The sequence below is a fragment of the Ranitomeya variabilis genome, chromosome 4, assembly GCF_051348905.1.
Source record: "Ranitomeya variabilis isolate aRanVar5 chromosome 4, aRanVar5.hap1, whole genome shotgun sequence".
Taxonomy (NCBI): Eukaryota; Metazoa; Chordata; class Amphibia; order Anura; family Dendrobatidae; genus Ranitomeya; species Ranitomeya variabilis.
This window is the reverse complement of record NC_135235.1, coordinates 168218000-168362178: the sequence shown is the minus strand read 5'-3', so window position 1 is coordinate 168362178 and position 144179 is coordinate 168218000. Positions and strand designations below refer to the sequence as shown.

The 144179-nt window shown below is 46.2% G+C and overlaps 1 protein-coding gene across 2 annotated transcripts; it reads right to left on the bottom strand.

The window, feature by feature from the left end:
* Nucleotides 1–63822: 63822 nt before the first annotated feature.
* Nucleotides 63823–135906, bottom strand: LOC143770101 (uncharacterized). Of its 2 annotated transcripts, XM_077259364.1 has the most exons (7): nucleotides 135664–135844; nucleotides 109292–109330; nucleotides 92109–92185; nucleotides 82271–82382; nucleotides 82066–82181; nucleotides 73775–73889; nucleotides 63823–65103 (listed from the first exon to the last, which is right to left on the bottom strand). In XM_077259364.1, the coding sequence occupies exons 1-7, from the start codon at nucleotides 135725–135727 to the stop codon at nucleotides 64928–64930; spliced, it is 699 nt and encodes a 232-aa protein (XP_077115479.1). In that variant the 5' UTR covers nucleotides 135728–135844; the 3' UTR covers nucleotides 63823–64927. The 2 variants fall into 2 exon arrangements, with proteins under 2 accessions (XP_077115479.1, XP_077115480.1); XM_077259365.1 differs by lacking the exon at nucleotides 109292–109330 and having other exon boundaries at nucleotides 135664–135906.
* Between the last annotated feature and the right edge of the window lie 8273 nt (nucleotides 135907–144179).

Sequence of the window (144179 nt, the reverse complement as noted above, 5' to 3'; positions counted from 1 at the left end):
CTCCCCCTGCTCCTCCTCCTCCTGCTCCTCCTCCTGCTGACCCTGGGCTCTAACACACCGCCAGTTGGGGCCCAGATGTGCTAGCTGCACAGAGAAAAACACCAGCCAATGTGTCAGTGGGGTCCAGCACCGCCAGCTGTTCCCCTGCTGTGCAGCCGGCAACGTGTCCTGCAAAAGCCACGCAGACACAAGAACTGAAATTGAAGGGAACCTGTCCCCCCTCCCCCAGGCGTTTTTACGTTATCCAGCCACCTTGTACAGCGGTAATGCTGCATGTGTGCAAGGTGGCTCAGAAACGTATTCTCCTCGCACATGTGGAACTGAAAACACGTCTGAAATGTGTCCTCTGTGTGACCATTTAACCGTCCCGGTGGTGTGACTTTCCTTTGTAATGACACGCTGCAACCCCCTTGGTAGCGCTGCCCGTCTTCTGGCATCATTGTTTGGCTGCCTGCGCCTCTGCGGCCGCCCTGACCCACACAACGCCCCTCGGTGTCTTATTTATTGGGACTGCGAGGGTGTGATTCATGGGCAGGATCAGTGCATCAGTTCGCCTGTCCCTCCTCTCCTTCCGCCTTCTTCGGACTGTGCGGCTTCATGGCCGTGGCATGCGATAAGGGATCAGATGACGCCGCACAGTCTGAAGCGGGTGTAAGGACCCGAGTGTGAGAGGCCAACATATGTGCTGCGCCAGGCCCTGAATCCCAGCCCCGCAGTGTTTTAACAATGTTAAGACACTGCGGGGCTGGGATTCATGGGCATCGCGAACCGCACCGGCCGACATTACATGATGCCAGAAGATGGGCAGCGCTAACGGCGCTAGGCCAGGGGATAACACGACAGCGCAGACTCCTGTACAGCAAATAACAACGCTCGGGAGGCTGCACCCAGCACCAAGGTGGGATTCTTGACACCTGTGCTGCGTCTCATTACAAAGGGAACTCTCGCCTCCATTACACAGTTTGACTGTATAAAGGGCTGAATGTTATACGTGTTCCATTCAGCGTGTGCAAGGAGAAAAATTACAAGAGCAACCTTTGACTTGCGCAGCACTGCTGCTGCATAAGCTGTGGCTCTTCTACTTTGTAACCCCTGAGGGGGGGTTAAAGGTGACTTTTGAAATCGGTTCAATTAGGCTTCGGCCTACACTCTGCTCCACCTGCAGAGCCCGGGCTCCAACAACGCTAGTTGCTGTCCGGAAGTGCTGGCTGCACAGAGCCAAACACCTCGCCAATGTGTCAGTGGGGTCCAGCACCGCCAGCTGTTCCCCTGCTGTGTAGCCGGCAACGTGTCCTGCAAAAGCCACGCAGACACAACAGACCCAAAGCTGCCGCCAGTGCAGGCTTCGGCCTACACTCCCCTCCCCCTGCTCCTCCTCCTCCTGCTCCTCCTCCTGCTGACCCTGGGCTCTAACACACCGCCAGTTGGGGCCCAGATGTGCTAGCTGCACAGAGAAAAACACCAGCCAATGTGTCAGTGGGGTCCAGCACCGCCAGCTGTTCCCCTGCTGTGCAGCCGGCAACGTGTCCTGCAAAAGCCACGCAGACACAAGAACTGAAATTGAAGGGAACCTGTCCCCCCTCCCCCAGGCGTTTTTACGTTATCCAGCCACCTTGTACAGCGGTAATGCTGCATGTGTGCAAGGTGGCTCAGAAACGTATTCTCCTCGCACATGTGGAACTGAAAACACGTCTGAAATGTGTCCTCTGTGTGACCATTTAACCGTCCCGGTGGTGTGACTTTCCTTTGTAATGACACGCTGCAACCCCCTTGGTAGCGCTGCCCGTCTTCTGGCATCATTGTTTGGCTGCCTGCGCCTCTGCGGCCGCCCTGACCCACACAACGCCCCTCGGTGTCTTATTTATTGGGACTGCGAGGGTGTGATTCATGGGCAGGATCAGTGCATCAGTTCGCCTGTCCCTCCTCTCCTTCCGCCTTCTTCGGACTGTGCGGCTTCATGGCCGTGGCATGCGATAAGGGATCAGATGACGCCGCACAGTCTGAAGCGGGTGTAAGGACCCGAGTGTGAGAGGCCAACATATGTGCTGCGCCAGGCCCTGAATCCCAGCCCCGCAGTGTTTTAACAATGTTAAGACACTGCGGGGCTGGGATTCATGGGCATCGCGAACCGCACCGGCCGACATTACATGATGCCAGAAGATGGGCAGCGCTAACGGCGCTAGGCCAGGGGATAACACGACAGCGCAGACTCCTGTACAGCAAATAACAACGCTCGGGAGGCTGCACCCAGCACCAAGGTGGGATTCTTGACACCTGTGCTGCGTCTCATTACAAAGGGAACTCTCGCCTCCATTACACAGTTTGACTGTATAAAGGGCTGAATGTTATACGTGTTCCATTCAGCGTGTGCAAGGAGAAAAATTACAAGAGCAACCTTTGACTTGCGCAGCACTGCTGCTGCATAAGCTGTGGCTCTTCTACTTTGTAACCCCTGAGGGGGGGTTAAAGGTGACTTTTGAAATCGGTTCAATTAGGCTTCGGCCTACACTCTGCTCCACCTGCAGAGCCCGGGCTCCAACAACGCTAGTTGCTGTCCGGAAGTGCTGGCTGCACAGAGCCAAACACCTCGCCAATGTGTCAGTGGGGTCCAGCACCGCCAGCTGTTCCCCTGCTGTGTAGCCGGCAACGTGTCCTGCAAAAGCCACGCAGACACAACAGACCCAAAGCTGCCGCCAGTGCAGGCTTCGGCCTACACTCCCCTCCCCCTGCTCCTCCTCCTCCTGCTCCTCCTCCTGCTGACCCTGGGCTCTAACACACCGCCAGTTGGGGCCCAGATGTGCTAGCTGCACAGAGAAAAACACCAGCCAATGTGTCAGTGGGGTCCAGCACCGCCAGCTGTTCCCCTGCTGTGCAGCCGGCAACGTGTCCTGCAAAAGCCACGCAGACACAAGAACTGAAATTGAAGGGAACCTGTCCCCCCTCCCCCAGGCGTTTTTACGTTATCCAGCCACCTTGTACAGCGGTAATGCTGCATGTGTGCAAGGTGGCTCAGAAACGTATTCTCCTCGCACATGTGGAACTGAAAACACGTCTGAAATGTGTCCTCTGTGTGACCATTTAACCGTCCCGGTGGTGTGACTTTCCTTTGCAATGACACGCTGCAACCCCCTTGGTAGCGCTGCCCGTCTTCTGGCATCATTGTTTGGCTGCCTGCGCCTCTGCGGCCGCCCTGACCCACACAACGCCCCTCGGTGTCTTATTTATTGGGACTGCGAGGGTGTGATTCATGGGCAGGATCAGTGCATCAGTTCGCCTGTCCCTCCTCTCCTTCCACCTTCTTCGGACTGTGCGGCTTCATGGCCGTGGCATGCGATAAGGGATCAGATGACGCCGCACAGTCTGAAGCGGGTGTAAGGACCCGAGTGTGAGAGGCCAACATATGTGCTGCGCCAGGCCCTGAATCCCAGCCCCGCAGTGTTTTAACAATGTTAAGACACTGCGGGGCTGGGATTCATGGGCATCGCGAACCGCACCGGCCGACATTACATGATGCCAGAAGATGGGCAGCGCTAACGGCGCTAGGCCAGGGGATAACACGACAGCGCAGACTCCTGTACAGCAAATAACAACGCTCGGGAGGCTGCACCCAGCACCAAGGTGGGATTCTTGACACCTGTGCTGCGTCTCATTACAAAGGGAACTCTCGCCTCCATTACACAGTTTGACTGTATAAAGGGCTGAATGTTATACGTGTTCCATTCAACGTGTGCAAGGAGAAAAATTACAAGAGCAACCTTTGACTTGCGCAGCACTGCTGCTGCATAAGCTGTGGCTCTTCTACTTTGTAACCCCTGAGGGGGGGTTAAAGGTGACTTTTGAAATCGGTTCAATTAGGCTTCGGCCTACACTCTGCTCCACCTGCAGAGCCCGGGCTCCAACAACGCTAGTTGCTGTCCGGAAGTGCTGGCTGCACAGAGCCAAACACCTCGCCAATGTGTCAGTGGGGTCCAGCACCGCCAGCTGTTCCCCTGCTGTGTAGCCGGCAACGTGTCCTGCAAAAGCCACGCAGACACAACAGACCCAAAGCTGCCGCCAGTGCAGGCTTCGGCCTACACTCCCCTCCCCCTGCTCCTCCTCCTCCTGCTCCTCCTCCTGCTGACCCTGGGCTCTAACACACCGCCAGTTGGGGCCCAGATGTGCTAGCTGCACAGAGAAAAACACCAGCCAATGTGTCAGTGGGGTCCAGCACCGCCAGCTGTTCCCCTGCTGTGCAGCCGGCAACGTGTCCTGCAAAAGCCACGCAGACACAAGAACTGAAATTGAAGGGAACCTGTCCCCCCTCCCCCAGGCGTTTTTACGTTATCCAGCCACCTTGTACAGCGGTAATGCTGCATGTGTGCAAGGTGGCTCAGAAACGTATTCTCCTCGCACATGTGGAACTGAAAACACGTCTGAAATGTGTCCTCTGTGTGACCATTTAACCGTCCCGGTGGTGTGACTTTCCTTTGTAATGACACGCTGCAACCCCCTTGGTAGCGCTGCCCGTCTTCTGGCATCATTGTTTGGCTGCCTGCGCCTCTGCGGCCGCCCTGACCCACACAACGCCCCTCGGTGTCTTATTTATTGGGACTGCGAGGGTGTGATTCATGGGCAGGATCAGTGCATCAGTTCGCCTGTCCCTCCTCTCCTTCCGCCTTCTTCGGACTGTGCGGCTTCATGGCCGTGGCATGCGATAAGGGATCAGATGACGCCGCACAGTCTGAAGCGGGTGTAAGGACCCGAGTGTGAGAGGCCAACATATGTGCTGCGCCAGGCCCTGAATCCCAGCCCCGCAGTGTTTTAACAATGTTAAGACACTGCGGGGCTGGGATTCATGGGCATCGCGAACCGCACCGGCCGACATTACATGATGCCAGAAGATGGGCAGCGCTAACGGCGCTAGGCCAGGGGATAACACGACAGCGCAGACTCCTGTACAGCAAATAACAACGCTCGGGAGGCTGCACCCAGCACCAAGGTGGGATTCTTGACACCTGTGCTGCGTCTCATTACAAAGGGAACTCTCGCCTCCATTACACAGTTTGACTGTATAAAGGGCTGAATGTTATACGTGTTCCATTCAGCGTGTGCAAGGAGAAAAATTACAAGAGCAACCTTTGACTTGCGCAGCACTGCTGCTGCATAAGCTGTGGCTCTTCTACTTTGTAACCCCTGAGGGGGGGTTAAAGGTGACTTTTGAAATCGGTTCAATTAGGCTTCGGCCTACACTCTGCTCCACCTGCAGAGCCCGGGCTCCAACAACGCTAGTTGCTGTCCGGAAGTGCTGGCTGCACAGAGCCAAACACCTCGCCAATGTGTCAGTGGGGTCCAGCACCGCCAGCTGTTCCCCTGCTGTGTAGCCGGCAACGTGTCCTGCAAAAGCCACGCAGACACAACAGACCCAAAGCTGCCGCCAGTGCAGGCTTCGGCCTACACTCCCCTCCCCCTGCTCCTCCTCCTCCTGCTCCTCCTCCTGCTGACCCTGGGCTCTAACAAACCGCCAGTTGGGGCCCAGATGTGCTAGCTGCACAGAGAAAAACACCTCGCCAATGTGTCAGTGGGGTCCAGCACCGCCAGCTGTTCCCCTGCTGTGCAGCCGGCATCGTGTCCTGCAAAAGCCACGCAGACACTTGCTCTTGTACCTTCTGCTCCCCATCCTGGTTCCAGTACCGTCAGCTGGTTCCGGGCAGAGCCTTTGGCTTAGGTGCCTCCCTTTGGTATCCGAGTTCCACCAACGTCAGGTGGTCCTTGGTAGTGCTTTCAGGCACGGGTACCTCCTGCTTAGTAACCGGGTTCCAGTAACGTCAGCTGGTCCTCGGTAGTTCCATTGGCTCTTGGACCTTCGGCTACCCATCCGGGTTCCAGCACCGTCAGCTGGTTCTCGGCAGTGTCTTTTGCTCTTGTACCTTCTGCTCCCCATCCTGGTTCCAGTACCGTCAGCTGGTTCCGGGCAGAGCCTTTGGCTTAGGTGCCTCCCTCTGGGTATCCGAGTTCCACCAACGTCAGGTGGTCCTTGGTAGTGCTTTCAGCACAGGTACCTCCTGCTTAGTAACCGGGTTCCAGTAACGTCAGCTGGTCCTCGGTAGTTCCATTGGCTCTTGGACCTTCGGGTAGCCATCCGAGTTCCAGTTCCATCAGCTGGTTCTCGGCATTTTCTCAGCCTTCTTGTACCTTCTGCTACATTTCCAAGTTCAAGAGACTAAACACAATGACCCAGAAGACCACCCCTAAGATGACGACGACACCAGAGACGACAACCACCGTGATGACGACGACCCTGGAGACGATGACCCCGAAGACCACCCCGATGACGACGACCCCGGAGACGACGACCCTGAAGACCACCCCGATGACGACGACCCCGGAGACGACGACCCTGGAGACGACGACGACCTGGAAGACCGAGAAGCAGAAGAACAAGAGGCTGCAGAACAAAGAGCAGAAGGACATTAAGCATAACACAAAATATCAGAGCAAAAAATATTATGTAAATTATAAGCAGAAGAAGACTAAGCAGTGTATGGGGGTGAGTCCGTTCCTCCTCGTGGTGCCCCTGGATAAAGCCTGATGCTGCAGGCCAAACTGAACGCGGACAAATGTAACTGTTTTGTGACAGGCAGAACGGAAGGTGTAATCTTCAAACTTTTATAGATAACAACTACGGGAATGCCTGTCACAAATAAGAATATGATGAAGAAGTTGAATATGATGAAGATAATAGTAAAATAAAAAGAATATGAACAATGTAACCCAAAAAATAATAGGTAGAAGATGAAGAAGAAGATGAATAAGGTGAAGAAGTTGATGTCAAAGAAGCTGATGATGAGGATAATTAAGAAGAAAGCGTGGGAGAAGTAAAAAAGAAGGTGAAGGGCGTGGAAGTAGTGAAACATCAATATCTGACATAAAAAAAAAAAAAAAAACATAGTCAAATTCTTTCTAACGCCGAACTTCATAAAAAAAAATAAAAAATCCTGCTATTCTATTACATTGGGCTAAACCTCTGTCCCTTTAATATCTCCGCCACGTCCCCCAATACATCCTACAATATTCTTAGTTGTTTTCCTTCATGTAGAATGAACCTACAAGTGTATAAAGGGTTTATTTTAATTCCGATATTTTCGTCCCATTGACTTGCATTGGGATCGGGTATCGGTATCGGATTGGATTCCGATACTGTGACGGTATCGGCCGATACTTTCCGATACCGATACTTTCCGATATCGGAAAGTATCGCTCAACACTACTAACGGCTTTGTGTGCTTATTCCTGAACAACTCCTAACAGGTATAAGAAACACTAATTTTCTAAAGTGTGGACTAGACTTTAATATGAGCTAATGTGACCTACACAAATGTAAAGTGGTGTCACTGGTGTGTTTGGTGAACTTTATTATTTATTTATTTTTTGGGGGCTGAACTGACAACAGAGAGAGCTGCAGTCACACGGAGACCGTGCAGACAGCCGTAAACGGTGCTGCAAGGCCCAAAAACCCTCCTCTACGTTATCCTATGTAGTGTTTTTCCACAAGTTAGCTGGAGACGGGTGGAAAGACACTAATAGGAATTTTTTGAAAAAATGTGCAGCAGCCTGCACTACTTAAAACAAAAGGAAAATTGATTTTACGGTATGACGCAGTGAAGAACCCTGAGCTGGAGACAACCAGGCTATGGCTGCTCACAGACTACAGGGCGAGCTGCAGTCACACGGAGACCGTGCAGACAGCCGTAAACGGCGCTGCAAGGCCCAAAAACCCTCCTCTATGTTATCCTATGTAGTGTTTTTCCACAAGTTAGCTGGAGACGGGTGGAAAGACACTAATAGGAATTTTTTGAAAAAATGTGCAGCAGCCTGCACTACTTAAAACAAAAGGAAAATTGATTTTACGGTATGACGCAGTGAAGAACCCTGAGCTGGAGACAACCAGGCTATGGCTGCTCACAGACTACAGGGCGAGCTGCAGTCACACGGAGACCGTGCAGACAGCCGTAAACGGTGCTGCAAGGCCCAAAAACCCTCCTCTACGTTATCCTATGTAGTGTTTTTCCACAAGTTATCTGGAGACGGGTGGAAAGACACTAATAGGAATTTTTTGAAAAAATGTGCAGCAGCCTGCACTACTTAAAACAAAAGGAAAATTGATTTTACGGTATGACGCAGTGAAGAACCCTGAGCTGGAGACAACCAGGCTATGGCTGCTCACAGACTACAGGGCGAGCTGCAGTCACACGGAGACCGTGCAGACAGCCGTAAACGGTGCTGCAAGGCCCAAAAACCCTCCTCTACGTTATCCTATGTAGTGTTTTTCCACAAGTTAGCTGGAGACGGGTGGAAAGACACTAATAGGAATTTTTTGAAAAAATGAGCAGCAGACTACACTACTTGAAAAAAAAAAAAAAAAAGAACAGTATGAGGCAATGAACCACCTTCCCTGAACTGAATACAACCAGCTATGGATGGCCTATGGCTGCACTCAGACTAGAGAGTGGGCTGCACTCACACACACACACACACACAGACCTTGCAGATCGCTTTGAAAACAGCGCTACAAGGCAAAAGCAAGGTGATTAGTAGGTGAACACAGCGGTTGCTAAATTAGACTTTGAAAAGCACAAAGAAGCAAATCGCTATCTCTAAACTGGCCCTCAGTCAGCAAACAGCGTCCTGTCACTAACTGAATTCACAGCAGAGTGAGCGCAAAATGGCGCCAGCGACTTTTAAACTGCATCATGACATCATTTCAGCAGCCAATCACAGCCTTGCCAGTAGTTTCAGGCCCTCCATGCTGAACAGGATGTGCCCACACTTGGAATCATTCTCACTGGCTGATTTCGTACAAATTTGTGCAGTTTGAATCCTGGGAACTTCCGATTCCGGTATCCGATACGCGGCAAGTATCGGATCTCGGTATCGGAATTCCGATACCGCTAAGTATCGGCCGATACCCGATACTTGCGGTATCGGAATGCTCAACACTAACTAGAACCCCTGCCTTAACATAATCTTTAATATCCCTGCTCAGGGCCATTGATTTGACTAGACTTAAGGGGTATTGCTTTAACCGGAGAGTAGTGGTTCCTTCTTTTAATTTAATTATGACAGGGGGAATGGGCAGTTGACCCACATCAGATTTTCCCCTTGCCCAAATGGTGTCTGGTACCTGACTCTTTTCCCTGTCCTCAGACATTCTGGTGTCAGGTGTTAATTTCACTAATCTTGCCATATACACCATTTCTGAAATATTACACAAGTGTTTATATAAATCAGCCACTAATGTCCAAATATTATTTATACCCATATTTGATTGGGTAGAGTACCTCTTAAGAACTAAATTCGATTCACAAAATATGTTACTGCAGCGCCCCAGAGTCCTGGTCGTTGCAGTACTGTGGCTCCGCCGCTAAGGGGGGCTATGGTACGTCCGATGGCACTGAAGGAGTTCATCTGACCAGGTATCACAGACACCAATACATTTCACAGTCTGGCCTCCAGGGGGAGCTAAGGGTACTATTCATTAGGCCACTCCTCACAGTCTGGTAAAACTGGGGGTTAGGCAGGAAGTTAGAGAGAACGCTGACTGGGTTGGAACTAGGCAACACCTTGTGGCAGAGGGTATTGTAGGGGAAGATTCGGTAGAGTCCCTGTCAGGGGTGGGATCCTGACAGAGGCCTGGCAATCAGAGAGAAAGCTACGGGACCGCGCCTGCACTTCATAGCGGCGGTGCCCTAAGAAAGTACAAGAAGCGAGATTTATTGTGCTGAGTGAGAAACGAGATCAACGGAACAGCTAGTAATACCAGTAGGAGTCGTGCTGTTAGACCGAGGCAACATCCTACTGAGGCGCAAATAACCGGTGGCCGGAACGCTGAGGAAGTACAGAGCTCTAAGCATTACTTCAAACCAACGGCAGGACAGAGAGCTATAGGCTGGCTGTCTCACCTACATCACCTACGCAGACATAGGGGGCAACCTTTGGAGAGGGGCGACGCTAGGGTCCCGGAAGAGCTCCGAGCCTTCCCGTCATACGGGTGTGTCCTACCATAAGATCTGGGGGACGAGATTAAGAAGAACATCAGAACTGAGTTGTTGTGAGGGAACACGAGAAACAGACACAACAGTTGTGGGGTACTATCCCGTAAGCACAGCAGGGGAGGACCACAACACACAAAGCGCTAGAAGGAAGGCACAGATTTCCACCTGCGAAAGGAACTCTGGAGGTGCCATTGGACCGGCCGGACTTGCGCAGCCCGGTTAACCATATTCCGGACTGAGGACCCAGAAGCCTTCAGTAAAGAGGTAAAGAGACTGCAACCTGGTGTCCTCGTTATTTACTGCACCGCACCACTACCACCACGACCACCATCCACATCTATTATTTGGGCGCCCCTCAGCAGGGTCATGGACTGGGTCTAGCCACCATGACAACCCCAGAGCAGAGACTCAGAGGCCCGGTACAGGGTACCCCTCGGCCCTGCGGCAGTGGGGGCGCTGCAAAACTTGGCGTCACGAACAGGATCTACTTAAGCCTGAGGAATCGGGTCATGTGTGCCTTGGAACTGTGATTTACTGTGCTTGGACTGTACTTTATTGCAAAGACTGTGCTGTGCCACTTGCCGCCAAAATCCGCCGCCATTACAGCGCTGAGAAGAGCGCAGGAGAGGAAGAGGGGCGTGGAGTGGGCGTAGACAAGCTGGAGAGTGCGAAGGACAATGGCCGCCCAGTCTAAATATTTCTGTGTCCTGAGGACGTGTCCGTCAGCAGCCGAGGTCCGCCTCCTCATTCTCTTTGGAGGATGGAGACCATGGAGACGGGGCCGCCCACGAAAGAGACCGCGGGAAGAGGACAACAGAGAAGAAGCGAAAATGGCGACGCCGGAAGCACCGCGTGCGAATGAACCAACTCGGCACGAGGTTGCACAACCCGACACAGCCCCGGATGCGCCATCGTTGCGGGAACTGACCCTTGCGGAGCTGCCGATAGGCCAACCCCCATGGCCGATGTCCGAGGAGTGTGTGGCTGCAGCCGAGGCCCGGCAGGTAGCCTACCGCCGGGAAGCCGATGCCCGTGTAATCGCTCGGCTGGGCCAACCCACGGAGGTCCGCCTGTCTCCGGTGTCCCCCGCTTCTTTTATCCCGGCCACGGTGGAGTGTGAGCTGCAGGCACAGGGCCTGAGGATCCTGCCGGAGGCGGAGCACCTGCAGCGCCTGATGACAGCGTGGCAGAACAAGCCCCAACTGGCAGCCCAGGTCGATCTGAGGAGCGTTGAGAAGGTTCCGCCGTCACGCTGGGGTGTAGTAATATCCTTTAACTCCCGGAAAGGAAGGGGAGTTATACAGGAGATCGGGGAGACACTGCAGGTCCGTGTGGATCGGGAAGAAGTGGAGCCCTGCGGGGGAAGGTACAATTCAAATCTGGAGCCTGGCGATGCAGTGACCTACACCCGGTGGAGGAGGGAAGCTGGCGAAGCTGGCTGGATAGCTCGAGGCATCCAGCAGTGCGTCGCCCTCCAGGCTGCTGCCGGAACGCCGGAGGACGAGCCTGCTACAGGGAAGGTGCAAGAGCCCGTCCCCATGGAACCACAGGAGGTCCAGGTTCACTGTGTGCCTCTGGGTCGCGCTCGCCCACAAGCAATGAGGGCATCCCGGCGAGGGATCCTGTCGCTGCTGGAGCCAGGACCGGCCCTTGCTGCACCAACGCGACCCGTTGGCCGGGTGAGGCCTGGAAGAAGACCACCCCCTGCACAGCCACCATCAGAGTAAGCAAAAATGCTTTAATGATTGTAAATAGTTCATTGTTTTTCTCTGCTATTTTGCTGCTAAAACCCGTAGGGGTTAGTAGTGAGTCCTCCTAGGAGCCATACAGAGATGGCTCAGTGATCTTAAACTGAAAGAAAAATGATATGTTCTATACTGTGTATAGTAGTGGAAGGACAGTAGGCCCGGGCAGAAAGGGGCGGTCCTGTAACAGAAAGGAGAGGCAGTAGGTCTGGAGCAGTTAGGACAGGCGGTCCTGCAGACTTAAAGTAGGAGAATGTAAAAATGTTCAGTAACCTTATAATGTGATTATAAGAAGGTCTTTAGTGGATTCAGCAGGTACGTCCTTAAAGGCAAAGTTGGATTATTGTTCAAAAATTTTGCACTTAGTAGAATACCCGGTTGGGTAAGAAAGGTTATTTATAGTAAAGTTATTTAAAAGTATTTAACCATGTTTGTAACGTTCAAGTGTCCTCACCTCCCATAAAGGGAAGCTCTGTTAAAAAGTTGACTTGTACTTGCATTTTCAAAATTGTATGTCTTTTTGCTGACATGTATTGTTGTTTTCTTCCCAGTCCAGGAGTACTGGATTTAACCGGGGGGGAGTGCAGCGCCCCAGAGTCCTGGTCGTTGCAGTACTGTGGCTCCGCCGCTAAGGGGGCTATGGTACGTCCGATGGCACTGAAGGAGTTCATCTGACCAGGTATCACAGACACCAATACATTTCACAGTCTGGCCTCCAGGGGGAGCTAAGGGTACTATTCATTAGGCCACTCCTCACAGTCTGGTAAAACTGGGGGTTAGGCAGGAAGTTAGAGAGAACGCTGACTGGGTTGGAACTAGGCAACACCTTGTGGCAGAGGGTATTGTAGGGGAAGATTCGGTAGAGTCCCTGTCAGGGGTGGGATCCTGACAGAGGCCTGGCAATCAGAGAGAAAGCTACGGGACCGCGCCTGCACTTCATAGCGGCGGTGCCCTAAGAAAGTACAAGAAGCGAGATTTATTGTGCTGAGTGAGAAACGAGATCAACGGAACAGCTAGTAATACCAGTAGGAGTCGTGCTGTTAGACCGAGGCAACATCCTACTGAGGCGCAAATAACCGGTGGCCGGAACGCTGAGGAAGTACAGAGCTCTAAGCATTACTTCAAACCAACGGCAGGACAGAGAGCTATAGGCTGGCTGTCTCACCTACATCACCTACGCAGACATAGGGGGCAACCTTTGGAGAGGGGCGACGCTAGGGTCCCGGAAGAGCTCCGAGCCTTCCCGTCATACGGGTGTGTCCTACCATAAGATCTGGGGGACGAGATTAAGAAGAACATCAGAACTGAGTTGTTGTGAGGGAACACGAGAAACAGACACAACAGTTGTGGGGTACTATCCCGTAAGCACAGCAGGGGAGGACCACAACACACAAAGCGCTAGAAGGAAGGCACAGATTTCCACCTGCGAAAGGAACTCTGGAGGTGCCATTGGACCGGCCGGACTTGCGCAGCCCGGTTAACCATATTCCGGACTGAGGACCCAGAAGCCTTCAGTAAAGAGGTAAAGAGACTGCAACCTGGTGTCCTCGTTATTTACTGCACCGCACCACTACCACCACGACCACCATCCACATCTATTATTTGGGCGCCCCTCAGCAGGGTCATGGACTGGGTCTAGCCACCATGACAACCCCAGAGCAGAGACTCAGAGGCCCGGTACAGGGTACCCCTCGGCCCTGCGGCAGTGGGGGCGCTGCAAAACTTGGCGTCACGAACAGGATCTACTTAAGCCTGAGGAATCGGGTCATGTGTGCCTTGGAACTGTGATTTACTGTGCTTGGACTGTACTTTATTGCAAAGACTGTGCTGTGCCACTTGCCGCCAAAATCCGCCGCCATTACAGCGCTGAGAAGAGCGCAGGAGAGGAAGAGGGGCGTGGAGTGGGCGTAGACAAGCTGGAGAGTGCGAAGGACAATGGCCGCCCAGTCTAAATATTTCTGTGTCCTGAGGACGTGTCCGTCAGCAGCCGAGGTCCGCCTCCTCATTCTTTTTGGAGGATGGAGACCATGGAGACGGGGCCGCCCACGAAAGAGACCGCGGGAAGAGGACAACAGAGAAGAAGTGAAAATGGCGACGCCGGAAGCACCGCGTGCGAATGAACCAACTCGGCACGAGGTTGCACAACCCGACACAGCCCCGGATGCGCCATCGTTGCGGGAACTGACCCTTGCGGAGCTGCCGATAGGCCAACCCCCATGGCCGATGTCCGAGGAGTGTGTGGCTGCAGCCGAGGCCCGGCAGGTAGCCTACCGCCGGGAAGCCGATGCCCGTGTAATCGCTCGGCTGGGCCAACCCACGGAGGTCCGCCTGTCTCCGGTGTCCCCCGCTTCTTTTATCCCGGCCACGGTGGAGTGTGAGCTGCAGGCACAGGGCCTGAGGATCCTGCCGGAGGCGGAGCACCTGCAGCGCCTGATGACAGCGTGGCGGAACAAGCCCCAACCGGCAGCCCAGGTCGATCTGAGGAGCGTTGAGAAGGTTCCGCCGTCACGCTGGGGTGTAGTAATATCCTTTAACTCCCGGAAAGGAAGGGGAGTTATACAGGAGATCGGGGAGACACTGCAGGTCCGTGTGGATCGGGAAGAAGTGGAGCCCTGCGGGGGAAGGTACGATTCAAATCTGGAGCCTGGCGATGCAGTGACCTACACCCGGTGGAGGAGGGAAGCTGGCGAAGCTGGCTGGATAGCTCGAGGCATCCAGCGGTGCGTCGCCCTCCAGGCTGCTGCCGGAACGCCGGAGGACGAGCCTGCTACAGGGAAGGTGCAAGAGCCCGTCCCCATGGAACCACAGGAGGTCCAGGTTCACTGTGTGCCTCTGGGTCGCGCTCGCCCACAAGCAATGAGGGCATCCCGGCGAGGGATCCTGTCGCTGCTGGAGCCAGGACCGGCCCTTGCTGCACCAACGCGACCCGTTGGCCGGGTGAGGCCTGGAAGAAGACCACCCCCTGCACAGCCACCATCAGAGTAAGCAAAAATGCTTTAATGATTGTAAATAGTTCATTGTTTTTCTCTGCTATTTTGCTGCTAAAACCCGTAGGGGTTAGTAGTGAGTCCTCCTAGGAGCCATACAGAGATGGCTCAGTGATCTTAAACTGAAAGAAAAATGATATGTTCTATACTGTGTATAGTAGTGGAAGGACAGTAGGCCCGGGCAGAAAGGGGCGGTCCTGTAACAGAAAGGAGAGGCAGTAGGTCTGGAGCAGTTAGGACAGGCGGTCCTGCAGACTTAAAGTAGGAGAATGTAAAAATGTTCAGTAACCTTATAATGTGATTATAAGAAGGTCTTTAGTGGATTCAGCAGGTACGTCCTTAAAGGCAAAGTTGGATTATTGTTCAAAAATTTTGCACTTAGTAGAATACCCGGTTGGGTAAGAAAGGTTATTTATAGTAAAGTTATTTAAAAGTATTTAACCATGTTTGTAACGTTCAAGTGTCCTCACCTCCCATAAAGGGAAGCTCTGTTAAAAAGTTGACTTGTACTTGCATTTTCAAAATTGTATGTCTTTTTGCTGACATGTATTGTTGTTTTCTTCCCAGTCCAGGAGTACTGGATTTAACCGGGGGGGAGTGCAGCGCCCCAGAGTCCTGGTCGTTGCAGTACTGTGGCTCCGCCGCTAAGGGGGCTATGGTACGTCCGATGGCACTGAAGGAGTTCATCTGACCAGGTATCACAGACACCAATACATTTCACAGTCTGGCCTCCAGGGGGAGCTAAGGGTACTATTCATTAGGCCACTCCTCACAGTCTGGTAAAACTGGGGGTTAGGCAGGAAGTTAGAGAGAACGCTGACTGGGTTGGAACCAGGCAACACCTTGTGGCAGAGGGTGTTGTAGGGGAAGATTCGGTAGGGTCCCTGTCAGGGGTGGGATCCTGACAGAGGCCTGGCAATCAGAGAGAAAGCTACGGGACCGCACCTGCACTTCATAGCGGCGGTGCCCTAAGAAAGGACAAGAAGCGAGATTTATTGTGCTGAGTGAGAAACGAGATCAACGCAACAGGGAGTAATACCAGTAGGAGTCGTGCTGTTAGACCGAGGCAACATCCAACTGAGGCACAAATAACCGGTGGCCGGAACGCCGAGGAAGTACAGAGCTCTAAGCATTACTTCAAACCAACGGCAGGACAGAGAGCTATAGGCTGGCTGTCTCACCTACATCACCTACACAGACATAGGGGGCAACCTTTGGAGAGGGGCGACGCTAGGGTCCCGGAAGAGCTCCGAGCCTTCCCGTCATACGGGTGCGTCCTACCATAAGATCTGGGGGATGAGATTAAGAAGAACATCAGAATTGAGTTGTTGTGAGGGAACACGAGAAACAGACACAACAGTTGTGGGGTACTATCCCGTAAGCACAGCAGGGGAGGACCACAACACACAAAGCGCTAGAAGGAAGGCACAGATTTCCACCTGCGAAAGGAACTCTGGAGGTGCCATTGGACCGGCCGGACTTGCGCAGCCCGGTTAACCGTATTCCGGACTGAGGACCCAGAAGCCTTCAGTAAAGAGGTAAAGAGACTGCAACCTGGTGTCCTCGTTATTTACTGCACCGCACCACTACCACCACGACCACCATCCACATCTATTACTTGGGCGCCCCTCAGCAGGGTCACGGACCGGGTCTAGCCACCGTGACAACCCCAGAGCAGAGACTCAGAGGCCCGGTACCGGGTACCCCTCGGCCCTGCGGCAGTGTGGGCGCTGCATTACCAAAAGAAAATTATATATATATGAAAATATATTTTTATGAAAGGTGCTGAGTCATAAAATGGGAGAGCACAATGCCATAGGCCACAGCAAAGCACAAGCTTATTCTAAGAAAGTAGCAGCCCTATATAAATCCATAACTAACAGTTCCAAATACAAAAGAAGGGATTTGAAAAATACCAAATATCAATACCAGTTGCTTGCGATAAGGTATAAGAAGTGGAAAGGACAAATAAACAGTGACTATGGTTTGAGCCAATATAATGAATGGCTAAAAAACTATATATCATATGAAGACAACCTAGAAATACACAGTAACTATACCATCTTGTGTAAGGAAACTACTAAACTGGCAAATGAATGGAATTAAGTGTAACTATAATAGGGCATGATTTACCTGTGGTATAATGTGCATGTGGAAGACCCTGGCTTCCCTCTGCACCAAGTGTTTATATGAAAGGGGACTTGTGACTGTAATACCCTCAGAAGAGTACTGTATGGTGGTCTAGACAGCACTCAACTCTGTTCCCAGCAAATTCATAGGGGTATTGTCACTAACAATAAGTTTGTAAGCACCTCTTGGCTGTCTCGTGATTCTAGTCTTATTTGTTTTAGTCCATAGGGGCTTCAGTCGCTTGTCCCTCTACACTCACGCATTCCACAGTCTCATCAGTAATCAAGTCTTTGTGTACCACAGTCCCGGCTGCCCCAGTGTCAATCAAGAATTCTGTCTCTTTCCCTCCCGGCATTGGTATGGTGGTCATCAAGGCAGGACCAGGTCCGGAGGGGACAAGAACAGGGCACACATTTGTCACTGGGTTGTCAGTTTCCTAGTCTAAAGGTGAAGGAAGTGGTAAATTGGTCTGCGTGTCCATTTTCTCCACAATTCCAGCACTTTACTGTTTCTAAGTCCTTAGGTCCCTCACTACGTCTCTACTGTTTTCCTTGTACTCCAGCATACATGACACGTCTTATTGTCCTAGTTTGTTCAACTCTTTAGCGACTTTCAGGAGATCTTTTGGATCTACATTTCTCCATTCAGGTCTGGCTCTCTGTATTGCGTCTCGTAAGTCTTTGGTCATACCGTCAATAAATGTATTTACCAATACTTAAACATCAAGTGGGTTTACTGGACTGTACCCCATGTCTGCCCATTTCAGCTGTAACCGTCCAAAGTACATCTGTAAATGTCTTAATTTGCATCTTAGTACTTCACCTGCTTTTGTGCTCACTAACTCCCTAGGCCTGCCCAGGTGCACTTATACTTCCATCATATTGTCTTTATCTGAAAAATGGGAAAGGTTGGTTCTCAGGGTCAGCCAATTGTTTTTGCGTGGCTAGCTAGTCAGAGAGCCTCCAGGGATAATACTCCTGTATCTGTCTTACCCTACCTGATGTGGTTGGTTCTCTGGTGGTGCGGGTGACTAGATGACCGGTTGGGGGTGACATGACATGCTGGTCTACAGCTCCTTCCCAAAAGGATTACTGTCAGCCTACTCCCAAAAGTTAATGTCCCCACTATTCACCAACCACTATCCTGTGTTAGCTTCTTATGTCACTACATGTGATCTTGTCTGGACAGGATTCAGTGCAATTCTCTTAGGTCGGGTTGCAGCACAGATCATACAAGTATTTTTCCAGTCTGGGTTTGTCTGACCACAGTGTTTACAAGTCCATCTGTCTTGTCTGGGTCTCTGGTTATACAAAGGTATAACGGTAGCAGTAATGTGTCAGTCATAGTCGGACTTTTAAGCATCAAAACATTCATAATACACCTTACTTTCGTCCTGCTGCACTCTCTCAGACGCCATTTATTCACTTGCTATTTTCCTCCTTTGTCTGTGCCTTTTTGAACATTCAAACATCCACACACTGGCATTTTTGCCTTTTTCAATCTCGGTTCTCACATCTTTCACTGCTTCCTTTTTCCAATCTGTACAGTGGTTTTGGATCCCATTGGGGGCCCTGACTGCACACAGAATAAGTTGCCCATGGCTTCAACTTATCCGCTCAACAACACCGAGCAGGTTACACCACCTACCACTCGGTGGACTGAAAGGATTTTACCAAGCAGGTTACACCACCTACCACTCGATAAATCAGCTGGCTAGCACAGCTCCATGGACGGCAAGGTTACACCACCTAATGCCGTAGACTGACTGTAGCAGGTTACACCACCTATACTACATCAGCCGTGCAGTTGGCTACCTCCTCTGTTGATCCTCAATTTACTATATCAATCACTCAACTTGAAGCAGGTGAATCTTTAACTAATCTTTTCAATCACTTACAAGTTTCCTTCTAAAATAGGCACAGTTATTTTTCACTTTCAATTTCCAACTTCAACTTCAATACATACAGTTCTTATTGCTTTAAACACAAATCTCTCAGCATGTATTAAACCAAGGACAATATTTGAGCGCAGCTCTATGCCCCCTTCCTCTGGCATGCAGCACAGATAAGGAGAAGAGAGGAGAAATCACAAACAAGTCGCGCAGCGGTCCGCTTCCCTCCTCCCATCTGGTACACAGCACTGATAAGAGCTCAGTATCTTCTACACAGAAACGGATTGCAGCAGTTTTCAGACTTAAGCTCTACAAAACATTCAAACATTCATCCTCTCGGAATTAAAAACAGTTTCTCTATACAGGCAAATCACTGCATAACTTGAATAAGCTGATTCTGACCGCGTCCGGCCAAACCACATATAGACATATCCACAACTCATTCATCCTGGACCTTCAACAACAGTTAGATAAGTAATGATACTTATGTGATGACTCATTCATACATGCTCATTCAGGGATTGCTTTTTCTTTCTTTCTCCTTTCACTTTTCAGTTGATTTTTACAAGAAGAAAATCCCTTATCTCAATCACTCCACCTAATTCAGCTCAAACTGAGTTGAATAATGTCTTCTGTCACATACAGAGGACCACACCTAACGGAACCCCTCATCAATCAGGGATTCATCTATTTATCCCTGATACTCATTTACTCACCTCTCATCTCATTCAGAGCTTTCTCATAGACATACATACATACATACAGCCTGCCTATTTTGCACTTTGGAATTAACACAACTCTATATAAATAAAACTGCAGCAGTGTCCACTGACACTCTGAAAGCACTTTAAGGCCAAACAACAAAACCCACGGCCTTATACAAAATACAGCTTCATATAATGTACTGCCAATCTAAAATGACCAAAATAACAACACTGCACAGAGCCTATCCCAGCTCTGTATTACACACTAAACAAATACATAACCAATTAGGATATTGACAAATAATACAGATAACAATTATCACAATTATCATCTTATTACTCTATTATTCAACTCTCATATGAACATAAACAGACAAAACACAGAACTCACTGGTGATGTGGATTCTTTGAACCGTGTTGGCAGCCTTTTTACCCAGAGGTATGGACAGATCCAGAAGAGATATTGCAGGTGCAAAACAATTGTAAGAATAACATTTCTCACCTTGCTGCAGCTGGTGCTTTGCATGTCCAATCTCTCAGAAAGCTCCCACATACGGATTCCGAATAAGGCTGGTTACACGGCCCCACGTTGGGCGCCAAAACTGTCATAGCTGTTTTGCTCTGACCCAGAGTCAGTACATCAGATCACCAGTGAGGCCTAATTGTGGAATTACGCCCATCATTTACAAGCGCGCTTGGAGACAAAAAGACACCTCACACATATCCTGTGAGCAAGTCACTTTTATCTGATATATTAAAAGCCAAAGCAATGTTTTATACCATTTACAACAAATGCATTTCAATGTAACTCATGTTGCCCCCACCATCACCCAGGGTCATACTTTATTTACCATAACTCAGAAGATGTTGTGGCTGACTATTGAAAGCATACATGATAAGAAGTATAGTCTCCTTGAAGAGGAAACCATCAGACTACTGCGTCAACAGATTCTAGTAATTCTAACACTTAAAGGCAAGAGGCACTTAAAGGCAAACTATTAACCCTTCTATAACACTGGTATATATGGTTCCCTCATCCCTATTCTGGCATACATGTCCCCCATCCCCATCCTGGTATACATGGTCCCCATGCTGGTATACAGGGCCTCATCCCTATCCTAGTATACATGGCCCCTCACCTCCAGCCTGGTATACATGGCCAAAATCTCCATCCTGGTATACATGGTCCTGCCATCCCCATCCTGGTATAAATCGTGCCCTCATCCCCATCTGGCTAGGCATGGTCCCTTAATCACCATCCTGGCATACATGGTCCCCTCATCCCCATCTTGGTATACATGGCCCCCATCCCCATCCTGGTATGCATGGCCCTTCACCTTTATCCTGGTATACATGGACCCTCACATCCAGCCTGGTATACATAGCCCCAATCTCCATCCTGGTATATATGGTCCCCTCATCACCATCCTGGTATACATGGTCCCCTCATCCCCATCCTGGTATATGTGGTCCTGCCATTCCCATCCTGGTACACATGGCCCCATCCTGGTATACATGGTGCCATGATTCCCATCCTGGTATGCAAGGTCCCCTTAACCCCATCCTGGTATACATGGCCCCCATCTTGCTATACATGGTTCTCTCATCCCCATCCTGGTATACATGTTCCCTCATCTCCATCCTGATATACATGGCCCCCATTCAGGTATACATGGTCCCTTCATCCCTATCCTGGTATACATAGTCCCCATCCTGATATATTTGGCCTGCTCACCTCCATCCTGTTATACATGGCCTCCATCCTCATCCTGGTATACATGGTCACGCCATCCTCATACTGGTATACATGGCCCCCTCATGCCGCAATGTGCCTCTCCCGCTCCTGACCATGTTGGCATTGCATATATGCTGTTACATTGAGTTTTATGTACATTATTATATTTGCTTGATGTTATTATACTGTGATATACAGGGTGGGCCATTTATATGGATACACCTAAATAAAATGGGAATGGTTAGTGATATCAGCTTCCTGTTTGTGGAACATTAGTATATGGGAGGGGAAAAGCTTTTCAAGATGAGTGGTGACCATGGTGGCCATTTTGAAGTTGGCCATTGTGGATCCAACTTTATTTTTTCCAATGGGAAGAGGGTCATGTGACACATCAAAATGCTAGCGCAGGCTTCCAGTATCCAATGTTTCAGATGCTGGGGTCATCTGAAGGCAATTGTCTATGCTGTGAAGATACGAGATGTGCAGCGTCTGACAACAGATACTGGAAGCCTGTGCTAGCATTTCTTCTGCGATGTTGCTATCAGTGTGTCAAGAGTGGGAGAAGAGGGTTGCATTGACAATCCAACACAATGGGCTGCACTTTGAACACATTTTATAAGTGATCACAAACTTGTAGTAAATAACTCATGAAAGAATCAAATTATATTAAAAGCAAGCACACCATTGTTTTTCTTGTGAAATTCTCAATAAGTTTGATGTGTCACATGAACCTCTTCCCATTGGAGCAAATAAAGTTCCAAAATGGCTGACTTCAAAATGGCCGCCGTGGCACCACCAATCTTGAAAAGTTTTTCCCCTTCCAAATACTAATGTGCCCCAAACAGGAAGTTGATATCACATACCATTCCCACTTTATTTAGATGTATCGATATAAATGGCCCACCCTGTACTTTACATTTACTTGCATAGGGTTAGGGAAAGATATGGAAGATAGAATAGAAGGGTAGTAATAGAATAGGACAATGTTGGGAATAGATTAGTGGGGCACAATAGAGATAGGGGATTAGAGTGCCAGATCAAGAATAGTTAGAACCAGCGGTTTTCCAGTTGGGAGGTGATAGATTGGTGTAGTACAGAGCAGTGGGTTATAGTGGGGAGACTTCCTGTTTAGTGGGGAGTAGTGATGTGGCATTGAGAGCGAGCAGATGGACAGCAGTGGGGGTGAAGATTGCTGAGGCATTGAGGGACCCCAGGCTGAGCAGCATGCGAGTGGTCACCATCAAATGAAGTAACCATTACAAAGAGGATCCAGGGCCTATGACTGCGATTAGGCAGAGCTGAGTGTGCCTGATACCTTTTCCAATTGAAACCGGACAAGGGGAATGGGAGGAAGCTGGTGGACCTAGTGGCACGGACACCGCAGAAGAGAAAAGGACTGTCTGCGGGACAGAGGCTGTCAGAAAAGACAGGGATACAAGTGTCTTCAGGAAGGAAGTTGTCAGAGAAGGAGGGAAAAGTTCCAGGAATGTCATTGTATGTGAACTGTGCTACATCTGTATTAAGAACTTTGTTTCCAAGTAAAGTTGAACTGTTGAGTATGGACATGGAGTCTGGAGTTGTTTGTGTGCATTGTGAATCTGGAGCTGAGATTACATAACCAGAAGGAACTCTGGAATATAAAATGAGTGTTCTGCTTTGATATTTGTTGCACACAGCAGATGGGACTTCGTGTTTCCTTTGTGGGATGCCAGAGTGTGGCAGCGCAACAGCGTCTTGCCATGACTACCACCCTGGCCACCTCACACACACGTAAAAAAATAAATGATTCTACTTGCCTTCCCTGCGCTCCCCAACAGCGCTACATCCTGTGCCTATGCCAGCTGCTGATTTCAGTGTGTAACAACAGCGCATGGTGTCACTGCTATGTGCTCCCACACACTGAGGTCAGTTGCCAAAATATTCACTTCTCTCCACGCCCGGGACTATGGACATGGAGGGCACTGAATATTCATTCTCTTTAATAGCGAGCACACGTGATCGCCCAACCACAGCTGCTGGCTTCCTGCAGCTGCTAACAGTGTGCCCACTATTAAAGAAGATGAATATTCACTGCTTTCCACAGAGAGGTGGGGGAAATTATGGGCGTGGGGAGCAGTGAAAATGCATTCTCTTTAACATTGGCCTCTTTAACAGTGGTAGCTGCAGACTCTGTCTCCTGTCTCCTGTGACCCGCTACTGCCGCTCACCACAGCCACACTATAAGATTACATCCAGACTGTAAGACACACAACCCACTTTCCTACTAAATTTTGAAGGATAAAAGTGGGTTTTATAGTCCAAAGATACTGTAAATCTATTAAAAAATAATTGAATATAAAATAAAACAAAAGTGTCCCTCAGAAATAAAAAAAATGCATCTTATTCCAAAATACATTACATGCAACAAAAGCTTCACACATAATCAGTATTTACAAAGCCATAATAAATAGTGATGAGAGAGCCTGCTCGCCACTACTCAGTGCTCACGATGCTCAGAGCTCGCCGAGTTTTTCTGGCTTTGCTCGGCCGGAGTTTGGGTCACCACCCTGCATGTTTGGCGCTCTATAGAGCGCAAATCAACATATAGGGATTGCCTGCCACACACTGTAATGCCGCAGCTATGTTGGTTGTGGCATTACAGTGATTGGCTGGCCACACAGCATCATCAGGTCTATATTAGGCCGGACGCTGCCCTGCTCGTCACAGTCAGCTCCGGACTCAGGCAGTGTAGGGAGAGTTGCTGCTCGGATAGGAAGAGATTGTAAATTTTATTAGCTATTGTGGGTATACCATTTGTAATACACAAATCTATCTCAACCAACAGTCCTTCTGACAACTAATCAAGGTGTACAGAGATATCAGTGCTAGGCAGGCAGTGTATGTGGGTATATAGATATCAGTGCTAGGCACACAGGCTGTGTATGTGGCAGTCTTAATTGCATATAACAGGAGGGTCCATTTCAGTTCTGTCTGCTGCCACTGCTGCCTATTACAGATATTTATATACATAGTCTCAGGTATCAGGGGCCAGGAATACGTTTTTTTGGATCTTAGCCCTGATTATTTTCTTTAAAAGCAATCCAGAGCACACCGTTTTTCTGCTCCATTTGCTGGTTGACACTTCAGAATACAGCCAGATCCTTTCTAGATTACAGCATAAAAATTCTGCTATTTTAAACAAGGGTGTGGCCATCTCACGGATAATATCTTATTGTGTTGAAAATTCTGACATTTGTGGCCTACTGTTAAATTTTGTTGTAGTGTCTTAGATAAGACACTAGTTTGCTGAAGAAAAAAATATTTACCTACAGGCCACATATTTTACACTGGGGTTGTCCGACACACGGATCGCATATCAGTGCGGTCAAAATTGTGCCATTTAAGGCCTCAATTTAAATTTTGTTGCCATGTCTTAGGCAAGTAATTGACACGAGTTCGCTGAAAAAAGTAACCTACAGGCCAGATATTCTACACTGGAGTTTTCCGTCACACGGATCACATATAAATTTGCTCCAAATTCAGCCATTTGTAGTGAATATTACAAATATTGTACTCCATTTAAAAAATGTGCAAGGTGCGTCGCAAGGGACGGGGAAGTGGACGTGATGGTGATGGTGCATGCAGAGGCTGAAAGCTGAAATTGTGCCACAACAAACACCCACATCTTCTCGCCCACCTTCCTCTCCCAATTACTAGGGGACTGCAGGAGCACACCACTATTGAACCCAGAGCAGTGTCAAAAGGTTTTTGGTTGGATAGCAGAGAATGCTTCCAGTCACTTTGCTGCCACCACCACCACCACCCCCTGTCTTCCACATGGTCAAGTTTGAGTAGCCGTGTGTCTGGACTGCATATTCCTCACCCTGATCCTCCTTCCTCCCACCAGGCCGAGTGCCCAGAGACAACTGATCCCACACTTGGACACTCTGAAGAGCTTTTCACTTTTCCATTTATAGACTCGGGCCTCTCGCCCGGTCCACTTGAAGCAGGACAAGAGGAGATGGCATGTAGTGATGCCCAAATATTTGAGCAGCCATGGTCACACGAAGGCGACAGTGGGAAAGTATCACAAGAGGTGGACAATGATGAGACACAATTGCCAGAAAGTCAGGAGGAGGACCAGGGTGCGAAACTGGAGGACGAGGTGATGGATGATATAGTAACTGACCAAAGATGACAGGCAGACATGCAGAGCAAGGACAGCAGCACAAAGGGGGAGGGAGGAATAGCACCCCAACAGGCAGGAAGAAGCAGTGTGGTGGCCGCAGACAGAAGGCAGGCAATCGTTCCCCATAACACCAACAAGACAGAAGTTGTCAGTCCAACTGCTATGCCTTGCCAAATCTGTTTATTTTTTAAGGACTCTGCAGATAACCCAAAAAAGGCCATTTGGACCACCTGCCAGGCCAGCATCAGCAGGAGTAGCAAAACTAATAGGCTTGGAACACAAGCGCAAATACGCAGCCAATGGCCCACAGGCCACAATACTAAATTCACACATTTCTCCACTGCTTGTGCTCGAAATGTTGCCTTTTAGGCTCATGAAGATGGAAGCTTTCCGCAACCTGGCCTTGGGTATCCCACACAAAACATTCTGGAAGAATACATCACCACACAAAATCTTACATGTCAGCAAAAATAATGAATATAGTCTTTATAGAAGATTAGGATTTCTATAACAGGGACGGTACATATCGCTGACGGCACACTGGGTTAACATAGTGGAAGCCGGGACCCAATCGGGATGGAACACGTTCTCCTGATGCCAAGGATTGTGGGCCCTACTGTTATGATCCTAGTGGCTTAGGATCACTAATCTAATCAGCTAAGTAGAAAATAATAGGACGAGCTCTGGGGATGTGGTAATTGGACTAACCGCAAACCTGATCCTAACCGCACACACTATAGGCAGCCGTGGAACGTTTCCTGAAATCCTAGACGTCTCTACACGGCCTGAGAAACTGACTACCAATAAAAAGAGAAAGTAAAGACCTCACTTGCCTCAGAGAAATCCCCCAGAGATATAGATGCCCCCCACAAATAATAACGGTGAGTTAAGAGGAAAAGACAAACGCAGAGATGAAACAGGTTAAGCAAATAAGGCCCGCTAACGCTAGATAGCAGAAAATAGCAAGGGATCTGTGCGGTCAGAAAAAAACCCTATGCAAAAATATCCACGCAGAAAATGCGAGAACCCCCACACCAACTAACGATGTGGGGGGAGCAACTCAGCACCCCAGAGCACCAGCAAGCAGGGAAATCACATATTAGCAAGCTGGACAAAAACTCATCATATACTAGGAAACATCTTGAACACAGATGAGCAAAAATAAGCAAACAGAACTTAGCTTCTCTTGGAGAGACTGATAACGGATGTAGACAGGAGCAATCAGAATAGCACTGAATACAACGGCAACAGGCAAGGAATGAAGGACCAGGTGGATTAAATAGGAAACCTAACTAGCAGATGACGAGACAGCTGATCCTGCCAGAAACCTGCAAAATAACAAAAAGAGCCACCAGGAGGAGCCCAAAGAGAGAACTCACACAGTACCACTCATGACCACAGGAGGGAGCCCGGAAACAGAGTTCACAACACCCTACGTCAATCAGGGTTGCTCCCACAGTCTACAGCTCCTGCACCTCCTCCTCCTATTCAGCCTCCATCTCCGAAATGACCACATCAGTCACAAGCTGAAAGCACTGCAGCAATGCCTCAGCCAAGCGGCAACAAGCTGTGCTGAAGCTAATATGCTTAGGTGACAAACCACACAATGCTGAAGAGTTGTGGACAGCTCTGAAAGAGCAGGCAGATCTGTGGCTGACACTACTGAACCTACAGCCAAGCATGGTTTCGTGTGACAATGGCCGGAACCTGGTGGCAGCTCTGAGGTGAGGAGAGCTCACACACGTACCATGCCTGGCCCATGTTCTTAGCCTCGTGGTTCAGCGTTTTCTCAAAATCTACCTGGAGCTGCCAGATTTGCTTGTCAAAGTAAACTGCATTTGTGTGCCCATTTTAGAAAGTTAGCTACAGCATCCGCCGCCCTTGCTGTGCTTCAGTAGTGTTTTCAGCTTCCGGCTCCCCGACTGTTGTGTGATGTCTCCAAGTCTTGGAACTCTACACTGCAGATGTTGGAAAGGATTTGTAAACAAAAGAGGGCAGTTGTTGACTACCAGCATCAACAAGGCCGTTGGTATTCAGCTCAAACTCCACACATAAGACCTCAGAAGTGGACATGGATGTCAGACATATGTACCATCCTCCAAAACTTTGAGGACTCCACCAAGATGGTGAGCGGCAATGACGCCATAATTAGTGTCACCATCCCGCTTCTCTGTATTCTGAAATGCTCTGTGCTTTCAATCAAAGAGGATGCATTGCAGGCAGAGCACGATGAGATGGACCAAGGAACCATACAAGGTAACTTCACACAACCCAGCCTCATCTCATCCCAACATGGATGCGTAACAATCAGAAAGAGGAGGAGGAGGAAGAACAGGAGCTACTTTGATGCGCTATAGACGGTACTACAAGCAAAACTGTCATATGGTCTGTTCAGCGTAGATGGCCTGGGGACAGGGAGGAGGAGGAGGAAAAGAGCATGGTCAGTCGTTCTCTCGGTGAGGACACAGAAGTATTGCCTGTTAGCTGTCTGGCACACATGGCTGACTTTATGTTGAGCTGCTTTTCCTATGACCCTCGCATTCTCAAACTTTTGGGCGACAGTCATTACTGGTTGGTGACACTTTTAGATCCATGCTGCAAGGAGAAATTTATATCTCTTATTCCAGAGGCAGACAGATCTACTGAAATGGGGCGGTACCAGAGGGTCCTTGTTGCACAATTATTAAAAAAAATTACCATCTGAAAATGCTGGTGGCAGAGGTCACAGTTCGTTTGACAACCAAGGAGTACAGGCGAGAGAAACACACAACTCCAATCCAGCAGATGCAGGGGAACAATGGTAAAGGTCTGGGAGAGTTTTCTCAGACCCTCCCATTGCATTGGCCCTCAGGCGTGGGGTACTCTCACAAGGAGTGCAAAGTTTTGGAAGATGCTGAGAGAGTACCTTGCGTGCGCAGCTGGAGTGCTCTGCTTCCCGGGGCTTCAGGAAAATGGCCGCGGGATGCCGCACGTGCGCAGATGGAGATCGCGGCGGCCATTTTCCTGAAGCTGAGTTCACCAAACACACCACTTTACAGTTGTGTAGGCCACATTAGCTCATATTAAAGTCTAGTCCACACTTTTAAAAATTAGTGTTTCTTATACCTGTTAGGAGCTGTTCAGGAATAAGCACACTAAGCCCTTAGTACTTTTCTGCTTATCTTTATCAGTCAACCAAGATGAAGAAGGCAGGGAGTAAGGCACGTGGGCGTGGGCACGGAGCAGGGAGAGGACATGGGGATTCTGTGCCTGCTGCGGGCACTGGCGACTCATCATCACCCAGTTTCAGCAGGGAACAGTCCTTCATGCGCAGCTTTGTAGGAGATCGCCGTACACCGCTGCTGCGTGAAGAACAAATTGAAGCCGTTGTCGGATGGATGGCAGCTAACGCATCGACTTCAATTAGTGCCACATCCTCTCAGGCACAGAGCACTGGAGAGCACCCATCTGTCTCTTCACCACCTGCCAAATTGCCCAGGCAATCAGAGAGCCCAGGACAGGAGCCATCTCTACTTCTGTTCTCTGAATCTCTTGGCTTGGAAACAGGGGTTGCCAGCCAAGCAGCATTGGAGAAATGGAAGAAGAGGCAGTATGCAGTGATGCCCAACAGCTTTGTCTCTCTGACTCTAAAGAGATTGGTGGGCCAGTGCCTCCGGTCACCACACCGCAGTACGCATCTGATGATGAGACTCAGGTGCCACGTTCTGGTGTGTACTGTGCTGCTGAGACTGCCCAGGAGAAGCAGTTGGTGGCAGAGGGTAGTGTAGATGATGAGGTCCTTGACCCATCATGGCGTGAGGTACAGGAAGGTGGTGGGAGCAGCTCCGAGGAAGAGATTCCCCGAACAGGCCAAAGAGGGAGAGGGAGGGGGAAGACTGCGGTTCCTGTAGCCTCCACTTCGGCACCCGTTAGGAGCATGCCTCTTCCAAAAGCCAAAACGGGCGCTCCTAAGACTTGCAGTGCCTGGTCCTTTTTTGACACAGTTGCAGATGACATTTGCTTTGTCAAATGCAAGGTGTGTCATCAGAAAGTCAAAAGAGGGAAAAATGTCAGCAACCTCAATATCATAAATATGTGGAAACATGTGCGGACCAAGCACGCGGTGGAGTTACAAAAACACACTGAAGACCTAGGACAACCAACAGCAGCACCTACCACCTCTTCAGCTCATGTTGTTGCCTCTTCCTCCAGCTCACACACAGCTGGTTCGGCTTCCTCACAGGATCGCCATGGAAGAAACTGTGGCACTGTTGTCCAGAGACCCACTGTAATTCCACCCACAGCACCGCGTTCCCAGTCATCCTCACACTCCCTGCCCAGTCTACAGCCATCGGTAGCTCAGGCATGGGAGAAAAGGCGGCCATTCTCGGCAAACCACCCCCGAGCACAGGCTCTGAATGCTGGCATTGCAAAACTACTGTCCCTTGAAATGCTGTCATTCAGGCTGGTGGAGATTAACAGCTTCTGTAATTTGATGGCATTGGCAGTCCCACAATACAATATGCCCAGCCGCTTTTATTTCAGCAGGCAAGCCATCCCTGCCCTGCACAAGCATGTGGAGGGACACATAAAACACGCGCTACTGAACGCCATCAGTAGCAAGGTCCACCTCGCCACCGATGCGTGGACCAGTCACCATGGACAGGGGCGATACCTTTCCCTCACTGCCCATTGGGTTAATGTTGTTGAGCCGGGTACAGATCATGCGAGTGGCGCAGGATGTGTTCTGCCAACTCCAAGGATTGCAGGAATCCAGTCTGTACGCATTGACTCCTCCTCATACACAAGTTCCTCAGAATCATCGCTGCAGGAACCGTCACAGTCCACCTCCACATGGACCCGTGAACGTTTACCTGTTACGACCGACATGAGCACAGCTGTGGCCAAACGTCAACAGGCTGTCTTGAAATTAATTTCTTTGGGGAATCGAAGCCACACAGCGCAGGAGCTCTGGAATGCCACCAAGCAGCAGAGCGACGTGTAGTTTGTGCCAGCGAATCTCCAGCCTGGCATGGTAGTGTGTGACAATGGCCGAAATCTGGTGGCAGCTTTTGCCCTAGGCAACCTCACTCACATCCCATGTCTGGCACATGTGCTCAACTTGGTCATGCAGAGTTTTTTGAGGAACTATCCGGATCTTCATGCACTGCTGCACAAGGTCCACCTAGAGTGTGCTCACTTGTGGCGTTCCAGCATGGCAAGATCGCGCATTGCAGCTCTGCAGCGCCGATTCTGCCTTCCGGAACATCGCATCATATGTGACCTACCCACCAGGTGTAATTCCACGTTACATATGTTGGAGCGGTTGTGTGAGCAGCATCCAGCAGTAATGGAGTACCAGCTGCATAAGGCGCAAAGAAATCGCACTCTGCGCCGTTCAGACTTCACTACCACTGAGTGGGCCACTATGAAGGATGTCTGCCAGGTTTTGCGTTCCTTTGATGATTCCACACAGATGGCGAGTGCAGATGATGCACTAGTCAGCATGACTGTCCCACTTATCTGCCTGCTTCAACAAACACTGCAAGCGCTAAGGGATGATGTTGTGAAAGAGGTGGAGGATGATGAGTCACCAATTCCATTAGCTTCTGGACAGTCAGCGCTATGTGGTTCCTCACAAAGGTCTAGGCAGGAAACACTTTGTGAAGAGGATGAGGAGGAGTCAATGGAGGAGGAAGACATCGGTCCAGAGGAGGGAGTTACACAATTCTCCAGTAGTCAGTGTGTAGAGCGAGGGTGGGGTGATGCAGAGCAGGCAGAGATCACGCCTCAAGCAGGGGACAGCGTTTCTTGGCCAGTTGGCAGTCTGCAGCACATGGCTGATTACATGCTGCAGTGCCTGAGAAATGACCGCCGCATTGCCTACATTCTCAACACGGCTGATTATTGGGTGTACACCCTCCTAGATCCTCGCTACCGGGACAACTTACAAAGCCTCATAACACCGTTGAACCGGGAGCATAAAATGTGGGAGTACCAAGACACACTGGTGAATTCCATAATCTTCTCCAGTCCAAATGAGAGCAGTGCTGCTAGTGCTTTACAAAGCAGCTCAGTGCATCGAGGCATGGAGGAAGCTCTGCACAAAGAGGGAGCAGAAGCAGTGCCTCAGCTCAAGGCAAGACCAGCATGGCTCAACTGTGGCACAGTTTTGTGTGCCCGCCACACATGTCTACACCATCACAGACGGCTCCAGTCAGCAGGAGGCAACGTTTCCATCAGATGGTGACAGACTACATGTCTTGCCCTCTTACTGTACTCCCAGACGGCTCTTCCCCCTTCAAATTTTGGGTCTCTAAGCTGGATACATGGCCAGAGCTAAGCCAGTATGCATTGGAGGTGCTGGCTTGACCTGCTGCTAGTGTATTATCGGAACGTGTCTTTAGTGCCGCAGGTGGTGTACTAACAGACCGTCGCATGCGACTATCCTCCGATAACGTTGACCGGCTTACTTTTCTGAAAATGAACAAGGCCTGGATCTCGCAGGAATTTGCCACTCCTCTTCCAGATTAAATAATTGGTTGGCTACAGTATCCAAGTCTCCTGTTGTGTTCATGTTTCTACCACCTGAACTGTAATCCCTGGGCTCCAACACCGCCAGTTGATGCTCAGAAGTGCCGTCTGCAGTCAAAACACATGACCCAGTGTTATTGGGTTTCAGTAACGTCAGCTGATCCCCAGCTTTGTAGCCTGCAATGTGTCCTGCGACCTCCACGCTGACACAACTACTGAAATTTAAGGGAAACTGTCCACCCCCCAGGCGTTTGTTACTGAAAGAGCCACCTTGTGCAGCAGTAATGCTGCACAAGGAAAAGGTAGCTCTTTTAGTTTAGCTCCTTGCACACGCAGAACTTAACACTTATATAAAATGTGTCCCCTCATACCGTGAGACCGTCCCGGAGGTGGGACTTTCCTTCGTAATGGGACGCAGCACAGCCGTCATTCCTACCCCCTTGGTGCCGTGCGCCGCCTCCTCAGCGTTGTTTGAATCTGTCCTGTAGCCTGCGCTGTTATGTTATCCCTTGGCCATGCGCACTTAGCGCTGCCCATCTTCTGATATCATTTGTTGTCAGGCTCCCAGCGCCTGTGCGGCCGCGCTGCCCGAGATCCCGCCTCGCGGTCTCTTCTGATTTAATTACATTGCGGGCCTGGGATCCATGGGCATGCGCAGTGCATATCTTCACCTCAGGTTCTCACTCATCTCCCTCTGCCTTCTTCAGACTGTGCGCCGTCAGCTAATTCCTAATAGCATGCCACGGCCGTGACGCCGCACAGTCTGAAGAAGCCGGAAGGAGGGGAGTGAGAGGCAAAGATATGCACTGCACATGCCCATGGATCCAAGGCTCGCAGTATGATTACATTAGACGACACTGCGAGGTGGGATCTCGGGCAGCACGTCTGGACAGGCGCAGCCAGCCTGACAACAAATGATGTCAGAACACGGGCAGCGCTAACTGCGCATGGCCAAGGGATAACATAACAGCGCAGGCTAAGGGACAGATTCAAACAACGCTGAGGAGGCGGCGCACGGCACCAAGGGGGTAGGAATGACGGCTGTGCTGCGTTACGAAGGAAAGTCCCACCTCCGGGACAGTTTCATGGTATCAGGGGACACATTTTATAAGTGTTTAGTTCTGCATTTGCAAGGAGCATAATTAAAAGAGCCACCTTTTCCTTTTGCATCATTTGTGCTGCACAAGGTGGCTCTTTCAGCTACAAACGCCTGGGGGGGTTAAAGGTTCCCTTTCAACTTGCTCCAATTAAGCCTCGGCCTACACTCTGCTTCTCCTGCATTCCCTGGGCTCCAACACCGCCAGTTGCTGTCCGGAAGTGCTGTCTGCACAGTCAACAGTTGCTCCTCTGTTATTGGTGTTGAATAACGCCAGCTGCTCCCCTGCTGTGTTGCGGCAATAACTCTAGCCTGCTCCTCCTGCATTCCCTGTGCTCCAACACCGCCAGTTGCTGTCTGGAAGTGCTGTCTGCACAGTCAACAGTTGCTCCTCTGTTATTGGGGTTCAGTAACGCCAGCTGCTCCCCTGCTGTGTTGTGGCACTAACTCTAGCCTGCTCCTCCTGCATTCCCTGGGCTCCAACACCGCCAGTTGCTGTCCGGAAGTGCTGTCTGCACAGTCAACAGTTGCTCCTCTGTTATTGGGGTTCAGTAACGCCAGCTGCTCCCCTGCTGTGTTGCGGCAATGTGTATTGCGAACGCCACGCTGACACCACAACTGAAATTTAAGGGAACCTGTCCCCCCCAAGGCGTTTGTTACTGAAAGAGCCACCTTGTGCAGCAGTAATGCTGCACAAGGAAAAGGTGCCTCTTTTTGTTGTGCTCCTTGCATACGCTGAACCTAACACTTATGAATTGTGTCCCCTCACACCGTGAAACTGTCCCGGAGGTGGGACTTTCCTTCGTAATGGGACGCAGCACAGCTGTCATCCCTACCCCCTTGGCGCCGTGCGCCGCCTCCTCAGCGTTGTTTGATTCTGTCCCGTAGCCTGCGCTGTTATGTTCAACCTTGGCCATGCGCAGTTATCGCTGCCCATCTTCTGACATCATTTGTTGTCAGGCTGCCTGCGCCTGTGCGGCTGCGCAGCCCGAGATCCCACCTCGCAGTTTCTTCTGATTTAATCACACTGCGGGCCTGGGATCCATGGACATGCACAGTGAATATCTTCACCTCAGGCTCTCACTCATGTCCCTCCGCCTTCTTCAGACTGTGCACCGTCAGCTGATCCCTAATAGCATGCCACGGCCGTCTGAAGAAGAAGCCGGAAGGAGGGGAGTGAGAGGCGAAGATATGCACTGCACATGCCCATGGATCCCAGGCCCGCAGTGTGATTACATTAGATGACACTGCCAGGCGGGATCTCGGGCAGTGCGTCCGCACAGGTGCAGCCAGGCTGACGCCAAATGATGTTGGTGCCCGGAAGTGCTGGCTGCACAGTTAAAAACACTCGCCACTGTGTCAGTGGGGTTCAGTAACGTCAGCTGTTCCCCTGCTGTGTAGCCGGCAACGTGTCCTGCAAACGCCACGCAGACACAACAGACACTAAGCTGCCTCCAGTGCAGGCTTCGGCCTACACTCTGCTCCCCCTGCTGACCCTTGGCTCCAACACCGCTAGTTGGGGCTCTAGGAAGACAATCTTGAATAGGTCCCCCTGGTTCCAGTACCCTCAGCTGGTTCCGGGCAGAGCCTTTGGCTTAGGTGCCTCCTTCTGGGTATCCGAGTTCCACCAACGTCAGGTGGTCCTTGGTAGTGCTTTCTGGCACGGGTACCTCCTGTTGGTAACCGGGTTCCAGTAGCTTCAGCTGGTCCTCGGTAATTCCATTGGCTCTTGGACCTTTGGCTACCCATCCGGGTTCCAGTACCATCAGCTGGTTCTCTGCAGTGTCTTTTGCTCTTGTACCTTCTGCTCCCCATCCTGGTTCCAGTACCGTCAGTTGGTTCTGGGCAGAGCCTTTGGCTTAGGTGCCTCCTTCTGGGTATCCGAGTTCCACCAACGTCAGGTGGTCCTTGGTAGTGCTTTCTGGCACGGGTACCTCCTGCTTAGTAACTGGGTTCCAGTAACTTCAGCTGGTCCTCGGTAGTTCTATTGGCTCTTGGACCTTCGGCTACCCATCCGGGTTCCAGTACCATCAGCTGGTTCGCGGCAGTGTCTTTTGCTCTTGTACCTTCTGCTCCCCATCCTGGTTCCAGTACCGTCAGCTGGTTCCGGGCAGAGCCTTTGGCCTAGATGCCTCCTTCTGGGTATCCGAGTTCCACCAACGTCAGGTGGTCCTTGATAGTGCTTTCTGGCACTGGTACCTCCTGCTTAGTAACCGGGTTCCAGTAACGTCAGCTGGTCCTCGGTAGTTCCATTGGCTCTTGGACCTTCGGGTAGCCATCCGAGTTCCAGTTCCATCAGCTGGTTCTCGGCATTTTCTCAGCCTTCTTGTACCTTCTGCTACATTTCCAAGTTCAAGACTCTAAAGACGATGACCCGGAAGACCGAGAAGCAGAAGAACAAGAGGCTGCAGAACAAAGAGCAGAAGAACATTAAGCATAAGACTAAACATCAGAGCAAAAGATATTATCTAAATTATAAGCAGAAGAAGACTAAGCAGTGTATGGGGGTGAATCCGTTCCTCCTCGTGGTGTCCCTGGAAAAAGCCTGCCGCTGCAGACCTAACTGAACGCGGACAAATCCTGTTGTAACCCTTTTGTGACAGGCAGAACGTAAGGCGTAATCTTCAAACTTTTATAGATAACAACTACAGGAATGCCTGTCACAAATAAGAATATGATGAAGTAGAATATGAAGAAGAATAATAGTTTAATAAAAAGAATATGAAGAATGTAACAAAAAAAAATAATAGGTAGAAGATGAAGAAGAAGATGAATAAGGTGAAGAACAAGTTGATGAAAAAGATGCTGCTGCTGAGGTTGATGAAGAAGAAAGTGTGGGAGAAATAAAAAGAAGGTGAAGGGCATGGAAGTAGTGAAACATCAATATCTGACAAAATAAAAAAAATCTTAACATAGTCAATATCTTTGTAACTCCGAAAGTCTTAAAAAAAAAATTACAATTCCTGCTATTCTATTTGATTGGGCTAAACCTATATGCCTTTAATGTCTCCGCCACCTCCCCCAATACATCCTACATTATTCTTAGTTGTTTTCCTTCATGTAGAATGAACCTACAAGGAAAGGAAGGGTTTATTTTAATTCCGATATTTTGGTCCCATTGACTTGCATTGGTATCGGGTATCGGTATCGGCGATATCCGATATTTTTTTAATATCGTCCGATCCAATCCGATACCGATACTTTCCGATATCTGAAGGTATCGCTCAACACTAGTGCTCACCTATCATTAATAATAAACTGAAGAATCAGTACAATAGTCAGTTAAAAAAAGGCCTGATAGCAGTGGCAGGCCACAAACCCAAAAATTGGCTTGTCATTAACTGGTTTACAGTCTATGATGTACTATTACTAGTGATGAGCGAGCGTTCTCGCTACTGCTTGTTACTCGATCGAGCATCAGTGTGCTCGAGATGCTTGTTACTTGGCGAGTATTTTTGAATACTCGCGTGAAGCTCGAGTCCCCATCCCGCATGTTTGGCGCTTCCTAGATAGCCATTAAATATGTGGGAATTGCCTGCCTGCCATAGCAATCTTGGTGTGGCATTACTGTGATTGGCTGGCCGCATAGCTTCATCGGGTCTATGTAAGACCCGTGGCACCATATTTGTCCCAGTGTTCCAACGGACACAGGCAGAGTAGGGAGAGGTACTGCATTGCTGAGCTAGGGTCAGAGTTGTAGCTGCATATTGACAGGGAGTTGACACATGTAATCTTTCTTTCAACTGCAAAAACAGTCCTTATTAGGGCTGATCATAATCAACTAGCTAATGAACCCATTCTACGCCAGGGTGTCAAGCATTTTTATTGGTGCATTTCTGGCACCCTTATTTTAAGACACTGTGTCTGCGAATTCACAAATACAGTATCTACAATAAAATGGCACTGGATAGCACGATATGCGCATGAGCTGACTCTGGTGCCATTTTATTGAAATATTGTACTGCAAAATTAAAGGATTCCTGTCATCAGAATTAACACTATTAACTTGATTAAGTTGAAGATATGGGGTTAATCTTCAAGTTTATAACGTTATTATGCTGCCCAGAGCCTGTACACAGCTGACTGCAGCGGGGAGAACATTTAGAAAAACTTTATTCTCTTCTCAGCATTCATTTTCTGATCTGTAGGTGGGGAAAATGCTCATTCTTTCATTGCTGAACCGGAGAGAGGCTTCTCTAACTGTGCCCCCACCCTGACTGACCCACATTTAAGCCGGCTGTTTGTCAGGGCCAGGGGTGGGTTACAGTGGCCGCTCTGTATTCTCAGAGCAATGACTGAACTGACACCACCCCCGACCCCATGACTGAAACCGAATGCTCCTCCATCCTGCTTCCCCATCCTGGTCCCCCATCCTAATATATGCTCCCCCATTCTGAAATATGTCACCCCATCCTGGTATATGCTCCCACATCCTGTTGCTCCTTCCTGGTATATGCTCCCCCATCTTGGAATATAGTCACCCATCCTGCTACCCCATCCTTGGAATATGCTCCTTTATCCTGGTTCCCAATCCTGGTATTTGCTCCCCTTTCCAGGTCCTTCATCCTGGTATATGCTCCCTCATACTGGTCCCCCATACTTGAATATGCTCTCCCATTCTGGTCCCCCATCCTGGTCTATTCTCCCACATCCTGGTATATGGTTCACTATCCTAGAATCTACTTCCCCATTTTGGTCTCCATCCTGGAACATGCTCCCCACTCCTGGTATATGCTCCCCCATTCTGGTACATAGTTGACTATCCTAGAATCTACTCCTCCATTCTGGTCTCCATCCTCGAATATGTTCCCCCATCCAAGTTTATGCTCCATAATCCTGGTATATGCTCCCCTATCTAGGTTTCTAATACTGGTATATGATTCCCCTCCCTAGTTCCCCCATTCTTGAATCTGCTCCCCCATCCTTGAATCTGCTCCCTCATCCTGGAATATGTTCCCTGTTATGGTTCTCAATGGCAAGAGAACATAGCCCAGCAAACATAAGTACTAGCTCTTGGAAGGATGGAAACTAAACTGACCATGAACTAAACCTGCCGCACAACTAACAGTAGCCGGGTAGCGTTGCCTACGTTTTTTATCCCTAGACGCCCAGCGCCGGCCGGAGGACTAACTAATCCTGGCAGAGGAAAATATAGTCCTGGCTCACCTCTAGAGAAATTTCCCCAATAGGCAGACAGAGGCCCCCACATATATTGGCGGTGATTTTAGATGAAATGACAAACGTAGTATGAAAATAGGTTTAGCAAAATTGAGGTCCGCTTACTAGATAGCAGGAAGACAGAAAGGGCACTTTCATGGTCAGCTGAAAACCCTATCAAAATACCATCCTGAAATTACTTTAAGACTCTAGTATTAACTCATAACATCAGAGTGGCAATTTCAGATCACAAGAGCTTTCCAGACACAGAAACGAAACTACAGCTGTGAACTGGAACAAAATGCAAAAACAAACGAGGACAAAAGTCCAACTTAGCTGGGAGTTGTCTAGCAGCAGGAACATGCACAGAAAGGCTTCTGATTACAATGTTGACCGGCATGGAAGTGACAGAGGAGCAAGGTTAAATAGCGACTCCCACATCCTGATGGAAACAGGTGAACAGAGGGGATGATGCACACCAGTTCAATTCCACCAGTGGCCACCGGGGGAGCCCAAAATCCAATTTCACAACAGTACCCCCCCCTCAAGGAGGGGGCACCGAACCCTCACCAGAACCACCAGGGCGATCAGGATGAGCCCTATGAAAGGCACGGACCAGATCGGAGGCATGAACATCAGAGGCAGTCACCCAAGAATTATCCTCCTGACCGTATCCCTTCCATTTGACCAGATACTGGAGTTTCCGTCTGGAAACACGGGAGTCCAAGATTTTTTCCACAACGTACTCCAACTCGCCCTCAACCAACACCGGAGCAGGAGGCTCAACGGAAGGCACAACCGGTACCTCATACCTGCGCAACAATGACCGATGAAAAACATTATGAATAGAAAAAGATGCAGGGAGGTCCAAACGGAAGGACACAGGGTTAAGAATCTCCAATATCTTGTACGGGCCGATGAACCGAGGCTTAAACTTAGGAGAAGAAACCCTCATAGGGACAAAACGAGAAGACAACCACACCAAGTCCCCAACACAAAGCCGAGGACCAACCCGACGCCGGCGGTTGGCAAAAAGCTGAGTCTTCTCCTGGGACAACTTCAAATTGTCCACTACCTGCCCCCAAATCTGATGCAACCTCTCCACCACAGCATCCACTCCAGGACAATCCGAAGATTCCACCTGACCAGAAGAAAATCGAGGATGAAACCCCGAATTACAGAAAAAAGGAGACACCAAGGTGGCAGAGCTGGCCCGATTATTGAGGGCAAACTCCGCTAAAGGCAAAAAAGCAACCCAATCATCCTGATCTGCAGACACAAAACACCTCAAATATGTCTCCAAGGTCTGATTCGTCCGCTCGGTCTGGCCATTAGTCTGAGGATGGAAAGCAGACGAGAAAGACAAATCTATGCCCATCCTAGCACAGAATGCTCGCCAAAATCTAGACACGAATTGGGTTCCTCTGTCAGAAACGATATTCTCCGGAATACCATGCAAACGGACCACATTTTGAAAAAACAGAGGAACCAACTCGGAAGAAGAAGGCAACTTAGGCAGGGGAACCAAATGGACCATCTTAGAGAAACGGTCACACACCACCCAGATGACAGACATCTTCTGAGAAACAGGAAGATCCGAAATAAAATCCATCGAGATGTGCGTCCAGGGCCTCTTCGGGATAGGCAAGGGCAACAACAATCCACTAGCCCGAGAACAACAAGGCTTGGCCCGAGCACAAACGTCACAAGACTGCACAAAGCCTCGCACATCTCGAGACAGGGAAGGCCACCAGAAGGACCTTGCCACCAAATCCCTGGTACCAAAGATTCCAGGATGACCTGTCAACGCAGAAGAATGAACCTCAGAAATGACTTTACTGGTCCAATCATCAGGAACAAACAGTCTACCAGGTGGGCAACGATCAGGTCTATCCGCCTGAAACTCCTGCAAGGCCCGCCGCAGGTCTGGAGAAACGGCAGACAATATCACTCCATCCTTAAGGATACCTGTAGGTTCAGAGTTACCAGGGGAGTCAGGCTCAAAACTCCTAGAAAGGGCATCCGCCTTAACATTCTTAGAACCCGGCAGGTAGGACACCACAAAATTAAACCGAGAGAAAAACAACGACCAGCGCGCCTGTCTAGGATTCAGGCGTCTGGCGGACTCAAGATAAATTAGATTTTTGTGGTCAGTCAATACCACCACCTGATGTCTAGCCCCCTCAAGCCAATGACGCCACTCCTCAAAAGCCCACTTCATGGCCAAAAGCTCCCGATTCCCAACATCATAATTCCGCTCGGCGGGCGAAAATTTACGCGAGAAAAAGGCACAAGGTCTCATCACGGAACAATCGGAACTTCTCTGCGACAAAACTGCCCCAGCTCCGATTTCAGAAGCGTCGACCTCAACCTGAAAAGGAAGAGCAACATCAGGCTGACGCAACACAGGGGCGGAAGAAAAGCGGCGCTTAAGCTCCCGAAAGGCCTCCACAGCAGCAGGGGACCAATCAGCAACATCAGCACCCTTCTTAGTCAAATCAGTCAATGGTTTAACAACATCAGAAAAACCAGCAATAAATCGACGATAAAAGTTAGCAAAGCCCAAAAATTTCTGAAGACTCTTAAGAGAAGAGGGTTGCGTCCAATCGCAAATAGCCTGAACCTTGACAGGATCCATCTCGATGGAAGAGGGGGAAAAAATATATCCCAAAAAGGAAATCTTTTGTACCCCAAAAACGCACTTAGAACCCTTCACACACAAGGAATTAGACCGCAAAACCTGAAAAACCCTCCTGACCTGCTGGACATGAGAGTCCCAGTCATCCGAAAAAATCAAAATATCATCCAGATACACAATCATAAATTTATCCAAATAATCACGGAAAATGTCATGCATAAAGGACTGAAAGACTGAAGGGGCATTTGAAAGACCAAAAGGCATCACCAAATACTCAAAGTGGCCCTCGGGCGTATTAAATGCGGTCTTCCACTCATCCCCCTGCTTAATTCGCACCAAATTATACGCCCCACGGAGATCTATCTTAGAGAACCACTTGGCCCCCTTTATGCGAGCAAACAAATCAGTCAGCAGTGGCAACGGATATTGATATTTAACCGTGATTTTATTCAAAAGCCGATAATCAATGCACGGCCTCAAAGAGCCATCTTTCTTAGCCACAAAGAAAAAACCGGCTCCTAAGGGAGATGACGAAGGACGAATATGTCCCTTTTCCAAGGACTCCTTTATATATTCTCGCATAGCAGCATGTTCAGGCACAGACAGATTAAATAAACGACCCTTAGGGTATTTACTACCCGGAATCAAATCTATGGCACAATCGCACTCCCGGTGCGGAGGTAATGAACCAAGCTTAGGTTCTTCAAAAACGTCACGATATTCAGTCAAGAATTCAGGAATCTCAGAGGGAATAGATGATGAAATGGAAACCACAGGTACATCCCCATGCTTCCCCTTACATCCCCAGCTTAACACAGACATAGCTTTCCAGTCAAGGACTGGGTTATGAGATTGCAGCCATGGCAATCCAAGCACCAACACATCATGTAGGTTATACAGCACAAGAAAGCGAATAATCTCCTGATGATCCGGATTAATCCGCATAGTTACTTGTGTCCAGTATTGTGGTTTATTACTAGCCAATGGGGTGGAGTCAATCCCCTTCAGGGGTATAGGAGTTTCAAGAGGCTCCAAATCATACCCACAGCGTTTGGCAAAGGACCAATCCATAAGACTCAAAGCGGCGCCAGAGTCGACATAGGCATCCGCGGTAATAGATGATAAAGAACAAATCAGGGTCACAGATAGAATAAACTTAGACTGTAAAGTGCCAATTGAAACAGACTTATCAAGCTTCTTAGTACGCTTAGAGCATGCTGATATAACATGAGTTGAATCACCGCAATAGAAGCACAACCCATTTTTTCGTCTTAAATTCTGCCGTTCACTTCTGGACAGAATTCTATCACATTGCATATTCTCTGGCGTCTTCTCAGTAGACACCGCCAAATGGTGCACAGGTTTGCGCTCCCGCAGACGCCTATCGATCTGGATAGCCATTGTCATGGACTCATTCAGACCCGCAGGCACAGGGAACCCCACCATAACATCCTTAATGGCATCAGAGAGACCCTCTCTGAAATTCGCCGCCAGGGCGCACTCATTCCACTGAGTAAGCACAGCCCATTTACGGAATTTCTGGCAGTATATTTCAGCTTCGTCTTGCCCCTGAGATAGGGACATCAAGGCCTTTTCCGCCTGAAGCTCTAACTGAGGTTCCTCATAAAGCAACCCCAAGGCCAGAAAAAACGCATCCACATTGAGCAACGCAGGATCCCCTGGAGCCAATGCAAAAGCCCAATCCTGAGGGTCGCCCCGGAGCAAGGAAATCACAATCCTGACCTGCTGAGCAGGATCTCCAGCAGAGCGAGATTTCAGGGACAAAAACAACTTGCAATTATTTTTGAAATTTTGAAAGCAAGATCTATTCCCCGAGAAAAATTCAGGCCAAGGAATTCTAGGTTCAGATATAGGAACATGAACAACAAAATCTTGTAAATTTTGAACTTTCGTGGTGAGATTATTCAAACCTGCAGCTAAACTCTGAATATCCATTTTAAACAGGTGAACACAGAGCCATTCCAGGATTAGAAGGAGAGAGAGAGAAAGAGAAAGGCTGCAATATAGGCAGACTTGCAAGAGATTCAATTACAAGCACACTCAGAACTGAAGGGAAGGGAAAAAAAAAAAAAAAAAAATCTTCAGCAGACTTCTCTTTTCTCTCCTTTCTCTGTCAATTAATTTAACCCTTTTTGGCCGGTCAAACTGTTATGGTTCTCAATGGCAAGAGAACATAGCCCAGCAAACATAAGTACTAGCTCTTGGAAGGATGGAAACTAAACTGACCATGAACTAAACCTGCCGCACAACTAACAGTAGCCGGGTAGCGTTGCCTACGTTTTTTATCCCTAGACGCCCAGCGCCGGCCGGAGGACTAACTAATCCTGGCAGAGGAAAATATAGTCCTGGCTCACCTCTAGAGAAATTTCCCCGATAGGCAGACAGAGGCCCCCACATATATTGGCGGTGATTTTAGATGAAATGACAAACGTAGTATGAAAATAGGTTTAGCAAAATTGAGGTCCGCTTACTAGATAGCAGGAAGACAGAAAGGGCACTTTCATGGTCAGCTGAAAACCCTATCAAAATACCATCCTGAAATTACTTTAAGACTCTAGTATTAACTCATAACATCAGAGTGGCAATTTCAGATCACAAGAGCTTTCCAGACACAGAAATGAAACTACAGCTGTGAACTGGAACAAAATGCAAAAACAAACGAGGACAAAAGTCCAACTTAGCTGGGAGTTGTCTAGCAGCAGGAACATGCATAGAAAGGCTTCTGATTACAATGTTGACCGGCATGGAAGTGACAGAGGAGCAAGGTTAAATAGCGACTCCCACATCCTGATGGAAACAGGTGAACAGAGGGGATGATGCACACCAGTTCAATTCCACCAGTGGCCACCGGGGGAGCCCAAAATCCAATTTCACAACAGTTCCCCATTCCTGGAATATTGTCTCCCATCCTGGTATGTGCTCCCAATCCTGGTATGTGCTTCTCTATCCTGGTCCTCATCCTGGTATATGCTCCCCCATCCTGGAATATTTTCTCTCATCCTGGTCTCTCATCCTGGTACATGCTCCGCCATCCAAGTTCCTTATCCTGATATATGCTCCCCCATCCTGGAATCTGTCCCCCATACTGATCACCCATTCTGTAATATGCTCCTCCATCCTGAAATCTGCTCCCCGATCCTGGTCCTGCATATTCTCTTTCATCCTGGTATATGTTCCTCCATCCTGGTCCCCATCCTATTATATGTTCCCCATCCTGGCTGCACTGCCATAGATCCAAGCTTACATACATGCAAACATACAAAAAACAGTCCTACTTACCTTTTCCCTGCTCCTCTGCAGCATGTCGTCTGAGTTATTGAAACAAAATGACGCTAGAGTCAGTGTGTGTTGACCGCTGACCTCACTATCTGTCACCATTTTGTTGAAGACACTGTGTGCAAATTTGTCTTCAATAAAATAGCACCGGAGATTACGCTATGCATAGGCCTACGCATACCGCTATCTACCATGCCACACTCCTCCATACTTATCCTCTTCTCTGTTTCTTCTGTATTCTGAATGAGTTATTCTTATTTGGCCACACTGCCCAGATGCTGTCTATAGAGGGTTCAGAGCACGCATCCAGCATTAAATTATAACTAGCTATTGAACCCATTCTACGCCTCGGTGGCGAACATTTATATTGGTATATGGTCTACATCCTGGTATGTGCGGCTTCAATCCTGCGCCCCAATTTGTGTCATGTGCTGCTACCATCTTGCGCCCCCATCCTATCATGTGCAGCCCCAATCCTGTGCCCTCATCCTGTTTTGTGCGCCTCCATCTTGTCATGTGCTCCTCTCTTCCTGAGCCCTCATCCTGTCATGTGGTGCTCCCATCCTGCGCTCCCATCCTGTCATGTGGTGCTTCCATTCTGCACCCCCATACTGTCATGTGCTGCTCCCATCCTGCGCCCCATTCTGTTATGTGGCGCTCCTATCCTGTACCCCCATGCTGTCATGTGCTGCTTCCATCCTGTGCCTCCATCCTGTCATGTGCTGCTCCCATCCTGCATTCTCATTCTGTCATGTGCTTCTCCCAACCTGCGACCCCATCCTGCACCCCCATTCTGTCATGTACTGCTCCCATCCTGCACCCCATCCTGTCATGTGCTGCTCTCATCCTGCACCCCATGCTGTCATGTGCTGCTCCCATCTTGTGCCCCCATTCTGTCATGTGCTGCTCCCATCCTGCTCCCCCGTTTGGTCATGTGCTGCTCCCGTCCTGCGCCCCAATCCTGTCATGTGCTCCCATCCTGCGCCCCCATTCTGTAATGTGCTGCTCCGATCCTGCGCCCCCATTCTGTAATGTGCTGCACCCTTCCTGCTCCCCAATCCTGTCATGTTGTGCTCCCATCCTGCGCCCCCATCCTGTCATGTGCTGCTCCCATCCTGCACCCCCATTCTTTCATGTACTGCACCCATCCTGCACCCCAATCCTGTCGTGTTGTGCTCCCATCCTGTGCCCCATCCTGTCATGTTCTGCTCCTCCCATCCTGCGTCCTCATTCTGTCATGTGCTTCTCCCAACCTGTGCCCCCATCCTGTCATGTGCTGCTCCCATCCTGCACCCCCATTCTGTCATGTACTGCTCCCATCCTGCACCCCCATCCTGTCATGTGCTGCACCCATCCTGCACCCCAATCCTGTCATGTTGTGCTCCCATCCTGTGCCCCATTCTGTCATGTGTTGCTCTCATCCTGTGCCCCCATGCTGTCATGTGCTGCTCCCATCCTGAGCCCCCATTCTGTCATGTGCTGCTCCCATCCTGCGCCCCCGTTCTGTCATGTGCTGCTCCCATCCTGTGCCCCAATCCTGTCATGTGCTCCCATCCTGCGCCCCCATTCTGTAATGTGCTGCACCATCCTGCACCCCAATCCTGTCATGTTGTGCTCCCATCCTGTCATGTGCTGCTCCCATCCTGCGTCATCATTCTGTCATGTGCTTCTCCCAACCTGCACCCCCATTCTGTCATGTACTGCTCCCATCCTGCACCCCTATCCTGTCATGTGCTGCTCCCATCCTGCGCCCCCATTCTGTAATGTGCTGCTCCCATCCTCATCCTGTGATGTGCAGCTCTTATCCTGCGCCCCCATTCTGTCATGTGCTGCTCCCATCCTGACCCCTCATCCTGTGATGTGCAGCTCTCATCCTGTGCCCCCATTCTGTCATGTGCTGCTCCAATCCTGCGTCCCCATCCTGTGATGTGCAGCTCTCATCCTGCTCCCTCATCCTGTGATGTGCAGCTCTCATCCTGCGCCCCCATTCTGTCATGTGCTGCTCCCATCCTGCGCCCCCATTCTGTAATGTGCTTGTAATAATTATAGGGGATAACTCAGTAGACTCTTTACGTGGAAAAAAACAACTACAGGATACAGTTTTATAAGTGATAAAGTCTACATTATCACACAGTGATTCAAACAGGTGCAGAGAGAAACTTAAGTCCACAACACTTGGTGTAAATATTAAGCGCAGCTTAACAGTCTATAGGGAACTTCAGAGGAAAATGCAATCAAGCAGAAAGTCTATGAAGCACAGTTATTCTTGAGGATAATTGACACGAGTAAGTCCTTGTTTAGTCCAAACACAGATAGATATCCTTATAAGGCAGTTCAAATAATATCTTACCTCAACCAGGGAGGCCTGGATAATAGTCTCAGGTTTTTGCAGAGCAGCAACAGCTTACATGTCCAGCAAATGCATATGTAAGTAAACACAAGCAGCCAGATGAAGGAGGATTACTGGAAACAGTAGGAACTCACAGCAGAGTAGCAGGATCACCACACAGGTTCACAGGAGCAGGTACAAAGCCAGGGAGCCACCAGGGTCAGAAGCTGGATGCAAGGCAGAATACTTTAGCACAGACTAAAGGCTGGGGTGGAGTTAAATAGCAGGAAGACAGTGCACATGAGACCAGAGATGCCATCTTGGAAAAGGGCAGTAATGCACAAAAGGCAATCAAAAATGTTCAGAGTCCTGACATTACTCCCTCCTTAGAAGCGGCCTCAGGACGATCCTGGACCTGGTTTCTCAGGGAATCTCTGATGAAAGCGAGAAATCTTTTGTTGGGCATTGATGTTCTCCACAGGTTCCCAAGAGTCTTCCTCAGGGGAATATCCCTGCCATCTTATCAGATATTGGAGCCGATTCCTGCGAATTCTAGAATCAATAATTTCCTCCACCACAAATTGTTCTTGCCCATCAATCACCACAGGCTGCGGAGGTGGCACAACACGTCCCTGGAAGGTATTAGGAGATACAGGCTTTAGTAAAGATACATGAAAAACTGGGTGTACCTTCATAGTCCTAGGCAGCTTCAGACGGCAGGCCACAGAGCTCACAATACCGTTGATCTTGAAAGGGCCAATGAATTTATGTCCAAGTTTTTGTGAAGGAACATTTAACTTCAGACTCTTAGTTGCTAACCACACGGAATCTCCTACCTTGAACATTGGTGCAGGTTTATGGAATCTATCAGCCAATCTCTTATAACGTTCTTGAGCTGTGGTCAGGGATTCCTTCAGAACCTCCAGATTTTGCCTCATTGCAGTCAGCCTTTCTTCCACTGCCGGAACTGAAGAATTAATCGGAGACCTAGGTAAGATACACGGATGATAACCCAGATTGGCAAAGAAAGGTGTAAATTTAGTGGAGGCGCTCTGAGAATTGTTATATGAAAATTTGGCTAACAGCAGCAACTCCAACCAATCATCCTGGAGATGGCTGACATAGCATCTTAGATATTGTTCCAGCGTCTGGTTGGTATGCTCAGTCTGACCATTTGTCTGGGGATGGTAAGCGGAAGAGAGACAGACATTAATACTGAGTGCAGACCAAAACCCCTTCCAGAATCTTGAAGTGAACTGTACTCCACGGTCAGAGATGATCTCATCCGGGACCCCATGCAACCGAAAGCCATTCTGTATAACCAAGTTCACTGTATCTTTAGCTGAGGGGAGGCCGGTACATGGAACAAAATGAGCGGCTTTAGTCAGGCGATCAACTACCACCATGATTGTATTCATGCCCCCCGATATAGGCAGCTCCACAATAAAGTCCATTGATATAGACCCCCAAGTGCGGGACGGAACAGGTAATGGTTCCAGAAGACCCGTAGGTGCCGCATGAGGAATCTTGTAATGAGCACATACCTCGCAAGAGAGAACATAGTCCTTGGAATCCTTCAGGCAAGTTGGCCAATAGAAAAATCAGCTTAGTAACTCTTGTGTCTTCTGTACCCCCTGTGACCAGCCAACTTGGAGTCATGTAGCAAATTGAGGATCTGCAAATGGACGACCTCAGGGATGTAGATACGTCGATCTCTGAACCACATGCCATCCTTAAAAACAAGATTAATATCCACAGGTGGGTTGGCCAGAAATACATCACCGTCATAAGCCTCCCTGCCCTCCTTCCACAAGTCCTGATCGTGGATAACTCCGATGAAATTGTCATCAGATAGAATGGTCTTGGATGGGGCTCCAGGTACGGAATCTGCAGCAAGGATTCGGGATAAAGCATCAGCCTTCCCATTACGAGAACCTGGACGGTATGAGACAACAAAATTAAATTGATTTAAAAATAAGTTCCCACGAGCCTGACGAGGAGAAAGACATCTAGCAAATCTAAGGAACTCTAAATTGCGATGGTCAGTTAGCACTATGATCTGTTGTGCAGCTCCTTGCAGATGATGCCTCCATTCTTTGAAAGCCGCAATAATAGCCAGCAATTCCTTGTCTTCCATGTCGTAATTCTTCTCTGCTGAGGTTGGTCTACGGGAAAAGAAAGCACAAGGATGTAGCAGACCCTTCTCTCCAGTTCTTTGGGAGAGAATAGCCCCCAAAGCATTATCAAAAGCATCCACCTCCACAATGAAAGAAAAAAAATGTTGGATCTGGGTTTATCAGCAGCGGTGCTGAGGTGAAACAGATCTTAAGCTGATCAAAAGCTTCTTGAGCCTGTGATAACCACTTAAAGGGCTTTTCCTTCTTTGTCAAGGAAGTAATGTGACGGACAATATCAGAAAAATTTCAAATAAAGCGTCTGCAGAAATTTGCAAAACCAATAAAACGTTGGACCTCCTTAATGTTCTTGGTACCGGCCAGTCAAGGATAGCCTGAATCTTACCAGATTCCATGTTTAGCCCCTGGGGAGAGATGATATAACCTAAGAACTATATCTCAGAATGATGGAACTCGCATTTCTCCGGCTTAATACACAGATGGTTCTCTTTCAGACATCTTAAAACAGTTTTGCCATGTTCTTCATGTTCCAGTAGAGAGTCAGAAAAGATTAGTATATTGTCCAAATAAATCACCACAAACTGTTCGAACAAATCTCTGAAAATGTCATTAGCAAGGTGTTGAAACGTTGCAGGGGCGTTACAAAGCCCAAAGGGCATCACGAGATATTCAAAGTGTCCATACTGGCATCTGAATGCTGTCTTCCACTCATCCCCTGGATGAATACGCACCAAATTATAAGCCCCACGAAGATCCAGTTTAGAGAACATCTTAGCATGGCGGACTCTTTCCAGTATTTTGGGAATCAGAGGCAAAAGGTAACGGTTTCGTATGGTTACCTTATTGAGTTCCCGATAGTCAACACAGGGTCTCAGGGTCCCATCCTTCTTTTTTACAAAAAATATAGGTGCCCCTGCTAGTGAGGAAGAAGGACGTATGAAGCTTTTAGCCAGATTTTCATCAATATACTCCTTTAATGCATGAAGCTCAGGTGCCGCCAAAGTGTATATGTTACCAAAAGGAATAGCTGCCCCAGCAAGAAGCTCAATAGGACAGTCATAATGTCTATGTGGAGGAAGCTGATCTGCTTTCTTCTTGTCACAGATGTCAGAGAACTCTTTATATGCTGAAGGTAAAGTAAATACCTGTACATGTGGTTCCGTAGCCGTGGACTCAGGGACAGCTTCTGTAGCGCCCCCACTGCCGCAGGGTCGAGGGGTACCCGGTACCGGGCCTCTGAGTCTCTGCTCTGGGGTTGTCACGGTGGCTAGGCCCGATCCGTGACCCTGCCGAGGGGCACACAGTCAGTGGTAGATATGATGGATGATGGTAGTGGCTGTAGCGGTGCAGTTGTGGGGTGCAGGTCGCGGTAAATAACGAGGACACCAGGTTGCAGTCTCTTTACCTCTTTACTGAAGATCTCTGGGTCCTCAGTCCGGAATAGGGTTCACCAGGCTTCGCAAGTCCGGCCGGTCCAATGGCACCTCCAGAGTTCTCTTCACAGGTGGAAATCTGTGCCTTCCTGCTTGCGCTATGTGTTGTGGTCCTTCCCTGCTGTGCTTACGGAAAGTCCCCACAACTGTTGTGTCTGTTTCTTAAGTTCCCTCACAACTCGATTAGATGATGTTCTGCTAATCCTCCGTCCCTCCCTGATGTTCTGGTTGGGACGGCACCCGTTTGACGGGTAGGCTCGGAGCTCTTCCGGGACCCTAGAGTCGCCCCTCTCCACAAGTTGCCCCCCAAGACTGCATAGGTGATTTAAGTTAGACAGCCCGCCTTAGACTGACTGTCCTGCCGCTGTTTAGAGTATTGCTTGAAGCTGGATATTATGATACTCCCTCAGCGTTCCGGCCACCGGTAATGCGCCTCAGTAGGATGTTGCCTCGGTCTTACAGCACGACTCCTACTGGTATTCTCCTGTTGCTATGATCTCTTTTCTCACTCAGCACAATCTATCTCGCTTCTGGTCCCTCCTTGGGCACCGCCGCTATGCTGAGCAGGCATGGTCCCGTTACGTTCGTTCAAGTTGCCAAGCCTCTGTCAGGATCCCACCCCTGACAGAGACCCTACTGTATCTTCCCCTGCAACACCCTCTGCCACAAGGTGTTGCCTGGTTCCAACCCAGTCAGCTTCTGATCTAACTTCCTGCCTGACCCCCAGTTTACCCACTATGGTGGGGAGTGGCCTAGTGAATAGAACCCTTAGCTCCCCCCGGAGGCCCGGCTGTGAAATGTATTGGTGTCTGTGATACCTGGTTAGACAAACTCCTTCAGTGCCATCAGACGTACCATAGCTCCCCATAGCGGCGGAGCCACAGTACTGCAACGACCAGGACTCTGGGGCGCTGCACTCCCCCCTGGTGAAACACAGTACTCCGGGACTGGGAAGAAAACAACAATACAAGTTAGCAAAAAGACATACAGTTTTGTTGAGTGCAATAACAATAAGTATACTTGAACAGGCTTCCCTTTATGGGAGGTAAGGACACTTGAACGTTACAAACATGGTTAAATATTATAGCAACATGCTATAAATAGCTCCTGTTACCCAACCGGGTATTCTACTAAGTGCAAAATTTGTTGAACAATAGTTTAACATTGCCCTTAAGGATGTACACTCTAAATCCTTTAAAGACCTTCTTATAATCACATTATAAGGTAATTTAACTTTCACATTCTCCTTCTTTAAATCTGCGGGACCGCCTGTCCTAACGGCACCAGACCTACTGCCTCTCCTTTCTCACAGGACCGCTCCTTTCAGCCCGAGCCTTCTGTCTTTTCCACTACTATACACAGTATAGAGCATAACATTCTTTCAGTTTAGGACTACTGAGCCTTCTTCAGATGGCTCCTAGGAGGACTCATTACCTAACCCCTACGGAATCACTTTCTGTCCTCGGTAACACATTATTAACTCTTTCTTTCAATAAACTAGCTTTCCACGGAGGACTCAGGATTTACCTTCTATCCCCATTTTCTATCAACATTATCAACATTTCTCCTACAGTTAACCAGTTCAATACACATAACTTTTACATGTAAACAGTGTCATTTTCTTTCAAAGCATCATCATCACTTTACTGTTTTAAGGCAGTATTACTCATAGGTACGTAGATGAACATCCCCTTTAAGAGGGGATCAAGTCTCTATGAGGTAGTGTGTCTTCTCAAGCTACCAGTCCATACTCAACAAAGGTTCCAGTGTGGTATCTTCACAAAGAGTCCTTCTTTAAGTAAAACCAGTAGGGAGCACCTTTAATAAGGTGCAAACTATTTACAGAAAGTTTGTATCATGCACTGTTCATGATTGCGGCAGTTCTTATAACATTGTGGAACAAAAAGAACAAAAATGAAAGTGAAAGCAAAAATAAAAAGCAATAGGGATCCCGGGTCAACGAAGGGATCCCTTTAAGAGTTCACCCTAAACGGGTTTGAGCAACATTCAGGAAACAACAAACAGTTAAGAACTATGTACATCTTCAAAGCATTCATACTCACTTAAACCACTCAGGGGGCAGCACCGGCGAAGGCAACCCCTTTGGGTATTGCGATCCACCTGGTACTGCATAAGGGGGTCTGTCGTCCCAACTGGGGGTCTGTGTACCCACGGTCTTCAGCTCCGCAGCAGTACGGGCACCACCCTCCGTAAGCGATGTCTCTTTGGCTACGAGGGTGGTAGAGGTGACGATGCTACAGGTCGTGGTTTTGACCATAGTGCACGTGGGAGTATCTTCGGTGGTTCTGGCCACGACCACTGGCTGACCACAAGGGGACACCTTTGCTACAGGGGTCAGCTTTACTGGCGCCCTAATCGGAGGCGTCACAGGGGTTGGCTCCTTGTGGACATTCAGGGCAAACCACCCCTTTTCCCCAAAGTGCCTGGTGTAGGAGACTTTATCCCCCGGATAGAGATCCCGGCCTGGGTGGCCCTCCCTGAGGTGCGATTCAACATCCCTCTGGTTCACAAACACCTCCGCATACAGACCCGGTTCCTTGATAAAGCCCTAGCCCCCACGGAGCTTAAAGGTGGTGATGATGCCCTGCCTGCGCAGGGCCTGGTGGGCAGTGGGGTCCTTGCGGGCCCGGTCCTTCACCGCCAAGTCTTTCCGATGACAGGCCTTCAGCCCGGCCTGGTACTTGTTGTCTTGTTCCTTCCACTGCTGCTGTAGCTGGGCCTGATATTCTCCCCAGCTTAGGGCCTGCACCCTCTCTCCCTCCTGGGTCTCCACCCCAGGGAACCCCATAAGATCGGACCCGGGGTTCACCCAGCGGCATACCGTGCGCTCCGCGTGGATCTCACACAGCAGGGGAGTAGGGGTGATTGGGGCTCGCATACGGTGTTCCATGCCCGTGGCTTCCTCCCACGGTAGCAGGCGCTGGAGTCGATGGGTTCCCGGGGGAGGGGGTGCTGCTACGGGACCCACCAGCAAACCCTCGGCCAGCGGGACGGGGTCGGCGGACTCACCAGCCAGTGTAGGTTCTTCTTCCGCAACGGGTTCCTCCGGCGGGGTCAGCAAGGGTCTCAGCGGCTGCTCCGGTAATGGTGCAGGATCCGGCACCCGAGGGCCTTCTTCCGGCGCTGCCTGGTGCGGAGCCTGGGCCTTCATGTTCAGCTGAAGGAGCTGGTCGAGTAAGCTCTTCATCTCGACCCGTAGGAGTTCGGTGCTGTCCACGGAGAACGGGCTGCTGTGCTCATCCGGGTAGTTGGGGGAGATTTCCACTTCAACCCCACTGTCGGGTTCAGAGCTGCTGGTCATGGCGTCCTCCACGTGGGTCGCTTCCTGGTCTCTTTCCCGCTCTCTCCTTCGTGGGCGGTGTCGTTTTCTCGGTCTCCGCCCTCCATTGAAGATTAGGAGGCGGATCTCTGCTGCTGACGGACACGTCCTCACAGTGCAGAAATATTTAGACTGGGCGGCCATTGTTTTTCGCGCTCTCCAGCTTGCCTACGCCCACTCCACGCCCCTCTTCCCTTCCTGCGCTCTCCTCAGCGCTGTAATGGCGGTGGATTTTGGCGGCAAATGGCGCAGCACAGTCCTTGCAATAAAGTACAGTCCAAACACAACAAATCACAGTTCCAAGGCACACATGACCTGATTCTTCAGGCTTAAGTAGATCCTGTTCGTGACGCCAAGTTTGTAGCGCCCCCACTGCCGCAGGGTCGAGGGGTACCCGGTACCGGGCCTCTGAGTCTCTGCTCTGGGGTTGTCACGGTGGCTAGGCCCGATCCGTGACCCTGCCGAGGGGCGCACAGTCAGTGGTAGATATGATGGATGATGGTAGTGGCTGTAGCGGTGCAGTTGTGGGGTGCAGGTCGCGGTAAATAGCGAGGACACCAGGTTGCAGTCTCTTTACCTCTTTACTGAAGATCTCTGGGTCCTCAGTCCGGAATAGGGTTCACCAGGCTTCGCAAGTCCGGCCGGTCCAATGGCACCTCCAGAGTTCTCTTCACAGGTGGAAATCTGTGCCTTCCTGCTTGCGCTATGTGTTGTGGTCCTTCCCTGCTGTGCTTACGGAAAGTCCCCACAACTGTTGTGTCTGTTTCTTAAGTTCCCTCACAACTCGATTAGATGATGTTCTGCTAATCCTCCGTCCCTCCCTGATGTTCTGGTTGGGACGGCACCCGTTTGACGGGTAGGCTCGGAGCTCTTCCGGGACCCTAGAGTCGCCCCTCTCCACAAGTTGCCCCCCAAGACTGCATAGGTGATTTAAGTTAGACAGCCCGCCTTAGACTGACTGTCCTGCCGCTGTTTAGAGTATTGCTTGAAGCTGGATATTATGATACTCCCTCGGCGTTCCGGCCACCAGTTATGCGCCTCAGTAGGATGTTGCCTCGGTCTTACAGCACGACTCCTACTGGTATTCTCCTGTTGCTATGATCTCGTTTCTCACTCAGCACAATCTATCTCGCTTCTGGTCCCTCCTTGGGCACCGCCGCTATGCTGAGCAGGCACGGTCCCGTTACGTTCGTTCAAGTTGCCAAGCCTCTGTCAGGATCCCACCCCTGACAGAGACCCTACTGTATCTTCCCCTGCAACACCCTCTGCCACAAGGTGTTGCCTGGTTCCAACCCAGTCAGCTTCTGATCTAACTTCCTGCCTGACCCCCAGTTTACCCACTATGGTGGGGAGTGGCCTAGTGAATAGAACCCTTAGCTCCCCCCGGAGGCCCGGCTGTGAAATGTATTGGTGTCTGTGATACCTGGTTAGACGAACTCCTTCAGTGCCATCAGACGTACCATAGCTCCCCATAGCGGCGGAGCCACAGTACTGCAATGACCAGGACTCTGGGGCGCTGCACTTCCATTAACGCTGAGTTGCTCCTTGTTGGAAAGATAATCTCCTTTGTCTCCCAGTTGATAATTGGGTTCTGAGAACGCAACCAATGAATGCCTAAAATCACACGAAAATGAGGAGAAGAAATTAGCAAGAAAGAAAGTTGCTCCTGATGATTAGGCTCCAACAAAATTTCAAGGGGTACGGTCTCCTGATCCACAGGCCCGGAGATTAAAGGTGACCCATCCACTGTTTCCATGGTAATTGGAGAGGCTCTTTGCTGAATTTCAATACCATGTTCCTTGGCAAATGCGATATCCATGAAATTGCCACCTGCACCAGAGTCAATCATAGCTGCACTGGAAATACACTGTCCTAAACACAGGATCTTAATGGGGAGAGAACAGTGAGAGTTCTTTTCCTTAAGCTCCTTGGGGGGTGAAGTCATAGAAAGTGAATGGAAAACAGCATTTAAAGGCAGGCTACATTCAGAGATGTCAGATTCATCATCACAGTTGTCATACTCCCCTACCGCTGCTAGCATCTTGTTAGGCCGCTTGGGACAGTTGTTTAAAAGTGGTCAGACTGAACGCAGTAGAAACAGACATTCACGAAGGCGATGTTCCCGGCGCTCATTACTCTTGCGCCTCCTAACGGAATCAATTTGCATGGGCATCTCCTCCACCTCCTGAGATGTTTTACCTGCAGGCTCTTTGGAGGGAAGGGAAAAGTTAGAGATACGGTGAAAGGCAGCAAACTTCTCCTGCCTACGCTCAGTAAGGCGAATGTTTATGCGCACACAATGCTGTATAAATGTTTCTAGCTCTTGTGATGATTCAGAGCGAGCCAATTCGTCCTTTACAATGCTAGACAGACTCCTTTTAAAAAATAGGCAATTGTGCATAACTGTCCCAATTGGTATCTACCGCTAATCTCCTGAATTCAGTAGCATACTTAATAACAGAATGTTTACCCTGGCGTAAAGACAATAAAGCAGATTCAGCGGTTGCACGGTGATTAGGATCATCAAATATTAATGCCATAGCGGCCAAGAAATCATCCAAATTATTTAACCGTGGGTCACGAGACTCAATCATCGAATTCGCCCAGGCGAGCGCTCGTGAGGTCAGCAGCATTATTACACACAATACCTTGGATCTATCATTAGCAAAACGGTCAGCACGTACATCAAAATATAGCATACATTGATTCACAAAGCCACGAAATTTGTCGCTATCACCACTAAATCTGAATGGGGGCAACTTAGGTGGGCTAGCTGGTGGCGGTTGCCCAGAGGGTAAAGTCGCTTGTGCCGCTATTTGCGTGCTTATGTCCCGAAAAGCCCATCCATACTGGGACTCTATGCCAGCAAGTTTGTTTTCCTGGGCTGCCATGCGGGTACTTAAGTCCTGCAAATTTTGTCCAAACACTTGTTCATTGTGTTCAATGCTTCCAAACTTCTTTTGCAGACCCTCCACATCTTTCTGCAGTGATCTAATTATGGAAAACACCTGCTCTAATCTGCTCTCTGCAGTCATTGTTCCAGCAGTCTCCTCTTTTGGGGCTAGAGTATCCTGTAATAATTATAGGGGATAACTCAGGAGACTCTTTGCGTGGAACAAGACAACTACTGGACACAGTTTTATAAGTGGTAAAGTCTATATTATCACACGGTGATTCAAACAAGTAAAGAGAGAAACTCAAGTCCACAACACTTGGTGTAAATATTAAGCGCAGCTTAACAGTCTAACTTCAGAGGAAAATGCAATCAAGCAGAAAGTCTATGAAGCACAGTTATTCTTGAGGATAATTGACACGAATAAGTCCTTGTTTAGTCCAAACACAGATAGATATGATTATAAGGCAGTTCAAATAATATCTTAGCTCAACCAGGGAGGCCTGGGTGATAGTCTCAGGTTTTTGCAGAACAGCAACAGCTTACATGTCCAGCAAATGCAGATGGAAGTAAACACAAGCAGCCAGATGAAGGAGGATTACTGGAAACCGGTGTACGCAGCAGGAACTCACAGTAGAGTAGCAGGATCACCACACAGGTTCACAGGAGCAGGTACAAAGCCAGGGAGCCACCAGGGTCAGAAGCTGGATGCAAGACAGAATACTCTAGCACAGACTAAAGGCTGGGGTGGAGTTAAATAGCAGGAAGACAGTGCACATGAGACCAAAGATGCATCTTGGAAAAGGGCAGTAATGCACAAAAGGTAATCAAAAATGTTCAGAGTCCTGACAGTGCTGCTCCCATCCTGCGCCCCATTCTGTCATGTGGTGCTCCCATCCATATGCCCCTTATGCTGCTCCATAAAGGTTGATGGCCCTCATAAGATGCTCCATAGTATAATATGCCCCGTATGCTGCTCCATAAAGGTTAATGGCCCCCATAAGATGCACCATAATATAATATGCCCCTTATGCTGCTTCATAAAGGTGTATGGCCCCCATAAGATGCTCCATAGTATAATATGCCCCGTATGCTGCTCCATAAAAGTTGATGGAACCCATAAGATGCTCCATAGCATAATATGCCTGGTATGTTGCTCCATAAAGGTTGATGGCCCCCATAAGATGCTCCATAGTATAATATGCCCCGTATTCTGCTGCGATAAAAAAAAAATTACATACTCACCTATCATTGCTGGGCGCCAAGTGCCGGGGACCTGAGCAGGCGGGGACACCGGTGCACTATGGGAGTCAGGTGCCGGAGTCACCTGTCCCCGTTCCACCGCTGCCCACAGCTCCCTCTTCCTGGTCCTCTGGCTGTGACTGTTCAGTCAGAGGGCACGCACTAACCACGTCATCACGCCCTCTGACCTGAACGTCACAGCCAGGGGATGCGGAAGATGGAGTGGTGTGCATCGGTGGAATGGGGACATGTGAATATAGCACACTCACCCTACTGGCACATCCCTGCTTCTCCGTCGGAGATCGCGGTATGCGTTCAGTGCTTACACATACTGCGATCTCCTGAGCTGCATCACTCTGTGGGGTCCAGACTGCTCAGGCGTTTGTGCTTGCGCAGTCTATAAAGGGGACAGACAGAGTGATGCCCCCAGCATTATATTATAGATTATTCATACAGCTGATAGCAGCACTTAAGCAGAGATTCTGCTGAAAGGATAGTGTAGGACAGGATAGGGCTAATTGCACATTATTTCTCCTGAAACTTATTACAAAATTCTTTTTGCTATTATTCCTGCAATTTTTTCAGCAGGGAAATATTATACACCATTTATTCTGCGCCAGTTGTTCATCAAAAGAATTCAGCGAGACATGGTTGATTAGCAATAGCATCGCTATATTGCTTCCGCACTGCAACAAGTCCATCTGAGGTGGGTCCATTTTCCTGTGATAGTAATACTGCAAATTGTTTTTAGCAGAGAAATATTATACACCATTTATTCTGCGCCAGTTGTGCAGCAAAAGCATTCAGCGAGACATGGTTGGTTAGCAATAGCATCACTATATTGCTCCTGCACTATAACCAGTCCGTTTGGGCACATTTTTCTGTGATAGTAATCCTGCAAAGTTTTTTCAGTAGGCAAATATTATACACCATTTATACTGAGCCAGTTGTGCATGAAAATAAAAAAGGTGACTTGGTTGGATACCAATAGATAGGTAAACATTAAAAGCCATTTATAATACACCAGCTGAGTGTCAAAAACATACAGCCAGACTTGGTTGGTTATCTAAAGCATCGCTATATTACTCTTGCACTGTAACAAGTCCATTTGAGATAGGCAAATTTCCCTGCACAGGCAATACTGCAATTTTTTTTAGCAGGGAAATATTATACGTCATTTATACTGTACCAGTTGTTCATCAAAAGCATACATCCAGACTTGATTAGGTTATCAATAGTATTGCTATATTGCTCCTACAATATTATATGCTTTTATACTGCACTAATTATGCATGAAAATAAAAAAGCCAGGTTTGGTTGGTTGGTCCTGCACTGTAACAAGTCCATCTGAGGTTGGCAAGTTTTCCTGCGTTAGTAATCCTGCAATTTTTTTTCAGCAGGGAAATATTATGCCGCATTTACACTGCACCACTTGTGCATCAAAAGAAAAAAAAAGACTTGATTAATTATCAATGGCTTCGCTATATTACTTCTGCACTCTAACAAGTCCATCTGTGGTGCACACATTTTCCTGTGCTAATGGATCGCCCCCCCAAGGGCCGTGGGGTACTCGGCACTGGGTCCTGCAGTTCACAGGGGGACCTCACGGTGGCTGACCTGGTCCGTGGCCCTGGGACGTCCATGCAAAAGGGGAAAGGTCTTTAAAGGGATAGAGTTTATGTTCATGACACCACCTGTGGTATTCGGTCAGGGTGACCGACGCTGCTTTAAGGGGTCCGCTGGGGTGATGTTATGGCAGCAAGATGGTATACCTTCCCACAGGTGAAGTATGTCTCCAGGGCTTCCAGGTGTGTAGATGGCGGTATGGTGAGAGGCGCAGAGAAGAACGAGGACACAAGGTTGCAGTCTCTTTACCTTTACTGAAGACTTCAGCTTCCACAGTCCAGGGCACTATATCACAGGGCAGGCAGAGTCTAGCCGGTTTGGAGGCAAGTCCAGAGTTCCCTTGCCCAGGTGGAAATCAGTAGCCTTCCCTTGCGCTGCAGTGGTGTAGTCCCTTACTGGCTATGGCTTCACATAAGGGTCTCAAGGATGTGGTGTTTCATTCTCTCTGTCCCCCATATACTGTAGAATAAGAAACCTGTATGGCTGGTGACTTGAGCCTGTTTATAGGGTCTCTTAGATAACCCGGCTCTGTAGGTGTCACCGTGCCTCCTGGGTGTAGGGTGCGGACAGGTAACTTGCAATTAGCTGTCCTGCCAGTCTCTGAAATAAGGCGTAAAGGTCCTTACTCCCTCGGTGTTCCGGCTACTGGGATTTTGCGCCTCAGAAGGAGACAACTTGAGCGCGGCTGGTCCCCTTCTGGTATCCTCTCCTTTGCTTTCACTTCCTTCACGCTTGCTTCAATACAGTTCTGCCTTTCAATGTCTCATTATGGGACCTGCAGCTCTGAGGGCATGCACAGCTCCTGTAACCTTTTGTCCTCCTCAGACTCTGGTCTGGAACTAACAGAACTCCTGTTTGGAGCTCTGCCAGGAATTGACTAACTTTCCCTACAGACTACCAGTTAAATATATATGGGGAGTGACCTAATAAATAGGAGCAAAAGCTCCCCCTGGTGGTCTGGAGTGTGAAATGTGTTGCAAGCTTGTGATACCTGAATGCAGTTATCCTTCTTTGCCTCCAAACGTAGCATCACTCTCCCCAAGAGGAAAGCAATACCACTGCGACGACCAGGACCCTGGGGCGCCGCACTAGCAATCCTTCAATTTTTTTTTCAGCAGGGAAATATTATACCGCATTTATACTGCGTCAGTTGTGCATTAAAAGAAAAACGCCAGGTAGATGGTGACATTTCTCTGAGATGGGACCAATACTACATGACTGAGGAACTTATTACAGGCTGAGGGACATTATTTTAGGACAGGGGACATTATTACAGGGTGAGGGAGATTATTTCAGGATTGGGGCTATTATTAAAGGCCGAGAGACATTATTACAAGACAGAGGGCATTATCACAGGATTGGGGACACTATAACAGGATGGCACTGGAATTACTCTGTGGAGCCAAGTGTAAAACTATATTACTGTATGGGGCCGGTTTGGGTAAAAAAAAGAAAACATTTAAAAAAAAAATGTAAAATAATCAAAAGTAATGTACTAATACAGAATTTGACAGCTAAAAATGCTGTTTTATATAAAAATGTAAGTAAATGATAAGATCTGTACCATAACCCATATGATAAACACCATTAAAATGAATAAAAAACACTTAAAAAAGCAAAGATAATTATCAAAAAGTAATGGTAAACTGACTGAAGAGAGAACTAGTAGAACTAGTCTGAAACTGGTGCATAACCAAAAACAACTTACATAGCAAATAGATAAATGGCTGCATTCAATTGTACTAATGCAAATGAATGTGTAGTACATGAAATGTGAATAGCATAATGGCTTGTGAAATCTATGAAAAACACATGAGATGCTTAGCACAAAATTTGGCCAAAAAATGTGAGCCCATCCACCAACGTCAAGGTAATCTCATGGATCAGATGGGTCCCTGACCTGACTGCCTAGTGTGAACACTTACCTCTGGCTAATGTCATGCTAAAGCCTGCATTTATAGGAAAGTCAGAACCAAATGTGTTTGGATGTAATTAAAGTCACAGCCTGGTGAAGGTCTGGACTAGTGCATAACCAAAAACAACCATAACCATTTATCTATTTGCTATGCAAGTTGTTTTTGGTTATGCACCAGTTCAGACTAGTTCTCTGTTCAGTCAGTTTACCACCCTGCCCTGCTGTGATTTTAATTACATCCAAACACATTTGGCTCTGACCTTCCTATAAATGCAAGCTTTACCATGACATTAGCCAGAGGTAAGTGTTCACACGAGGCGGTCTGGTCAGGGACCCATCCGATCCATGAGATTACCTTGACGTTGGTGGATGGGCTCACATTTTTTGCCCAAATTTTGTGCTAAGCATCTCATGTGTTTTACATAGATTTCACAAGCCATTATGCTAGTCACATGTACTACACATTCATTTGCTTTAGTACAATTGAGTGCAGCCATTTATCTATTTTCTATAATTATCAAAAAGTCATATAAAAAAATAATGGTATCACTGAATACATAATTCCGCAAAGAACACAACCCTTCATATTCAAATTTTTTCTATGCGCGGCCCATTTACTCAGTCGAGTTTGAGACCCCCAGTCTACAGGGAGGGCCATTTATATGGATATACCTAAATGAAATGGGAAAGGTTGGTGATATCAACTTCCTGTTTGTGGCACATTTGTATATGAAAGGGGGAAAACTTTTCAAGATGGGTGGTGACCATGGCGGCCATTTTGAAATCAGCCATTTTAGATCCAACTTTATTTTTTGGGAAGAGGGTCATGTGACACATCAAACGTATTGAGAATTTCACAAGAAAAACAATGCTGTGCTTGGTTTTAACATAACTTTATTCTTTCAGGAGTTATTTACAAGTTTATGACCACTTATAAAATGTGTTCAAAGTGGTGCCCATTGTGTTGGATTGTCAATGCAACCCTCTTCTCCCACTCTTGACATACTGATAGCAACACCGCAGAAGAAATACTAGCACAGACTTCCAATATCCGTTGTTTTAGATGCTGCACATCTCGTATCTTCACAGCATAAACAATTGCCTTCAGATGACCCCAAAGATAAAGGTTTAAGGGGGTCAGATGGGGAGACCCTGGTGGCCATTCATCTGGCTCACAATGACCAAACCACTTTCCAGGAAACTGTTCATGTAGGAATGCTCAGACCTGACACCCATACTGTGATGGTGCACCATCTTGGGTGTCAGGTCTGATCTACAAGTGATGGGTGAGAATACAGTAAGTGAGGGTAGAGCTGTTCATGTAGCGGTTTGGTTGTTTGGTGGTTACTGCAAGTTGTAGGCTTGTCGGAAGAGGTAGGTCTTCAGGTTCTTTTTGAAGGTTTCGATGGTAGGCGAGAGTGTGATATGTTGTGGTAGAGAGTTCCAGAGTATGGGTGATGCGCGAGAGAAATCTTGCATGTGATTTTGGTAAGAGGAGATAAGAGGGGAATACAGAATGAGATCTTCTGAGGATCGGAGGTGGCGTGCAGATTAGTACCGGGAGACGAGGTCACAGATGTATGGAGGAGACAGGTTGTGGATGGCTTTGTATGTCATGGTTAGGGTTTTGTACTGGAATCTCTGGGCAATAGGGAGCCAGTGAAGGGATTGAGGGGAGAGGACGGGGAATAGCAGGGGTCAGGTGGGTTAGTCGGGCAGCAGAGTTTAGAATAGATTGGAGGGGTGCAAGTGTTTTGAGGGAAGGCCACAGAGCAGCAGGTTGCAGTAGTCAAGGTGGGAGATGATGAGGGCATAGACTAGGGTTTTTGCAGATTATTAGTTTAGGAATGTACGAATCCGTGAAATTTTTGGGAGTTGAAGTCGGCAGGAAGTGGAAAGGGCATGTATATATGGTTTGAAGGAGAGATCAGTGTCAAGGATTACCCTGAGACAGTAAGCTTGTGGGACTGGAGAGAGTGGGCAGCTGTTTACTGTAATGGATAGGTCAGTTGGGGGGGTCACGTGAGATGGGGGAAAGATGATGAATTCTGTTTTGTCTATGTTAAGTTTTAGAAATCTAGCGGAGAAGAAGGATGAAATAGCGGACAGACATTGAGGGATTCTGGTTAGTAGGGTGGTGATATCTGGTCCAGAGATGTAGATCTGTTTGTCATCAGCATAGAGGTGATACTGAAAGTCGTGAGATTCTATGAGCTGTCCCAGGCCAAAGGTGTAAATGGAGAAGAGCAGGGGCCCTAGGACTGAACCTTGCAGGACTCCAACAGATAGGGGGCGAGGTGAGGAGGTGGTGTGTGAGTGGGAGACGCTAAATGTCAGGTCTGTTAGGTATGATGAGATGCAAGATAGGGTCAAGTCTGTGATGCCAAGGGATGAGATGGTCTGTAATAATAGGGAATGGTCCACTGTGTCCAAGACAGAGGACAGGTACAGGAGGAGGGCAGAGTAGTGTTGCTTGCTCTTGGCAGTTAATAGGTCATTGGTGACCTTGGTTAGGGCAGTTTAAGTGGAGTGGTGTGACCGGAAGCCAGATTGCAAGTGGTAGAAGAGGGAGCAGGAAGAAAGATGGGAAGACAGTTCAAGATCGATGTGTTGTTCCAGTAGTTTTGAAGCCTAGGGGAGAAGTGATATAGGGCGATAGGGTGCAGTTTATACACAGAAACAAATAAATTTTAACACCACCTGTCACGTCTCCCATGAAAAGAGTTTTTAACCTAGTCATGTGTGATATAGATAGATTTGAGGAAAAACATCAGAACATTTAGAAATAAGAATGTGACAGCTAAAGACACAGCATTTGATTGCGATATATTTTATTCTTATTAGACACAGAAGTGTTTTAATGGTAAGATTAGGCTTTAATCTATAAAAATAGAAAACCATTTTGAATCCGAAGGTCATTGTAAAGATAACAAGCCAATGTCCAGAAAATTGAAATTTATTAAAAAAAATGTGCAAATATAGAAGTGAAGGGTCCCACAGCAAAGACCAAGGTTGTCTTATAGACTGGGTTTTGACATACCTGATGGGACTAATGTTTTTTAATTGTCCACCTTCCCCCCATGACAAATGGACCAAGTCCCACCTTCTTGCCAACAATTCAGTTCTTCTGGAGAGCTGAGTCCTGCATAAGCTCTGGCTACCATGAGATGAGCGGATTAACTGGTGGAGGGTTGAGCTTGAGTCTAAATTTCTTAAAATTTGCGGTTTCCTATACATTTGAAAAATTTGATTCACAAAATAAAACTAACTTACGCAGCAGCATTTCTCACACTATTACTATTCTCACTGTACTATTGTACTGTGGGCCTCCAAATAAGTCCCTGCAGCTTTGTCATCTTTTTAATTATTAAAACTTGTACAGTGGTGGTTGTTTCTTGGCCATCATAGATCTGCGATTCCAAGCAGAACACAGTTTGTATGGCAGAGTCGTTTTCCATCTCCAGTGTCACTCGGTCAGTCTCTCTCTTCTCTAGAGTATAAGCTCTTATGATTAACGAGGTTATCTCTATTTTATTGTATTTTGCAAGCAATTACAAAATTTCCACTCTCGAAATCTGCACAAATGTATTCGCCACAAATCAATTTATTTTGCAAAAATTTGGCGGTTAGTGAATTCGCATTTCAAAAGATCCACTCATCTCTAGCTTCCATGTAAAAAAAAGATGAGCCCAGTCAGGTATGAGGCTTCACTCATCAAGCAAACTGTAGAAGTTCCCTTTTGATGCATACACCCATGATCAAATGTCAGTAACAAATATTATAGCTTCAGACATACCGTAATTGTGAAGGTACAAATAGCCAAAAATCATATTAACTACAGCATACAGATATTATTATCAACATAATTACTAGTTAAAAGTGTTATTCAATATTTTTTTCTCTTATATTTTTCTCTGAACAATTATCTACATACGAGAATATTGTGTTCACTCTTGTGATTCTTTGTTATACCATTGTCATTCAGCTCCTTTATAAACTCATCTATATAGGTTTCTTCTGTCCCCATATCGACAACTTCTTGGCACTCTATCTCCTTGAAATATGCTGAGGATTGTCCACTTATGGCAATAGCTGAGGCTGCAATTAAACAAAGAGCTTTAAACACAATCTCTTAGAACCAGAAAATCAGCAAAATATCTGAATAACAGCAATAGAGTTACATTTAATTGAGAAACTAGATTTACCAGTATTGCAGGAATTCAGAAATATAGGGGGTCTCATTGAAGAATAATGAGAATTGTGGGCAGGTGGTAATTATAACCAAGCTGAATATTTCCTATGTACTGTATGGAGGGGTAGCTAGAGACATAGGATATTTGAAATGAAAGGTTCTGGCCCTAAATTATCCCACCATCCAGTCACGAAAAGCAATTTTTAAATAATCCAATCCAAGCCGTCCGGGAAATATGAGCCCATGACCAGGCATATAATTGATGGGTGACACAATAGAAAGGTGATCACATGTGGGGATCAGATTGTGATTAATAATTTATTTCTCCTTCCCTCAAGGAAACAGAAGATAACTGTTGATGGAAACATTTAGATATTTCAGGTATTTCTCTCTTTTTATTTTATAACTGTTTTGCATATTTGTTTGTCACTTAATTTTTTATATTTTTTATTGTAAGCACTGTATATGTTTATATTAAAGCTTAAAATCTTTAATAAGTTTGATTCTTGTATGTGCTAAAAAATCCATAGCCTTTCAGAGAGTGTGTGACTTTTTTATTTTTTTTTATTTTCTAGCAGTAACATATTTCAAAGACTCATCATGTGTTTGATGAGTGGTGGAAACGTGTTACTTATCCGGAATATGTAGTTTGTCTCTGAGGTGTGATTTATGCTCACTGTAGAGACTGTAATAGAGGTTGAGTGCTGGTTTGAGTGGGAGGCAATAAATTAACCATTGCAGACACACCCATGTCACATGCTGGGAAGGTTCAATTCAGTGCTTACTTAGACATACTTGCAAACAGTTTTCCCTTCCCCAATTTTCATTTCCATCTTTTATTTGGTGAAATGCTGTTTACAGATATGGCAGCCATATACAGTACAAGAAACACAGTTATGAGGCTCTGATTAACCTCTGTGAGCAGAGAGGAGAAGAGACAGCAGACAAATCCAAGGAGCTGCTGATTGGTACCTTGATGGAATCGAATTCGTAGTAGAGTACTGTGGCACCTGGACCAAAAGACAGCCCAACTCAGAGGAGTCAAGCAATGGACCTCGTCCTGGAAATAACTTCTGGGGGTACCACCAATGCTAGTTCTGAGGTGAGCATGGACTTTTCTTTGGAAATAGCCTTACAACAGTTGGAAGAATGTGATGCCAGTATGCGCCTGCAGCTTATGTTACAATACCAACAGGCTGTTGCTGCTGACCGCCAGGACCAGGCTAAGAGAGAGATTGCTGCTGCAGATCGTCAGGCTGAGAGATATTTCCAGCTTCCAATGTCCCAAATACCAAAGGGTAACAGTTCTCAGCCACCCAATTCCAAAGGAGACTGAGCTTGGAAAACTTCCTTGTGATGGAGAAACATGGAGACTTAGATACTTTTATTTTGGGGTTTGAAAAAACCTGCAGGCAATACCATATACACCATGAGCTAGATGAGGAATATGACACTATAAAAGAGGCCTTGGTCAGGAAATACAACCTCATCCCAGAGGAATATCTTAAAAAGTTCCAGAGCCTACAGTGGGCATCAACTGACAGTTATGTGGATGTTGTGAGCAGCTTGAGGACCACACTAAGTCAAGGGATCTGAGGACTTTCTGTTACCAGCTTTGCGGAGCAAGAGGATCTTGTGGTCAAGAATCAATTCCTCCATATACAGTATATCCCATGGAAGTGCAAAAATTTGTGTATGACTGAGAGCCAAATACTGCTGACCAGTCTGCAAAGATTGCTGACTCACATGTGGCCAACTGGATGACAAAAGCTCGGAAGCCATTGGTTTTCAGTTGGATAGCAAGCAAGCCAGTTGAGGACCGCTCTCCCTCTGCCAGCTGATCCTTAGTGCATTCTACATTTTCTTTCTCCATGGCCCCTGAGACCAGACATTCTTTTGCTGATTCACGTTGATGTTTTACGAGTAATAGTGGGACATATTAGTGTTGCTTGCCCTAATGGGTCTCACTACAACCCTGATAGCCACCGAGGTCCTCATCTTCTCTCTTATTTGTAGATGGCACAGATGTGAAGAATAAGAAAAGCTGTCAATCTGTCACTGTGGGCAATAAAGTTACCACTGGCCTAAGACACTGGAGAAGAAGCATCCCTGGTGAGTCCAGAAAAGGTGATCCCTGCTGATATAATTCCAAGAAAGATAATGTCTGTAACCGAAATTGGGGGGTCAGCCTTGCTGTGCCCATGGCCTGTGAGTATCTGGACTGGGGAGCAGGAAAAGGAGTGGGGGAAATGGGTGCATCAGACACCATCCCTACCAATGTGCTAGGCCCGGACTTGGGCAGGATGGTGTCCCACTATATCTCTGCCTTGAAGGTGAATGCCGCAGATAAAATGAAAGCAAATGACTAAGGTTGAGCAAACCTGAACTTTTAAATTTTGGGTTCATACGTGACACCTAGTATCCATGCAAGGACTACAAACATGAACTTCTCACGGAAGTCCGTGTCACTGTCTGGGTTCGGCAGCCCAAACAAAGCTTGTTGAAAAACTGCCCCAATGTAAAGCACATCCATTAAACGCACTTGTCCGCTGGCAAGCGGGGTAATATTTGGGGTTGATATCAGCTGTGTAGTCTTCATTGTCATCAAGCACAGAGGTTAATAAATGGGCACTGTCTATCAGACACACCCATTACTACCCCAATAAGTGAATAGTTAAAAAACACTGACATAGGAAAAAAATACTTTATTTGAATAAAGACTCCCTCACACTCCATTGTTTACCCATTTATTCATCAAAAATATATCCAAGAAGTTCTGACTGTTCCAATAGTGAAATGTCACACAACACCCATCATATGTTATAGAGCAAGTTCTCAGAACGAGACTTCATAGTTCACTCCTGTCCAGCAGCAAGCATGGCCAATATCCATGCACCTTCCCAGTATATAAATATCAGCCCCAAGCTGTCAACTTTGCCTTTGCTGGTTATTAAAAATGGGGGGACCTAAAAAAATGACTTGGGGTCCCTACAATTTTTAATAATCAGCTAATGCAAAGCAGATAGCTGGGGACTGAAATTACAAGGCTGGTAAGGGCCATGTACTGTATATTGGCCCCTTCAAAGGCTAATAAAACCTCATCTACCACAGAAATAGAGCATTTAATAGATGCACCAATTCTGGTGCTTAGTCTCAGCTCTTCCCAATTGCCTTGGTGCGCTGTCAATCAGGGTAATGTGATTGTGGGACTGATGTCAGATGAGTAAAGTCGGCGTAACCTTAAATGTTACCAGAGTTCACAGCCACCAGGTCTTCCATCACCTCTGAGAACCAGAAACCTTAAGAGAGCCTTTAGTGGGGACTTTAAGATTACTGGAGTTGCCAGCTACTGGGATACTTGGAGACTGTGAACTAAGGTTAGCAGAGTTCAGAGCCTCCAGTTGTTGCAGCAGCTGACAACTTTAGTAACCTTAAAGTCTCCCTTAAAGGTTTCAGGCCTCACAGCTGTCAAGAGACCCATTGGCTGTGAACTCTAGTAGCTTAAAGGGCCTCAGTTCAGTTCACCTCAGTTCACAGCAGTCGGCTTTCATGAAGGCAGCGCGAGTGGCAGACTGATGAACTGTGACGTCACGACTCCGCAGTCTGGCACTCATGCTGCCCTTGTGAGAACCAGACACTCTGAACTGAGGTAACCTTACTGATGCCACCTCAGTTCATAGCAACCAGGTCTCGTGGAGTAGAGCGTCAGAACCGACAGGAGCTGCTGCACCACTTCATGGAGCTGCGTGCTCTGAAAGGGGCAGCAAAGACTGGTCTTTGATTGTGTGGGTCTTCCATTTGGAATGCGGCAGACCCCTGTGGATTATTTGGTTTTTTGGTGACAAATGGGTAATAGAGGGAACTTGTAGGGAAGTGATTTTCACAAATAAAGAACTTTTCTGTTTGTTTGTTTCTTTCTTTTGACTATGGGTTTAGGAATGGGGATATCTGACACATGCCTCTCATTAGTAACTCCTGGGCTGGATGTCAGCAGACATTACTCATCTGACATCAATTCCAAAACCATTACTCTGATTGCCACCGCACCAGTGCAATCGGGAAGAGCCGAGACTAAGAAGCTAAATTGGCGCATGTAATGGATGAGCCATTTCTGGGATGGCTGAGGGCTGGTCTTATTAGGCTTATTACTATTTTTAAGAATAAGGGAACCCCACAATATTTTTTAGATTTCCCTTATTTTTAATAACTAGCAAAGGCGAAGCAGACAGCTGTAATCTGATATTAATAAGCTTGGATTGTGCATAGACATTGGCGCCTTCCCAACATTATAAGGCCAGCTCGCAGCTGTCCGCTTTCCCTTGGCTGCTTATGAGACCGCAAATCATTTTTAATCTATTGACAAATACAGTTAAATACACACTCAAGATTATTTACATTTCTTTTCATTCTATGTCATTTTAAGTTATTTTCCTATCCACATTTGTTTGCAGGGCAATTGTCCTGCTCCTACCCCCATTTTGCTTCCTTTTGTAGCCCCCCGGCCTTTACTATGACCATTTAACAAATAATTTACAGCACCAAAGTTTCGCTCCCCATTGACTTATATGGATTTTGGGTCCGGAGTCAAGTTCTGGTACTCAAAATTTTTTCTCAAGGTCGGCCGAACTCAACGGACCCTAACTCCACAGGTCAGCTCATCCCTACCAATGACCCACCTGAGAGTCTGTGTGATACAAGGAAATGTGCAGATGTGGAGGGAAAACTTAGAACAGATGTTCAGATGGATAGTACAATGGGTCTTGTGAGGCAGTGACAGGTGTTATATGCGAGGGTCACTATGTGTCCCCCAGGATGCACATAAAAGCGTATTAAGACCGCTGGAGTGCATTGCAGTCACAGATATAGCTGTGATTGCAGTGCAAAATAAAAGTAAGTTTGGTCTTGGGCAAGCTACTTGCCCAAGGCAGATTTATGAAAACCCGGCATGGGCTTTTATTTTTGGAACGAACTACAGGATGATAGTGTGGAAGTTCGCTCCCTCCAGGCCGGGTCTTACATGTGGCCCACGAACACAGATTCCATTTAAAAACCCTGCAGAAAAGGGTTGGGTGGGTGAATGTTTCTTTACAAGTGGCAGAGCAGTTGGCTCTGCAACAGCCGGCTAGTGTAAGGCAACACAGAGCCGAGAGCAGCGAATGCCTGGAACCCCTCAGCGTGACATGATGGTGCAGATGCCCTCGACAACAAGTCTCGGAGATGGACTGTTGTTACGCCTCCGCTGCTATCCGGAGGATACGTGTGCTGTATATTTTGTGGGTTTTGGACATTAAATATGTTTGCTTTGAACTTTCCTAGGTCATTGCCTCAGGCATTACTGCACGGTGTTACCATCACTGCACTACATTCTGCAAAGAGGAGGTGCTCAGGACTATAGTTATGTGTCAGCTGTGACTTGCAGTCAGTCTACTGCTAAGACTCAAACCCTGATATTAGTGGATGAGTCTCAGTCAGAACTGCTAGAACAGGAGGGCCCTAATACTACTCAAAAGACTCCCCACATTACAGATATAGTAAGGTTACAGCTAGCAGATTCAGAAGACTCATGATATGACCAGGGTCTGGCATCTCCAGTAGGCCTTGACCAGCAGACCGATAGTCAGAGCTTCCAAAAAGCCCTGCTAAGAGATGCCAGTCTGGAGAACCTGAGATGTCTTTCTGATAAACCCCCCTGCTGGGTCTGGCATGACACCGCGGTTCGATGCCGCTTGTCATGTAACTTATATTGCTGACTTTGTATGTCGTTTTGAGCATTTTATGTGACTAAAGCATTCATGGTTCAAGGAGCTCGACTTTTCCACTTTGTGATTTCCTACGCTCCGAACATCTTCAGGAGGCCATTTACGGTGAGCTGGATTCAATTCCTTCAGCTGATGAGTTAGTCAATCCCTCATGCACATTGAAAATGGGGAGATGTGAAGGAAAAATATAATTGTAGGATAATATATAACAGCAGTAAAGTTATATTTAGGTCTATCTGAAGAGCCCTGCGTTGTCCGGGCATAGTAACTAACTGCGGTTAGTTATAACAAATTATAATGATTATATTGCTCCGCTGTCAATGCTGTTGAGCATAGCAACGCTCCCGCACTGGTACATGGAACACAACCGGCGCCATTTTGTTGAAGCAAAAGTTTTTTTAACACAATATGAACCCCTTAAGGAGTGCCGATACGACTTTTAACAGTGGCAGTTAAGGGGCCTTTTTCCTCCTGCACCTCACACTCCTCCTTTATACACAGCATTTTTCTGCTGCACAGCTTTGCTCCTTTATAGTCGCCTCCTCAGGCAGCACCTCACACTCCTATTCTATATACATTTGGAAACACTTGATCCCGAGAGAAATTGCAATAATTGCAATAAAGTGTATCGTATACACAACCTACTTCTTCTGCAGCACCATACTTTCCTCCTTTAGACCTCATTCACGTTATTTGGTCAGTATTTTTACCTCAGTATTTGTAAGCTAAAACTTGGAGTAAAACAATCAGAGGAATAGTATATTAGAAACATGTCACCGCTTCAAAATTTTTCTCCACTTGTGGTTTTGGCTTATAAATACTGAGGTAAAATACTGACCAAATACTGAATGTGTGAATGTGGCTTTATACACAGCCTTCACCTGCAGTGCCTCACTCTTCTCAATGCACAGCCTCATACTGCAGCAGCACCTCACTTCTCTCATTTTCCCTCTCACTCCTCTCATTTTTTCCCTCACACCTCTCATTTCCCCCCTCACATCTGTCATTTTCAGATCAATCCACTATTTCTCCCTCTCTCCTCTCATTTTCCACACAACTCTTCATTTTCCACTCATACCACTTCATTTTCCACCTCACACCTCTTCATTTTCCACCTCAGACCTCTTCATTTTCACCTCACTCCTCTCATTTTTCCCCACTCCTCTCATTTTCACCTCACTCCTCACTTCCCGTCACACGTGCACAGCAACTCCCTGGTCTGAGTACCGCAGTGTAATCCATGAGGTTCCTCCCTTTCCCTTGATGTCATGCCTCACAGTAGCAACTCCATTCTAGGCACGACAGAGCTAGATGTGGCCTGTGCCTACCGCGCACTGATACACTGAAGGCAGCGGCCCTGATTGTAGCTTGCATCAGCTGGGACGTCGTAGCCGGTGAGTTTTGTAGGGTGGCTTTCGAGGTGAATGTGTCTCTGCCCGTGTGTGCTAACAATGTGGGCCATGTGGACTTGGCTTTGCGCATGGAGTGAGTGTGGCTATGTGGAGTGGGTGGGGCTATGTGGAGTGGGCGTGGCTTGATACATACACACACATTTATACACATATACACATACATACACTAAGCTTTATATATATATATATATATATATATATATATATATTTATATTTAAAATGCAAGGTGATGGCCCTTAAATTAGCCCACTGTCCAGTCACAAACAGCAATTTTTAACTAGTCCAATGTAAAAGATTTGTGAAACAATAGGAAAGGGTTCACATGTGGGGATGAGCACCTGCTGATTATTATCCATAATTAATTTCTCCTTCACTCAAGGAAGCAGAAGATAAGTGTAGATAAAAACAATTTATGTATTTGTGTTGTTTTTTACCTTTTTATTTAATAACTGCTTTGCATATTTGTGTTGTTTTATATTTATATCTTTTATTGTAAGCACTGTGTATTTTTATATTAAATCTTAAAATCTGTAATAAGTTTGATCTTTTTATGCTCCAAAGAATCCATGGCTTTTCACAGAGTGTGTGACCTTTTCTCTTTATTTTCTGACAGTAGCGTGTTTTGAGGACTCAACAGTGTGTTTGATGAGTGGTTGTACTGTGTTAACTATCCAGAGTGTGTAGTCTGTGTTGGGGGGTGATTTATGCTCACTTTAGAGCCTGTAACAGAAGTTGAGTGAGAGGAGATAAATTAACTTTTGCAGACACACACATGTCACGTGCTGGAAAGTGGGTACATGGCAGTCCTGTAGCATTAAAGGACCTCAAACAAAGAAGAATGGACATGCCAAAGCCATATGTTTTATGGCTAAACATTGACTTAACTATTCAAGAGCACATCCAGATTCTACCATATACCCTTGACAGGATTACATGGGGTCTATTTTTGTAAATGGCAGTTCATGAGTATGGCAATTGGGCTCACATATATTGGCCAATCTATGCGCGAAGTACCTTCCTTTTTTCATAGCAATTTTTGCAGATAAATATTTAATGTGTACATTATATAGCGCTTTTTTCAAATTTTTCCTATTTCCTCTGACAGCAATGCAGGTTCAATGTTCTAGAGTAATCCTTCCTTGTATATTATGATACAACCTTACCATTTGTTGTTTATATGCTTTTTTAGTTGGCGCCTGTTCACACTAGTCTAGATGTGCTGGTCCTTTTTCTCTATTGAATAACTGAGATCTATTAATTCCAAAAAACCTGTGGGAAATGCAATGATGAATCGGACCCTTTGTGTTTCTATACAGGATATGTAATGTAAACTTGAGTGCACTGTAAATCCCATAAAATAATTATAAATGAACACAGAGTTGAAGCAAAATATATCCACTCCCACCTGTACACTCAGCTATTCTGTTTCCACCAAGATATTGGGATGTCCAAGAAAACCCAGTTTCAGGTCCACATTTTTCATACAACCTACTTCTCCTTAGAAATGAAAAATCGTAGCCCTAAGAACAAGGACATATTAGTTATATTACCTTGTAGTACTATGTAAGAAAGCAAAATACACAAATAAAAACATTTTGATGAGAGTTTTTCATTCTGTCCATATATCTAGTCTGGTCTGTTTTTCTAGAAACATCTATCGAAAAATCTGTTTTATTAACCGTGCTTCATACAACATTTGAGTATTACATTTGTTGAGATACCTTATTTAAATGTATGCCTCAGATGTATGAAGTGTTTGGCTGGTTGGCTTATGCAGTTGCCTTCATCTGCCAGTACCTCCTACTGTAAAAACTGTACAGTGCATACAGTCACACTGAAAAATAGGTATACCGACCTGTACCGACTACACAGATGTGAAACAGATATATAGAATTGTGTAAAAGTTTAAGGCAGATGTGAAAAAAGTTGCAAATTAAGAATGCTTTAAGTGGAAATGTTAATATTTTACTTTCATCAATTAACAAAACACAAAGTGAAAGAACTAAAGAGAAATAAAAACAAACCAATATTGCGTGTGATCGCCTTTAGGCTGTGTGCCCATGTTGCGTTTTTTATGCATTTCTGCCGCATTTTTTGCCGCAGCGGAAACGCATAAAAATGCTTAAAAACCGCTTTTCCATACAATCCTATGGGATTCCGCAGTTGCTGTACCCATGCTGCAGATTTTCCCACTGCGGAATCGCATAGCAGTAAAATTTGCAGCATGTTCATTATTTCTGCTGAATCGCGGCGATTTCACAGCCATAGGATTGCATCAAAACACTCAATTTACACATGTGGCTATGCCCACCATGTGTAAAGTGAGCGCTTCAAGTGCAGATTGTACCCGGGTCTGGAGGAGAGGAGAATGTCATCCAGGCCCATGGGAACCATATTTCTGTAAAAAAAAAAAAGAATTAAAATATAAAATAGGGATATACTGACCATCTGATGGCCCCCGGAGTCCTCCCGGCTCTCAGCGGTGCACGCGGCGGCTTCCGTTCCCAGGGATGCATTGCTCGAATCACCTGGGATGACGTCGCAGTCACAAAGGTCCTTCGCACAAAGCATCCCTGGGAACAGAACGTACCAGGAGCGCCGCTGAGGAGATCGGGGGATGTCGGAAGGTGAGAATAACCATATTTTTTATTTTTTTAATTATTTTTAACATTCTATCTTTTACTATTGATTCTGCATAGGCAGCATCAATAGTAAAAAGTTGGTCACACTTGTCAAGCACTATGCTTGACAAGTGTGACCAACCTGTCAATCACTTTTCCAAGCGATGCTTCAAATCACTTGGAAAGCGCAAGCATTCTGCAAGCTGAAAACGCTTGTGTTTTGCAGGAAAACGCATGCGAATTCCGCATGTGTTTTACCTGCTGCAGGGAGTTGCGGAAATGCTGCGGACATTTCCGCAGCATTTCTGCAACATGGGCACATAGCCTGAGCCTTAAAAACAGCATTATTTATTCTAGGTATACTTCCTTTCAGTTTTTAAAGGAGCCTGGAAGGGAGGTTGTTCCAAACAACTATCCACTCTATGGATGTCACTTGTGCAAATCCTTTTGTCTTTTCATGGATTCCCACCCAGACTGGATGATGTTGAGATCAGGCCTGTGTGGGGCCATATCATCACTTACAGGTCTTCTTATTCTTCTTCGCACTGTAGATAGTGCTTAATGACATTAGCTGTTCGTTTGGGGTCATTGTCCTGCTGCAGAATACATTTGGAGCCAGTCAGATAATTCCTTGATGTTATGCATCTGGATTCAACCACTTTATTCTGTGGTGTCTCTTTCCGCTGAGCCACAGCAGATACACCTTTTCTTTGGATGTTTTTGTTTTGTTAGGTTTGTTCGTGTTGGTTTTGGGTAATGTGATTTTCATTTACTCTGGTTGTCTCCCCTATCACCTTTAAGGTGCAGCTTTTATATCTTCACCTGCTCGTGTTTCCTGCTGGTGATGATCTTTATTTGATTCATTCACCTTGCTGTAATATAACCCCTTCTCGATATGCGCCGTACTAGTACTGCTCTGCGGGAAGTGCGTTCCCGCAAACAGCAGTACTAGTATGGCGCTGCAATCGCGCAGCCTCACGCTGAGCCCCGCGGCCATTGTATGCAGATCTCAGCTGTATGTGACAGCTGACCCTCCGCAGCAATGCCCACAAGCGGTGCTAGCACAGACCGTGGGCATTTAACCCCTCTGATGCCCCTGTCAATAGTAACAGCGTAATAGAGAAGCATTGCGCAGAGAGGGGGCTCCCTGCGTGCTTCCCTCAGAACAACACAATACGATTGCATTGTTCTGAGGTTCTTCTTTCAGACCCCCGGCTCCAAGATGGCAGCGGGGTCCTTCCGGGTCCTGCAGGGAGGTGGCTTCTCAGCAACTGCTAAGAGCAGGACCTGAGAAGCCTCCTTCATTGCCAGTCAGATCGCTGATCTAATACAGTGCAGTGCAAAGTGTCAGATCAGTGATCAGACACTATATAGTGTGGCCCTACACTGGGACATTGTGAAAAAAAATTAGCAAGTGTAAAAAATATTTTTTTAAAAAAATTCCTAAATAAATAAAAAAATAACATATTTTGCCAATATATATATTTATTTACTGTATATAAATAAAAAAAACAATAAAAGTACACATATTTGGTATTGCCACGTCCGTAACGACCCGCTCTATAAACTTGTTCTACTAGATAAACCATTTAGTGAACACTGTAAAAAAAAAATAAAAAAACTAGGCAAACAACAATGCTTTATCTCTTACCGCCAAACAAAAAGTGCAATAAAACGCGTTAAAAAAGACGGATGTAAATAAAAATGGTATTGCCGAAAATGTCATCTTGTCCTGCATAAAACAAGCCACCATAGAGCGCCATCACCATTATAGCTCAGTATAAAGCAATGCAAAAATAATTATTTTTTCTATAAAATAGTTTTTATTGAGTAAAAGCGCCAAAACGTAAAAAAAGATATATAAATGAGATTAGGTATCACTGTAATCGTACTGACCCAAAGAATAGAGCTACTTTACCAATTTTACCACACGCAGAACCATATAAAAAAAAAAAAAAAAAAAGAGCAATTCCTGAATTGCTGGTTTTTGTTCATTCTGTCCCCCAAAAATCAGAATAGAAAGCGATCAAAAAATGTAATGTGCCCGAAAATGGTACCAATAAAAATGTCAGCTCGTCCCGCAAAAAATAAGACCTAACATGACTCTGTCGACTGAAATATGAAAAAATTATAGCTCTCAAAATATGGTGATGCAAAAACTAGTTTTTGCAATAAAAAGCATCTTTTAGTGTGTGACAGCAGCCAAACATAAAAACACAATATAAATCTGGTATCACTGTAATCGTACCGACCCAAAGAATAAAATTGCCTAATCACTTATACCGCACGAGGAATGCATAAAAAATAAATAAAAACAAATCTGCACATGCTGTTGATTTTTTCATTCTGCCTCCCAAAGATCACAGTAAGGCTTGGCGCACATTTATCCTGCGCTCTGCACTGAGCGCTTGTACCGGGGTTTCCGTGTATATCTGTGAAATACGTGACTCAGACAGAACCCCCGGTGGAAAATTCCTTGTAAAGAGGCGAGGAGATGGAGTCACTGTGGATGCCATATGACCCATGATCGGCGGTGTCTGTCTTTTTAGGATTGCACAATTTTGTGCACCGCTGAACAAAGGCCAGACAGAGTCCAGAGTAAATCTGCTGCCTCATTAAAGTGAATGGATCCCTCAGGGGTTTCATCTGTCATGTCACTCAGAGATTTAGATGGAAACACCAAAGTAAGTGGTCAGCTTAGAGCACCAAATAAATGCAATCCCAAACGTTATGTAAAATGTTCCCAATAAAAACTTTAACTCCATCCACAAAAAAAGTCCTCACTCAGGTCTGTGATCTGTTAGCGGAAATATAGGGGGCCTCCACATTACTGGTAGCACGAAGGCTCTGGAAAAACAAAATGGTTCCTCACCCGCCAAAAGAAATTCAGCACATTCTCCAATCCCAAATCCAAATGCCCCCTCAATTCTGAGCCCCAGCGTGCCAAAGCAACAATTAGTGCCCACATGTTTGGCATTTCTAGAGTGAAGAGAGTCTACCTAATTTACAGGTGTGTGTCCCTAGAAGCATGAGCTGGGCATAATGTACTGGTCACTACAACGTACTGGTCACTACAATGGCAGTTTGCAATTTTCACTCAGCAACTGCTGCCTGTTTCTGAAAAAACGCATGAGTCAAAATCGTCAGTACATCTGAAAAAAAAATTCCCAAAGGGTTATAATTTCCAAAATGGGGTCACTTGAAATGGGATGTGGTCCCTAAAAAAATGGTTTTGCAAATTGTGTTGTAAAAATGAGAAATTGCTGGTCAACTTTTATCCCTTATAACTTCCTAACAAAAAAAAAAATGATGTTTCCAAAATTGTGCTGATGTAAAGTAGACATGTGAGACATGTTATTTATTAACTATTTTTGCAATATAACTCTCTGATTTAAGTGCATAAAAATTAAAACTTTGAAAATTGCTAAATTTTCAAAACTTTCCGCCAAGTTTCCGTTTATTTAACAAATAAACGCAAGTTATATCAAAGAAATTTTATGACTAACATGAAGTACAATATGTCACAAGAAAACAATCTTGGAATCACCGGATCCATTGAAGCGTTCTAGAGTTATGACCTCACAAAATTACAATGGCCAGAATTGTAAAAATTGGCCTGGTCATTAAGATGAAAACAGGCTTTGGGGTGAAGGGGTTACGTTGGTTGCAGATTTTTTGTGTGTGGGTCCTTTATTCCATAGGAAATTTCCACTCTATCGATACTAGGAGCTACTGAGTAGCTAAGACAAAATTGAGTGGGGGCACCATTGTGTTATCTTAGGGTGCCAATCTTCGCTGTCAATGACAGATCAGGTTCAGAGAAAGGCTTTTCCTAGTCTGACCAGGGTTCTGTCAGATTCAGGTATTTATCTCTTTAGTTTGTATGCTACCTGTGTTAATGTACTTTAAAAGTCATGACACCTGATGGTATGACATGATGGATAAATATCTGATTGCATTTCTCAGCATTGAAGACTTCATTAATGCTTACCAAATACCCAACTCCATTTGCTGAAAAGCATCTTCAAACTTATAAAGAGCATCCACCATACTTCACTGTTGTCTACAGACACTCATTATTGTACTGCTCTCCAGCCTTTTGGAAACAAGCTGCTTTCAGTTACAGCCAAATATTTCACATTTTGACTTATCAGTCTAGAGCACCTGCTACTATTTTTGGACACCCTAGTTGCTGTTTCCATGCATAGTTTTGACACTTGGCCTTGTTTCCATGTCAAAGGTATGACTTTTTGGCCGAAAGTTCTTCAATGAAGACCACTGTTGGCCAGACTTCTCCAAACATAAGATGTGTAACTGGGTTCCACTAGTTTCTACCAGTTCTGCATTGATGGCACTGCTGGACATCTTCCAATTTCAAAGGTATGTGAGGATGATTTGTCTTTCATCTGCTGTACTAAGCTTCCTTTTCCAACCACTCTAGGTTCTTAAATACTGCAATCTCTTGGTGTTCTCAATAGTCAGAAGTACAGACAGATACCTATCCATCATGTAATACCAGCAGGGAGGCATCTGATTTCCTCCAAATTTATTCTGCAGCAAGTCAACTCCAACCATATGGCCAGTGTCATTAAAAATTAGTTCTAGCAGTGATGATATGACCCCACAAAGCTCTAATCTCAGCAACATCAAGTTTGCAGCTACATGAATAGACAGAAGGATTTTCACAAACTAATGTAGTTAGTTCTTCATGATGTCGTAAGGGTATGTTGGGGTCAAGTCATGCCCTGCATCCCTTCCTAGTAAAAGAGGTACATTTTAGTGTAACATGGTTTATTATGTGACAACATATGTGTAATGTAAAGTTGTGTATTTTTATAGGACTAGGGATAGTTAGGGAATTATAGCACAAGTGTAGGATTTAGAGTAATAGCAACGGATAGTATAGGGTTTAGTACAGTGGGGGCACTGTAGATTAGAAAGTTAGATAACTTCAGGATAGAACTAGTTAAGGAAATAGGGGATTTCCAAGTTGGAAGGGGTAGGAAGAGTGATAGTTGAGACACTTCCTACTTTAGAGCAGTTAGTGAGATGGATGGAAATCTGTGAGGTTGATCCAGAAATGAGTTCAAGGAAGAACAGTTCAGGGCCATAGGTCTGGAAGTAACACAGTTATGAGGAAACAGGAGCAGCATGAGAACAGCAGCGACTGGGTACAGTGGGGTATCCCAGAAGGTCTGAGTCCTACGGTCTGGAAAAGGTTTGGAAGAGACATCTTTTATTTAACCCTCGGAGGGGGAAATGGGTGGGGATCCCCAAGCAAGAACTAGTTTGGGAAGTTGGGAAGCTGGGGTACCAAATGATACATTTCAGCAGAGGTGTATCTAGCGTTTCTGGCACCCGGGGCAAGAATTCATTTTGGTGCCCCCCCCAAGGACATATGCCCCCCGTCAGCCCCATCATTGCCCTCTCCTCCTCCACCATCCCCATCATTGCTCTCTCTCCATCAGCCCCATCATTGCCCTCTCCCCCCCCACACACACACCATTCACTTCTCTGCACATTCCCCTGCAGCGCGATACACACACACACCCAATACTGAGCCACACACACACACATACACAGATTCACACACACACATACACACACACTCACATACACACACATACACACACACACACATTCACACATTCACACACAAATTCACACACACACACACTCACATACACACACACATTCACACATACACACATTCACACACACACACACCATTCACTTCTCTGCACATTCCCCTGCAGCGCAATACACACACACACCCAATACTGAGCCACACACACATACACACATATAGACACACACACATACACAAATATACACACACACACACACACACACATTCACACACACAGATACACACATTCACACACACACACACACATTCACACACACACACACACACACATTCACACACAAACACACACACACACCTCTCACCTCTCCTCGCGCTCTGCTGCAGCATCTCCATCGCCTTCCTCTGACACAGCTGGCCGCTGAATGATGATGTCATCCAGTGGCGCGTCTGTGTGAGAGGAAGCAAGAGGAAGCAGGAAGACAGATCGCTGGGCAGTGGAGCTGCAGGGATTTCTCCCTGCCACCCGCAGCCACTCTGCAGGGTCCCCCCTCCACCTCTGCACACGTTGGGAGCCGGCACTCTGCAGCTTCTCTGCGCCGGCTGTCAGCTTGACAGTCGGCACAGAGAACAGCTGACTCCCAGACCGGGGGTGGCAGAATGCAGCCGCTGGGGGAGACACTGCGGACCGCCGAATTAGGCGGCCCGACTGCACCCCCCTGCCGGCTGCGCCCGGGGCACATGCCGCGGCTGCCCCCCCCCCCCCCAGATACGCCACTGCATTTCAGGAACAAAGATTGCCAGGAAAGCAAGGGACAGCACAGCAGGAAGGAACTGTGATCAATGAGAATTTCTGTGTGGTGTCTGTGACTGAAGTGAACTGGTTGAGTTGTTAAAAATGGATTCGGAGTCGGTCAGTCAGTGTGTGGTGACATCTGAAACTAGGACCGTGGAACCTGAGGAGATCTCCAATCCAAAAGTGAGTGAGTTGCATTACACACAAACCACACATCAGACGGGACATTATGTTTTCTTTGCAGAGTGCCAGGGTGTGCCGTAACAGCAGCCCCTCACTATAACTACCACCCTGGACACCTCACAATTTTTGGAACAACCTCCATACCAACTAACTTCAAAAACGTTGTAATTGTGTACCTGGAAGAACTGAAGCTGGTTTAAAGACAAATGGCAGTCACACAATATATTGATATGATTTTGATTTCTCTCTTGCTCATTTACTTTGAATTTTGTTAATTGCTAAAAATAAACTGTTAACAGTTCTATTTTCTAAAGCATTCTTAATTTATAGTATTTTCTTCCCAACTGACTAAAACTTTACAATACTGTATTTTTGGTATAAATCTGTCTTATCTAAACAACAGGACTTTTTCCTGCCCCATTTACCAAATTATCTACCTAAACAAATTGTGAAACTAGCCTTACTTGTATATGAGTAAAGCATATGTAAAATGTGGAAAGGATGAATACCTGATCACACATTGGTTTGCAGTAGTAAACATTATCAAAATAAGCACACACCAAACCACCATGTGCGGGCACCAGCGGCACTGTGCAGTTCGTTGTCATCACACTTTTGTTATAAACTTAGGACAAAGAAAGAAGAAAAAACCAAGTAAATCATTTTCATCAGCAGAAGTATAATAGTAGTTTCATATTATGGAAAGGGCTTTACCTTTTGTTTGGTATCCTTTAAGACTGACAAGTGCTTGTTCTGTCCACAGGATCAGTGAATTAATCTGTGACAGTGTCAAGTTTGTGAGATCTTTATCAAGATTGATGAAGTGCTAGAATGGAAAATGTTTTTTTCTTACTACACATTAATAATGAAGAATACATTTCTGAAGCACAATTGAACATGAGTAGCTTCATTCCCTATTTCTTAAAGGGAATCTGTCACCAGGTTTTTGCTACCTCATTCAAGACCAGCATAATGTAGGGAAAGAGACCCTGATTCCAATGATGTATCACTTAGATTACAGGGTTATGATTAGAGATGAGTGGATTTTCTCAGGTTTCCTCTTATTTGGCAAGCTATAGCGCTTACCGAATAAGCTGCACCCGGATACATGGATCACACCAGCCGATCAGCTGTTCGGCGCTAAAATAGTATTTGCTATTTTTTTTTATTCCACAGATTGGTATCATCTATATAAACTTCTTTGGGATTTATTTGTATCCACTTGCTGCTTATACCTTTAGTAATGGGTTTGTCACTATAATTGCTTTGGCTGTCAGACAAAGGATACAGTTACCTATTGGTGCCGCATAAATGCTGGGATAAATGTGTGCTGCGTGCTTTTTTCCTTGGTGCGTCCAACATGTGTGCATCAAGCATTGATGCTCATCTCAGAGGGCTATGAGTCAGGGAGCTTTTTGTTTCATTCAGCATTTCAACATCACTGTTTTGCCTTCATTGTTAATGAAATACTGACTCTAGACCAATATTTACCTGTTCCAGCTAGTCCTATATAGAGAGGTTTTTTCCCTCTTCATTTGAGGCTACTGATTTATTTTGAGACCCTTTATTGGGAAATTAGGGTGTTTACCTCTCTAAGCCATTAGTTGGCAGCTTATTTTTTTGTTTTGGGGTAATCTGATAGTGACAATCTGTTATCATGAGTAATTGTTCTTGGTGCTTTTAAAGGGAACCTATCACCCCGTTTTTTAAAAATTAGATAAAAATAGTGTGAAATAGGGGCAGAGCTGGGCTTTACATTACTGCCTTTTTGGTGCCTTTACACCCCCGTTAGGCTGCCGAAATACCTTTGTGAAGTGGCCGTTTTCTGCTGTCACTCAAGTTGGTCAGGTCGGATGGGCGTGGTCACAGCGCTGTTTCTCCCCCAGATCAGGCTCATCATTACGTTGGTGGTGTAGTGGTGTGCGCATGTCCAAAGAGAAGATCCACTGCCCAGGAGATTCAAAACAGCGCGGTCTTCGCTATTCGCCGTTTACCGGTGGGCGCGGCCATCTTTCTTGTGGCCGCGCGTGCGCAGATGGAGCGCTCTGCTGCCCGGGGCTTCAGGAAAATGGCCGCCGCGATCTCCATCTGCGCACGCGCGGAATCCCGCGGCCATTTTCCTGAAGCCCCGGGCAGCAGAGCGCTCCATCTGCGCACGTGCAGCCACAGGAAAGATGGCCGCGCCCACCGGTAAACGGCGAATAGCGAAGACCGCGCTGTTTTGAATCTCCTGGGCAGTGGATCTTCTCTTTGGACATGCGCACACCACTACGCCACCAACTGTTGTGAATTTGGATTCTGGGCTCCCCCGGTGGCCGCTTGTGTAATTGGACTTGTCATCCTCTTTCCTGTTTCACCTGATTCCATCAGTAGTGGGTGTCGCTATTTAAGCTCATTTCTCTGGTGGTTTCTTGCCGGTCAACAATGTTATCTGATGCCTCTCAGTGCTTGTTCCTGCTTCTAGACAACTACTGATAAGTTGGACTTTTGTCCATGTTTTGTTTTGCCTATTTGTTCCAGTTCGCAGCTGAAGTTTTGTTACTGTGTCTGGAAAGCTCTCGTCGATCAGGGATTGCTACTCTGGCGTTATGAGTTAATGCCAGAGTTTAAGGTAATCTCTGGATGGTGTTTTGTTAGTATTTTTCTGCTGACCATGAAAGTATACTATCTGTCTTCTGCTATCTAGTAAGCGGACCTCAAATTTGCTAAGACTATTTTCCTGCTGCGTTTGTTGTTTCATCTGAACTCACCGTCATTATATGTGGGGGGCTACTGTCTTCTTTGGAATATTTCTCTAGAGGTGAGCCAGGTCTTATATTTCCCTCTGCTAGCTATTTAGGTCTTAGGCCAGAGCTGGGCATCTAGCGATAAATAGGAAATGCTACCTGGCTATTTCTAGTTGCGCGGCAGGCTTAGTTCATGGTCAGTATAGTTCCATCTTCCGAGAGCTTGTCCCTCTATAGGCTTGCTATGATCTCTGCCTGCAGAGATCATGACAGTTTGACCGGCCAATAAAGTGTTAAAGACCCAGGTTGAGAAAGGAGAGTTATAAGAAGTCTGCTGGAATTTTTTTTTTTTTTTTTTTTTTTTCCTCCAGTCTGCCTTGCTGCAGTCTTTTTTCTCTCTCTCCTCCTAATCTCTGTATGCTCTGTGTGCACCTGACAATAATGGATCTCCAGAGTGTAACTGCGGGTTTGAATAATCTCATCACGAAAGTACAAAATTTACAAGATTTTGTAGTACATGCTCCGGTATCTGAGCCGAGAATTCCTTTGCCGGAGTTCTTCACAGGGAATAGAGCTAGCTTCCAGAATTTCCGAAATAATTGTAAGCTTTATTTGTCCCTGAAGTCTCGTTCAGCTGGAGACCCTGCTCAGCAGGTTAGGATTGTGATTTCCTTGCTCAGGGGTGACCCTCAAGATTGGGCCTTCTCATTGCCAGCAGGGGATCCTGCGTTACGCGATGTGGATGCGTTTTTTCTGGCCTTGGGCTTGCTTTATGAGGAACCTCATTTGGAACTTCAGGCAGAAAAAACTTTGATGGCACTATCTCAGGGGCAAGACGAGGCTGAAGTTTTCTGCCAAAAATTCCGTAAATGGTCTGTGCTTACTCAGTGGAATGAGTGCGCCTTGGCGGCAACTTTCAGAGAAGGTCTCTCTGATGCCGTTAAGGATGTTATGGTGGGGTTCCCTTTGCCTGCAGGTCTGAATGAGTCCATGACAATGGCTATTCAGATTGATAGGCGTCTGCGGGAGCGCAAACCGATGCACCATCTGGCGGTGTCTATGGAAAAGACGCCAGAAAGTATGCAGTGTGATAGAATTCTGTCCAGGAGCGAGCGACAGAATTTTAGACGGAAGAATGGATTGTGTTTCTATTGTGGGGATTCTACTCATGTTATATCGGCATGCTCTAGGCGTACAAAGAAGCTTGATAAGTCTGTTTCCATTGGCACCATTCAGTCTAAGTTTATTTTGTCTGTAACCCTGATTTGCTCTTTGTCATCCATTGCCACGGACGCCTATGTTGACTCTGGCGCCGCTCTGAGTCTTATGGATTGGTCCTTTGCCAATCGTTGTGGTTTTGATTTAGAGCCTTTGGAGACTCTTATTCCTCTGAAGGGGATTGACTCCACCCCATTGGCTAATAATAAACCACAATACTGGACACAAGTAACCATGCGTATCAATCCGGATCACCAGGAGATTATTCGTTTCCTGGTGCTGTATAATTTACATGACGATTTGGTACTGGGATTGCCATGGTTGCAGTCTCACAACCCAGTCTTGGACTGGAGAGCTATGTCTGTGTTGAGCTGGGGATGTAAGGGTATTCATGGGGACGTACCTTTGGTTTCTATTTCGTCGTCCATTCCCTCTGAAGTCCCTGAGTTCCTCTCTGATTATCAAGACGTCTTTGACGAACCCAAGCTTGGGTCGTTACCTCCGCACCGTGAGTGCGATTGTGCCATAGATTTGATACCGGGTTGTAAATATCCAAAGGGTCGTTTGTTTAATTTGTCTGTGCCGGAACATGCTGCTATGCGGGAATATATAAAGGAGTCTTTGGAAAAGGGACATATTCGTCCATCTTCTTCTCCCTTGGGAGCTGGGTTTTTCTTTGTCTCAAAAAAAGACGGCTCTTTGAGACCATGTATTGATTATCGGCTTCTGAATAAGATCACTGTTAAGTATCAATACCCATTGCCATTGCTTACTGATTTGTTTGCTCGTATAGAGGGTGCTAAGTGGTTCTCTAAAATTGATCTTCGTGGGGCGTATAATTTGGTGCGGATCAGGCAGGGGGATGAGTGGAAGACCGCATTTAATACGCCCGAGGGCCACTTTGAGTATTTGGTCATGCCTTTTGGTCTTTCTAATGCCCCTTCAGTTTTCCAGTCTTTTATGCATGATATTTTCCGCGATTTTCTGGATAAATTTATGATAATATATCTGGATGATATTCTGATTTTTTCTGATGACTGGGACTCTCATGTCCAGCAGGTCAGGAGAGTTTTTCAGGTTCTGCGGTCTAATTCTTTATGTGTGAAGGGGTCTAAGTGCGTTTTTGGGGTCCAGAAAATTTCCTTTTTGGGGTATATTTTTTCTCCCTCTTCCATTGAGATGGATCCCGTCAAGGTGCAAGCTATTTGTGACTGGACTCAGCCCTCCTCTCTTAAGGGTCTTCAGAGATTTTTGGGCTTTGCCAACTTTTACCGCCGATTTATTGCTGGTTTTTCGGATGTCGTTAAACCACTGACTGATTTGACCAGACAAGGCGCTGATGTTGCTAATTGGTCCCCTCATGCTGTAGAGGCCTTTCAGGAGCTTAAGCGCCGTTTTGCCTCTGCCCCTGTGTTGCGTCAGCCTGATGTGAATCTGCCTTTTCAGGTTGAGGTTGACGCTTCGGAGATCGGAGCTGGGGCAGTGTTGTCGCAGAAAGGTTCCGACTGCTCCGTCATTAGGCCTTGTGCCTTCTTTTCTCGCAAATTTTCGCCCGCAGAGCGGAATTATGATGTTGGGAATCGGGAGCTTTTGGCCATGAAGTGGGCGTTTGAGGAGTGGCGCCATTGGCTCGAGGGGGCTAGGCATCAGGTGGTGGTATTGACTGACCACAAAAATTTGATTTATCTTGAGACTGCCAGACGCCTGAATCCTAGACAGGCGCGCTGGTCTTTATTTTTTTCTCGCTTTAATTTTGTGGTGTCATACCTACCGGGTTCTAAGAATGTTAAGGCAGATGCCCTTTCTAGGAGTTTTGACCCGGACTCTCCTGGTAATTCTGAACCCACAGGTATCCTTAGGGAGGGAGTAATTTTGTCGGCCGTTTCTCCTGATCTGCGGCGGTCCTTGCAAGAGTTTCAGGCGGATAGACCGGATCGTTGTCCGCCTGATAGACTGTTTGTTCCGGATGATTGGACCAGCAGAGTCATCTCTGAGGTACATTCTTCTGCATTGGCAGGTCATCCCGGAATTTTTGGTACCAGGGATTTGGTGGCAAGATCCTTCTGGTGGCCTTCTCTGTCACGAGATGTGCGAGTCTTTGTGCAGTCATGTGACGTTTGTGCTCGGGCCAAGTCTTGTAGTTCTCGGGCTAGCGGACTGCTGTTGCCCTTGCCTATTCCTAAGAGGCCTTGGACGCACATCTCGATGGATTTTATTTCGGATCTGCCTGTTTCCCAGAAGATGTCTGTCATCTGGGTGGTCTGTGACCGTTTCTCTAAAATGGTCCATTTGGTTCCTCTGCCCAAGTTGCCTTCTTCTTCTGAGTTGGTTCCTCTGTTTTTTCAGAATGTTGTCCGATTGCACGGTATTCCTGAGAATATTGTTTCTGACAGAGGTACCCAATTTGTGTCTAGATTTTGGCGGGCATTCTGTGCTAGGATGGGCATAGATTTGTCTTTTTCATCTGCTTTTCACCCTCAGACTAATGGCCAGACCGAGCGGACTAATCAGACCCTTGAGACATATCTGAGGTGTTTTGTCTCTGCTGACCAGGATGATTGGGTTGCTTTTTTGCCATTGGCAGAGTTCGCCCTCAATAATCGGGCCAGTTCTTCCACCTTGGTGTCCCCGTTTTTCTGTAATTCGGGGTTTCACCCTCGATTTTCCTCCGGTCAGGTGGAATCCTCGGATTGTCCTGGAGTGGATGCGGTGGTGGAGAGATTGCATCACATCTGGGGGCAGGTTATGGACAATTTGAAGTTGTCACAGGAGAAGACTCAGCGTTTTGCCAACCGTCATCGTCGTGTTGGTTCTCGGCTTTGTGTTGGAGATTTAGTGTGGTTGTCTTCTCGTTTTGTCCCTATGAGGGTCTCTTCTCCTAAGTTTAAACCTCGGTTCATCGGCCCTTATAGAATATTGGAGATTCTTAATCCTGTTTCTTTCCGTTTGGACCTCCCTGCGTCCTTTTCCATTCATAACGTTTTTCATCGGTCGTTATTGCGCAGGTATGAGGTACCTGTTGTACCTTCTGTTGAGCCTCCTGCTCCGGTGTTGGTTGAGGGTGAGTTGGAGTACGTTGTGGAGAAAATTTTGGACTCTCGTGTTTCCAGACGGAGACTCCAGTATCTGGTCAACTGGAAGGGTTACGGCCAGGAGGATAATTCTTGGGTCAATGCATCTGATGTTCATGCTTCTGATCTTGTTCGTGCCTTCCATAGGGCTCATCCTGGTCGCCCTGGTGGATCTGGTGAGGGTTCGGTGCCCCCTCCTTGAGGGGGGGGTACTGTTGTGAATTTGGATTCTGGGCTCCCCCGGTGGCCGCTTGTGTAATTGGACTTGTCATCCTCTTTCCTGTTTCACCTGATTCCATCAGTAGTGGGTGTCGCTATTTAAGCTCATTTCTCTGGTGGTTTCTTGCCGGTCAACAATGTTATCTGATGCCTCTCAGTGCTTGTTCCTGCTTCTAGACAACTACTGATAAGTTGGACTTTTGTCCATGTTTTGTTTTGCCTATTTGTTCCAGTTCGCAGCTGAAGTTTTGTTACTGTGTCTGGAAAGCTCTCGTCGATCAGGGATTGCTACTCTGGCGTTATGAGTTAATGCCAGAGTTTAAGGTAATCTCTGGATGGTGTTTTGTTAGTATTTTTCTGCTGACCATGAAAGTATACTATCTGTCTTCTGCTATCTAGTAAGCGGACCTCAAATTTGCTAAGACTATTTTCCTGCTGCGTTTGTTGTTTCATCTGAACTCACCGTCATTATATGTGGGGGGCTACTGTCTTCTTTGGAATATTTCTCTAGAGGTGAGCCAGGTCTTATATTTCCCTCTGCTAGCTATTTAGGTCTTAGGCCAGAGCTGGGCATCTAGCGATAAATAGGAAATGCTACCTGGCTATTTCTAGTTGCGCGGCAGGCTTAGTTCATGGTCAGTATAGTTCCATCTTCCGAGAGCTTGTCCCTCTATAGGCTTGCTATGATCTCTGCCTGCAGAGATCATGACAACCAACGTAATGATGAGCCTGATCTGGGGGAGAAACAGCGCTGTGACCACGCCCATCCGACCTGACCAACTTGAGTGACAGCAGAAAACGGCCACTTCACAAAGGTATTTCGGCAGCCTAACGGGGGTGTAAAGGCACCAAAAAGGCACTAATGTAAAGCCCAGCTCTGCCCCTATTTCACACTATCTTTATCTAATCTTTAAAAAACGGGGTGATAGGTTCCCTTTAACATCACTGGCACATTTGCACTTTATGTTATGTGTTTTTTGTTTATTTGTGGTATTTTTTAGTTTTAATACCTAATAAAAGTTACATTTTATATTTTTCCCAAGTGGCCTTTTCATCTGAGACTTTTTCTTGGGTGTAGCTTTGTCCCTGCTTTTTTGATATTCTCAGATTAAATAGCAGACACCTGTTGATAGATTCCCTTTGAAGAGCTTGGACCAAGGTCATAAATAATACCATATCCATAGAATAGAGGACAATGTTCTGATTGATGAGATTTGGATGATGAGACCCAAGCTGATCCTGAGAATGGGGCTCTGTAGGACCTTGCCTGAAATGAACAGAAGATGAACAAGTGCTCCTCCACTCCATTCATTCTGACTCTGTGGTGCTAACAATGATGGAGATCCCATTGATTGGCCCAACAGTGATCAGTAGGTTATGCTTTATCTTCTTGGTAGGGATAATTAAAAATCTTAGCACAAACTCTTTCAAAAATAGGGAGTTATGATGTGTGCAAATTTAGGCACACGAAGACACTATACCTTTGTACTAAAGAATTTTATGGATTCTGTGTGCTAACATACAGGTGCTTCTCACAAAATTAGAATATGATTAAAAAGTTAATTTATTTCAGTTCTTCAATACAAAAAGTGAAACTCATATTATACAGTCATTACAAACAGAGTGATCTATTTCAAGTGTTTATTTCTGTTAATGTTGATGATTATGGCTTTCAGCCAAAGAAAACACCAAAGTCATTATCTCAGTAAATTAGAATACTTTATAACACCATCTTGAAAAATGAATTTAAAATCCAAAATGTTGGTCTACTGAAACATATGTTCAGTAAATGCACTCAATATTTGGTCGGGGCTCCTTCTGCATCAATTACTGCATCAATGCGGCGTGGCATGGAGACGATCAGCCTGTGGCACTGCTGAGTTGTTATGGAAGCCCAGGTTGCTTTGATAGCAGCCTTCAGCTCATCTGCATTGTTGGGTCTGGTGTCTCTCATCTTCCTCTTGACAAAACCCCATAGATTATGTATGGGACTAAGGTCAGACGTGTTTGCTGGCCACTCAAGCACAGTGATACTGTTGTTTTTAAACCAGGTATTGGTACTTTTGGCAGTGTGGACAGGTGCCAAGTCCTGCTGCAGAATGACATTTCCATCTCCAAAAAGCTTTTCAGCAGAGGGAAGCATGAAGTGCTCTAAAATTTCCTGGTAGACGGCTGCACTGACTTTGGTCTTGATAAAACACAGTGGACCTACACCAGCAGATGACATGGCTCCCCAAGCCATAACTGATTGTGGAACTTCACACTAGACCTAAAACAGCTTGGATTGTGTGCCTCTACACACTTCCTCCAGACTCTGGAACCTTGATTTCCATATGAAATGCAAAATTTACTTTCATTTGAAACAACACCTTGGACCACTGAGCAAGAGTCCAGTTCTTTTTCTCCATGGCTCAGGCAAGACGATTCTGGTGCTGTCTATTGGTCATGAGTGGCTTGACACAAGGAATGCTATGCTTGTAGCCCATGTCCTGAATATATTGTGTGTTGTCTCTTGAAGCAATGACTCCAGCAGCAGTCCACTTCTTGTGAATGTCTACCAAATTTTAGAATGGCCTTTTCTTAACAATCCTTTCAAGGCTGCCGTTAACCCGGTTGCTTGTGCACCTTTTTCTACTACACTTTTTCCTTCCACCTAACTTTCCATTAATATGCTTGGGCATAGCACTCTGTGAACAGCCAGCTTCTTTAGAAATGAGCTTTTGTGGCTTACCCTCCTTGTGGAGCGTGTCAATGACTGCCTTCTGGACATCTGTCATGGTAGTAGCCTTCCCCATGATTGTGGAGCCTACTGAAACAGACTAAGGGACCTTTTTAAATGCTGAGGAAGCATTTGCAGGTGTTTTTTGTTAATTTTACTAATTTATAGAGATATTGACTTTTGGGTTTTCATTGGCTGTAAGGGATAATCATCAACATTAACAGAATTAAACACTTGAAATAGATCACTCTGTTTGTAATAACTATATTATATATGAGTTTCACGTTTTGTATTGAAGAACTGAAATAAATTAACTTTTCGATGATATTCTAATTTTGTGAGAAGCACCTGTACGTTGTCTCCATGTGGTGGTGCAATTTTATCTCTATATGATGGTGTATGCTACAGCATATGATGGATTTATACATATTCTCGCAGAATAAACAAAAAAACGATGTTTCTGTATATGATCTGACACATGGCAGTACGGTAAAAAATAAATGAATGTCTTATTAAACTTTTATACAACTTGGAGAACAGAAAGTTAATTCAGCCATACGTCATAACGATCATTGATTAATGTTATTTTTATTTCTTACCTTTAATTTCCTTTGTAGAGATTTGTAAGACATGTCTCTGGCATTATCATTATTGTCTTTGTAAATCTTGGCTAATTCTAAAAGTGAAAGGTAAAAAGACTTTGTGGAAATAATTTTTACTAGCTTCAAGCTGGATTCACTTCCCCTTTTCATTCTTTTCAAGCCAAAACAAGGAGAGGATGTAAGTGAAGAGAAACTTAAGTCTATATAGAACCTTTCTACTGCGGACTTCATGCAGTAAACTCTAAAGCAAAATCTGCGGTGGTAAAAATGATTGCGAATTTAGTTGCAGAAATGCTGTGGATTTTCTTCCCAGCATGTGGATGAGATTTGGGATAAGTCATCGACAATGCTGCTACCATAATGCCCAAGTATAAAATAACTAAATACCCAGTTTTGGACTGAGAAGGGATTTCTTAACATTGAAATGCTGTAATGCATTAACAATACGGTAAATATAACTCAGTAACGGGGAATTGATCATGAATTGATCTGCTACTCCATCTGAGAACAGCATGTTATGGGGCAGAAACCCTATTTCCAGCGATGTGTCACTTATTATGCTGCTTGCTGCAATTTTGATAAAATGAATGTTTTCTTTTCTGCAGATCTACCAGTCTTCTGAATGCTAAATTATGTATAACCCCACTCACAGTACTGATTGGATGTTTTCTGTGTACACTGTGCATAGGCAGAAAGCTGTCAATCAGTTGCGAGTGCATACCTAGCAGCAGGTTTAACAGGGATGTCTTAACAGCATAATGGCCCAGGGCAAACCAGTGTGCGGTGGCGACAGCGACAACCGATTGGTTATTGTAGGAGCTCCAGCACACTGGTTTGCCTAGGAATAAAAGTAAATGGTCGATAATATTAAAAATATATTTATTTTATTGGTGGTTCAATAAAAATGGTGTTAAAACATTAAAACAGGTTGTACAGCAGAAACTAATCAGCATGATAAATATTTGAACAATGCACAAGGCTTAAAAACACAATAGTAGTCAGTAAGCCACACAGATTATATGGCACAGTATAAAAGTATAAACTTCTTATTATGAGGTAGAAAAACTGAAATAACCATAAGCACAATAGGGTTTTATCCGAGTGATAATGGGGAGACAAAAGGCAAAGGTACTCAAAAGGTATCGCTGTGTAACCACAACCACTAAAAATCTCCAGGCTGCTGTAGACCCATGGCTAAGACAATAACTTCAAGTAGTCAGATATTTAGCTAGGCGGTTTATTGTCAACTAGTTCAGCTAGTGGAATCTTGTATCAAATATATCTTCCAGCATCTAAATTGTTTCTGCTAATAGTGTGGTGCAGCCAAGAGTCCACATTTGAGAATTTAAATCATTTGTACTAATACTGTGGTGCAGGCAGGAGTCCACATTTCAGACTGTAAATGCTTTCTGCTAATAGTGTTGTCCAGACACTAGCTCGTCCTATCCAAAGACAACTGACAATTGCTGTTAATGGACAGGCTACTCGTCTCCCTATCTTTCACATAGGCACAGTGGTATGCCTTGTGGATGAGAGCCAGAAAGAGCGTGTGCTCCAGTGGATGGCAATCAAGTGCATCAAGTGGCCTCTCCTCCTCTTCCTCCACCTTAATATCACACACACTACAGTTCTCAGAGGTGGCACCCCAATTATCCTTGTTTCCCCCAACGTCACAACTCTCCAACCGCCCAACTGACCCAGAATACAAATAGTACAGTATAATTGTGCAGCATGGATGCATGGCACAGGGCTTGGACCAGAATTTCTAGCTTAAACATTGATCAGTAACAGGTGGATGAGTGACAGGTGTAAGCCTGGTGCTCTGAGACCCCTGCCAAATTCAGGCAACACACATGAAGGAGACACAACTTGGAGTCCAAACATTTCCAAAATTAGGGGCAGACACCAGGAAAAGTGACATCAATTGACCCACAGCGAAAATTTTATAGAGGCACAGCAGCAGTCAGGCCACTATGAGCCAGGATCTGGGCCAGAATTTACAGCTTTGAATTTAAGCTCAAACTAAGAGGTGGGTGAGGGACTGGTGTAGGCCTGCTGTGCTGGGAGCCCTGATGCCTCATGCAACAGCTCAAACTGCTTCTCTGCTCAGCAACACTCAGGTAGTACAAATATCTGCTTCAGAGACTACTATAGTTTAAAAAACTTACTGAAAGTAAGTGCAGGCCTGCCGGTCTGGGAGCCATACAGGTACAGGCAACACACATGAAAGAGACCCAACTTGGAGTACAAACATTTCCAAAATTTACGGGTAGACATTACTAACATTACATCATTTTCCCCAGAGCAGAAATAATATGATATGGCTCTGACACCCCTTCCACTACAGGAATCCTACCAGATGGAGACCCAAATTAAGGTCTCCGCATTTCAAAAATTAAAAATTATTATTAACATCTGCAGCAGTAGCAACAGCAGGAATACACAGCAATGGTGTCACAGACTGCAAAAACGCAAGCACACTAAAAACTACACCATTGCCCTAGTCTGCCCATTCTGAGATTTGGGTGCAAAGGTCATTGCAGATCCATGACTTGATGAAAGTTAGGTCATGTACACTTCCGCTTATCCATCAGGACACCACAAACAGCGATGAAGACACGTTCTGAGAGAATGCTGGATGCGTGGCATGACAAAACCTCAAAGGCGTGACAGGAGAGCTCAGACCACTCTTCCTTTCTTGAAGACCAAGATGCAAAAAGGTCCAAACCCACCTGATGGCATTGATATTGAAAATGAGATACTACAGCACCATCCTCTCCAGTCATTCACTATGTGTCAGAATTGTGCTCTGTTTTGATGGTGCGCAGGCTGGTCTAAACAATTGCTTATGGCACTTACACTGATACTGCCAATGTTTATCCATTTACAGCTCGACGTTCCCAGGGTTGGTAGTCTATAACTGTGATGCATACTTTGTGCCTCACTGCTGTTTTGGAGAAAATCAATCTTATGATTGTCTACAAGCAAGTTTCGATATTACAGCATGTATGCATCCATTTACAGGGGGAAGCATAGGGCAAAATTTACTCTTTTACCATGGATGTAAGAGAGTGGCAACCCAGCAGTCAGCACTATTTCTAATCCTAGCAATATGGGCATCATGTTGCAGATAGTGCAGCAAGAAAGTGTTCATGTGTTAGATACTTACATGAGGCCCAAGTCCATGGTGTGTCGGTGGTGGGGTAACACTCAATGTTGCTTCTACCATTCCCTCCTGCCAATCACGGACAACAGAGTGGGATTCATTATCCATTTCCTGACTGTTGCGCACCCATCACCTCTTCCTCCTCGTCCTCCTCCATTTATTCCTTGGCTCCTGCACCTTCACTCACAGCTTGTCTGGTACCATGAGCCCCCCTCATCAACTGTAATTCACCATCTCAAGGCCCCTGCCTGTGCGATGACAGTCCGGAGCTTGGAGATATTGCTATCCCTTTTGCATCCTCCTCTGATTCCACCTCTTCCTCTGGGACCACCCCTTCCTCCCGCAGACTACTCAAAGTGTGCTCCAGCATGTAGATGACCAGACTAGTGATGCTGATGATGGCATTGTCAGCACTAACCATTTTGGTAGCCGTTTAGAAACTGTGCAGAAGGGTGCAGAGGTCCTTCATCTGTGCCCACTCCGCAAGCATGATTTGCACCACATCGGTACTGCATTGACCCATGCTAAGTAAAATGTTATTCTGCACCAGGGCTCATCGCTGCTGCCACAGTCGCTGCAACATGTGCTGAGTGGAATTCCACAGTGTCAGCACATCACATATCAACCAGTAAATCGGTAACCCGAAAAAACCACAATATTGATGCAGGTCAATGACAAGCAGGGTGCAAACGGCAGAAGTGAGCACACAGCAACCCTGATTTCTGCAGCAGCGCATCCAACCCAGAAGAGTGACATAGAAATTGCTGTACCACCAGGTTGAGGACGTGAGCCATGCAAGGCACATGTGTGAGGTTGCCCTTCTGTGATCAACTCAGAACATTATGTTTCATTGAAACGCTGAAAGGGTTATTCACCTCATGGCAGAAGTGAAGCACATTCTGTACATTCGGTAGCGATCAGACTGCTCATTTTGCTCTTCTGTGACCCACAACCCTGCATAATATGTTACCACTTCACAGTTTTCTTTTGGGATGGTGGCAGGTTGAAGCTGGAATCTTATCTGACCTCTGATAGGATACAGTTTGCTGTTTTTAATGGTGAAGGAGGTAGAGGACTACTAGGTCACCAGTAGTGATGAGTGAGTAGCATTGCTGCTTGGGTCTCCCTGAGCATGCTTGGGTGATCTCTGAGTATACGTTAGTGCTCGGATATTTAGTTTTCATTGCCTCAGCTACATGATTTACAGCTGCTGGACAGCCTGAATACATGTGGTAATTCCCTAACAAACAGGCATTCTTCACATGTATTCAGCCTGTCTAGCAGCTGTAAATCATGCAGCTGAGGCGACGAAAACTAAATCTCCGAGTACTAACAAATACTCAGAGATCACCCGAGCAACAATGCTATTCACTCATCACTAGTCACCAGCATGAAAAATGCTCAGCTAAACAGTTGTCCAAACTTTAGTTATGATGACTTAACATACAAAGATCAGCTTTGCTCATGGGTTCCCCATGTAAGTTCCCATTGGGCCCATGGGTTAAGATGGCCCTGAGGTTTACGAGTCCTCTAGTAATAACCTTTGCTAGTAAACAATGATTTTATTAAAACTACACTAAGCAGTCCAGTAAGTGACATATCACTGGATTTGTAATTTATTTCCCTACATTATGCTGCTCTCAGGTTAGGTAGCATAAACCTGGTGACATATTCCCTTGAAGGGAACATTCATAACCACTTTTCGTTGTCACTGCATTGTCTATAATTGCGCTGAATATATCAAATGATTCCATGCTGTTTGATACATTTGGTGCATCTTTACACATAACACTTTTGTCCATATGCCCTAATTTTATTTGAAAAGCTAATGTAACACCCCAGGTTTCTGGTTGTTACAGTGGCATTGTTTTCCTCACGGGGAGAGTGGTGTCATGCTTGGAAGCAAGGAAGGATCCCTTTATCAGGTATTCAGCACACACAACACTGTTCTGACTCCAGGCCAGAAGGGGGAGCTTCCCTGTATATAAATATATATTCTGGTCTGGGGGAGGAGTTGGGCAGTCTGTCAGAGAGATAGAGGAGAGAGCAAGTGAGGGGGCGAGCAGCCACGAGAGGTGCTGCAGCTCCTGGAAAGAGAGAATGGAAAGCAGAACTGATTGCAGAGAGCGATAAGGAGGAAAGAAGTAAAGGCGAATTTAATAGCTGGAGAGAGAAGCTGTGACTGGGCTTCCTCCATGCTGAGCACAGATACCGGTAGCTGGATGACCGAGGTTGTGCAGTATTCTACATCTCACAGCAGAAACCGGCGGGACAGCAGATTGCAAGTTACCTGTCCACCATACACCTGAAGACACAGTAACGCATAAAGCCCGGGTCGTGGTAGAGAGCTTGTAAAAAGGCTCGAGTCACCTGTCATAAAGGTATTGTCCTACCAAAAAGGGGACAGAGCGATAACGTGAGGACCTTGTGTGAGGCCTAAGGCAGCAAGGGACTACAACACCACAGCGCTAGTAGGAAGGCTTCCAACCCCACCTGGTAAGGGGATTCCAGATTTGCTTCCATGCCGGCCCGACCACACCTGCACCCGTGATCTGATACCCCGGACTGTGGCTGCCTGAACCTTCAGTAAAAAGGTAAAGAGACTGCAACCCTGAGTCCTTTGTTTCTTTCTATAAATGTATAAATAGGGTGCACTCCTATAACAATATAATTTAGTATTATTATTTATTTATATAGCACCATTAATTCCATGGTGCTGTACATGAGAAAGGGGTTACATACAGAGTTATAGATATCATTTACAGTAAACAAGTTTACAGTGACAGACTGGTACAGAGGGGAGAGTCCTTGCGGACTTACATTCTATGGGATAGTGGGGAAGGGGCCGAAAGTAGGGGGCGAGGCGGTGACTCTGGCGATGGCGAGGCGGTGGCTCTGGCGATGGCGAGGCCTCAGAATGGTTATTGCAGGCTGTAGGCTTTCTTGAAGAGATGGGTTTTCAGGTTCCGTCTGAAGGATCCGAGGGTGGTGGGTAGTCGGACGTGTTGAGGCATGGAATTCCAGAGGATGGGGGATATTCGGGAGAAATCTTGGAGGCGGTTGTGTGAGGAATGAATAAGTGTGGAGGAGAGTAGGAGATCTTGGGAGGATTGGAGATTACATGAGGGAAGGTATTGGGAGATTAGTTCAGAGATATAGGGAGGGGACAGGTTGTGGATGGCTTTGTAGATAAGTGTTGGTAGTTTGAACTGGATTCGTTGGGGAATTGGGAGCCAGTGGAGGGATTTGCAGAGGGGAGAAGCAGGGGAGTAGCGAGGAGAGAGGTGGATTAGCCGGGCAGCAGAGTTGAGGACAGACTGGAGTGGTGCAAGAGAGTTAGCGGGGAGGCCACAGAGGAGGGTGTTGCTTTAGTCGAGGCGGGAGATGATGAGAGGATGCACAAGAGTCTTAGTAGATTGCGAGGTGGGGAAGGGACGGATATTTTTGAGTTGGAGGCGAAAGGAGGTGGCAAGAGTTTGAACGTGCGGTTTGAAGGACAAGGCAGAGTCGAGAGTTACCCCGAGGCAGCGCATTTCAGGTGCGGGAGAGAGCGTGATGCCGTTTACCATAATAGATAGATCAGGTAGGGGGGATACATGAGATGGGGGAAAGATGATGAGTTCGGTTTTCTCTACATTGAGTTTTAGGAAGCGAGAGGTGAAGAAGGAGGATATGGCTGACAGACACTCCGGGATTCTGGACAGAAGAGAGGCAACATCTGAGCCAGAGAGGTAGATCTGAGTGTCATCCGCATACAGGTGGTACTGGAAGCCATGGGACTTTATGAGTTGCCCTAGGCCAAGGGTATAGATGGAAAAAAGTAGGGGCTCTAGGACAGAGCCTTGAGGGACTCCATCAGAGAGAGGGTGGGATGAGGAGGTTGTGTGGGAGTGGGAAACGCTAAATGTGTGGTGGGAAAGGTATGAGACAATCCAGGACAGGGCAAGGTCTTTGATGCCAAGGGAAGAAAGAATCTGTAGCAGTAGGCAATGATCGACTGTGTCGAAAGCAGAGGACAGGTCAAGAAGGAGGAGGATGGAGATCTGTCTGTTAGCTTTGGCTGTGAGTAAGTCATTAGTAATTTTTGTCAGGGCAGTTTCAGTGGAGTGGTGGGGGTGGAAGCCAGATTGGAGGTTGTCAAGGAGAGAGTTAGATGAGAGGTGGGAGGAAATTTGAGCATGAACATGCTGCTCAAGGAGTTTTGAAGCAAACGGGAGCAGTGATATGGGGCGGTAGCTGGGCAAAGCAGTTGGGTCAAGGTTAGTTTTTTTGAGGATGGGTGTGATGGTGGCATGTTTGAAGGCAGAGGGGAAGGTACCAGAAGATAGCGATAGGTTGAAGAGATGGGTTAGGGCTGGAATGAGCATGTTAGTGACGTTGGGGAGCAAGTGGGAGGGGATGGGGTCAAGTGCACAGGTGGTGAGGTGTGATTTGGAAAAGAGGCGAGTAAGCTCTCCTTCAGTGATGTTGGAGAGGGAGGCTATTAGGGAAGGGCAGAGGTCTGGTATATGGAGTGGTTGGGGTGGTGGAACAGTTAGGGTTTGCCTTGTTTGGTCGATCTTGTTTTTGAAGTAGGTGGCAAAATCCTCGGAGGAGATGAGGGGAGTTGGAGGTGGCAGTGGTAGGCGGAGGAGGGAGTTAAATGTGCTGAATAGTTGTTTTGGGTTGTAGGATAGTGAAGATACAAGGTTAGTGAAATAGGTCTGTTTAGCCGAGGTGAGGGCTAATTTGAAGTCTAATGTAGCTTGTTTGAAAGCAGTGAAGTCGTCTGGCAGGCGTGTTTTCTTTCAATGCCGCTCCGCAACCCTGGATGCTTGTCGAAGTTTTTTGTGAGATTGTTATGCCAAGGTTGCCTATTGGTTCGTCGCACTGTGCCATGCATGAGAGGGGCGACTGAGTCTATGGCTGATGTGAAAGTGGAGTTATAGAACGCGGTGGCCCTGTCCGTGTCGTGGAGTGAAGATATGGAGGACAGGGGTAGGAGAGAGTCTGAGAGTCTGAATGTCTAGATGTGCGAGGTTTCTGCGACGATGTGGTAATGGCTGGCCATGGGGGGCAGGTGAGGAGGACAAGGATGAAAAGGTGAGTAGATGGTGGTCAGATAGGGGGAAGGGAGTGGTTGTGAGATTAGATAAGGAACAGAGGCGGGTGAAGATGAGGTCTAGTGTATGTCCGTCTGTGTGGGTAGCTGTGGAGGACCACTGGGTGAGTCCAAAGGATGAAGTAAGGGCCAGTAGCTTGGAGGCTGCTGGCTGGCGGGTGTCAGTAGGGATATTAAAGTCACCCATGATGATGGTGGGGATGTCAGCGGAGAGAAAGTGAAGGAGCCAGGTGGAGAATTGGAAGGCAGTGGCTGAGCCGGTGGTCAGTATATGACAGCCATTTGGAGATTGGAGGCAGCATAGATACGGACAGAGTGAACCTCGAAAGAAGGGAGGATAAGGGAGGGTGGAGGTTGGATAGGGTTGAAAAAACAGTTTTTAGAAAGAAGGATACCCACTCCTCCAACATGTCTGTTGCCAGAGCGAGGAGTGTGGGTAAATTGGAGGCCACCGATATCATATAATAGTGAAGAAATGGCGTGCAAAGCCTAGTCTGTAAAAATCAGACTGAAAAAACGAAGAGGAAAAAACTAATGATGGCCTGCACAACCACTAATTATAAGACATAGAAAAAACTTTATCATACCTCAATACACACTAGTAAAACCATTTAAAAACATAAATACAAAACCAATGAGTCTACACCTTTACAGGTTATATACACCATAGAAATACAACAAGGAATAATCCAGCTGGTTATGAATACATGCAAAATAGATGACAGACCATGCTCTATTCATCTAATAAATAGGCGCATACATGTTTATACAATATATTCACAGTAAACCATGGAATGTTAACAGTAGATATGGATAATCTATGTCAGTATATCCCCAATGCTACTACTAGAGAGTAATTATCATATTCTGTGGCACTGCCACAGGCACGTATAGTACCATTAAATAAATCTTAACGTTTGAAACTGCACCCCACATAGAATATCATGGGAGTGGATTCCCACTATATCTCTCTTTTTTTCCATGTATTATTTTCTCATATTGTCTGCGTCCAATGGGACTTCGATATAGTGGGAATCCACTCCCATGATATTCTATGGGTGTTCAGTTTCAAACGTTCACCGCCGCCATGACACATTCCCCTTTAAGTACCAGACCTTGTGCCGAGTACCCCACGGCCCTGGCGGGCGTTCCAACTTGGCGTCACAAGCAGGATGGACCAACCCATTGAAATGGCTCATGTGTACCTAAGAGACTGTGCTTTATTGAGAGACTTGAACTGTAAATTGCCGTCAAAACTGCTGCCATTATAGCACCATGTGGCATGCAGGAAGGAGAAGGGCATGTTATCATGGGCGGCACCTGGAGGAACGGCACGAGAGCTATGGCCGCTCCTCACCAATACTACTATGTGAGAGAAGTAAGCCCATCAACGAGAGAGGTCTGCCTCCTAGTCTGGGATGGTGGGAAGATGAGAAACAACCGCCCATAAAGACAAGAGTGGTGGAATGAAACTGCGGGAAATCGGTCCGAAGAGGAAGTACCGGAAAGCAACATGGCGGAGGGAGGTGAGCGAGCACTGGAGCGTGGGGTGGAGCAGGATGACTCCCCAGCCATTGTCTGCTAGAACCGTACCCGTCACCGAAGCTGGATCCGGACTTCCTGCTGAGAGAAGTGGAGGAACTCACCCGGCAGCTCCTGGGGATGCAGCTGGAGGCTGTGGCCGGATGGAAGGAGGCCTTCCTGGGGACCCTTACCAGATGACCATCAGCAGCCTCATCCAGCCTGGAACAGAAAAGAAGATCCAGGGCTCTGGAAGGAAAAGGTAAGAGGTGCGACCGCGACCCTGACCCCACCGGCGGAAGGCTTAATGGCTATGCCCGGGCCACCCCCACTGCTGTACACACCCAACCAGGGTTTTGGGTCCCTAGGTTAAATGTCACTGTACGCTGAGGGTACCCCAGCATCAAGTCCCACTGCAACCCCTGTGCCAGACGACACCCTGGTGGGCCCCCTACCGACCCAGCCTATGCCGAGGCCCAGAAGAGCAGATTGTCGACTGTACCGAGACTGGGGGGACAGTAGCTTGGGTCAGATGACAGCCCTGCTAGTTCCAACCAGTGGGCCCCGGGTTAACTATACTGAACCCGTGGTGATTGAAAAATCCCCATTATAATCTGGCAGGAGCACTGTAGACGACGGGAGGAGCCTGACAAGCAGCGCTTGAGGAGAGAAACTTGGAGGCAAAGGCCCAAACTCGCAAAATCCCTCGTGCAGAAAGGGGACCACTAAGGCAGGGAGAAGTAGTTGTCTTGAACCAACAGAGAGGCTGGGGTTTCAAAAACAAGCAGGGATGATCAATGAAACCTTCATTAACCAGAGAGACGTTGAATCTTAATTAATGGGAGGACACCCTGACAGGGACCTGTACCCGGTGACAGAGTGACATATACCCGCCATATCGGCGACAAAGGGTGGTACACTCTGGACTGCAGAAAGTGCGTACCAGTGCAGAAACAGTCAGACCAGGATGCAACATCAGTTCACGGAGGAGCAGCAGCAGGCCAGGCCAGTTACTAAATGCCACCAGTCCACCCAAACACCAGTGGTGGAACCAGCCGGTATGCCGTATCATTTGAGAGGTACGATCCTGAGTTTTCCCGGTCAGGGAGTAGCAGTCACCAGGAGCTACCCTGGCAAAGGAAATAGACAGTTTCTAAATATTCCAGTGATTTCTGATTGTTATAACTGTTGAATTTTAAAAGTTCGTTTAACCTGGCCAGGTTTCCGTTTAAAAAGTCCATTTGTTTAAAGATGCTGGGACTATGGACAGTAAATGGTCCACAAACTGTTATGTAAATAGTTATCACTTCTGGTGCTTTCTACTGATTTTACATATGACCAAAGAAAATACTGTTCATTTTGCACTAAAGTATGGTTGTCTTAAGATGACCTGAAAAAAAAACCTTTGGCGTGGCTGAAGACAAGGTCTGGATGTTATGCCTTGTAGCCTGCCCAAGCCTACCTTGGGCGTTTATGACAGATCCCAACATCACTGCTGCTATTAGTGAGAAAGATCTCACAGTTTATTGAATGAGACTATTGCTATAATGTTATTGATATTTGAATGTCTGTACCTTTAATTGCACTACCTCAGAATAAGAAAATTTAACCTGTAAGGGAAGTGAATAGTAGTTTAGATGTTAGATTGTTAATGTATGCACAGGTAATATTGAGTATTACAGTGAGAGTTTCATATATTTGTAGGAGAGCTAATGTTTTTGCACTGTATTAGAAGACGCATTACCAAAGATAGTATACCCGTAAAAGGTAATCGCTATCTAATATTAATGTCATAGAAAGTTCTATTCTGAAAAAGTTAATTTCTACCTATTTCTTCTATTAAGCCTTCTCTGACCTTAGACGTACTATCCCGTCGAGGTGACTATCGCAGCTGACATCCAGCACCATGTGCCAGGAGCGGTCACGGACTGCCCCCGGCACATTAACCTCCGACACACTGCGATCAAACATGATCACAGTGTTCCGGCGGTATAGGGAAGCATCGCGCAGGGAGGGGGCTCCCTGAGTGCTTCCCTGAGACCCCCGGAGCAACGCGATGTGATCGCGCTGCTCCGAGGGTCTCTTACCCTCTCTTAGGTGGCTTCACAGCGCCTGCTCAGAGCAGGCGCCGGGAAGCCTGGAGGAGCTGTGCACGTCAGATCGCCGATCTGACAGAGTGCTGTGCAATCTGTCAAATCAGCGATCTTACACTATAACATGATGCCCCCCCGGGACAATGTTATAGTGTAAAAAAATAAAATATTCACATGTGTTACAAAAATTTAAAAAAAAATCCAAAAAAAAATGCAAAAAAATATATATATATTGTTCCTATAAATACATTTATTTATCTAAATAAAAAAAAACAATAAAAGTACACATATTTAGTATTGCCGCATCCGTAGCGTCCCGACCTATAAAACTGTCCCACTAGTTAACCCCTTAAGTGAACACCGTAAAAAACAAAAAAAAACGAGGCAAAAAACAACGCGTTATTATCATACCACCAAACAAAAAGTGGAATAACACGCGATCAAAAAGACGGATATAAATAACCATGGTACTGCTCAAAACGTCATCTTGTCCCTCAAAAACGAGCCGCTATACAGCATCATCAAAGAAAAATTAAAAAAGTTATAGTCCTCAGAATAAAGCGATGCAAAAATAATTATTTTTTCTATAAAATAGTTTTTATCGTATAAAAGCGCCAAAACATAAAAAAATATACATGAGGTATCGCTGTAATCATACTTACCCGAAGAATAAAACTGCTTTATCCATTTTACCAAACGCGGAACGGTATAAATGCCTCCCCCAAAAGAAATTCATGAATAGCTGGTTTTTTGTCATTCTGCCTCACAAAAATCGGAATAAAAAGCGATCAAAAAATGTTTTGTGCCTGAAAATGTCACCAATAAAAACGTCAACTCATCCCGCAAAAAACAAGACCTCACATGACTCTGTGGACCAAAATATGGAAAAATTATAGCTCTCAAAATGTGGTAACGCAAAAAATATTTTTTGCAATAAAAAACGTCTTTCAGTGTGTGACGGCTGCCAATCATAAAAATCCACTAAATAACCCGCTATAAAGTAAATTAAACCCCCCTTCATCACCCCCTTAGTTAGCGAAAAATTAAAAAATTAAAAAACTGTATTTATTTCCATTTTCCCATTAGGGTTAGGGTTAGGGCTAGGGTTAGGGCTAGGGTTACGGTTAGGGTTAGGGCTAGGGTTAGGGTTAGGGCTAGGGTTAGGGATAGGGTTAGGGCTAGGGCTAGGGTTAGGGCTAGTGTTAGGGTTAAGGCTAGGGTTAGGGCTAGGGTTAGGGCTAGGGTTAGGGCAAGGGTTAGGGCTAGGGTTAGGGTTGGGGCTAGGGTTAAGGCTACAGTTAGGGTTGGGGCTAAAGTTAGAGTTAGGGTTGGGGCTAAAGTTAGGGTTAGGGTTTGGATTACATTTACGGTTGGGAGTAGGGTTGGGATTAGGGTTAGGGGTGTGTCAGGTTACGGGTGTGGTTAGGGTTACCATTGGGATTAGGGTTAGGGATGTGTTTGGATTAGGGTTTCAGTTATAATTGGGGGGTTTCCACTGTTTAGGCACATCAGGGGCTCTCCAAACTCGACATGGCGTCCGATCTCAATTCCAGCCAATTCTGCATGGAAAAAGTAAAACAGTGCTCCTTGCCTTCCGAGCTCTCCCGTACGCCCATACAGGGGTTTACCCCAACATATGGGGTATCAGCGTACTCAGGACTCATTGGACAACAACTTTTGGGTTCCAATTTCTGTTACCCTTGGAAAAAATACAAAATTGGGGGCTAAAAAAAAATTTGTGTGGAAAAAAAAAGATTTTTTATTTTCACGGCTCTGCGTTGTAAACTGTAGTGAAACACTTGGGGGTTCAAAGTTCTCAAAACACATCTAGATAAGTTCCTTGGGGGGTCTATTTTCCAATATGGGGTCACTTGTGGGGGGTTTCTACTGTTTAGGTACATTAGGGGCTCTGCAAATGCAATGTGACGCCTGCAGACCAATCCATCTAAGTCTGCATTCCAAATGACGCTCCTTCCCTTCCGAGCTCTGCCATGCGCTCAAACGGTGGTTCCCCCCATATATGGGGTATCAGCATGCTCAGGACAAATTGGACAACAACTTTTGGGGTCTAATTTCAACTGTTACCCTTGGAAAAATGCAAAACTGGGGGTTAAAAAATAATTTTTGTGGAAAAAATAAGAATTTTTATTTTCACAGCTCTGCATTATGAACTGTAGTGAAACACTTGGGGGTTCAAAGCTCTCACAACACATCTAGATGAGTTCCTTAGGAGGTCTACTTTCCAAAATGGTGTCACTTGTGGGGGGTTTCAATGTTTAGGCACATCAGTAGCTCTCCAAACGCAACATGGCGTCCCATCTCAATTCCTGCCAATTTTGCATTGAAAAGTCAAACGGTGCTCCTTCCCTTCCGAGCTCTCCCATGCGCCCAAACAGTGGTTTACCCCCACATATGGGGTATCGGCGTACTCAGGACAAATTGTACAACAACATTTGGGGTCCAATTAATTTCTTCTCTTACCCTTGAGAAAATAAAAAATTGGGGGCGAAAAATCAGTTTTATGAAACAATATGATTTTTTATTTTTACAGCTCTGCATTATAAACTTCTGTGAATCACTTAATGGGTCAAAGTGCTCACCACACACCTAGATAAGTTCCTTAGGGGGTCTACTTTCCAAAGTGGTGTCACTTGTGGGGGGTTTCAATTTTTAGGCACATCAGGGGCTCTCCAAACGCAACATGGCGTCCCATCTTAATTCCAGTCAATTTTGCATTAAAAATTCAAATGGCACTCCTTCGCTTCCGAACTCTGCCATGCACACAAACAGTGGTTTACCCCCACACATGGGGTATCGGCGTACTCAGGACAAATTGTACAACAACTTTTGGGGTCCATTTTCTCCTGTTAACCTTGGTAAAATAAAACAAATTGGAGCAGAAGTAAATTTTTTGTGAAAAAAGTTAAATGTTCATTTTTATTTAAACATTCCAAAAATTCCTGTGAAACACCTGAAGGGTTAATAAACTTCTTGAATGTGGTTTTGAGCACCTTGAGGGGTGCAGTTTTTAGAATGGTGTCACACTTGGTTATTTTCTATCATATAGACCCCTCAAAATGACTTCAAATGAGATGTGGTCCCTAGAAAAAAATGGTGTTGTAAAAATGAGAAATTGCTGGTCAATTTTAACCCTTATAACTCCCTAAGAAAAAAAATTTTGGTTCCAAAATTGTGCTGATGTAAAGTAGACATGTGGGAAATGTTACTTATTAAGTATTTGTGTGACATATCTCTGTGATTTAATTGCATAAAAATTCAAATTTGGAAAATTGCGAAATTTTCAAAATTTTCGCCAAATTTCCGTTTTTTTCACAAATAAACGCAGGTAATATCAAAGATATTTTATCACTATCATGAAGTACAATATGTCACAAGAAAACAATGTCAGAATCACAGGGATCCGTTGAAGCGTTCTATAGTTATAGCCTCATAAAGGGACAGTGGTCAGAATTGTAAAAATTGGCCCGGTCATTAACGTGCAAACCACCCTTGGGGGTAAAGAGGTTAAAGTTCTGTAATGTTTAAATCATAATTACCTCCCATAAAGGGAATCAAAAGTTTTGTACCTGTTACATGTCTTTGAAAAATTTTGCATTTGCCTTTAACCATTTATTGTTGTTTTTGTTTAAACAGGGGGGAGTGTAACACCCCAGGTTCCTGGTTGTTACAGTGGCATTGCTTTCCTCATGGGGAGAGTGGTGTCATGCTTGGAGGCGAGGAAGGATCCCTTTTTTAGGTATTCAGCACATACAACACTGTTCTGACTCCAGGCCAGAAGGGGGAGCTCTGAACCCTGTTTCAGGGGAGCTTCCCTGTATATAAATATATATTCTGGTCTGGGGGAGGAGTTGGGCAGTCTGTCAGAGAGACAGAGGAGAGAGCAAGTGAGGGGCCGAGCAGCCACGAGAAGTGCTGCAGCTCCTGGAAAGAGAGAAAGGAAAGCAGAACTGATTGTACAGAGCATTAAAGAGGAAAGAAGTAAAGGCAAAGTTAAGAGCTGGAGAGAGAAGCTGCGACTAGGCTTCCTCCACGCTGAGCGCAGATACCGGTAGCTGGATGACCGTGGTTGTGCAGTACTCTATATCTCACAGCAGAAACCGGCGGGACAGCAGATTGCAAGTTACCTGTCCACCATACACCTGAAGACACAGTAACGCATAAAGCCCAGGTCGTGTTAGAGATCCTGTAAAAAGTCTTGAGTTACCTATCATAAAGGTATTGTCCTACCTAAAGGGGGACAGAGAGATAGCATGAGGACCTTGTGTGAGGTCTAAGGCAGCAAGGGACTACAACACCACAGCGCTAGTAGGAAGGCTTCCAACCCCACCTGGTAAGAGGGATTCCAAATTCGCTTCCAAGCTGGACCACAGCTGCACCCGTGATCTGGTACCCTGGACTGTGGCTGCCTGAACCTTCAGCAAAAAGGTAAAGAGACTGCAACCCTGTGTCCTTTGTTTCTTTCTACGCCACCTACCACCTGTCCCCACTACACCAGGAGCCCTGGGAACCCAGCTTCACCTGTGGGAAGTTATACCATCATTGATGCCATAACATCACCCCAGAGGACCCCTTTAAGCAGCGTCGGTCATCACTGACTGAGAACCACAGGTGGCGTCATGAACAAGCTTTATTCACAAAATCCCTTTAAAGACATTCCCTTTTACTTGGGCGGCCAGGGCCAAGGACCGGGTTGTCGCTGCCGTGACACATTCCCCTTTAAGTACCGGACCCAGTTCCAAGTACCCTACGACCCTGGTGGGTGTTCCACTAACCATGCCTACTTTCCCACTGTTTCAAAATAAGTTAAAGCAGAGCAAAATCAAAGCAGCTGAACATTTTTTAACAGAAACAAAAAGCCCAATTCATCAAGGTTTTTGCCAGAATTATCACTTAAAATAACTTGAAATTTTGAAAAATCTTGTGGGTTTTTCCACTTATAGTCTGCTCTGCCAAAATGGGCAGAATTGGGCCAAGATGGGTCATGGTGAAGGCCATCTGGAACATTCATGAAAATGTATGCCACTATAATGGCATAAATTATGCCAGAAATGTGCAGAAGCCCTGGAGTAACATTAATAGCAGAGGCACACAGCAGTTGCAATGCATGCACCTTAGAATGAATTTGGCTCTTCTTACTCCAGCACACCTTTCATTAAGATTATTGTGCACAATACCAGTCTTAATTAATCGACCCCAAAGTGTAGCAAAATTTTTAAAATTTTATTATCCTTAAAATAGAGGCACAGAAACATTGATACATCTTCCACTTTAAGTTTACCTGGAACTTGTGTGTTAAGCACATCAACTAGGTCATTTTCTTAAAAAAAACAGAAATATAAAATTTAGCAAAACTTTGTACAACGTGAAATTGGGTGCGGGGAATTGGCAGACAGTGTAGGAGAGAACTGATTACAGTTAAATACATTAAAAGAACATCTTTTTTATCCAGTATTAAAATGTAAATGCTGTGGTCACCATGAGAAATCCAGGATACATAATTAACGCGATTCAGCTAGCAGCATTAATCATGGTATGGCTACCATCGCTGGTGGAAACTTTATTCTCTTTCTGTGCTCTGATATTCACGTCACAGACTAAGATGGCTCCATGCGATGATCTCCATTGAAACAAAGTGCATCTAAACGTGATGAGCTGACTTTCAAAATCCCATTCACCTCTGTTACTTATTATAGATAAAGGGATATGTCTGATGGTTTTGACATCCATCATGCAACAAACACAGTTTGCAACAAAACTAATGGTGTTTTCTTTCTCGCTTCATTGGGGGACACAGGTAACCATGGGTGTATGCTGCTGTCACTAGGAGGCTGACACTATGCAAATAAAGAAGTAACTCCTCCCCGGCAGTATACACCCTCCGACAGGCACCAGGCAACTCAGTTTTTGCTTAGTGTCTGTAGGAGGCGGACCTGGATCTAACACCAGATCCGTATTTCTTTTACAGGGATTTGTTGTGTGTTATTAATCATTTCCCCTTTCTTTTTCAGATACTTTCTTCAGGGTAACAGGGTGCAGTTTTCTCACCCTGTCTTCCCCACTTTGAGCGACCGAGAGAGCAGTGTGGTATCACCCACATCGCACCCTCTCGGACCCGCTGGGCAGGACTTTGTCCCCTGTCACCCATTTGGGTGTTCAGGGTGACCCTTTCTTCGGTGGCCAGTCCTGCCCGTTTCCCCTCCTCATCCCTCTCCTCGGAGCGGGCTGAGAGGAAGACGGCGGTCACATCCAGTGACCCTCTCCCCCTGTTCAGGGGTCGACGCCGTCTTCTGCGCCGGAGAGTCATGGCGCGGGAAGGAGGACTACTTCCAGGACCCTCTATCTACCAGGGATCCTGATGATTTCTCATCTTCAGGTAGGGAATCTTCAATCAACAAAATCCCCCTCCCCTCTCCCACCAATACTCTGCCCAGTGGCGATCTCCTCTTACCATAGGGGAGCATCTGACAGGGAAGTGGGCTGCATATTCGGGCTTTGAGACCACGTAGGAATGAGAACAGGAAGGCTGGCATCTTTTCCCCCTCCTTATTCAAACTTGCAGGCTCGTTCGCCCGCCATTTCTCTCTGCCTCACTGTTTATCCCTTTCTTAGCGCTTGAGCGCCCTCTGGTGGTGGCCGGAATTAGTGCGGCCGGGATGTGCAGCGTCTCCCTGCTTTTCCCTTTCTTGCCGCTTGAGCGCCCTCTTGTGGCGGTCGACGGTATAGCGGCCGGATTGCTTTCAGTTTTACAGGGGGCGTTCCTTTCTTTCCCCCCTTCGGTCCTGTGCACGCCCACAGCGTCGCACTTTCTCCGCGCTCTTTTCTCCTGCTTCCTGCTCCCTGTCAGCGTCTGCTCATCGCGTGGGACACAGGATTTCTCGGGGGAACACAGGCACCTGCGGTTTCCGCTGTCTTTCACCAGGCTCAGCGCTACCTCCTACTCCACCTGGCAGTATTCTCTGGGGACAAGGTAACATCCACCTATGTCCGACCCCACCCCGGCCTTTGCCCCTACGGCCATCCATTACGCCTGCGCTCACTGTAAGAAAAAGTGGGTTTCAGGTCAGCCATCTCCTTTCTGCCCATCCTGCGTTCCTCCCACCATGTCAGCTCCCCTGGAAGCTTCAGGGTCCCAGGATGAGTGCACCCCCCTCCCCCGGAGTGGGCTGTTGCTATGTCTCAATCTGTGTCCGACCTGACTAAGGTTTCTCAGTCCCTGGTCCAGGCACTGGAACGCATACCGCTTCTCTCTAATGCCACCAGTGCCACGAACGCCTCTCACGGCGATTCGCCCGCACCTGTCCTAGACTCTCACAGAGGCAGACCGGACAAAAGAGACAGAAAACGGACCTTATCTAGATCCTTCTCCAGTTCACCGGACCACATCGGGATTCCCCTATCTGCCCGTTCCCCTTCCTCACAGGCGGACCTCGGGTCTGATGTCACCTCTCAGTCGGAATCTGACTCGGATGCAGATCAGACTTCCGGAACACAAGACATGGTTGATAGCCTTATCTCAGCTATCATTCAGACGCTTGATCTTAAGGAGGATGAGGCAAGCTCTCAGGACGTCTCCGTTGCTTTTAAACGGATTAAACGTCCCTCTAGGGTTTTCCCTAATCACAAGGAGTTTGACAACACTACCGCCACTCACTGGGAAAACCCTGGCAAGCGTTTCCCAGGCAGGAAACTGCTTGATGCGTTATACCCTTTTCACTCCGACCTGGTCTCCAAGTGGTCCGAGTCTCCTAAGGTCGACCCGCCTGTGTCCAGGCTATCCTCACAGACAGTTCTGTCTATTCCGGACGCGGCTTCCCTTAAGGACCCCTCGGACAGACAAATCGAGGCGCTAGCAAAATCAGCATTTGAGGCCTCCGGAGCCTCCCTTTGCCCTAGTTTCGCCTCGTCATGGGTAGCCAAGGCTGTTTCAGCCTGGGCCAAGACCCTGCGCAGGGGCATTTCGGCCTCTGCTCCTGCTGAAGAACTGTCTGAATTAGCGGATCAGATTTCACTGGCAGGAAAATACCTGATGAATGCCTCCCTTGATGCAGCGGTCTGCTCTACCAGGGCTAATGGCAACATTGTCGCCATTCGCCGGATTCTTTGGTTAAAGGCGTGGAACGCTGACCCCGCATCTAAGAAATCGCTCACGGGTCTGCCCTTCCAGGGCTCCAGACTCTTCGGCTCGCAGCTAGATCAAATGATCTCGGACGCTACTGGCGGTAAGAGTACCTCCTTACCCCAGTCCAAGCCTAAACGTCCCTTCAACAGGAGGGGTCCCCAGTCCTTTCGTCCCTTTCGGTCTTTTGCCTCTTCGGGAAACCCCGTCCAGGACCGTTCCTCCTCACAAGGGGACCGAAGAAAACCTTCTTTCAGGCCTCCGCCACGCTGGAGAGCCAAGAGCCACCCCGCAAAACCATCGGGATCTCGGGGCCGCAGGTTTTCTAATAAATGACGGGTCGCCCCCACCTGGAACTCCTTCCAGGGTGGGAGGCCGCCTTCTTCTATTCTCAGAGGTTTGGCTTTCAGTAGTCGACGACGCCTGGGTCAGGGAGATCGTCACGTCAGGCTACAAAATAGAGTTTTCTTCGCCCCCAGGAAGACGTTTCATGCTCTCTCGTCCTCCCAAAAAGCCCTCTCATCTCCCAGGGCTTCTCCAAGCCGTCGATTCGCTCCTCGCCTCGGGAGTCGTAGTGCCAGTGCCTTTTCGTCAGCGGTTTTCCGGGTTTTATTCAAACCTGTTCGTGGTTCCAAAAAAGGACGGCTCTCTCCGTCCGATTCTGGATCTCAAACGATTGAACCGCCACCTTCGGATTCAACACTTCAAAATGGAATCTCTGCGCTCGGTGATCGCGTCCATGGAGCCGGGAGAGTTTCTGTGCTCAGTGGACATTCGGGATGCGTACCTTCACATTCCTATTTGCGTGCAGCATCAGAGGTTCCTCCGATTCGCGATCAGGGAGCATCATTACCAGTTCACTGCCCTCCCCTTCGGGCTGGCATCTGCTCCCAAGGTCTTTACGAAGGTCATGGCAGCTGTCATGGCCATCCTGCGTTCAAAAGGGATTCTGGTAATCCCATGCCTCGACGACCTATTGATCAAGGGCCCATCTGTTGTGAAATTGGATTCTGGGCTCCCCCGGTGGCCACTTGTGGAATTGTACTTGTGTGCATCATCCCCTCTGTTCACCTGCTCCTATCAGGATGTGGGAGTCGCTATATAACCTTGCTCCTCTGTCAGTTTCATGCCGGTCAACAATGTAATCAGAAGCCTTCTGTGCATGTTCCTGCTACTAGACAACTCCTAGCTAAGTTGGACTTTTGTCCTTGTGTGTTTTTGCATTTTGTTCCTGTTCACAGCTGCTGTTTCGTTACTGTGTCTGGAAAGCTCTTGTGAGCGGAAATTGCCACTCTGGTGTTATGAGTTAATGCTAGAGTCTTAAAGTAATTTCTGGATGGTGTTTTGATAGGGTTTTCTGCTGACCATGAAAGTGCCCTTTCTGTCTTCATGCTATCTAGTAAGCGGACCTCGATTTTGCTAAACCTATTTTCATACTACGTTTGTCATTTCATCTAAAATCACCGCCAATATATGTGGGGGCCTCTGTCTGCCTTTTGGGAAAATTTCTCTAGAGGTGAGCCAGGACTGTCTTTTCCTCTGCTAGGATTAGGTAGTTCTCCGGCTGGCGCTGGGCATCTAGGGATAAAAAACGTAGGCATGCTACCCGGCCACTTCTAGTTGTGCGGCAGGTTTAGTTCATGGTCAGTATAGTTTCCATCTTCCAAGAGCTAGTTCTCATATATGCTGGGCTATGTTCTCTCGCCATTGAGAATCATGACAGTTTGACCGGCCCAAAAAAGGGTTAAATTACTGGCTGAGAAAGGAGAGAAAAAAGAAGTCTGCTACAATTTTTTTTTTTTTTTTTTTTTCCTCTAGTTCTGAGTGTGCTCTTAATTGAATCACTTGCTAGTTTGCCTATGCTGCAGCCTTCCTCTCTTTCTCTCCTTCTAATCCTTGAATGGCTCTGTGTTCACCTGTTTCAAATGGATCTTCAGAGTGTAGCTACAGGTTTGAATAATCTCGCCACAAAGGTACAAAATTTGCAAGATTTTGTTGTTCATGCACCTATGTCTGAGCCTAGAATTCCTTTGCCTGAATTCTTCTCGGGGAATAGATCTCACTTTCAAAATTTTAAAAATAATTGCAAATTGTTTTTGTCCCTGAAGTCTCGCTCTGCCGGAGACCCTGCACAGCAGGTCAGGATTGTAATTTCCTTGCTCCGGGGCGACCCTCAGGACTGGGCTTTTGCATTGGCACCAGGGGATCCTGCGTTGCTCAATGTGGATGCGTTTTTTCTGGCCTTGGGGTTGCTTTATGAGGAACCTCATTTAGAGCTTCAGGCGGAAAAGGCCTTGATGTCCTTGTCTCAGGGGCAAGATGAAGCTGAAATATACTGCCAAAAATTCCGCAAATGGTCTGTGCTTACTCAGTGGAATGAGTGCGCCCTGGCGGCGATTTTCAGAGAAGGTCTCTCTGATGCCATTAAGGATGTTATGGTGGGGTTCCCTGTGCCTGCGAGTCTGAATGAGTCCATGACGATGGCTATTCAGATCGATAGGCGTCTGCGGGAGCGCAAACCTGTGCACCATTTGGCGGTGTCTACTGAGAAAACGCCAGAAAATATGCAATGTGATAGAATTCTGTCCAGAAGCGAGCGGCAGAATTTTAGACGAAAAAATGGGTTGTGCTTCTATTGTGGTGATTCAACTCATGTTATATCAGCATGCTTTAAGCGTACTAAGAAGCCTGACAAGTCTGTTTCAATTAGCACTTTACAGTCTAAGTTTATTCTATCTGTGACCCTGATTTGTTCTTTGTCATCTATTACCGCGGACGCCTATGTCGACTCTGGCGCTGCTTTGAGTCTTATGGATTGGTCCTTTGCCAAACGCTGTGGGTATGATTTGGAGCCATTGGAGGCTCCGATACCTCTGAAAGGGATTGACTCCACCCCATTGGCTAGTAATAAACCACAATACTGGACACAAGTGACTATGCGTGTTAATCCGGATCACCAGGAGGTTATTCGCTTTCTGGTGCTGTATAATCTACATGATGTTTTGGTGCTGGGATTGCCATGGCTGCAATCTCATAACCCAGTCCTCGACTGGAGAGCTATGTCTGTGTTAAGCTGGGGATGTAAAGGAACTCATGGGGACGTACCTTTGGTTTCCATTTCATCATCTATTCCCTCTCAGATTCCTGAATTCTTGTCTGACTTTCGTGACGTTTTTGAAGAACCCAAGGTTGGTTCCCTACCTCCGCACCGGGAGTGCGATTGTGCCATAGACTTGATCCGGGGTAGTAAATACCCTAAGGGTTGTTTATTTAATCTGTCTGTGCCTGAACACGCGGCTATGCGAGAATATATAAAGGAGTCCTTGGAAAAGGGACATATTCGTCCTTCGTCATCTCCCTTAGGAGCCGGTTTTTTCTTTGTGTCTAAGAAAGACGGCTCTTTGAGGCCGTGTATTGATTATCGACTTTTGAATAAAATCACGGTTAAATATCAATATCCGTTACCACTGCTTACTGATTTGTTTGCTCGTATAAAGGGGGCCAAGTGGTTCTCTAAGATTGATCTCCGTGGGGCGTATAATTTGGTGCAAATCAAGCAGGGGGATGAGTGGAAAACCGCATTTAATACGCCCGAGGGCCATTTTGAGTATTTGGTGATGCCTTTTGGTCTTTCAAATGCCCCTTCAGTCTTCCAGTCCTTTATGCATGACATTTTCCGCGATTATTTGGATAAATTTATGATTGTGTATCTGGATGATATTCTGATTTTTTCGGATGACTGGGACTCTCATGTCCAGCAGGTCAGGAGGGTTTTTCAGGTTTTGCGGTCTAATTCCTTGTGTGTGAAGGGTTCTAAGTGTGTTTTTGGGGTTCAAAAGATTTCCTTCTTGGGATACATTTTTTCCCCCTCTTCCATCGAGATGGATCCTGTCAAGGTTCAGGCTATTGGTGATTGGACGCAACCCTCTTCTCTTAAGAGTCTTCAGAAATTTTTGGGCTTTGCTAACTTTTATCGTCGATTTATGCTGGTTTTTCTGATGTTGTAAAACCATTGACTGATTTGACTAAGAAGGGTGCTGATGTTGCTGATTGGTCCCCTGATGCTGTGGAGGCCTTTCGGGAGCTCAAGCGCCGCTTTTCTTCCGCCCCAGTGTTGCGTCAGCCTGATGTTGCTCTTCCTTTTCAGGTTGAGGTCGACGCTTCTGAAATCGGAGCTGGGGCGGTGTTGTCGCAGAGAAGTTCCGACTGCTCCGTGATGAGACCTTGTGCCTTTTTTTTCCCGTAAATTTTCGCCCGCCGAGCGGAATTATGATATTGGGAATCGGGAGCTTTTGGCCATGAAGTGGGCTTTTGAGGAGTGGCGTCACTGGCTTGAGGGGGCCAGACATCAGGTGGTGGTATTGACTGACCACAAAAATTTAATTTACCTTGAGTCTGCCAGGCGCCTGAATCCTAGACAGGCGCGCTGGTCGTTGTTTTTCTCTCGGTTTAATTTTGTGGTGTCTTACCTACCGGGTTCTAAGAATGTTAAGGCGGATGCCCTTTCTAGGAGTTTTGAGTCTGACTCCCCTGGTAATTCTGAGCCCACAGGTATCCTTAAAGATGGAGTGATATTGTCTGCCGTTTCTCCAGACCTGTGGCGGGCCTTGCAGGAGTTTCAGGCGGATAGACCTGATCGTTGCCCACCTGGTAGACTGTTTGTTCCTGATGATTGGACCAGTAGAGTCATCTCTGAGGTTCATTCTTCTGCGTTGGCAGGTCATCCTGGAATCTTTGGTACCAGGGATTTGGTGGCAAGGTCCTTCTGGTGGCCTTCCCTGTCACGAGATGTGCGAGGCTTTGTGCAGTCTTGTGACGTTTGTGCTCGGGCCAAGCCTTGTTGTTCTCGGGCTAGTGGATTGTTGTTACCCTTGCCTATCCCGAAGAGGCCTTGGACGCACATCTCGATGGATTTTATTTCGGATCTGCCTGTTTCTCAGAAGATGTCTGTCATCTGGGTGGTGTGTGACCGTTTCTCTAAAATGGTCCATCTGGTTCCCTTGCCTAAGTTGCCTTCTTCTTCCGAGTTGGTTCCTCTGTTTTTTCAAAATGTTGTTCGTTTGCATGGTATTCCGGAGAATATCATTTCTGACAGAGGGACCCAATTCGTGTCTAGATTTTGGCGGGCATTCTGTGCTAGGATGGGCATAGATTTGTCTTTTTCGTCTGCTTTCCATCCTCAGACTAATGGCCAGACCGAGCGGACTAATCAGACCTTGGAGACATATTTGAGGTGTTTTGTGTCTGCGGATCAGGATGATTGGGTTGCTTTTTTGCCTTTGGCGGAGTTTGCCCTCAATAATCGGGCCAGCTCTGCCACCTTGGTGTCCCCGTTTTTCTGTAATTCGGGGTTTCATCCTCGATTTTCCTCCGGTCAAGTGGAATCTTCGGATTGTCCTGGAGTGGATGCTGTGGTGGAGAGGTTGCATCAGATTTGGGGGCAGGTGGTGGACAATTTGAAGTTGTCCCAGGAGAAGACTCAGCTTTTTGCCAACCGCCGTCGTCGTGTTGGTCCTCGGCTTTGTGTTGGGGACTTGGTGTGGTTGTCTTCTCGTTTTGTCCCTATGAGGGTTTCTTCTCCTAAGTTTAAGCCTCGGTTCATCGGCCCGTACAAGATATTGGAGATTCTTAACCCTGTGTCCTTCCGTTTGGACCTCCCTGCATCCTTTTCGATTCATAATGTTTTTCATCGGTCATTGTTGCGCAGGTATGAGGTACCGGCTGTGCCTTCCGTTGAGCCTCCTGCTCCGGTGTTGGTTGAGGGTGAGTTGGAGTACGTTGTGGAAAAGATCTTAGACTCTCGTGTTTCCAGACGGAAACTCCAGTATCTGGTCAAATGGAAGGGATACGGTCAGGAGGATAATTCTTGGGTCACTGCCTCTGATGTTCATGCCTCCGATCTTGTCCGTGCCTTTCATAGGGCTCATCCTGATCGCCCTGGTGGTTCTGGTGAGGGTTCGGTGCCCCCTCCTTGAGGGGGGGGTACTGTTGTGAAATTGGATTCTGGGCTCCCCCGGTGGCCACTTGTGGAATTGTACTTGTGTGCATCATCCCCTCTGTTCACCTGCTCCTATCAGGATGTGGGAGTCGCTATATAACCTTGCTCCTCTGTCAGTTTCATGCCGGTCAACAATGTAATCAGAAGCCTTCTGTGCATGTTCCTGCTACTAGACAACTCCTAGCTAAGTTGGACTTTTGTCCTTGTGTGTTTTTGCATTTTGTTCCTGTTCACAGCTGCTGTTTCGTTACTGTGTCTGGAAAGCTCTTGTGAGCGGAAATTGCCACTCTGGTGTTATGAGTTAATGCTAGAGTCTTAAAGTAATTTCTGGATGGTGTTTTGATAGGGTTTTCTGCTGACCATGAAAGTGCCCTTTCTGTCTTCATGCTATCTAGTAAGCGGACCTCGATTTTGCTAAACCTATTTTCATACTACGTTTGTCATTTCATCTAAAATCACCGCCAATATATGTGGGGGCCTCTGTCTGCCTTTTGGGAAAATTTCTCTAGAGGTGAGCCAGGACTGTCTTTTCCTCTGCTAGGATTAGGTAGTTCTCCGGCTGGCGCTGGGCATCTAGGGATAAAAAACGTAGGCATGCTACCCGGCCACTTCTAGTTGTGCGGCAGGTTTAGTTCATGGTCAGTATAGTTTCCATCTTCCAAGAGCTAGTTCTCATATATGCTGGGCTATGTTCTCTCGCCATTGAGAATCATGACACCCATCCCAGGGAGATTGCAGCCAGAGCCTCCATCTTACTCTGGACACCTTATTTCGCCTAGGCTGGTTGATCAACTACCAGAAGTCTTCCTTGATTCCAACCCAGCGGCTGGAGTTCCTAGGCATGGAATTCGATACCTTTCGGGCTCAGGTCTTCCTTCCCAAGGGGAAGTTTCTTTCTCTTCGTCGGGGTGTCAGAGCGCTAAAGGGTCCGAGTCCTCTGTCCCTTCGTCTAGCCATGAGAGTTCTGGGGAGAATGGTCGCTTCTATGGAAGCGGTCCCCTATGCTCAGTTCCACTCTCATCCCCTCCAGCTGGCTCTTCTGTCTGCCTGGGACAGGAACCCGCTTTCCCTGGACCGTCCGTTTCGCCTCTCCCCCAGGGCGAGACAGTCTCTCTCTTGGTGGACGCTGTCCACCTCCATTCTGCGCGGGAGGTCATTTTTACCCCCCCCCCACTGGCAGGTGATTACCACCGACGCCAGTCTCCAAGGTTGGGGAGCGGTCTTTCTCCACCTCACAGCCCAGGGCCGCTGGACTGCTCGAGAGGCGTGCCTCTCGATCAACCTCTTGGAAATCAGAGCCATCTTCCTAGCCCTCATCCGCTGGGAGTCCCTCCTTTCGGGAAAGCCGGTCCGCATTCAGTCGGTCAACGCCACGGCCGTGGCATACATAAATCACCAAGGGGGGACTCACAGCAGTCAAGTCATGGCGGAAGTAGCAAAAATTTTCCGCTGGGCGGAGGGTCATGTTCCCTCTCTGTCAGCCGTCCACATCCCAGGAGTGGACAATTGGGAGGCCGACTTTCTAAGTCGCCAGGGCATCGTGGCGGGCAAGTGGTCTCTTCTTCCAGCAATCTTCAGCCAGATTTGCCAGCGGTGGGGCGTTCCGGACGTCGACTTGATGGCCTCCCGGGCAAACCACAAAGTTCCCCAGTACGTCGCCAGGTCTCGGGACCCGATGGCCGTCGGATGCGACGCTCTCGTGATCTCTTGGGCCCAGTTCCGGATGCCCTATCTGTTCCCGCCTCTCCCTCTGATCCCAAGGGTCGTAAAGAAGATCAAGTCGGAAGGGGTCCCCGTACTCTTGGTAGCTCCAGATTGGCCTCGCAGAGCCTGGTACGCAGAGCTGATAAACATGTTATCGGATGTTCCGTGGAGACTTCCGGATCTTCCGGACCTTCTTTCACAGGGGCCTCTCTCCCACCCGAATTCTCGGTCGCTGAATATAACGGTATGGCCGTTGAGGCCGCGGTCCTGAAGAATGCGGGTTTTTCTCATAGCGTCATCCAGACTATGATAAGAGCGAGAAAACCGGCCTCATCGCGTGTCTACCACAGATGTTGGAAGGCATTTTTCCGGTGGTGTCAGGATAACAATCTGTTTCCTATGACCTTTTCCCTTCCTTCCCTTCTCAGCTTTCTTCAAACGGGCCTAGATTCGGGTCTTTCCCTTAGCACCTTGAAGGGTCAGATCTCCGCTCTATCAATTCTTTTTCAAAGAGACCTGGCTTCCCTGCCTCAGGTGAGGACCTTCATCCAGGGGGTCGCTCATATAGCTCCCCCTTACCGGTCTCCTGTTGAGCCTTGGGATCTCAACCTCGTCTTAGATGCCCTGCAGCGGCCGCCCTTTGAAACGCTTCAGGATGTTTCCTTCTCGCTTCTATCCTGGAAGGTAGCCTTTTTGATCGCCATCACCTCCATTAGAAGGGTTTCAGAGCTGGCGGCTTTATCCTGTCGTTCTCCCTTTCTGGTCCTGCATCAAGACAAGGTGGTTCTTCGTCCGGTTCCTTCCTTCTTACCGAAAGTTGTCTCATCTTTTCATATCAACGAGGACATTGTCCTCCTGTCCTTTTGCCCTTCCCCGGTTCATCCATTGGAGAAATCCCTTCACAAGCTGGATGTGGTCAGGGCTATCCGGATTTACATCGCCAGAACTGCCTCTTTTCGTCAGGCCGATCCTCTGTTCATCGTCTCGGATGGGCGTCGAAAGGGTCTTCCTGCCTCCAAGTCCACGATTGCTCGTTGGATCCGTTCAGCGGTTTTGGAGGCATACCGCGTCCAAGACAAACAGCCTCCTTCGGGGGTGAAGGCTCACTCTACCCGGGCAGTGGGAGCTTCCTGGGCAGTTCGTCACCAAGCTTCGGCCTCGCAGGTTTGCAAGGCCGCTACGTGGTCTTCCATGCACACCTTTGTCAAATTCTACGGGGTGCATACTCAGGCTTCCGCGGACGCGAGCCTGGGTAGGAGGATACTGCAGGCGGCAGTCTCTCACCGGCCAACCTGACTCCTCTTTTTCTGCAGAATACCCGCCCTAGGGACTGCTTTGGGACGTCCCATGGTTACCTGTGTCCCCCAATGAAGCGAGAAAGAAAGAGGGATTTTTGGTTCTTACCGTAAAATCTCTTTCTTGGAGCCTTCATTGGGGGACACAGCACCCTCCATTGAAGTTGTACCGTGTTGGCTAACGTGCCGTTGTTGTGGGTTGGTACATAGGTTGAGTTTTATATTACCTTTTCTACTACTGCTTTTGCACCAACTGAGTTGCCTGGTGCCTGTCGGAGGGTGTATACTGCCGGGGAGGAGTTACTTCTTTATTTGCATAGTGTCAGCCTCCTAGTGACAGCAGCATACACCCATGGTTACCTGTGTCCCCCAATGAAGGCTCCAAGAAAGAGATTTTACTGTAAGAACCAAAAATCCCTCTTTTGTTGCCATATTCCCGTACTGATAGTGGTTCTGGTGACGTGTTCATGTACTACTGATGGCTCTGGTGACATATTCATGTAGTGATGATGGTTTTGGTGGTGTATTTATCACCAGAACCATCATCTTTACATGAATACAAAACCAAAGTCATTGGTACTGTGTTAGTTTAACTCACGTGGCGATACTCTTGGCTGAGGAGTTTCTAAGTGGTACTGCTTCAGGTTACCGGGTCGCATAGTCCATGACCACTAAGATATATTGGTGTCCTTGTGCAGATTTAACTAGAGGACCCACTAGATCCATGGCAATCCTCTCAAATGGTACCTCAATCTCAGGTAACGGAACGAGGGGACTTTGGAAGTGAATAGAGTTAGCGGTTATCTGGCAGGTGGGACAGGACCTTCAATAATATAGGATCTCCTTGTAACACCCCAGCCAAGAGAACCTCTGCACTATTCTCTCCTGCATATTCTCTATCCCCAGATGTCCCCCCAAAACATGTGGATGAGCCATGTCTAACACCTTCCACCGGTAGGGACCTGGAACCAATAGCTGTACCACTATCTCCCCTCAGTGTGGTCACCAGATACAGTATCACGCCATTAACTGCAAAGTGTGGGAACCTGGTGTCAGCCCCGGCTTGTGAGCAACCCTATCTATCACAGACACATTTTCGAATGCCCCTTTCAGGGTAGGATCCTACAATTGAGCCAAATTTTCCCCAGAAACCTCCAGATCAGGAACCTTGGCCTTATTGGACTTTGTCTCTTTCTCGTCACCTGCCAGGACACACAAGGGGAACTGCTCCACCTCTGGTTGTGACGGGGATTTATCAGGGTTGAGTTGGTTTCTGTCTGAGTCACGTAGCACCTCTGCCTTTCCCAAGTCCCAAAACAGGCTGAAGTCCCGCTTGATTATCACTGGGTGTAGTAAGTCTCTCATAACCCTGACCTCATGGGACTCAGTTCCACAGTTTGTTTTTGTAGACACTCTGGAAATGGGGTAGTCCTGGCATTGCCGTGGATATAGCGGATGCCCATGTGTTTCCCTGGGAGATTCACCACCCCCTGCTTCCATAGAGACCTCTCGACCACCTGGTAATTTTCTACTTGGCTGACCAAGTCATCTGCACTCCTGTGAGCCCGCATGGGCAACTCATGTCTGTACCACTCTCGGAAGGGAGTAGATAAATTTGTCCATTACAAGCAACTCCACCATTTGGGCTCTGGTGGAGGACCCCGGCTGCAACCATTTCTACATGACATGCAACAAGTCTAACATTTGGAATTGAAGAGGTTTATAACCGCAATACACCCAGTGATGAACTCTTCACACTCGGACAGACATAGCCACCCCTGAGCGTGCCAATATCTCAGTTTTTAGTTTGGCATATTGCTGGGAAACTTATAAGGCCAGGTCATCATAAGCCTTCTGGGGCTTGCCAGTTAGATAGGGGGACAGCAACTCCTCCTATTGGTCTGTTTGCAGTCTCTCCAGCTCTGCTACCTGCTCAAAAACAGTCAGAATAGCCTCTACATCATCACACGGGGTCATTTTCTGCACCGCTCATCTTCCTGCCTTCCTGACTTGCGTGTCGTCACCTGGACTTGTGGAATGGGTTTCCGGTTTCTCACTAACCACCTCAGCAAGCAACTCAATATTCTGCTGTTGTTGTCTAAACTGGTCCTGTTGATATTGCTGAAGTTGTTGGAGCTGCTGCTGTTGCATCTGCTGTATAAACAACTTACTGGTCTCCTGATGTGCCAGCTGTTACTGCTACTGCATGTTCACTAAATGCTTGAGCAAGTCCTCCATTTTGCCTGATGTCGTCAGGTGGCTTGTGGCCTCCTTTATCCAGGACATGCGGTTTGACCATGGCTGCTACTGGTGTTCCTGAAAAATTGTCTGCATTCTCCACCACTTGTGGTGGTTCAACTCACGTGACGGTATATGGAGGTAGAAAACAGGAATAAGTCTCTTTAAATCTTCGGTTGGTTTATTATTATGCAGCATAAACCAACAAGGAATGAAAGTAAACACAACCCTTCAGGCTAAAAACAGGAAAACAGCAAAAAAAACAACTCTGCAACAGAGTTCATATGTATGAGGGTAGCAACACAGGATCAGTCTTTCTTAAAGACACAAAACCACTGGGGAATCCTCTCTCCAGTCTTGCTGACCAAAGATTGTCTCCGAAGCCTAACAATTTAAGCCAAAGACCATGGGACTCCTTCTCCAATGTGACTGAACACCTGACTGACATCACACAGGTCCTGTAAGTACACATCAATGTTGTTCTGCAGGTGAAAATAAGGTGGACACCCTCCCTCCCACTCTATGGATGTCCACATAAGAGCCAGCCTATTATGGAACTTAGCTTCAACCTCACAGCACGTAGCGTGCTGGAGGAAAATACTCTGGGATTTACAGTACATCACTGATGCCATTAAGCATAGTGACACATATCTCCCCTCCAGTACTCTACCAGTGACTTTAACATAGTACTTAAAAAGAACACCAGAATCATCAATGGTACATAAATATGGCACCATAACCAGCATTATCCTATAAATACATTGCTAAAACCACCATCATTATTTGAATACAACACCATAACAACTATCATACAATAAACATGGAGTAAAAAGGCCATGGTATATTTCAAAAATGTATATATTTATTACACATACTACGGCATATACATGTAAGGCGCAAAGGCACTAGCACTTTATATTTGATATACTGTATGCTATTTTCTGCTGCTCTTCCTGGCCCTTTTCTATATGTGATATCCATGTAATCTACTCATTCCTTGCTTCAATAATGACTTTGCATTGATGTATTTTTTTATTTCAATATATGCCTTTTGTATGTTTAATAAAAATATATAAGTTTTTTGAAATGTACCATGGACTTTTTAAGCCATGTTTATTGTATTTATCTTAGTAAAGGAGTGTTCTTTTGACACAATATAGGATCTTGTAAAGCAAGGCATAGGACCTTAATATGTTGTTTATCTCTAATATGCTTTCTGCTTTGATTATATCGTGTCATACCTTAGCAACTTTCAGTAGATAAATGCATCACCAGAACTATCATCAGTACATGAATAAATCACTAGAACCAGCATCAGTGCGTTAATGTGTCATCAGAATTTAAATCGGTACATGATTTCATCACAAGAACCACTTTCAGTAAATAAATACAACACTTGTCATCATCAGTACATGTTGTGACATAGACACTGGCAGAGTGATAGAAGGGAGATATGTGTCACTGCACTTAAACTGCGCATCAGTGATATGAAACCAGAGCATTTGTTTTCCAGCACCCTATGTGTTGAGAGGGTCAAGTTGCATAAAAGGGCTGGTTTTATGTGGACCCTCATAGAGCAGGTGGGAGAGGGTCCACTTTATCTCCCAGGCAGACCTGCCAGGACCTGCGTGAGGTCATGATCATGTGATCAGTCACATGATGGGAATCACAGGCCTAGGTTTAAAACTGAGTTCTACAGGCAGTCGGTGTACAGATAGCCAGGAGAAAGGAGTCTCCAGAGGCTTTGTGGCTTGTTGGGCACAGACTGAACCTGTACTGCACCAGAGCAGGGTGCCGCCCGCAACATACAGATGGTATTGCTGCACTGTTGTTTTTTTACTTTTTTGCTTTTTTGTACCAGTTTTAGCCAAAAAGGCTGAGTTTTGTTTCCATGAGCTGGTTTATGCTGCCTGATAGTAAACCAACAAGGACTTAAAGAGACAGTGTACCCAGTTTTTCCTACCTCTCTGTACCGCCACAAGTGGTGTTTCGAGTGCGGGCATCGTTCCAGGAATTCCAGTAGCAGTCCTGGTCAAAACTGCATGTCCTGGGTAAAGGAGGCCACCAGCCAGCAGACAGCATCAGGCAAAATGGAGGACCTCTAAATCATCTGGTGAGCACGCAGCAGCTATAGCTAGCCCATCAGGAGATTAATAAGTTGCTCATCCAGCAACTGTAGCAGCAGCATCAGGACCAATTCAGACAGCAGCAGCAGATCGAGTTGCTTGCCAAGGCCGTTCGGGGAAGGCCAGAAACCCAGCCCAGAAGTCCAGGGACAACACGCACGTCCGGAAGGCAAGAAGGCAAGCAATGCAGAAAATGACCCCATGTGATTATGTGGAGGCATTTCTGACTGTTTTTGAGCTGGTGGCAGATCAAGAGAGAGACTGCTGCCAGACCAGGTGGAGGAGGTGCTGGCCACCTATCTAACCGGTGAGCCAAAGAAGGCTTATTATGACCTGGCCTTGCATGATACCCAGGAATATAGGAAATTGAAAACTTATATACTCGCTTGCTCAGGGGTGACGATGTCTGTCCGGGCCCAAAGGTTTCATCATTGGGCATATTGCGGTGATAAGCCCCCTCGTTCCTAGATGTTTGACTTACCCCACCTGGTGCAGAAATGGTTACAGCCAGAGTCCTCAACCCCAGCTCAGATGGTGGAGCAGGTTTTAATGGACAAGTTTATCCATTCCCTTCCTGATCAGGTCTACACTTCCCCACCAACTGATTCCAGGGAAGTGCGTGGGCGTTTGCTGTATCCAGAGTGATGCCAAGGACTACCTCGTTGCCAGTGTCTGTATAAAAACTAACTGTGGCACTGAGTCCCATGAGGTCAGGGTTGTGAAAGACTTGCTACATCCCATGAAAATCGGCCTGTTTTGTGACTTGTTGGGGAAGTCTGTGATGGTAAATGTTTCAGACAGATGCCAGCCCAACCCTGCTCAATCCCCGTCACAGCCCGAGGTGGAGGAGTTCCCTTTTGTGTCATGGCGGGTGACGAGGATGAGGCGGAGGTCAGTGATGCTGAAGTTCCTGATCTGGGGGTTTCTGGGGAAAATTTTCGTTTGGCTCAGATGCGGGATGTTACCTTAAAGAATGCTTTTGAAAATGTATCTGTAATTGATGGGGTTGCTCAAGAGCTGACACCAGGTTCCCACATTTTGACGTGAATAGCGAGGTACTATATTGGGTAGCCACACTGAGGGGAGGAGAATTAGTGGAGCAGCTTTTGGTTCCAAGTCCCTACCGGCGGAGGGTGTTAGACATGGCCCACTCACAAATTTTGGGGGGACATCTGGGGGTTGAGAAAACACAAGAGCGAATAATGTAGAAGTTTTATTGGCCAGGTTGTTACCGGGAGATTCTAAACTATTGCAGATCCTGCCCATCCTGCCAGATAACCGCTACCTCTACCCATTTCCAAAGTTCCCTAGATCCGCTGCCAGTGATAAAGGTCCCATTTGAGGATTGCCATGGATCTAGTGAGGCCTCTAGTTAAGTCTGCACAAAGGCACCAGTACATCTTAGTGGTCATGGACTATGTGACCCGGTACCCGAAAGCCGTGCCCCTCAGAAATGCCTTGGTCAAAAGTATAACCAGGGAACTTGTTCATATTTTTGCATGGATGGGTTCACCGAAGGAGATTTTGATGGACCAAGGGACCTTGTTCATGAGCAAGGTGATGAGGGAATTGTATAAGGTCCTTCAGATTGCCAGCTGTGAACCTCAGTATACCATCCACAGACAGACGGCCTAGTAAAGTGCTTCAATAAGACCTTGAAGGCCATGCTCAAGAAGGTTGTAGACAAGGATGGCCGAGATTGGGACTATTTGCTACCGTTCCTGCTATTCTCAATCAGAGAAGCACCAAAAGCCTCTACTAGTGTCTCAACCGTTCGAGCTCCTGTATGGTCGACATCTGAGAGGGCTCCTCGACATTGCCAAGGAAACCTGGGAAGCTGAGGTCAAGCCATACCAGAGTGTCATACAGCATGTCTCCCAGTTGCAGGAGAGGATGGCAAAGGTGATGCCAATCGTGAAGGAACATCTTCTGCAGGCAAAGGAAGCCCAGGCAAGGGTGTACAACCGGTCAGCGAGAGTGAGGAAATTCCAGCCAGGCGATCCTGTGCTAGTGCTTATCCCCATGGTAGAGAGCAAGGTCCTAGCCAAGTGGCAAGGCCCATATGAGGTTGTGGAGAATCTGAGTGAAGTAAAATACAAGGTACACCAGCCAGGCTGAAGGAAGCCGCACCAAGTATACCACGAGAACTTGCTCAAGCCATGGCAAGAACGGGAATCGCTGGACACCCCTTGCCTAAGAGGTGAACTTGCTCAAGCCATGGCAAGAACAGGAATCGCTGGACAGCCCTTGCCTAAGAGTCAGTCACCTAGCCACATTGGATGATGTCACATTTGCAGACACTCTCACACTGGCCAGAGACAACAGTGTCGGGAACTGTTGCAGCAGAACCGTGACCTGTTCTCCGAGTTGCCTGGGCATAAGCAGGTGACAGAACATGATCTGTTGGCAAAGACTCATGTAAGGGTGAACCTAAGACCATATAGAATTCCCGAAGCACGTCGAGAGGTAATAGCCAATGAGGTGAAGAGGATGTTGGATCTTGGGGTTATCGATTAGATGAAAAGCGGATGGTCGAGTCTCATAGTCCTCATGCGGAAGCTTGACAGAGAGTGACGGTTCTGAAACGATTACCGCAAACTGAAAAAGGTCTCTAAATCGGATGTGTATCCGATGGCCTGAGTGGACGAACTCATCGAGAGACTGGGGACCGCAAGGCACATTACCACTAGTGATGAGCTAGTGTACTTGTTGCTTGGGTTTTCCCAAGCACGCTCGGGTGACCTCCGAGTATTTATGACTGCTCGGAGATTTAATTTTCATCCCGGCAGCTGAATGATTTACACCTACTTGCCTGCTTGATTACATGTGGGGATTCCCTAGCAACCAGGTAACCCCCACATGTACTTAGGCAGGCTAGTAGCTGTAAATCATTCAGCTCCCGCGATGAAAACTAAATCTCCAAGCAGTCATAAATACTCGGAGGTCTCCCCAGCATGCTCGGGAAAACCCGAGCAAAGAGTACACTCGCTCATCAATAATTACGACCCTTGACCTGACGAAGGGCTATGGGAAGATCCCCATGGCCTAGAGTGCTAAGGAGAAAATGGCTTTCTTGATGCCTGATGGTTGTTTCCAATACACCAGTATGCCTTTTGGTCTACAAGGGGCCCCAGCAACCTTTCAGAGGACTATGGATCAAGTGGTGGCTCTGCATAAGAAGTATGCCACCGCCTATCTGGATGACATTGTGGTCTTCAGCTCAGACTTTGGTAGTCATCTTCCAAAAGTCCAGGCTGTTCTTGATGCGTTAAGGAATGCGGGGTTCACCATTAATCCAAAGAAATGTGACGTGGGAAAGGAAGAGGCCAAATACCTAGGCTATGTCATCAGGAGGGGAGAGATCAATCCCCAAATAAACAAGATTGAGGCGATCCAGAAATGACCACAACCACTATCTAAGAAGCAAGTGAGAGCATTTCTTGGAATTGTGGGTTACTACCGGCGTTTTTTCCCAGTGTTCGCCATGATTGTCACGCCATTGGCGGACCTCCTTCAATGCACAAAGTCGACGCTAGTTAAGTGATCTGAAGAGATGGAGATGACGTTCTAGGAGCTGAAGCAGGCTGTGTGTAAGCATCCATTTCTGGTCGTGCCAGACTTCATGAAGGAGTTCATTGTCCAGACAGATGCGTCAGAAGTCAGCTTGGGAGCCGTGCTGTTTCAGGAGGTGAATGGGGAAGAGCATCCCATCATGTATCTGAGCAGTAAGCTCTCTTCATGTGTGTGAGAAAAACTATGCCATTGTTGAAAAGGAGTGCTTGGCCATAAAATGGGCCGTGGATACCCTGAGATACTACCTGCTAGGCCATAGGTTTAAGCTGGTGTCTGACCATGCCCCTCTGAGGTGGTTGAGGGAAAAGAAGGGAAAGAATGCTCGAGTGATGAAATGGTTCTTGGGCCTCCAAGAGTTCACCTTTCACGTAGAACATAGGCCAGGAAAGTTGTATGGGAATGCAGATGCCCTGCCCAGACTCCCTTGCCTAGTGAGTAAAGGTGCCAAAACCCCCAGCTTTGGGCAGAGGTGGGGAATATGTGACAGAGTCACTGGCAGAGTGGTAGAAGGGAGATATGTGTTGGATGTAATTAAAATCACAGCATGGTGAAGGGCGGGGCATTCAAGTCAGAAAAAATAGTACGTAGTAAATATAAGAAAACTGACTGAACAACAATATAGTCTGAACTGGTGCATAACCAGAAAAGTCATATAGCAAATAGATCAATGGCTGCACTCAAAATTTACTGCGCTAAGGCAAGGAAATGTGCAATATATGAAATGTGAATAGCATAATGGCTTGTGAAATTTATGAAAAAACACATGATTTTAATTAAATCCAAACACAGTTGGTTCTGAGCTTCCTATAAAAGCAGGCTTTATCATGTTATTAGCCATAGGTAAGTGTTCACACTAGGCAGTCAGCTCAGGTACCCGTCCGTTTTGAGATTACCTTGATGTTTGGTGGATGGGCTCACAACTTTTGGCCAAATCTTGTGCTAAGAATCTCATGTGTTTTTTCATAAATTTCACAAGCCATTATGCTATTCACATTTCATGTATTGCACATTTCCTTGCCTTAGCACAGTAAATTTTGAGTGCAGCCATTGATCTATTTGCTATATATATATATATATATATATATATATATACACCCTGTTGAAAAAGCCACGCGAAACGCGCGTCCGGGGGTACCAAGCGAGGAGGGGATACCAGCCCTGACCACTAATGGGTAAGCAGCAAATATACATAAGTATGTGATTGTGTATACAGGGTGATCTTGAAATATGTGTATTAGATACAATGATGGTACATGGTCACACATTATACTCTAGTTTTGGACTGATGCTGCTACCCGAAGGGTATATTTGAGTATTCCCCCTCTAACTTGGTTATTGCCACGTTTCTCCTTTTTGTGTCTCCTGCTATATGGCTGTGTTGACAACACAACCATTTTGTATTCTATGCATTTACGCATGTATGTGATTGTTATAAATTAATAAACATTTTGAATATTTTTATCCAATTATGTTTAAGTGGACGTTTTTTCTCCGTATTTTTGTGGTTATAGCATTTTGGAGTAGTCCTGGAGGGGCACCTGTGGGGTGCCTAGAGAGAGCTGGTACTATCCGCTCATCTGTACGAAGTATATTAGTGCTTCATGATTGTAGTATTAAATATAGATTGTTGTTCAGTCAGTTTTTCTTATATTTACCATGTACTATTTTTTCTGACTTGAACGCCCCGCCCTTCACCATGCTGTGATTTTAATTACATCCAAACACAGTTGGTTCTGAGCTTCCTTTAAAAGCAGGCTTTATCATGTTATTAGCCATAGGTAAGTGTTCACACTAGGCAGTCAGCTCAGGTACCCATCCGTTTTGAGATTACCTTGACGTTTGGTGGATGGGCTCACAACGTTTGGCCAAATCTTGTGCTAAGAATCTCATGTGTTTTTTCATAAATTTCACAAGCCATTATGCTATTCACATTTCATGTATTGCACATTTCCTTGCCTTAGCACAGTAAATTTTGAGTGCAGCCATTGATCTATTTGCTATACTTCACCAGAATCGACATCAGTACATGACTACATCACCAATCTTAGTACAGCCATCAATTGTAATATGAAGTCAGAACCATGTACATTTGTATCTCATGAACCTACAACGCCAGGTATGCATTTACAATGGTAAAGAAATGTTGAGCGTTGTTATCAGATTCACTCTTCAACAGTCTTCTGCAGCACTTCCCCAGACAGTGCCCTTAAAAATTAGAGTGTTATTAAAATGCCCTCCGTATAAAAATGTCTGTCTATATTGTGACCAAAATAATCATCCTATGGTATATCGTCTCCACACTGTCTGCTCTTATGAGAGACGCCTGCCACATGCCGCCTTAAAGGGGTCATCTGGTCCCAATTAATAAGCTTGCAGTTACTCTGTGTGACTGCAAACTAATGAATCCTCCCAGTGCATGCACTGTGCACAGCGATGATTTGTTTCTGAGCCAGCGCCAGAGGGTATGTGTGCATTATACATGCATACTGCCTGCCACAGCCCGTCCAGTGGGTGCAGCCTTGCTCCATACATTTGTAAGCAGTGAGGCTGTGCCCTCTAGTCAGCCATGGTCACTGGATGGCTGCATCACTGGTCCGGGCATGGCCTCATTCTATTCAATTGTATGGAGTGAGCCCACGCCCACTAGTTGGATTCTAACCGGGAGTATGTTTATCTTATACATACTGTCCAGTCCTGGCTCATAAAAATGGTGAATCCTCGCAGTACATGGTGCGTGCACAAGGGGCATTCATAAGTCTGCAGTCACACAGAGTGGACCAGACAGCCCCTTTAATGAGCTATAACAACCTCACTGACTGCCATTATCAACTATAACCACCACACCAGCAACCTTATGAACCACGACCTATACCATGCTGTCCTCCCTCCACTGTTTCCCCTTACGCTCTCAATATCTCCACACCATCCCCTTGCTATGTTAACTTCTCCCCATACTGTGCCCCATTTCTCGCTACCCTCTCTCCATATCTATTCTGTGCCCCCTTTCCACACTATGCCCTCACAGTGCCCAACAAGTTGTCCTTTACAAACTGTACCCCCCTCCTTACACTGTCCCCCTAGAGAGTATGATGGTTACCAGAGCTGCACATATATTGTATGATATCTACAATAACTTGCAATATACAGTATGATGTCACCACATGCCCCAATATAAAGTATGATATCCACCACAGCCCATATACAATATGATCAACAAAGTCCCCTATACATTTTAATGTCCCAAACAGCCCCCTATAAATTATGGTCCAGAAAAAATAAGTGGTATAAATCCAGCAACTATGGGCAGCAGAAGAGAAGTAAAACTTTCAGTTTATTTTATACATATTAAAATACAGTGCAGCATATTGCAGCCACAGGGCTACACTGGAGGAGCAACCATCCTACTCCACATTTCAGCTATAGGAAGCCTTAATCGTGGATAGCATTAAAATAAAAAAGCAGAGTTTTATTTCCTTTTTCCTGCTGTGGGGGCTGGTTCATTGGTAATGCCATTAATTGTTAAGTGAAAAACTCCCCTATTTTGCATATTAAAAGTGCACTCATCAGGAAAGGAAAAAAACCCTGAATATAACAAAACAGAAGCAAAGATAAACAGAAAAAAAATCACCTTTAATTGACAAAAATAAAGCCAAAAATGCCATTCTAAATATGCAAAATCAGCACAGAATAATGAATGCTCAGTAGATTTGCACAAAACACTGAATGCATAGTAAATCATGAATATTGCAAAATAAGATCCTGTCTAACATTCAATCCATTAGGTGACCTGGTATCAAGTTTAAAAATCCAAAACGATTCACGGTTCAGAACTTTCCTTTTAATATCACCATTTCTAATAGGTTTAAAAACGTTTTCAATACCCATAAACTTAAAGTTAGAGGTATCTCTGTTATGAAAAGATCTAAAATGCCGTGATACTGCTGATACATTGACTGCATTCACATTAGTCGTATCTGACAAATGCCTTCGGATACGTTTTTTTAAAGGTGCTGTGGTACAACCCACATACTGCAGTTTGTATGCAGTGCACTCTATCAAATATATTACTTTGGAGGTATTACAATTGATACAATTTTTTATAGTAAAAACCTCTCCTGTGCTGTTCGACTTAAAAGTTTTACTTTCTAGTTGCATGACTGCACGCAGTGCAATGGGCATGACCACAACCATAAAAACCTATGCAAGACAACCAAATGTGCTTTTTGTATGTATCATCACTCAGTAATAAACTGGATGAAAGTAAACTGGCCAAAGTTTTTTTTTTTTTTTTTCTGTTTATCTTTGCTTCTGTTTTGTTATATTCAGGGTTTTTTTCCTTTCCTGATGAGTGCACTTTTAATATGCAAAATAGGGGAGTTTTTCACTTAACAATGGCATGGCCAATGAACCAGCCCCCACAACAGGAAAAAGGAAATAAAACTCTGCTTTTTTATTTTAATGCTCTCCACAATTAAGGCTCCCTATAGCTGAAATGTGGAGTAGGATGGTTGCTCCTCCAGTGTAGCCCTGTGGCTGCAATATGCTGCATTGTATTTTAATATGTATAAAATAAACTGAACGTTTTACTTATCTTCTGCTGCCCATAGTCGTTGGATTTATACCACTTATTTTTTCTGGATCATTGACTTCTCACTTGGAATTCAGAGTTCAGAGATAACAGATAAGGGTGAGCTAAAAATCTTGTATTTAGGCTGCCGTCACACTATCAGTATTTGGTCAGTATTTTACACCAGTATTTGTAAGCCAAAACCAGGAGTGGGTGATACATGCAGAAGTGGTGCATATGTTTCTGTTATACTTTTCCTCTAATTGTTTCACTCCTGGTTTTGGCTTACAAATACTGATGTAAAATACTGACCAAATACTGCTAGTGTGACGGCAGCCTTACTGTTTTCATTTAAATTATGGACACCACAGCCCCTAATGCAGCATAGTCACCACAGAGCTCAGCATTTTCCTTTCAGACCATTATACGAGTGGTCACCACAGCCCCTTTACAGTATGATGTCTCCACAGCCCCCAGTATAATGTCACCCCATAGTCCTCTAAACCAGAGGTGTCAAACTGCATTCCTCGAGGGCCGCCAACAGGTCATGTTTTCAGGATTTCCTTGTATTGCACAGGTGATAATTTAATCACCTGCACAGAATGATTGCAGCACCTTGTGGAATGCTAAGGAAATCCTGAAAACATGACCTGTTGGCGGCCCTCGAGGAATGCAGTTTGACACCTCTGCTCTAAACAGTATGATGCCCCCACATATCCTACATAGTATAATGTCCCCACAGTGCATTAACTGTATAATATCTCCACAGTCTCCCATATAATATGATGTCCTGCATAGCCCTTCTTGTGATAGCCCCCTACAGCCAGCCCCTCTTATGTCCTCATAGCCAGCCCCTCTTGAAATGTCCCCCATTCTTTGGCAAAATTAGATAAAAAAAATGTAAAAGCTTATGCTCAATCAATCAATGCTTCCCTTCCAGCTTTGTCTCTGTCTCTTCACCGATCTGGAACAGCAGTGGACGCTGGATGGCTCAATGATATCACTGCGTTGCGCTCTCTGTCTGACTTCCCCTGCGTGTGCCATCACCAAACGTGTGCAGGCTGGAAGTGGCCTGTGTGCTAATAGGGTTGCCAACATATAGCTCCTCTGTTCCTGTGCCAGGCAGCCCTCATATCAATTGTATTGGCATCTTATAGACATACTGTAAATATAATTGAGTGCAGAGAACGAGTGACAGCCAGGATGCAGGCAGAGTGAAGAGTAAATGGTATCAATGACTAATATTGCTCACCCCTGTGCCTGCACTCCAGCCGTCAGTGTGCTGAGTGCCTGCGGCCAGAGTAAACTGTCGGGTGGCTGCAGGCATTCAGCAATATCACTTTTTTTGTTCCCAAAGTGCCCCCTTGGGGAGACAGGAGATGGCGCCCTAAGCAGGTGCGCTCTCTGCCTACTCCTTGTCCTAACCCTGCAGTGGTAATTTCAGTGAGATCCCCAGAAGCAGTATCATATGTTTGTCAAGAGGAGGCTGGAAATAGAGAGATCAGCTAGGGATGTAATTAGGTGTTAAAATACAACACAATGGCACAAACAAAAAACCATTGTATGCTGGGCATTTCACATTTTACTGTTGGACTTTCAGGAAGCATCTGTAATACAAATTTCAGGAAAGATCAGAAGACAAAGTATAAAAACTACTTCTTGTGTAGAATCATTTTATAGAAGACAATATCTGATAGATCATTAGGGATAGCATTTGATACAATTGAATGACTTCTTAGAGAGAAAGATGTCCATATACTGCTATTACACAGACCCTCTGCTGTCCGTGTACCACTATGTATTACTATTTACCATTACTTTTTAAACTTCCCTGAACTTGCCTTCACATTTTGTAAACTGTGAGATGGCTGCTACAGAACAGAGTCCACATGTGAACATTGCACAACCTGGCTGAACATAAACATACCGTGTCTGTATACAGAATATTTTTGCGTTATTTATATCTCACCATAAAAGTTTTACTGATTAGCTATTTATATGTACATATATATTGCAAGCAGTTTAACACTTACCTAAGCCATGAATAGACACTTTGAAATATATAACAGCAAAACAGAAAATTACAGAGTTCTGCATGCCTCCGCTCTACAGAAAGTCCCACCAGGATATGTACCATGTATAAGAATGTGATATTTGCTTGTTATATTTGTGTTGATTTCTCAATTGCTGAAACAGCAAGATGGTAAAGGATTCCTGCCAATGACTAAAATTGCTGATAAAGAGGTACAAACTCATAGGTTACATACAAAACAACTAGATTAAAAGGAAATGTATCAGCTAATATATTTCTATTTATTAAAAAGGGTATTTCCAATCAGTAGAACACCAGCCAATACTGATATTGTAGGGGATGCAATGCTGTTGTAGTGCTACTTCCCCTTTTTAAACTTCTCTTTAACAGCAGCATCTAAGCAGTTACCCTTTAGGCTATGTTCACACTTTTAGGATTTGCAGTACAGATATAATACAGTGCAAGTAAATACAGTTTTGAAAACCCAATCCACATGTATTAAAAAAGTCATGCTGCAAATTATTAAACCTTTTAAAGACTAGACCACTTTAGGACTTTACGATAAAGTAATTTTGTTTTGTTTCTTCAATGTTGCATTCCATATTGTTTTTTAAATAAAGTACTGTCTTTATTCATTGGGTTAGTAATATTATGGCCATACCAAATCTAAAGAATTGTATTCAGGTTTTATGACTTGAACAATAATTACATTTGTTTACAAAAAAATGGGGGGCTACATATTCAGAGAGATGTACATTTTACATTTTTACATCAGTGCAGCTATATGTTGGCTTTACAGATGAGGGAACTCAAACTTGAAAGTTCAGTGTTCGTACTGGACAGTTAATGTTCAGTGAAAAATGCCGAACATTGACTTCTGGAAGTCCATTGCAATGTTCGGAGTTCCGGGGAAGTTGGAGAGAGAGGGAGAGAGATTCAACAGCTCAAAAGTTTAGGTCCCCATAGTTTTCAATGTGGTTCATGTACAAGTTTGCGTCCATTTATGGTACATAACCCGAACTTTGGAATAAAGTTTGGGTTGTGTACAAGAACCCAGATTTCCATTGGTCCGCTCATCCCTGGTAGGCTTATGCTGTTCCCCAGATTACTTTCAATGGTGAAGATGTCCGGGCCACATACCTTGCCTTAGCTCTTGAATCAGCCCTCAGTCTGTACATTTTCCCCACCCAGGGAAAAGGGGAGTAGTAGTATATCATAGCACACCAACCAGACTAACAAGGTAATATGAAAAGGGATAAAGGAAAATACCAATCAAACAATTAAACACACATAAACAGCAGAGGTAAACACCAGGGAGTGGAGAATGGGGTTAAACCAAAGGAGGAAAAGAAAACGAATTATCAAACACTCAAAACCTAGCAACAGTCACAGATAAACCCACCAAATGCCTTCTCCTACAACAACCACCAACAACCTCCAGCCATGCAGCACAAGCTTTCTGACAATAGTGCTAGCCAGGGCCCAGATTGTTTAGGAGATGGGAGTGGCTAACAGTACACAGCTGAGAGCCTTAACACAGGAAAGCTTCTAGGAGATTTCAACTGAGCAGATTAACCCATGCACTGCTAAAATTTACACCGTTTAACCCCTCCATTGCTCAATTTATTCCCAGAGTCATAGCTCTTTTTTATTTTTTGGTCAAAATGGCCATGTGAGGACATATTTTTTTGTGGGACAAGTTGCACTTTTGAACACAATTGCTTTTATCCCCTTAACCCCCAAGGGTGGTTTGCATGTTAATGACCGGGCCAATTTTTACAATTCTGACCACTGTCCCTTTATGAGGTTATAACTCTGAAAGGTTTGCATGGATACCAGTGATTGTGACATTGTTTCCTCATGACATATTGTACTTCATGTTAATGTTAACATTTCCTTGACAATACTTGCGCTTATTTGTGAAAAAATGGCAATTTGGCGAAAATTTTGAAACTTTCACAATTTTTCAACTTTGAATTTTCATGCCCTTAAATCACAGAGATATGTCACACAAAAAACTTAATAAGTAACATTTCCCACATGTCTACTTTACATCAGCACAATTTGGAACCAAATTTTTTTTGTTAAGGAGTTATAAGGACTAAAAGTTGACCAGCAATTTCTCATTTTTACAACACCATTTTTTTTTAGGGACCACATCACATTTGAAGTCACTTTGAGGAGTCTATATGACAGAAAATACCCAAGTGTGACCCCATTCTAAAAAGTGCACCCCGCACGGTGCTCAAAATCACATTCAAGAACTTTATTAACCCTTCAGGTGTTTCACAGAAATTTTTGGAATGTTTAAAAAAGTGAACATTTAACTTTTTTTTCACTAAAAATTTACTTCAGATCCAATTTGTTTTATTTTATCAACGGTTATAGGAGAAATTGGACCCAAAAAGTTGTTGTACAATTTATCTTGAGTACGCAGATACCCCATATGTGGGGGGGGACCACTGTTTGGGCGCATGGCAGAGCTTGGAAGGGAAAGAGCGCCGTTTGACTTTTCAATGCAAAATTGACTGGAGTTGAGATAGGAAGCCATGTTGCATTTGGAGAGCCCCTAAACAGTGAAACCCACCACAAGTGACACCATTTTGGAAAGTAGACGCCCTAAGCAACTTACCTAGATGTGTGGTGAGCACTTTGAACAAGCAATGGCTTCACAGAAGTTTATAATATAGAGCCGTAAAAATAAAAAAAATCATATTTTTTTCACAAAAATGATATTTTTGCCCCCAATTTTTTATTTTCCCAAGGGTAACAGAAGAAATTGGATGCAAAAAGTTGTTGTGCAATTTGTTCTGAGTACGCTGATACCCCATATGTGGGGGTAAACCACTGTTTGGGCGCATGGCAGAGCTCGGAAGGGAAGGAGCGCACTTTTCAATGCAAAATTGACTGGATATGAGATCGGACACCATGTCGCATTTGGAGAGTCCCTGATGTTCCTAAACAGTGGAAATCCCCAACAAGTGACACCATTTTGGAAAGTAGACCCTCTAAGGAACTTATCTAGATGTGTCGTGAGAATTTTGAACTCCCAAGTGTTTCACTGCAGTTTATAGCGCAGAGCCGTGAAAATAAAAAAATCTCTTTTTTTTTCCACAAAAGTGATTATTTAGCCCCCAGTTTTGTATTTTCCCCAGGTAACAGGAGAAATTGGACCTCAAAAGTTGTTGTACAATTTGTCCTGAGTGCGCTGATACCCCACATGTGGGGGAGAACCACCGTTTTATATATTTTTAAAAAATGTACCCTCCATGGCAAATGCTTGTCAGGCCATGCACTCCATTGCAAGTCTCAGAGACCCACACCCCTACATTGGGCCGACTTCTTAACTCGGTTTCCTGCAATGTCTCTTCCTTACCTGCCACTAGATGATCAGGGTGAACATGCTCTGTACTGTTATATGCCGGTGAATTTTGGACAAGGGGTGCTGTGATGGCACTAGTTTATTTATTAAAAAAGGTACCCTCCATTGGGGAATTGTTTGTCCGCTCATGCACTCCATTACAAGTCTCAGAGACCCACACCCCTACATTGGGCCTACTTCTTAACTCGGTTTCCTGCAATGTCTCTTCCTTACCTGCCACGAGATGACCAGGGTGAACATGCTCTGTACTGTTATAGACCGGTGAATTTTGGACAAGGGGGGCTGTTATGGCACTAGTTTATTTATTAAAAAAGGTACCCCCATTGGGGAATTGTTCGTCTGCTCATGCACTCCATTACAAGTCTCAGAGACCCATACCCCTACATTGGGCCTACTACTTAAGTCGATTTCCTGCAATGTCTCTTCCTGACCTGCCACTAGATGACCAGGGTGAACGTGCTCTGTACTGTTATAGGCCTCTGAATTTTGGGTAAGGGGACTGTGATGGCAATAGTATATTTTTAAAAAAGGTACCGCCGATTGGTGAAACCACATCCTTGTTTGCACAGATTTCATAACATTTGTGCACCTTAAAGAGCTCACTTGAAAAGCTCCTTTTTGTGTTGCCTGGTTGCTTACATTGGACACAACATACTTCATATAAATTTAATAAAGCAATGCTGTTAGTTTGCCTCAGTAGTTCATTCCAAATATTTCTTTGTCCACTATATTAGTTTCTCTCCTTGAGAGCCATAACTTTGGCTGCATAAAATGGTAAGAGCTCAATGCAAAAAAGTAATGGCTGAATGCTTGTAGATGCAAAGGATTTATTCAATTTTGGCTGAGATAACTTGTATGAGGGAGACTGCATGTTCCTTCTTTCTTTCTAGGATAATAAACAGGAATAACAAAAAATTATCTTTTTATCTGTAAAGTAATTATTTGAAAGGATGTCAGATCATCTATTGTGTCTCCAATATTTACTACACAGCCGAACGGAACAGTTATGGAAAATTGAGCATGGTCCCAGTTATGTTTTAGAACATCTTCACATTCTTGCAGTTCTCACTTTTATTTCCGGAATACATAGTAGCAGCTAGTTTTACCATTACTTGCCTATAGATACTGGTCAAGAAGATTGTCATGATTATCCTGAGTACTCAATGGGTTAAGCTTAAGTTTTTCTAGAAAGGCTAAATATATATATATATGATTGCTGTTAATAGTGTCGTGTGAATATACAAATAGCGATTTTGAATCCAGATGGAAATATACCGAATGCATTCAGACAATTACATAGCTGCATTTCTTGTAAAACATTTACAGATGTGACAGACAATGCTCATAGTGACACAATCTTGAGAAATGTTTGTTTATTCACTTCACAAACAGTTCTAAGCTTCTATATGTCTGTTGTGTGTCATTGTAAAACATTAAGGTTTACTGAACCTCTGCCTGTGGTGGTTTTATCTAAATCCTTGTGGCTTTTATATTCTAAGGGTTTATGACCCCTCGTCTGATGACTCCATGATATCTGAGTTTCATCTGACCTTGAAAGCTGGCCACTTGAAGGACTGGGTGAAACTAGAGCTACTACATAGTGTAAATCACTATATAAGACCAGAGAAGCAAGACTAAGACAGATGCAAAAACTGGGGTACCTGTACATGTACAGTTTGATCATACCTGCATAATTGGAGACTCCCATGCAGTGTCTTTAATCTCCCAGAGGTTCTCTGTCTTGGTGTTGCTTCTCTAATATTCCAGAAGGATGATGTTTAAAAGCATCTTGGTGATGATGTAAGTATACTGCATGTAGTTAATCTTTATATATACTTAATCATTATATGTATTTAATCCAAATATGTACTTAACCTTTGTATGTTAACATATACAAAAGTGTATGCACTCATACTATTCAATCATACTATTCCTTGAATTTTGTACTTTGAAATAAAATTGCGTTGTATTGCAAGTATTGGCCTTCTTTAAAGCAATATCTGAACCTTATTGTTAAAAACTTGGCAAATAAAATTGCCAAATTCTCCTGTAAATAATTCTGCAAAGAGGGAACCATCATACCATTAAAAAATACAAAAATCAAACAACTAGACACTGGCACTGACCACTAGGGAAGGACAAAAAGGTGTACAGTTGCTGCTTGTGAATAACAGGTGCTGCATCTGACCCTGTTAGTGCATTAAACCAAGAGGAATACAAAATAAATAATATTCACACCGCTACTGTTGTAACATTTGGTCTAAAAGGACAAAAAAGTAGAGTGCACTTTTTCTTGTGGTGGAGAAGGTTAGAAATTTCTCTTGGTGACGTGAGAGGATGTAATGTCCAAAAGTGGAAACTAGTAAAATGATGCAGCAATTAGTGATATATTCACAGTAGATTGTACTAATATATGTGTTTGTTTAGTATATTTGCTTGTTACTTATTCCGATGACAGGCAAGGATTGAAGAAAAAAAAAAACTTGTCTGCTGGTGTGAATATATGCTGGATCTCGATGAGAGACTTAAAGATGGCTGGCTACAAATGCAAAGATACGATGTACTGGGAATATATTGGGACCACAGTGTATTGCAGGAAAAATTACCTATAAATTAATGATACTTACTGATTGATATATCTGCTGATAGTAAGAAGTTAATCTGACGTTGGCTTGTGTGCTATGTTAATGGTCTTAGTCCATCATTAAATGAGTGGCGATATTAAGCCAGATATCCAAAGGAGCCGGCTAGGTATAGCTGCTGGACAGTATTAGGATAATGTCATCAGGGGATCTGTACTGGCATCCCATAATGTCGTATGTCTGAAAACCACTTACTTGAGTATTAGTGGTGGTGGTGTTGCGAATTGTCTGGCGCTGTTAAGTCAGGAGTATGTCTCTGCCACTTACAGTTCCCCAGAGGGGAATAGGGGAAAGCACGAGATGCCTGCACCTAGCGTGCCCCGGCCAGAAGCAAACACTGAGGACACGACGAGGATGAGGGGCAGGGCTGATGTGGCGTCACTGTAAGGAAGGACGGGTGTGTGGGTAGGATGCTTTCCTACGCGTTCTTAACTCCCCTCTTCATAAGGGCTAGGTCCATCCCTGCTGCTTCCTCCCTTCTATATCAGTCTGCCCACAGAGTGCATCGCCTGAATCAAATCTCAGACAATCCAATCTAATGGATCCAAAAGTACTTTCCCTAGGGTTTCTAATGGACAAGCATTATAGCACGCTTGTTTGTGATATCCAGCTAAATGGATAATTTTAAATGGTGTGGTTTGCACTATAGGGGGCATAATTGTGGATTCAATATGTGTCTTCTAATCTGCAGTACCAGTCATAGGTGTAATTAAAAGATCCAACAGGACAAATATTTCATGTGGATGTAGTTAGTAGTAAGATTGGTGAATCACCTTTTATTATGAAAATAAAAATCTGAGATTAAAAATACTTTTATTAAGAAAATTAGATTAAAAAATTAGAATAAAAAGGGCATATCAATAAAAAAATGAAGGGGGGAAAAGGGAAAATATATGAGGAAAAAATGTATAAGGAAAAAACTAATAAAAGTTTTCTGTAATATGTATAAAATTGGGTCATTCTATGGGGGTGCCAGTAATGGTGCTTACTTGCTACTTGGAATAGTGTGCCCCCAGAAAAATGCATGTATTAAGAAATGCATCGCCCGAATGTTTAAATATTTAAATGTGTAGTTGCACTCCCCATATATTTGTTTAGTTACTTTGGAACAAAAGAAACAGAAAACTAAAACATGTCTGACCTTTTTGAGAAAAAAAAGTTTGATAAAATGAATAAAGTTAATACTCAAAAAAGAATAAGTATTAAGTAGCAGCACCAAATAAGTGTATATAAAAAAAGGGGGGCCAAAAATGGTGGAATACAAGGGGCTCAAAATTGAAAATAAAGTGGTTTAAAATGCGTACCATTCAATTTCTTGATTGAGTCCGTGCGGGGCTAGGGTGAATATCCACTTGGATTCCACCAACGACATGGCTTTAAAGTAGTCGCCTCCCCTAGGGTTCTTTCTAACCATTTGAATACCCAGAAACATGACACCCTTACATGATTTATTATGTTTATCTCAGAAATGTTTAGATAGCGGCTGTCCTTTAAACCCCTTGCTGATGTTACCAAGGTGTTCTTTGATGCGGTCTTTCAGGCGCCTTTTAGTGTGACCAACATACATCATATCACAAGGGCATTTCAAAATATAAATGACTCCTGTGGAATCGCACCTTATCTTACTATTGATATAGAATAGGTTGCTTTTCGTGCTATCCGTAAAATTAGTGTACAGCTCCTTCTGCATATGAGTTCGTGTACAGCATGGGCATCTCCCACAAGGGGAGAATCCTGGTGACGGTGTTTTTAAAAAAGTTTGTTTCATGGAGACAGTAGTATTTGACTCAATTGATTTTGTTGTTGGGGCCAGTAGAAGTCCCAGATTTTGGGCTCTGGTGTAGACAAACCTGTTTTTTTGGGGGGATTAGATTGCCTATACACTTGTCGCCCTGTAAGGAAGACCAATGTTTGTGTATGATTTTATTAAATCGTTTGTAGCCTGCGTGAAAATGGGTAACTATTGGTAGTTGTGAAATTTGTTCCTGCAGAGTGCGTTGAGTATGCTCTATTTGTGGTTTATAAATGAGAGCTTCTCTAGATATAGTTTCTACCTCCTGTTTAGTTGCATCCAGGAATTGGGGGTTATACCCCTTTTCCACAAATTTATCTGTTAAATGTCCCTTTTCCTCATGATAATCCTCTACATTAGTGAAATTTCTTCTTATTCGCGTATACTGACTTTCAGGGATATTGTTGAGCCAAATCGGAAGATGGCAGCTGCTTAGAAAATTGAAACTGTTAGATTCTACATCTTTATGATACCCTTTGGTGATTAGTCTGTTATCATCTACACAAATAGTAAGATCCAGGATATTGACGCTGGCTCTACTGTAGGTTGGTGTGAACTCCAAACCGTAATTGTTATTATTAAAGCTGGATATAAAGGATTGCAGCTCTGATAGAGATCCTTCCCATACAAAGAGGATATCATCTATGAATCGACACCAAAGTTTGAGGCCTTTGCGTAAAGATTTTCCTTGCAAATGTTGT

Bases quoted from the DNA above. Each gene is read 5' to 3' on its own strand.
- LOC143770101 (XM_077259364.1), bottom strand. From the start codon at position 135,727: ATGCAGAACTCTGTAATTTTCTGTTTTGCTGTTATATATTTCAAAGTG. The intron at 73,890-82,065 runs GTATTCATCCTT...CCTTGTTCTTAG, and splicing joins GCAAACCAATGTGTGATCAG to GGCTACGATTTTTCATTTCT. The intron at 65,104-73,774 runs GTGGGAGTGGAT...GTTTAATTGCAG, and splicing joins CAGAATAGCTGAGTGTACAG to CCTCAGCTATTGCCATAAGT.